The sequence below is a fragment of the Phlebotomus papatasi genome, chromosome 2, assembly GCF_024763615.1.
Source record: "Phlebotomus papatasi isolate M1 chromosome 2, Ppap_2.1, whole genome shotgun sequence".
Classification (NCBI taxonomy): Eukaryota; Metazoa; Arthropoda; class Insecta; order Diptera; family Psychodidae; genus Phlebotomus; species Phlebotomus papatasi.
In genome coordinates this window covers 97716798-97840927 of record NC_077223.1, presented here as the reverse complement: position 1 = coordinate 97840927, position 124130 = coordinate 97716798, and the positions used below count along the sequence as shown (strand labels likewise).

At 34.7% G+C, this 124130-nt stretch overlaps 10 protein-coding genes and 2 long non-coding RNA genes across 17 annotated transcripts in view; 7 read left to right on the top strand and 5 right to left on the bottom strand.

The window, feature by feature from the left end:
• Positions 1–7084: 7084 nt before the first annotated feature.
• Positions 7085–13062, bottom strand: LOC129802621 (uncharacterized). Its single transcript, XR_008751810.1, has 3 exons — positions 13005–13062; positions 12836–12924; positions 7085–7336 (listed from the first exon to the last, which is right to left on the bottom strand). It is a non-coding gene; the product is annotated as an uncharacterized LOC129802621 (long non-coding RNA).
• Positions 13003–38368, top strand: LOC129802615 (palmitoleoyl-protein carboxylesterase NOTUM). The gene is made up of 6 exons (XM_055848582.1): positions 13003–13563; positions 31747–32107; positions 32183–32479; positions 32545–32751; positions 32810–33229; positions 35971–38368. The coding sequence occupies exons 1-6, from the start codon at positions 13537–13539 to the stop codon at positions 36405–36407; spliced, it is 1749 nt and encodes a 582-aa protein (XP_055704557.1). The 5' UTR covers positions 13003–13536; the 3' UTR covers positions 36408–38368.
• On the bottom strand, positions 30374–47875 carry LOC129802620 (uncharacterized). The gene is made up of 4 exons (XR_008751809.1): positions 47761–47875; positions 31672–32744; positions 30911–31137; positions 30374–30843 (listed from the first exon to the last, which is right to left on the bottom strand). It is a non-coding gene; the product is annotated as an uncharacterized LOC129802620 (long non-coding RNA).
• On the top strand, positions 41466–44180 carry LOC129802616 (uncharacterized). Its single transcript, XM_055848583.1, has one exon. The coding sequence runs from the start codon at positions 42078–42080 to the stop codon at positions 43392–43394; it is 1317 nt and encodes a 438-aa protein (XP_055704558.1). The 5' UTR covers positions 41466–42077; the 3' UTR covers positions 43395–44180.
• A 572-nt stretch (positions 47876–48447) lies between the features above and the next one.
• LOC129802617 (death-associated inhibitor of apoptosis 1-like) lies at positions 48448–64816 on the bottom strand. Of its 5 annotated transcripts, none has more exons than XM_055848584.1 (2): positions 64745–64816; positions 48448–49812 (listed from the first exon to the last, which is right to left on the bottom strand). In XM_055848584.1, exons 1-2 carry the CDS (start codon positions 64756–64758, stop codon positions 48549–48551), a joined length of 1278 nt encoding a protein of 425 aa, XP_055704559.1. In that variant the 5' UTR covers positions 64759–64816; the 3' UTR covers positions 48448–48548. The 5 variants fall into 5 exon arrangements, with proteins under 5 accessions (XP_055704559.1, XP_055704564.1, XP_055704560.1 ...); XM_055848589.1 differs by having other exon boundaries at positions 64713–64765; XM_055848585.1 differs by lacking the exon at positions 64745–64816 and adding an exon at positions 54897–60880.
• Positions 64817–65091: 275 nt separating this feature from the next.
• On the bottom strand, positions 65092–65892 carry LOC129802618 (death-associated inhibitor of apoptosis 1-like). Its single transcript, XM_055848590.1, has one exon. The coding sequence runs from the start codon at positions 65890–65892 to the stop codon at positions 65092–65094; it is 801 nt and encodes a 266-aa protein (XP_055704565.1).
• Positions 65893–67054: 1162 nt separating this feature from the next.
• On the bottom strand, positions 67055–67859 carry LOC129802619 (putative inhibitor of apoptosis). Its single transcript, XM_055848591.1, has one exon. The coding sequence runs from the start codon at positions 67723–67725 to the stop codon at positions 67147–67149; it is 579 nt and encodes a 192-aa protein (XP_055704566.1). The 5' UTR covers positions 67726–67859; the 3' UTR covers positions 67055–67146.
• A 4531-nt stretch (positions 67860–72390) lies between these two features.
• Positions 72391–78839, top strand: LOC129802614 (spermatogenesis-associated protein 20). Of its 2 annotated transcripts, none has more exons than XM_055848580.1 (3): positions 72391–72631; positions 72708–74704; positions 78330–78839. In XM_055848580.1, exons 1-3 carry the CDS (start codon positions 72561–72563, stop codon positions 78578–78580), a joined length of 2319 nt encoding a protein of 772 aa, XP_055704555.1. In that variant the 5' UTR covers positions 72391–72560; the 3' UTR covers positions 78581–78839. The 2 variants fall into 2 exon arrangements, with proteins under 2 accessions (XP_055704555.1, XP_055704556.1); XM_055848581.1 differs by having other exon boundaries at positions 72570–72635.
• Positions 78840–88095: 9256 nt separating this feature from the next.
• On the top strand, positions 88096–111237 carry LOC129802613 (segmentation protein even-skipped). The gene is made up of 3 exons (XM_055848579.1): positions 88096–88463; positions 105632–105819; positions 110560–111237. Exons 1-3 carry the CDS (start codon positions 88337–88339, stop codon positions 111154–111156), a joined length of 912 nt encoding a protein of 303 aa, XP_055704554.1. The 5' UTR covers positions 88096–88336; the 3' UTR covers positions 111157–111237.
• An 8362-nt stretch (positions 111238–119599) lies between these two features.
• LOC129802612 (glucose-6-phosphatase catalytic subunit 1) lies at positions 119600–122500 on the top strand. Its single transcript, XM_055848578.1, has 5 exons — positions 119600–119709; positions 119780–120246; positions 120303–120469; positions 120530–120651; positions 122157–122500. Exons 1-5 carry the CDS (start codon positions 119654–119656, stop codon positions 122359–122361), a joined length of 1017 nt encoding a protein of 338 aa, XP_055704553.1. The 5' UTR covers positions 119600–119653; the 3' UTR covers positions 122362–122500.
• The window catches only part of LOC129802611 (integrator complex subunit 14), a 9131-nt gene continuing 7395 nt past the window's right edge, over positions 122395–124130 (top strand). Inside the window, exon 1 of the mRNA XM_055848576.1 lies at positions 122395–122661. Coding sequence (XP_055704551.1) covers positions 122500–122661 — 162 coding nt within the window. The 5' untranslated portion in view covers positions 122395–122499. The remainder of the gene's footprint in view (positions 122662–124130) is intronic.
• LOC129802610 (dnaJ homolog subfamily C member 2) overlaps positions 122814–124130 on the top strand; it is a 2176-nt gene continuing 859 nt past the window's right edge. Inside the window, exon 1 of the mRNA XM_055848575.1 lies at positions 122814–124130. This exon is cut by the window's right edge and continues 859 nt beyond it. Within this exon, the coding sequence (XP_055704550.1) occupies positions 123075–124130 (1056 nt within the window). The 5' untranslated portion in view covers positions 122814–123074.

The window sequence follows — 124130 nt, the reverse complement described above, 5'->3', positions numbered from 1 at the left end:
GCTCATTCGCATGATAATTGTGATCATACAACGTCTTTCTGTTTTCATATTAAATTATTAAATTGGCGCGGCGCAAAAGATGTGATATTAAATTGTTAAATTGCACATAATACACACCAAGTAATGGAAAACTTAATTAAATTGAGTATGAAAATTTCATCAAAAGAAATTTTCCAGAAAGATTGAAGTATAATTTTTTAGGACATGAAAAACCGATTCGAATTCGAAAAGACTCTTATTTGGTAAGTGAAAATCAAATCGTTCACTTGGATAAAATGTACAACATACGTAACATGACCATGCCAAGGACTTTTTTCAATATTTTATTCTGGAGACTATGTCGAAAGCTAAGACGGCGATGGATTTGCTAAAGTGAGGGGTAAAGTGAGAAGAGATGCAATTGCATTCTATTTAACCCTTTCCGACTTCTGTGTCGGTTCTATGGGTTCTATGAATGGTGATCGTCTTGAATGCTATTCGGAGCATCAATTAACTTTTTGACTATATATTATACATGCTTGGTAATGGAACATAATGTCTAGTCCAAGACCGTAGTGCCTTACCGGCCTTACCATTTCGAAAATCTTATTCCCTTATTAAATATTACCTATTTGGTATGTCATGCCAAGAGTTTTTGTATTTATGTATTGAGTATGTTAGATCCGTCAGGGAATCTGTAATGCCGGCTTCAGACTGGAGGTTTAGCCCAGTTCCCGAAGGTCTCAAAAATCTAAATAACAAGCAATTTTATTGATTTTTCAAAATCTAATGGATCTTTTGTTCTTAATTTTTAATCTTAAACAACAATTTCCTAAAAAATCATGCCTGATAAGGAATTAGAGAAGTTAAGCCTTATGGCTAAGCCTTAGGTCTGAAGCCCGTATAAGGGAGGAACCCTTAAAGCAATCGCTTGGATGAGCGCCTTGGCCGCCAGAGGTTTCTCCAGAATGTCGATCCAATGTGAACTAACTGTCTCAATACTAATCCTGGGTCGAAGCGGTAACTCACAGGTTAACACTAGGAACGCTCTTAAGAGAAATCGGCGCCACTCCGAGAAACATCTATGATGCCAAATTCAAATACCAATGGAGGGTTTAACCGTTGGGGAGAAGCTAGTGCTAACAAGTAAGTATCAGTCGAGAGACCCAAATCTCAAAAATTAGAAGATTTGTGGAGATGTGCGCTGAACCGTAATTTGAACAATTAGACAAGGTTGGTATTGGTAGCATTGCCAGTTAGAACGGAAGCCTCCGTAATAAGGAGATAGGGCATTCACATAGGCAATGAAAATTCGCCAGTTCAATTAGGTGGAGGTAAGAATTTATTCTGCCTCTACTGTGGTGACGATCGAGAATTTGGGTGTGTTACTTATCCTGAGTGATAACTGGCTGACGTTATCTTCCTTTAAATATTTTGTACGAGTTTGAAAGTAATTCAAAGACACTGAGGCCATTTACACCTTTACACCGCCGCATTGGATTGAGATTGAATTGTTCCAAAATCGGATTTTGGGACAATTCAGTCTGAATCTAATGCGACAGTCTAAATGGCCTCAATGAAACCGTTTAGGTTTAGATTGCGGCCTTAGGTTGAGACTTAATGATCCGAAGTCCGATTTTGGAACGGTTTAATCGGTTTAATCCGTTTAATCCCAATTTAATGCGGCGGTGTAAATAGGCTCACTGAGTTTTCAAAGTTTTGGTTGTTGTAAACTTTGGACGAGGGAAAAAATATAAACGAAACATGATTATTTGTCTTTTTTTCTTATTGTATGATATGAATTTCGGTATACAAGAATATGTAAAACATCACAAGAATTATATGTGCTTCAGCAGCAGATAAAGATATGAAGATACAGATTGAATAAAGGTTTATGCAGTAAAACTTCCCGTAAATGTTTTTTGGCACTAAACGCGAGATATTCAGTGCTGTAAAAAACAATGTTGTTTATTGCGAAATGAGATACATTGCCATTTTAAGCCTAACGATACCGCTGCACTATTAATTTAGAAATATTTAGTATTGCCTAAGGCAAATAGACTAAGATAACGCCATCTGAGGGGTAGCGATAAGAACTTATCCAGGGTCCTAATAGTAAGTATTCAATGAACTGAAGTAATCTTTACTAATTAGTTTTGTTAGTCATATCTATTTGAAAGTCTTACGGCGTTATCACACTTGCACATTAAAATTTTAATGTGATTCACATAAATTGTCGCTTGTGAGCGTCCAAATATGTTATTTGTGTCTTTGAGTCACTTAATATTTGGGGTTTTTCTATTTATTGATAAAGAAGTGGACTTGACCTGCAAAAATAAGTTTAAATTTACCTAAAGCACAAATTATTTTTCACATTAAAAATTAAAGAGAAAATCGTATTAATTTTTCGCATTAATGCTATAAATCAATTTATATCAAGTTTTGCGGGCCAAGTCTACCTTTTCATCAACAAATAGATCAAATTTTGAATATAAAATGATTCAAACACACAAATTACACATTTGAACTCTCACCAGCGACAATTAATGTGAATAATATTAAAATTTTAATGTGCAAGCGTGATAACGCAGTTATATTTTGTAAATTCAAATAGATATAAAATGTATCTTAGTCTTTGAGCTATTATTTTTAATTGAATAATTCTATGAAATGTTTCCCAAAATTTCAAAGATTTTTCATCCATATATCTCCCCTCAATTAATCACCTTCATTTCTGTGGAAAAGGAGTGCGTTTAGTAAAACATGAAATTACATATCAATGTACAAGACACAGGTAGAATAAATGTGGAGGCAGAAACTGGAGCCATGATCAATTCATGGAAAATTGTCATTGATTTTTCTGATCACACGATTTTTCCTTCTGAACAATTAGTCCCCCAAGAAATAATAATGCAGCAATGGAATGGATAGGCTGAGACTGAAATTGCATGGCTAGATTGTTGGTGAGAGTATAGCCGATCGAGGTGATTTTTTCCCGCCAAAGACTCTACTACAGGGAAGTAATCACATGCCGTCTCATTCCCAATCTCTCTATCTCCCTTTAGCCTGGTCTAATACAGACACATCAACAGAGTCAGTGCTTGTGTACAAGTCGATGGTGTATAGTTAAAAAACGATATCATCACTGGGGCACACGCCATTGGTGAGATCAAAGGTGCCGCTCGATCTGCGGTTGCCGAAGAATTAAGTGCAGAGATCGTGTGAGAAATGAGGAAGTGAGATGGACGATGGCAGAGATTGTAGGTAATAGTTGGGAAGAAGTGAATGAGATAGAGAGATATTTCAGGAAAATGTGCACTCAAGTGATCTTTCGGAGATCACTCGTGATCGTTGCTATTGTAGATCACTCGATCGACCTTCTCAGACGTTGAAGATCACTTAGGGGCGACATATCTTTTTGAAAGGATGAGGGTGAAAGTATGAGGTTTTTGGGTAAGATGATCCTCAAGAACAGAAGAGGATGAAAATTCAACCCCTTGAGCAGCTCTATCCCTCTTTTCGATCACGTCTCCGTAAAATACCAAAAAAAGTGATCAATCTCCAATGGCATCTCCAGGGGGAGTCTGACAAATGGAAAAATGGTGCGGTATACATTTGGAGAGGATATATGTGAGGTTGCTGCGGTGGTTGGATGGGCAAACGCGCGCCAAAATGGGACAGTCGTATCCGACGATCGGTGAGCGCGAATGAGGGAAAGCACTCCATTTGTCGGTGCGCCTTTGCGAGCGGCGCAGTTCAAAAGAGCTGTTGTTTACATAATAGTGGTCTTTTGATACGGAAACAATAGAGTGGCAAGATGAAAGGTGCCGACCGGTAACAGCTGTACGAATCTCTTTCCACATCAATATAATATAATACGTGATCGTAGCACACATTACGGACCCTGACTCTTGTTCTCTCGCTCACTCATTTGGCTGGGTATTATTCCCGGAGTAGAGAAAAAGAACAAAAAAAAAAAGAACAGAAGAGGATCATTTGATACCATACATACAATTTTTTCCCCAACATCTTTCATTGTGGTGAGTACGTATTATATTCCAATTTCAAATCAACCCGAAAGCACCAACCGCGATCATGTGTGAGTGATCTTCGTGGAGATTAAAGTGCGTACGGAGGGATCACGCATCGCATCGTCTCATCTTTGCGCATGTGAATTCATCTATCTTGGTACCGTGAAAATCATCATCAAAATAATAAAGAAGATTTCGAGACACAGACTTGCCGCATTGCCTCATAGAAGAAAAAAAAAAAGATTTGGGTGAAAATCATAATTATCAAAGCTATAAATGTCAATTTTATATTTTACTACACTAAAGAAAGACGATATATGACATAGTATTAAATAGTGGATATAAATCAAAAAGCCGTGTGAGAAATGCCAATATCTCCTCCTCACCCATCATTTGCTCTCAAGAAACTGTCCCTATTGCTTCTATACACCTTTTTATGGCTTTCATCTAAATTGGTTGAAAAAAAAATGCGTGCACGCACAAAGAGATCAACTAAAATGCCTTTAGGGGATATATAAAACCAGGGGTTAATAGTAAAAGAAAAACTATGATGGATCCAAAAAATCAAGCATTTCGAGATTTTTTCACTAAATAAAGAAAATTTAAATAAAGTAAATCAAAATCAAAATAAAGAAAATACTATCCAAATTTTTCTCGGTGATTGCTTAATAAAGAAAGAATTAAAAAAAAAAAGATGAGAACAGAAGAAAAAGTAATACATTAAATGAAAAATGAGCAGAAGTGGAAAATGATGGAAATGAAGGTTAACCATTATTTCAAATATAGTTTATGTTAAGCTGTCTCTCGGCTAATTCTCAGGTCTGTCAAGGTCCTAACAAGGTGCCTAACTGTGGTATCACACTAGAGAATTTCACATTAAAATTTTAATGTGATTCACATTAATTGTTGCTGACATGTGTCCTAATGTGCAATTTTCGTCAAGAGCTTTTAGAAATCGATTCACTTAGTGATAAAAAAGTGGACTCGAGTCACCAAAATTGGTTTAAATAGATTAAAATAGCATAAATACGATTGATAATGGGCAAATTAATGAGAATTGAGCAAATTTATGAGCAAAATTTGCTCATTAAATTTTCATCAGGTACTACTTTATTGCAGTCATTCGGGTAGTTTCTGCGCCACAATTTTCTCACCAATTTATTCTTGATTAAATTGTGATAAAAAGTAGTGCTAATACCTACTATTTATCGCGCACGAGATGGATAAAGGACAAAGGACATTGAAAAAGATCGGTGAAGAGGATAAGTAAGAAAAATGTAGAAATGCTTCAAAAACAAAAACACTCATCTGACAACCCGTATGCCATCGTAACATCGAGCAATTCTAGCAATGTGTCCTGACTAAATCAGCGATTTTGAGTGGTTCTAGAAGTTTTAATGAGCAACTTTTCACTTTAACTTTAATGTGAAATTTTCTAGTGTGATAACTCCGTAAAAGGCATTCCTGTGGATAAACTCTATGCCTTAGCAGGAATTGCTCCACCACGGGTGAGGAGGCAAATCATCTCCAACAGAGAGATGTCTAAGGTTCGCTCTGAACCAAAGCATCTTCTCCATAGTCACAAAAAAATCAAGAGCAAGGTTGAAGTCTCGTAAGAGCTTCTGCCACTCTCTCAAACCACTTGACCAATCTCCAGAGGAGGCCAGACTCAATCTATGGAAGGAAGTCTTTCCATCAGATTTTGTTGAATTAAGGGAGAGCCTTCCTCCTGGGCAGTGACCAAGACTTGGTCACCGCTTGGAAGACATGGAGTCTCTCAATCATTTGAGAAGCAGTGTAGCGCGTTCGAGAGACAACAGACCGCAATGGGGATTCTCCGAATGTGACGTCCTATGGGACTGTGGGGTAATTCAAACTATACCTCAGATTTGTGTGTTTGTCCGTTGACCTCTGCCTCATGCGGAACAGGGGTTTTGTTGTCGGCAAGTCCGCTTGCCATTGACGTGGCGCGTTTTTGGGCAAGACATACTTAATTTTTAGGCTTTGACACGATTAATAATAATTGGTAAGTTACTCTATCTGATAAATTTGCAAGTTACAAACCCCTCGATTTAGAACGAATTATCAGTAAATTGTTAGTGCCTGAGGCTCCACATTGGAAACCAACAGAGATTGTATAGCAAAAGAAATTAATTTCGGCACCTTTTACAATAGAGTCTGTCCAAGATTTAATATCATTCCTTCTCCCCAGGTTCCCCCCCATTTAACGCGCGTGTATTGTGAAGACAATCAATTTGCTTGTACAAGCAGCGATTATCTCCTCACCCAATAAATGGTTTGGAGTACCGAAAGAGAAAATCCTCTGGGATTTATTTAACTGTTTAGGAATTGTGTACATACTAGCACTTGAAGCGTTAATTTCCATTGAGACTGCTTTAGTAAAAATTTTTCTTCTTTTACCTCCTTTTGGAGGAAATTTTATGGTGTGGAGGGGGAGGGAGACTGTGAAGTTTTCTTTTGGCGTCATTGGCGCATTCCCCTTTAGATTGTCTGTCTCATTGCGAGCTTTCCAGAAAAAAACAACAACAAATTTTATGAATGTTTTTTGAACATGTAAAAAAAATTGGATAGGTACCCAAATATATTCACTCAAAATTTTTGTTATGTTAAATGAAGATCAAGAAGAATTTGTCCATGTTTATTTATTATTTTTTTTATCTTCACACTTTCATCATGGATATATCCCAAATGCACCATAGTGTGATCATGTAGAGTAAATGACTTCGATCTCTTTTATTGTGTTGAAAAATTAAGAAAAAAAAAGAAATTGAGAGAATGTTCATGGTCGAAGTGAGGTGAGAGGAAAATTCAAGATACAGTGTTTGGGAAAAACATCCAAGAGGGATTTAATTTGTTTGGGTGACGAAAAATATATGAGGTCTGAAACATCAAACAAATGAAAATATCATTTGAACGTGGCGAAGAGGAAGAGCTAAATTCTTGGGATGAAGATAATGAAGACGCATAGGGAGATGATTATGTTTCCAACGCGCCGTTTTCTTAGGCGCATCCACTTGAGACCCCTTGCTGGGGCAACTTGAGAAAAATTCTCGCACGTGAAAATTCCTGGGATTTTAATCATTTTCTTTCACAGAAACGAAGAATATTGTTTTTCAGTCGAAAAAAAAAAAGAAAACAACCTACACAGTTCAATTGAATAATTAGCCATATTCGACAGGAAATCACTGTTTACAATTCACTCACCTTTTTCCGCTGATAACGGCCAAAAGAAAGCCTTTCAACACTCTCACTCCATTCCCAAGAAAATGCCCCGCAGAATCATCCAGCAGCCAAAGGAATTCCCTCTGAAAATACAAAGACAACACCAGACAATCACGAAAAATTACCAATAAACTTGGTGAGTGTTATATAGACTGGCAAAGATTGTTATTGATCACTCCATAAACATGAGAAGCAATGAAAATTCCATTTAGTAATTTTGTTAAATCTATTGGAAGAGAATAATTTATGATCTCGTTCATAGAAGAAGGAAAAATTTGCCAATATTTCAAGTCCATCGTACGAGAATGTTCTGAAGCCAATCTTGGTCAGTACTCTTTGCCCCTATGGAATGTGTGGAATTTAAAAGACAGAGAATTTGATGTAAACAAAACTGAACTGGAAGTAAAAGTTTACTGATATTGCATCGTATTATGATATTTGATATGAATAAGATATCATGGTTTTATAGCGTCATCAGATTCAAATTGAAATTTAAAAAAAATGCTATTCTCAATATATTTGATCATTGCATAAGTTCGTAGGATTTTTTCAGGAATGTTGTTAAAGGGTATCTCGTAGCTTACTTCCACTATTAGCTTAGCTATAACGTCAGATTGGGCCCAAATTTTGAATTTACACGTTTTGACACTCATAGATCACAAATATCGTATGTGCTAAAAATCGATTATCGTGGACGGCCGTCCGTCCCGTCCGGAGTACAATCACCTCTGGAGAGAGAACGGAAAGAGATATTAACAAGCGGTTTTCAGCAAAGATTAAATGCCGATAAGTGGTTTGAAGTTGGTGATGTTAGTCTCAGCTACCCCCAGTCACCCTTCTGCCATTTTGTAACACGCCCAAATTTTGTTTTTTTCAATAACTCAGCCCCTATGGGCGAGATCGATCTCAAATTTTAGTATGTTATAGCTGAGACTAAGAGCCTTCGATTAAAAAAAGCCCCCCCGACCCCCCTGATTCTAGAGAGCAAATGTTAAAAATTGAATTTTCAAATAGCCAAATCTTTGGTTCAAATTATAAGAATTTGAAAAATTTTGGTGTTTTGCAAAACTCTCATAGAGTACTACAATTCTTATGAGATACCAATTTTATCCGATTTATTCGAACGCCGGATTAATTGAAAAATCGATTTTCGAAATTCAATTTCGAATATTTCGAAAACTAGACAATGCTTTTTCTTTAAACTTTAGTATGTTGTAACTGAGGTCGAGACCTTTCCAACTGTGGGTCGCACTCCTCTCTCAAATTGCTCAAAATGTGTAAGGGTCATTAAAAAGGGTTTCCAGAACAATTTGAATCTCATGAATACGAATGTTCTATCAATTTTAGGATTTTCTGAGAATTAGAAATTTTCTTCAAGCTTCTACACATTATTGTGAGAAGCTTTCGTTAAAATGGAATATTTTTGAAATAAATTACTTCTGTATTTGCACGTAAATGGCTTCAAAATACTCCAATACTCTACTTTGTAACAAAAGTTTCAAAGGACAATGGGAAGAAATGTATGGGAGCTAGTCCAACCCTTCGCCAGAGATGGAACTAGGCCCATTTTGTAGGTATTGGTGTATCACTTAAAAATTACCGAGACCCAAGTTAAAAAGAACTGTCAATCCTTGGGAAATTAACGATATCCTTCTGAAAATTCAAAACTTTGACATTTTATTTATCCAAAACGGTTTAACCGATCTTAATGAAATTCGGGTGAAAGTTAATGTGCGACCTTAAATATATATTTTTAGATTTTATCTTTGACTACTCTATATCTGATGGCTCCCATACAAACTAATCGCATTTTAAAGCCTTCGAACATTACAAGACAATAAAATGAAGAAAGAAAACGTATGACGGGAAACCATTGGTATTTTGGGAGTTCTTGGTGTGTCTTGAACATATCTCCTGAAGAATCTTACATTCCGTCGCGTCAATTTTCTGAGATATCTTAAAATAAAAGTTCTTAAAAAGTAGGTAGAATTATTTTTATAAAACTTGCTTTCTTTCTCGATAACGGTATATCGTAATTTGTCAGTGGAAAGAACTATTTCTAAAAGAGAACTCAAGGAATATTTTCCTAGAAGAAACCATACCCCTATCTCTCCGTTATCCTTGTCGTTATCCAGATTTTCCTCAAATATCCTCAAATGACCTTTAATTCCATTAAAAGCATTGCGTCCTTTTGTCTCCTCAAAAGAAATATTCTCCTAAAAAAAGTGCTAGGGTTGCTGAAGATCATATGGTTGGAAGGGTACCGTTACCAAAGGAATTTTAACAAAAGGCTCAGAGTATAATGGCTAAATTAAAATATTTTTACTCTAAAATTATTATTCAAAGTTTTTGAATAACAGTAACTTTTAGAACCATGTGATCTTCAGAGACTAACTCTTTTTCTTTCAAGGAGAATATTTACTGAGCCGACATTTCCCTATATACAATCCTTTTAATGAATTTGAAGAATATTCAAGGATTTATTAGGAAAATCTGGAAAATTGCAGAGAAAATGAAGACATAAAGACATAGTTTGTTCTAGAAAAATCTTCTTTGAGCACTTCTTTACAAATAGTTCTTTGAAATGACCAACATAAGATAAACTGTTATTGTATAAAAGGAGTTTTGTAAATTAATTATAGTTTTCGTAATTATATGTTTTATGCTCTAGTGATTTTCCTACATACTTTTGGGGTTGGTACCGGAACAAAAGTTGTTACCTTTGCCAATACCTATTCAATCGTATAGGTCTCATTCGTGGCGAAGGGTTGGACCGTTTTGCCCATTGTCTTTTAAGGTTTAAAATTATTAAATGCATATTTTAGGATAATGTAAGATAAGACTCTTCTTAAAAACTTAAAATATAAAAAAAAACAGAAAACTGAAAACAGAAAAAATAATTTTTCTGACTTCTTAGACCAAAACATAGCTTAAGGCCGTAAGATAATTTTTTCGGGACACCGGTACCCCTATCGTTCTTGAAAGGCTAAAGACCATTGAGTCAGTAATGGTCCAGCTTCAATTAAGAAAATGCCTCCACACAGGAGCTAATACGTTTCAATATTGACACTTCGTGTCATCTCTCAAGTTTTCTTGCGGCTTGAGATTATTTTTCGTGAAAATTTATTATTTGGCTGCTGGAAAAGCGTGGAAAGTGTTTGTTGAAGTTCATTGAGACAGTGTTTAGTGAATATTAGTGGAAAATTGTCCAAAAGTGCGAAGGAGAAGTGTTTTCGAGAGATGTTTTTTGTAGTGGGATTCAACCAAGTTTTACTAGAAGTTTTCACTCGTTTTTTTTTTAATTATTGGTAGTAAACCTCTTGTGCATCACTGTAGAGTTATTTAATACCATATTCCAATTTCCAAAATGATCCGACACATATCCGGACGACAATAAAGTTTTTCACTTCGAGACATAAAACATTCAAACTTTGCTCAAAATAAATTTCTGAAAAGTGTACAGCAGCAGGAAAATTCTGTAATTCACAAGAGTGAAAAGCATCAGTGCGATGTGTTTGTCGTTCTAGAGAAGTGGTGCAGCAGTTTGAATTTGAATTGCTTGCTCAGTTTCCTTGATGGAGGTATTGAAGTGCTGAAAACCGAAGATTGTAACAATCTGACAACAGCTGCCGGAGCCGGACGGGTGGATGCTGCGAGTCCAGTGTCGGCTGAGAAGTTAACCCACATCGTCCTGATGATGAAAAAACGCGAAGTTTTTCCCTGATGAGGCAGCTGAGGGACATGTGGCTGCTGTGAGTCCAGCCTCGGCTGAGAAGTTATCCTTGATCACCCTGATGATGCAAAGACTGCGAAGTTGTCCCTGATAACACTGTAAGTGCCAGTGGGATGCAGGATCCAACAGTTGGTGGTTTAAATACATCCGGATGTCTTTAGTTCCACATCCAATAAACATTCTCTTCATTTAGGAGTTTCATATCCGGCTGTTAGATTATAAATATTCACAAGCAGGGACTGTTCTGACTTCTAAGTGCTTCTGCTGCCCAAAGGTTCATGGATTCAGAAGCTCTTCCTGAGATTCACAGAAGGGAGTTGCAGACAGATTATGGATACGACTCTGCTCCAGAAGTACAGAAAAATCTCAGAGAAACAAAAAATTATTGTATGTATAAAATTGTGAAGTAAACAAAAATCTCTTTCTTTTTTCCAATATACTTCAACTGTTCCCAGTCTCTTTGCTTGATAAGATCTCGCGCCTTATCTATTCCTTGATATTTTCCTTGTCTGTCAGCCAGTGTTCAGGTTTATATTGAAGAGATCCACGGGTTGTGTTCCAACTAAAAAACTCACGGGACCTGCTAATGCAATAGAATGTCTCGCTTCCATCCCAATTCAAAATCTGTTCTCCAGCTGGATGCTGGGATTGAGATCTGCTTTGTCTCAGAAGCCTCAATCCATGTCCATATGCTCAATTTACCCCCAATTTATATCTGAACAAAAATACTGGGGTAAATTTAGGAAGTCACATTTGAAACACACTTTTTTTCTTTTTGAACTTGCACCAAAATATAACATTTTTCGAATATTCTGCAACACAAAATATTCGAATTTGCGTGAAAACGAAAATTAATATATTGAAGAAAATATCTAATGAACTTGAATCGACCATTTCTTCCATATTCCACTTCAATAATATTATGGAAGAATAATATTGATGATATTTGTCTCAATGTGTAGGGGTAAACAATATTGAAAGACAATATGGAAGAAAAGTCATCCATATTGAAACGAATATTGAAGAAATTGCCTCCACGCTATTAATTCTGCAAAATTTTATCTCTGTTCTGTTTTGATATTCGATCCTCCTAAAAAAAAAATACCTTTATAATTTGTTTGCAAGAAGAAATCTTTGAATCAGCAGTTGATCTTCCTAATAAAACGTTCCTCACATCTCTGGGAGCATTGGTAGAGCTCTTGCAGTTTGTACTCTTGTTTGGTGCTGGGCATTTCTTTCTGGGTGATAATCTTGTGCACTGTTTACAAAATACCGCGTTGTACTTGTGGTATCTGCGCGGAGGAGAACAAGCTACGAAGCCCAATGAGTTATTTGTGCGCATGATGATCAAGTGGCGCGCGCAATCGGGCCCCAAAGTCGAGGAGTTTTGTACTATTTGCACGGCGTAAACACCACCCAGAATGATGTATTTGTGCAGTGTGTAGCAATTGCTCGGGTATTTGTGGGGAGAGAGAGACTCTTGAGAGACGTGTTGGCGGAGAATGAATGCTATTTTATCATTTTATGAATGAACGAATGGAGCACTCTTGTGTATAATTGTTTCCACACATTCTCTTGTTTATCTAATGCTGTCTCCTCACCACATTTTTACCCATTCCATCCGAAAGACATGGCTTGGAGGAAGCTTTATTGGATTTCTCAAACAGTTTTGAGCGATCTTTCAGTGATCGCGAGTGATCTTATAAAGCAATTTTCAGAATAAGATTAAAAATAGAAGCAATCAAGAAAATGATCTTATTGGAGTGATCTTTCACCTGGAAAGATCACCCATTTTCTTCTATATAGCTTTAATACTTTGTTAAAAGGAATAGGTATTGAAAAAACTCACCAGCACGATGAAGAAATTCTCATCCACTTTGCGCCCACAGAGCGACTCAAGTTGTAATATTTGAACCAATAACCGAAAGGCAAAAGAAGCTGAAAGAAAATAAAAATATAACAAATTTGTAAGGTGAGTTGCCGCGCATTTCCTTCGAGCTCAGCACAACTTCACTCACTTGGACTCAAACTGTTGGCGCGACAAGATGTGCCTTAGCACACTCATTCTTCTCTTCCCTTTCGACACACAAAGTGCTGCCCAAGCGATCTTCAACTTCTTGTGATCGTCTCAAGAGTGTTCTTAAACAGTGATCAAAGAAACTCTTCAAATTGTGTTGAATTTTCTTCTTCTGCGAAAAATGTCGCGTTCTTGAAATTTTTGTGCAAGATCTCCTAAAAAAAAATAAAGGATATTTCTAAGGAGAACCATCTTAAAGAAATAAATGTGATCATAAGTGCCTTAAAAAAACACAGCTAAGAAGAATTAAACAGTTTCAAAGAAGACAAAAAAAACTTCTAGTGAAAAATAACCCCCCAAAAGACTCCTTTGAGAGAGAACAGAAAAAACCCCTTTATAAAATCTCAATCGTGTTCATATATTAACAAACTTAACTGCTAGACATAAATCTTTTTGGACCAAGATTGAATTTCTTGGGTGTGTGATTAGGTGTATGTGCATAAAAGTGCCAATTTGATGCAACCCATGCGAAAATGTGGAGTAATTTATTCATCATTAAGGTAAGACCCCCTCGAACGATTGACGTAGAGAATTGTGCTATATTGGCCAAATAATCTCACGAATTTATTAAATGTTGTAAAAAAAAAAAAAGATTTCATTGGAGAAGTGTGAGAAGATGTTGAAGATTGGGCAGGAGAAAGAGAGAAAGAGATACAGAATGTGTTTGGATTCACGCACGCTTCATACAGAAAAATTCCCGACCTAACGCAATGAGAAGTGGAGAGCACATCAATTATTTCGTCAGATTCCACAAAGTCTTTTGTTTTTGCATTATCTTTGGGGATGAAACAATAGCGACAGAGGAAGATTCTTTGGGTAATTTTGTGCGCCAAGAACATTCACTCAGGATCAGCCATACCAGGTCATCCTGAGATGAACCATAAATTCTTTCGATTAGCTCCACATCAGAGAGGATCAAGGAATTTTAGTGATTAGAACGTTATTCGTAGTGACAAAAAATAAGAGCAACTGAAAAACGAAAACTAAATCTTATTGCTAATATCTAGAAAAAAAGGTAAAATAAAGAGTATCAGCTAATATAGATAAAAATAAAAATGATATATACTCTATAAAAAATTGATCAGTATCAGTGTTACTTATAAGAACAAAATTCGTTTGATTTCTGTCGACAAAAATTATAGAAGCTGAGAAAAAATATATCTGATACTGATCCCCCTGATCCCTAAAACTTCTTCGGATCTGATGCTTAGCCATACGATTTAGGTTCAATAATTTCATAAAAGGGGAAAATCCTGGTGAAATTTAATCTTAGGAAAGTAAAATACGGACGATTGATTCTTCAGACTCTTAAAATTAAGTGACAGGTCTTTTTATTTAGAAATTAAAGTATACCGCATGAAAACTTTATTTTTTAGGTTTTAAACTTTTAGTTTAAAACCTCTTTAATAACCTTATTGTTATTAATTTATTAATGCTTCAATTTTATGACCGTGAAGAACATTTAAATTAAAAAGCACAATTAAATTTTGTGCAATTAGCAAGTTCAAAATTAAAAAAAAAATTATTTCGAATTGCTATTGTTAATTAATTTTTCCTAGATTTTATTGATCAACAAGGATTTGAAAAAATTGGTCTAAGCTTCCAAGGCCTAAATACAGAGCAACTTCCAAAAACACAATAAAAACCACGAAGACATTCTTAAAATCTAAAACTTTTATAGATTAATATCTGAATGTGTTAAAAAATGAAGAATCGTAATTAATATTTCAGGAAGGATTGTAAGATCCAAATGAGAATCTCTTTAACTTCTAATTAGTCGTCAAATTTTAAAATAGGGGAAAACGCCTTACTTTTGGACGACTCAAGCTTCGAACAATTCTTTCTTTTCAATATGTTTTTCAATGAATTTGACCTATTACAATATTTTATTGTAATAGCTAGTCTGATGCTTCCAATGTTCTGACAAGAGCCATGGGTCAAATTCATTAGGAACATAAAGAAAAGATTGGGTTATTCAAAGCTTGAGTCGGCCGAAGGTGGCGCGCTTTCCTTACAGATTTGTTTTAAAAAAAAAATCACAAACACTTAACGGCAAGATTAAACCCGTGTTATGAATAGTTTTAAATTTTCTAGACAAGAGCTTTCATTAGGTTCAATTTATACTATATCACAGCTGAAGTCTTTGAAGCTGAATCATAAGTTTGTTACGGTGCTCATTTTTTCTAAAAAAAAATAAGTTTATGATTCCATTACATACTATGGTTAATACACTTTCTAATAGTAAGTTAAAAAAATTCATTACTAATAAAATTTCACACAGAAAAATGGAAAATTCTTAAACAGAAACACCCAGGAATTCAATTTCAAATCCCATCCAATGAATGTCAATGCCCTAATTCTAAATCCTTGATCATTTAGTTTTAGTTGCAATTTGCAAATCTGTAGACATTTCTCATTTTCTAGCTAATGCTGAACTTAAGTTCCCGACCTCTTAACTTGAAAGAGCTAGAGATTCTAGCCCATTTCTTTCGTTCAGAGCTTCTAAACTTAAACGCCTCGGGGATTCACGTCCAATTTCCCAGGATTTTATATATTCTTAAATTTAGAGTCAAAATTTTTCTGTGTGTTGGAAAAACAATGAAAAACATTTCATCGATCAAAAGTTTGTTGCGGTGTACGAAACAATGAAGACAGCGGCCGAACCACGAAATGTTGGCAAATCCAAATGATTGGACTTTGTGTATTATCTTGTATATTATTATTATGTACATCTTTTCACAAATTTATGAGTATTTTCAAGGAATAAAGTGATATTTTTCGAGAAAATAAAATTTTTCGAAGTCCTTTGACGGATTATAATGTTTATTTCAAACAAATGGAGTCCCAGGATGTATGTTTGCCGTAAATTGAAATTCCTGAACAGGCAGGATATCATAAGGAGATTTTTTAATAACGAATTAATAAGAAAAATTACCGAGTTTCACCGCCTGCAATCAGCAAAGTGATTGAGGGAGGTCTATGTTAATTTTTTTTTACTGACGAAAGGTTTTATGGCCTCTACACACTAGAGCAATTTATGTCCACATTGAAGCAAATTCCCAACATTTGTGTAATGGCATCTACACATTAGAGAAATTTATATCCATATTGAAGCAAATTCCCTACGCTTGTGTAAGAAAAACTGTTCAATATGGACATAAATTTCTCGAGTGTGTAGAGACCATTAGAGGTACCGAAAGTACGTCAAGGGGTTGTCGAAAGGTGAAGACCATTAGTTGAAATCTCTAACTGTTTGATTCCCTGTTATAGAAGAGACAGATAAAAAAAAAACAAATCTGTCAATCTCTGTTGCGTCATTCTTCTCAATTTTTGAAATTTGCAAAAAATTAACGCAATATTTATCTATTCACGAATAAATTTGGATTTTTCTCGACAAAAATTTCATTTATGCGAATTCTAATGTCTAGCTCACTACAAATACTATAGACCTTGACCTTTTTGGGATAATTTTTAGAATTTAGAATAATCTTTTTAAAACGACCAAGTAGACCAATTGCGATCAAATATTGCAGTTCTATGTCATGAAAAAATGAATAAAATGAAATTATGAATAATTAAAATCTGCGATTTCTTGTTTGCAATTTAAGACAAGTTTTAAATAACCTTTAAAAGATTAATTAACTCTCAAATGTAAAATCCAAGAATAGACTTCCAAATCGGAAATGTTAACTGGTGCTATAAATCACCAAATTATAAAATCACCCAAAATCCTTTAAAAATAAGTACATTTCACCTTAAGAAAATCCCAAGACAACAAAGTAGTTGAGTCAGAATTTGTGGTCATCGTCTAAATTTTGCAGTGTCTGGTGGTGCGAAATAGATAAGAGAAAATGTGCAGATTTTGCACCTGTTCTTGGTTCCCATCTTTCTCTCTTCGGGTACCAAATAATAATCAAAGTCTGCCGCCGTTTTTTTTTCATGCGCCCGTCTATTCCTTTTCCCTCCCATTCGATCGCCTCTCTTGGTCTTTTTTTTTGTGAGCCCCCATGGAACGCTTCTTGTCCGCAGCCACTCAAGATCTCTTCCAGTGCTCTCTCCTTCTCTATTATCATTATTATTTCTTATTCAAGAGTCGCTTTTATGATGGTGTATTAGATCACAAGAAACACGAGAAGATGCTGCGCAGAGTATTTCAGATGTGAAAAAAAGTCCATTGATAAAAGGTGTATGCACACAAAAAAGCGCAATTCGTGTGGATGGGGAGAAGAGGCACAAAAAGCATCCCTCCAATTGTTCATCTTTTCTTTTCTGACGATATTCCCGATCGATGGTGATTTGGCGTAAAAGGGGCAGCACTTTTCACATGCGGAGCCTCATGTGGGGCGAACAAGAGATGTTGTGTGGTGTTACGCGAAAAAGGGGGCTCCCTTCAGTGATAAATATCTCTCTTTGCGGTTTCTTGCACCATTTCTTATTCAACATTATTGCTCTCTGATTGTGGCAGTTTTTTTTCTTCACCTCCTTGCCCTTTTTTTATTATTTTGTCTTATGCTCTCTCACTTCCAAAGCCGACCAACTCTCACACTGTGCTATAAATCAGCACCTGTTTGTGGTGATTCTCTCTCCTTGGCCTCTTCCTCCACCCCAATTTATGCGGTGAAGCATAAAATTGCTGTTCGTTTGTCGGCTCCCTTGATTATGTACTCCAGTGGTTATAACTCATGCAAGATTTCCTCAATGCAAAAGAGTCCTTTTCAAGTTCAAACCTAAATCACTGTTTCTTGGGTATCTGTTGCATTCGCTCTCGGCTCCCTATTAAACCTTTTATTTTATGCAAAGCCATTCAAAAGCAATTGTATTCGCGTTTCTCTTAATTTAAGAGACACCAAACACTTTTTAAAAACCCTCAAAGAATTCCCTCTAAAATCCCGCGATCTCACCAATCTCAAGTATTTGTTCAGCAATTGGACACGAAAAAAAGAGTGAGAGTCATTTATTTGAGAATGCAATTTTATGGCGCTCAATTTTTCAATGTTAAAATGTGCTCTTTTCTTTCTTGTAATCGAACAATTCCGACAAACACGGCGAGAGTTATATTATCAGGAGAAAAAAAACAAAACGGGGAGAAAGGGAGGGATAATATATAAAATGAAATGCGAAGCGCCGCGGCACCATTAAAGGTGCACATTTATCGAGGAATCATCACTTTGGTTGCTTCTGCTGCACAGTTTCTCCATTTTCTGTTTTTAAGTATTATTGTATTGCCTTTGAAATGTCTTCGACTAATTAATTATGTTATATAGATTATCGCATGGGTTTAACCGTAAAGTCAGCCGAACACTCATGAAAGCTACCTGCAATCGAAGATAAAAAGTAATTAAAGGGTATTTGTCATTTTCTTCGTTCCTTTGCCGCTCTTTTTCAGTTCCGCGCAGCTTCCAAACACTCTCTGGGCTGATCGTATTTTCTTCGATAGATGATGCCTGAAGTGTGCAAGATAGGAAACCACTTGCTCACTTTGGATCTTACTATAATATTACGCGTAAATCACACTAGTAATTTAAAGATGTAGAAATATATTTTTTACTACTCGAACTCCACAGAGAGAGCAGTTATATCAGGGGCCCATCAAGCCTAATAAAGAGTGAAGCTATTTTCCAGTTTTCCTTGTAAAAATTTTGCAGATATTGCACCAGGACTTAAACAAATTTGCTCGTAGTTCTTGTATTATTTCGGCGAACATTATGAAATATGTATTTTGCGATAGCTTTTTATGCACGACTTCGAAATATATCAAACTGATAAGTAAATTCTCTTTAGGAAAAGACTTGCCAATAGTCTTCAGTGTCTCTATGCAAAAACGTATGGAAAAATGAAATGTCGATAGGCCCCTGGTTATATAATCCCTCTGTCACGCTGTCTGTCCGGCCGGCTGTCGCTAACTCTAAAGGTCAAACGGTAAGAGATAGCGACTTGAGTCCTTCGAGATACCTCTCCATAAGCTGACCCTGGGACCATTAACATGACCCTAATTTTCCCCCCATCTCTGCACTAATCCTCCAAAACCATGCTCTGCTTAGGATTGCGGACATTTCGTCCTTATACGAAAGTACAGTTGAATCGTTCCTATTAACCGTTTTTTCAAGGTCAAAGGTTAAAAAAGGCTTTAGAAAGTGCATTTATTAGGCGAATGGCGTCATGTTTGTGCTCGTTGGAAAGTTCTGGGAATTTCCGATAAAAATGAACCGGTTTCGATCGGTTCTGAACCGGAAATGAGCTGTTTCGTAATTGACAATTAATTTTTATTCGAAATTCAATTATATTACACTTAAGGTGTATTTTTGATCAATGTTTTGAGTTATTTATAAATCGCTTCAAATCGGTTTTGTACCGATAATGAACCCGTTATGAACCAATAAGTAAATAAATCCGAAAAACAATTTTTTCACTCTTAAAAATATTTTGGGGGATCTTTTGAGTGATTTATGAATCGGTTTAGAACCGGCAAACAGAAAATTATGCGAAAGTACTTTTATAGCATCTAAGTCACGAGTTCGGGTATTTCACAAAACCTGGGACGCTTGTAAGTATATATAGATAGAAAGCAGAGAATGAACCTGCTTTCTATCGTTTCGGGTGGGTTCTAGAGCTACACTATAAGGATCATCACTTGGTAAAAAATTATCTATCTCATAAAAATAATTTCATTATCGAGTAAATACTCATAAGCAGCGATACTTTCGAAATTGAATGCGTTGTATCATTTTAACCCTCTAACGGGTAAGACCGCCTCCAGGCGGTCTTCACAAAAATCACATTTATAGCGACAATAAAGGTTTTATTAATTTAAAAGTGCTATAGTGTCCTCGGTAATAGTCTTACTAATATCTTTTGAAAGTTTGAACTCATTTTGACTTCGTTTTGTTACTATTCCAGTTTTGTGTGACAGGTCAGAGAAAAAGCAACAAAAAATATTTGTGCAAAAAAACTCATTTCCAATTTCCATAAAAATACCAATTTAAAGTTATCTGACTAAAATAAATTACTTTTTACTGAAAGATATGTCATTCTACTTTGTATATTTTATTTAAAAAATTTGAAAAAACTAAAAATATGAATTTTAGAAGCAAAAAGAGTTTCAAAAAATTTTTATATTTTCTCTCCTAGCGCCTAAACTAAAAGAGATAATGAAGAATGGATGATTTTTTCGACTTTATTGGATCATAATTATCCTAGAAAACATTGTTTTAGAACTTTTCTTCGCATATTAAAGAAAACACCGTTAGAGGGTTAAATCAAGCATAAGCTGAGCAAAAAAAAACCGCAGCGAACTTACTGTTGCCAGCTGGAATTCCCCGAATTTGCGGAAAAATATGAATAGAGAAAATTTTACTTTTCTATGCTTTAAAACACTCATTTTTAAAAGGTTCAGCCACTTCCACAAAGAATAAATTATTATTATTAAATAACGTACGGTAACTCACGAAGACCTGACAATATTATTACAAAATCATTTACTTTTTGAATAAATTAACAGTTAAGCATATACTTCGGGTGAGAAAACACAAAGAATTAATTAAAATAGAACATTCTTTAGAGTCAATATGTAGTACCTAAGAGAAGTATACCAGCGATAACCGGTGTACATGGGCCGTTTTTAACATTTTAAATAATAAAAAAATGAATAAAAAATTTTTTCTTAAGAAAAAAGTTAAAAATTGTAGATATACAGTAGATAATATGTATAGAGTTAGAATTGTGCAACGCTTTTTTAGTTTTGCCTAGAACTTTCGATCCTGATGGGGATCTTCTTCAGTGGTCAAATTGTGTTTCCAGACTCCTAAGACAGACTCTGGAAACACAATTTAGTTGACCACTGAAGAAGATCCCCATCAGGACGACACCTTTCAGGAAATATAATATTTGCTACACTCGGAGTACCTAAAGATAGTTTTCTTGCACTTTGCAAACGATAAATGTTGCACAAGGAATTTTGCTGTTTTTTCTCTGACCTGTCACACAAAACTGACGACAGCAACCAAACGAAAAGGTCAAAATGAATTCAAACCTTAAAAAAATATTAGTAAGACTAACGACTGAGGGTACTAAACCAATTTTAAATAAATAAAACCTTTATCGCCTCAGTAAAATCGATTTTAGTAATGCTACTCTGGAGTAACTCAAAAACGATAGAGGGTTAATATTATTTTTATATTTTTCCTGTTATGGGTTGTTAAAATTTATGAATTTTGTAACATCCTGCTTAAATGGTATACCTAAACAGCAAAAATAAGTATCATTGTAACTGTTGCAATTTAATATGCAAGGTACATACATGATGCTTCTTCGATTTTATGTCTCAATCCATTCTAAAATTAAAAGTCACGTTTTGACGACCCTGATGACCCCTTCTGAACAGCTCTGGCAACAAAATAAAATGCACTGTAAAGCGTCTGTTGATTTTTCCCATCCAAAGTGCTCAACTACTGCAATTAATCCACCTCAATTGCACCATTTAATTACGGTAATAAAATTCATGGGGTAATTTAACACCAGCACACTCTCAAAGTGTGTCTCCCGCGGAAATACATGCCTTCTTTTAGCCGGTGCCATCGCACCAACAGCAGCCAGAGAGTCCACACACAATTGAATGCTATTAAACGATCAATTAATGGGGCAGAGGGCTGGTTCGGGAAGGATTTCTTTCCTATTAATCCTATTTGGCGCGCAGCGAGTGCGCCTGTGATCTTCATCTTTGGCGCGTTCTCTCTGCATGATCAAAATCTCTGCACTCTCGTGGATTTTTATTGTACCGCGAGCACACAGACACGCTCTCGGCGGGATCGCTGGCTGCTGTTGCTGCTGATGATGATAGCCCCAAGACTCGAAGAACGTAAACAGGTAAACAGTGTTTTGGCGGAGTCTTTGATCAGAATGCGAGCAAGGAGCTGGTCATTACATCAAAGTGAAATGCCGCCGTTTGCACCAGCCACACATTTCCCCCCTTCTCTCACTCACTCTCTTCCCAACTTTGCATCTCTCTTTCCTTCACATTGACCAAACCACACAATATAAACTTGAGGTCGTCTGCTCATTTCTTTCTCTCCCATCACACCACCCCCTTGCCGTCCCAGACTCTGCTCAGCAAAGAGTGTGAAATAAGATCGTTTCGCCTTTTGACAAATGTCGTGGCACATCTTCATTTCCTCAATCTCTCTCTCACCCATCGCTATACCTTCTTTACACACAGAAAATAAACGTTCTAGGGGTGTGATTTTTAAATGATTCTTCTTAACCTTCATTTGATGCCTTTTAAAAAAATCCTTTTAAATATCTGCATTTTATGAGTTATTTTTGACCCACAAAAGTTTTTTTTTATCCATCTCTTTGGTATTTACTGGCTATTTTCGTTCAGATTGTGGGGATTCGAAATAGTAATTTAGTGACTGAATTCTTAGTATTTCTCAAAACATTCCAAGTTGATTCCATCACGGGATATTGGCGCAAAAGTTGCACTTCCTGATTGCCATTATTGTGATTTTATAATGCATTTTTTATACTTCATAGACTTCATATTTTCAGTACGAAAAAGAAATTTAAAAATGCAATTCTGATATTATTATAATATGCGAATATTTGATGTACGGATATCTAGCAATAGATAGCAAAATTTCTTTCGTTAAAGTGACCAGTAGAATCTCAAATAATATCATTTTTAATTGAAATTTAAATAAGTTGTGGTCAGACGGGACGGACGATACTTAGGATAATTGCCGCGAGATGGCTTATAACAGACGAAGACGGACGAACAACGAAGGACAGACAGACTTGAGTTGGACGCCAAAGAGAGTGGATGAAATAAAGGAAAACGTAAAAAAGCTGTTCTGAGTGTTTTAATTCAAATTGAAATGGAGTCTACAACTTCAGGTGTGGGGTTGAGCTTGGCTCCCAGCCTGGAAAAAATGAGTGAAGTGAGTGAAATCCTGAGTGAAATGGGGGAAGAAATTCCACCCACAGCGTCGATGATGCAGATTCAAAAAATTTTCAAGAGAGTCATCGTGGGCTTCCCATTGGCGGGAAATTGCAGAAAAGACGCCAAGGGCTTTTCTGCCGGAGACTCCTCTGAAAACTCACCAAATATCAATCAAAGAGCCGACACTGATTCAGGTGTTGAGAGTGCGTCAAATTATGGGGGAACAATACCAGTGGAGCCCCAGAATTCGGTGGAAAATTACGCTGAGTCAAGCGTCAGTGTTAACCACCTCGAACATGGCGTCCCTTTGAGTGACAACGTTAATGTCATTGCAATTTTGGGTGGATTATTGCGCGCCTTGAGTGTCTCAAAGAGTGAAAATCAGTTAAAATGCTCATTCAAAGACATTGAGAATGCAGTGGAGCATTTTTCTGGAGATGATGGATACAAGATCCAGCAGTGGATTGAGGATTTTGAATTAGTGTGTGACGACTTCGAAGTGCCATCAAAATCCCGTTTGGTTTTTGCCCGGCGTCTTATTGATTCTGGCCCAGCAAAAATTCTCACTCGTACTCAACGCTTCAGAGAGTGGAGAGATTTGAAAAGAGCCCTCATCAAAGAATTTGGACAGCAAGACACTGTCAAAGAAGTGCTCGAAAAACTCAAGCAGAGGATAAAGAAGCAAGATGAGACCTGTCAAGAGTACGTTTTAGCTATTCAAGCCATGGTTTCCGGATACCCTATTCCGGAAGAGGATATCATTTGCGCTATCATCGAGGGACTTCAGGATCAATCATCAAATATCTCGATGATTGCAGGCTGCAGGACTTTGGACGAATTGAAGTTGGCAATGCGTCGCTATGAGAGAAACATTTTGAAGGATCCTTCTTCGAGTGGGGACACATCCAAAGCCTCTTTGGATTCCGATGTTGCTGCTAAGAGTGGAAATAAACCCCGTTGTTATAATTGCTCCGAGCCTGACCACATTTCCTGGAGATGTCCAAAGCCTAGACGTGAACGTGATCCGGAATGCCCACTGTACAGGAAGCCGAAGACTACAGCAGCAGTTGACGATGGGGAAAATGGGAATTTTCAAGAGGGTGACGAGACTAAGCCACTTCTTTCTCATCAGCCGGTAAGTGTGACGTTCAATCCTGGTTCTGGTTTGGGGATCACTATCAGTCTCTCTTCTCTGTTGGATACGGGCAGTCCAATTAGTTTAATTCAAAGGTCAAAAGTGCCAGAGATGCTTCTGCCTCAACGTGAGTGCACAATTTTACCTTATCAGGGACTAAGTGGGGTTAAAATTGAAAGCTTTGGAAAAATTATTTGCTCAGTGCAACTGCTAAAAGTTTGCAAATCCATTGAATTAATTATTGTCCCTGACAAAGTGTCCCCATTTGAGATTTTGTTGGGCAGAGATGCTTTGAAGCTACTGGGGATTCAATTGACATTTATGAATAGGGAGTTTGTACCCAAGAAGCCTGAAAATTTCTCAAAAGAAAAGAATTTAACAATGTGTACTTTGTCCAATTATAAACCGGCGGATAGAGTTGGCTTTGAAACTGCAAAGAATTTGCTTGATGAATTGAAGAGTGAAGTTAAAATTTCAGATCTGAGTAAAGTTGAGGACCAAACTATTTTAAAAGAGGGGAAGAGGGAAAGCAATTTCAGTGGGAGGCAAGAGAAAGATCAGTTATTCGAGAGCGAGAGAGAGAATAAACTGAGTGAAGCAAAGGAAGAAGTTTTTCTTGAAGAGGTTAAGGATTTTGAGCATAATGAAGGGAGTGAAACCGAAGAAATGTGTGACGTAGAAGATGTATTTGGGGATGATGAAACCTTGCTGGCATTTATTATTGAATATTCTGAAGCAAATAGTTTCACAAAGCAAGATGATTTTATTGGAGCTTTGGTTGATGCGAGCATTTGTCCTGATTTGTCTGAAGAATGTCAAGATAAATTGAGAGTACTTGTCAAAGAGCATTATCATGACAAATTTTGTGAAGAGAGAAAATCTGATAATTTTGAAATGAAAATTCGATTGACAAGTGATGTCCCTTTTTATTTTCGCCCACGTAGACTGGCCTATTCTGATAGGGAAAAAGTTCGCGAAATTGTCAACTATCTGTGTGAGCAAGGAATAGTTAGGCCAAGTGATTCTCCTTATGCTTCACCAATCGTTCTTGTAGACAAGAAGAGTGGAGATACACGAATGTGTGTCGATTATCGCTCACTGAATAATCTCACTGTTAGGGATAACTATCCACTTCCGCTAATTGAAGATTGCCTAGAGCATTTGAGAGGCAAGAGTGTTTTCAGTCTGATTGATTTGAAGAGCGGTTTCCATCACGTGAAGATGGCTGAAGATTCCATACAGTATACTGCATTCGTAACACCAGAGGGCCAATATGAATACTTGCGAATGCCATTTGGGCTCAAGAATGCCCCCAGTGTATTTCAGAGATTTATTACAAGAGTTTTGCGGAAGTTCATTGAAGGAGGGCAAATAGTGGTGTATATGGATGACATTCTATTAGCGAGCGCTAATTTCGATGAGCATTTGAAAACGCTAGAGCAAGTACTCTCCTGTTTGGCAGAGAATGGGTTGATTATTCAAATGGGAAAGTGCAAATTGGGGTATTCCTCGATCGAATATTTGGGATACCAGGCATCTTCAGAGGGAATTCGTCCTAGCGAGGACCATCTGAGAGCTATCCAAAACTATCCAACGCCACAGAATGTGAAGGAAGTCCATTCTTTCGTGGGACTTTGTGCTTATTTCCGGAGATTTGTTCCAGGATTTTCAACTATTGCTCGTCCCTTGCTGTCTCTTCTTAAAAAAGATGCGCGATTTGATTTTGATGATTCTTGTGTAGAGGCTTATGAGGGGTTAAAGAGACGTTTGATTTCTTCGCCAGTTTTGGCCATTTACGATCCAAAGAGAGAGACAGAACTACATACTGATGCGAGTTCGTTGGGATTTGGAGCTGTGTTGCTTCAGCGACAAAATGATCAGAAATTACATCCAGTAGCGTACTTCTCAAAAAGTACGTCTAAAGCAGAATCAAAGTACCATTCGTATGAGTTGGAAACTTTGGCAATAATTTATGCCTTGAGTCGTTTTCGAGTTTATTTAAAAGGGATACCTTTTGTGATTGTTACAGATTGTAGCTCACTTGCGATGACGTTGAATCACCGATCAGATAGCCCACGTATTCAACGATGGGCGCTTGAATTGGAAAACTTTAATTATAAAATAGTCCACCGAAGTGGGACAAGGATGCATCATGTTGATGCTTTGAGTAGATGTTATCCAATAGCGGCCGTTGACTGTGATGATATAGATTTTCAACTGAGTGCGACTCAGAGTAGGGATAAGATGATTAGAGATTTGAGAGCCAAGTTGGAGAAGGAAGATAATAAAATGTTTGCTTTGAAAGACGGTTTGGTTTATAGACGCGATCAAAGAGGGAAGTTATTCTTTTACGTACCGGGAGAAATGGAAGTGAATCTGATTCGACAAATTCATGAGAAAATCGGACATTTTGGCTCGCAAAAGACCTATGAGAAATTGCGCACTCACTATTGGTTTCCGGGGATGAAAGAGAAAATTGACAGTTATGTGAAAAATTGTGTGAAGTGCCTCTTTTACTCTACTCCCGCGCGAAGCAATATGCAGTCCTTGTATAATATTCCAAAACACCCAGTGCCTTTTCATACTCTGCATATCGATCATCTCGGGCCGTTGCCTTCGCTAGTATCAAAAAGGAAGCATATTTTGGTAGTGGTTGACGGATTTACGAAATTTACGCGAATTTATGCTGTCTCGTCAACAAGTACGAAGGAAGTGTGCTGCGCGTTGAAAAAATTCTTTGACTATTATAGTCGACCAGTGCGAATCATATCAGACCAAGGGAGTTGTTTCCGCTCAAATGAATTTAAGTCTTTCCTTGCCGAACGGAATATTGCCCATGTAGAAGTGGCAACAGCGTCCCCACAAGCAAACGGGCAGGTAGAGCGTGTTAATCGGGTTATTACTCCGATGTTAGGGAAACTTAGCGAACCTCTTCAACATGCAGACTGGGTGCGCCAGTTGAGCAAAGTCGAATTTTCTATTAACAACTCTTTTCATCGTTCAATTGGAACCACCCCAAGCAAGGTTCTTTTTGGTGTGGAACAGAGGGGAGAAGAGGTAGATCATTTGACTGAGCATTTGGATGCTAAAGAGTTGAACAATGAGCTACGAGATTTGAGTGCTCTGAGAGAATCCGCGTCGAAGAAAATAGAACAAGTCCAGAAGCAAAATCTGAGGCAGTTCGAGAAGATCCACAAGAATCCGTTGGTTTATAAAGAGGGCGATTTTGTTTTGCTACGAAATGTTGATACTACGGCAGGTACAAACAAGAAACTTATTCCTAAATTCAAGGGTCCCTACGTGGTGGACAAAGTTTTGCCTCATGACCGATATGTAGTAAGAGATGTTGAAAACTGTCAAGTTACACAAATTCCTTATAACGGAGTTATTGAATCAAAAAATTTGAGACTATGGAGATCCCCAGACTGTATACAGGGCAGGAGTTGGGCGGATCACGCCACTGATGAGAATGAAGTGTGAATTTTGATAGTTATAGTATTTTTATATTAGATTAGATGTTCACTGGACTTTTTGAAGAAAAGAAAAAAAAAGAAAAAATGTTAGATGTTAAGTAGACGATAGGCGACATGACGAAACAAAATGACGTTGGGATCGGGTCGATCCCTAGTTAGGTCGGCCGAGTTGTGGTCAGACGGGACGGACGATACTTAGGATAATTGCCGCGAGATGGCTTATAACAGACGAAGACGGACGAACAACGAAGGACAGACAGACTTGAGTTGGACGCCAAAGAGAGTGGATGAAATAAAGGAAAACGTAAAAAAGCTGTTCTGAGTGTTTTAATTCAAATTGAAATGGAGTCTACAAAGTGGTATCCTTTTAAATAAAGGGGCGGTAAAGGATCCCATGATTTGCGAAATGCTCAAACACGTAACTTAGATGCTGTATCTCAAAGCATTTTAGCATTATTAACCGTTTACTATTTCACAACCGATTTAAACCGAATAATAGAATTATTATTATTGAGGTTGTATAGGCGCGCGACAACATCGCGCCATATGCGCCCGTTGACCGATTTTTGCGATCTTTAGGAGTGAGGCAGCTTTTTTGTCTTTCAGATTAACTTAATATTTTTTTGATACTGGAGTTTGTCGCTTCGTCTCCTAGATCCTGTTCCATTCTGATACCTCCGACATCTATTCTTTCTTGCGAATACAAAATAGGTGTGATTATGAAAGAATCACACCTAACACAATCCTCCAGGATGTGTCTGATCGTAGGTGCACTTTGACAATGATCACATGTTGGTGGAAGGGTCCTCTCCATGAGATATTTGTGAGTTATACTTGAATGGCTTATCCTTACTCGTGCTAATATCGTTTGTTCCCTTCTACTGAATCCTGTAGGTCTCTGGATCTTTTTGAAATTATGGCAGATTAATCGCATTTTATTCTCCCTGGGAAGTGAACTCCACCCGTTCTCTCTTGTTGATTCCCATTTTTTCGGCAAGTTTTGGGCATTTAATTTTCGGCAAAAATTACTTATCGAGTTATAATCGGTACAAACATTTCAAAAATTCCAAAACCTTTCCAACGCGTCCAAACATGACCCCATTCGGTGACGAAATACGCTGTATAAAGTTTTTTTTAACCTTTGACCTTGAAAAAAACGTTATTAGGAATGATTCGACGGTATTTTCGTATAAGGACGAAATGTCTACTTAGACAACACCTAAAAGATCTAAAAGATATCCAAAAGTTTAAATAACAATCTCACGAGTTTTCGAGCAATCCCAAAAAATATGGTTTTGTAGGGGAAGAAGAGTTTTGGGGGAAAAATGAGAGACATGTTAATGGTCCTATCCCTATGATATGAAGGGTCCCCCGAGGTTCCAAATATCTATCTAATCGTTTGACCTATAGGTGTATTAACATACAGATAGACAAACTAACGGACGGACAAACGGTTAAGTCAAAACACTCGAAACTTCAAACTTCCAAAATTTTAGCAAAATACCACCCCTTAGCACGATGGAGGCGAAACAAAATCGAGGGATTACATATATTGCTCTCTCTGTGAAATATTTGACTAAAAAATGCACTACAATTTTTTCAGTTGTTCAAAAAGAGGTGGCAAAGCGTTCTAGGATGAAATTCTACATGGATCATGCTTTGAAAGGTCCTGAATTTTTGAATTTTCGGTCTTTTAGCTCGGTTAATCTTGTTCAGGAGCGGAGCTTTCTTATCCACTCGCCTTGCTTGCCTACATTCATACAATCTACGTTTGTTAGTTGGAAGGGATGGAGCATGTTTGCCCTCCATTTGCAACTGGGTCATGATCTTTGCAAATGACATCAAGGGGTTATTATCAGAGATTGAGACAATGCGACGATCCAGCCTCTCAGAAGTGCATCTTGGTCTCCTAGACGACTTTTTGGGATGAACTCTGGCCTCCTCACCATAGTGCTTTATCACTTTTACTGACAGCTAGACGTGATTTTTCCCATAAAATCTTGCAATTTCACTCATGGTTTCGCTTCGGATATATCTCTTCACTATGTCCTGTCTTTTTAGGAACGAAAACTTACGATATGCCACCATCCTGGGGTGAAATGATAACTCTGTTTAATTGTCCCATCGCTACTGTCGAGTGTCGATTATGGACAATCGAGATGATAACTTGCATTTTTTGTCGCTAGTGTCGATAATTCTCACCACTAATTTATCGACACCTCTGAAGCTGTCGATTTGTACTTTCGAAGTGAAATTTAGTGAAAATTTTACATTTTTTAGTAAGTAAATAGGGTAAGTGTGCCAAATTTCGGCATAGTTGCATGCAAGCGTCAAAGTCTCGAGTTTGAAATGTAATATTTTAAATACAAATTGATTTTTTTTATTCTTTCTTTTGTAAGAGTGTTGCTTGGAACCTTGTAAAGAGTTTACCGTCTTTATTTACTCTAAAATCATTCTTAATACATTTTAAAATGAATAAAAATATAGACATATCTTTGGTGCCCTATTTCGGCCACCTTCATTCTCATATTTCCTTGCCCTTCGGGAATCCTTCCAATATCTTTTTCACGTCATCTCGTTTGTCGAAGCTACATTTTTTGTTATTCTTTTGCATGGTATAATCTCTAGAGTACGTAAAATCTAAAAGTTCATGGAAATTCGAGGAACAAAAAAGATGGCCGAAATTGCAAGCTGGCCGGAATTTTGCACACTTACCCTACCTTTTTTATTCCCTTAAATCCTCTTTATTAATTTTTTTTAGTAGTAAATAATAGTTCTTGTGAAATTTTATTCATTCTGGGCTCACCATAAAATATAGAATTGTTTGAAATATTCTAGGCCAAATCAAATGCGGAAAGTTATATTATGTTGATAATATTCAATCAATCACAGAATTATCCTTGCACCGACCGGGAAAGGCTCATCAGAGGAAATATTTACCATGCTCGGTATCATGTTTGAAGCACTGCTGTCCAGGAAGTTATAGGAGAAATCTCTTATGTATGGTAATTAAGTTGATTCTGTGCAGCAGGAATTCATGAGTTGTTGGACATGACCACAGATTCGTTAGTTTTCTTCGAAGCTTCTGCCCTTCCTTGACAACTATAAAGCACCACAATCGAACAATAATCCACGCATTGATTGAATAGAGAAGGATATCATTCCTGCGATTCCTAGAGCCATTTCTTCAGTAACAGCAGTTCAGCAAATTTTCGAGGGTTAATTATTTTGTAAAAATCTGAAGCAAATCAAAAAGATACGTGTGATTAAATAGATTTTTATATCAGTGAAAATTTAGTACTTACACATCTTCCGGAAGCTCGTTGGGAAGCTCCAAAGTGTGGTTTTGATTTGAGTGTAAAATTAACATTAAAAAATGTAGATATATTTTTAGACCTAAAAAGTGTTAAAGTTACGAGGAAAAAAGTTAATCGCACCCCTGTTTTTTCTCAGTGTAATCATACTTACCAATTTCCCTCAATATGCGCTTCATTTTGTCGTTGATCCCTGTTTCCCTTCAGCAACCAATTGCCTGAAAAAAAAGGGTTACTATCAGAGATACTTAAAATGCGTTTATTAACCATGTGAGTCGAAAGTCTGGGTTTTCCTGTAGTTTTTTCGGATGTACTTGTGCATCATTACCATAAACCTTGACGGTAATAACGAATATCCAACACCTTTCTATATGGGACTTTTTATAGCGATTTTCTCCTAGATATAGAATTTAGTGCCTTGGTGATTTTATGTATATCCTGACGTGATTTTTTCATATAATTTAGCAATTGACACTGCAAATTCATTCCTTTACAATATCCCTTTCATTCCTGAAAGGATAAATACTTGGAACTTACCATTTTGAATCTAAATTTTAATATTTAATAATAGTTATATGTGTTTCGAAATTTCAGCATATCTTTATGTGAAATTGCACTGATTCTTTATTGTGAACCCAAATACGAAGGAAACGAATTTATAGCGAAAGTCCCCAAAAGAAGTTATTGAAATTGGCTCATTATTTTAAATTAATACTCAAAATTACCATTAAAAAAGATAAAAGAGTACTTACGGAAGCCTGTGGTGTGTTAAAATCCCCCAATTATGTTGCATTTTGTAGTAAATTGTTGCATTAATTTGCTTCCAGATTCTTCTCACATTGACACTCGTCCACATTCCCGCCAATGAGGCCGCAGCTGTTCGTCAGAATTCCATTCTTATCGAGAGCAACTCGGTACAGCGGGTGGTAGGTGAAACACGTCGGGTGACCGAGGCACGTAGTCGAGCAGTGTCGGGACTGAAGAGAGTCAATTTATCCAACCGCACAGTGGCGTGCAACGATGGTTCCCAGGCCGGATTTTACCTCAGGCGCTCCTCAACTTTTTCCCGGCGATGGATTGTCTACCTGGAGGGTGGGATGCATTGCTACGATCAGAAATCCTGTCGGGATCGTTGGCTCAATGTTCGTCATTTCATGACATCAGCTCAGTGGCCAGAGACAAAAGACGGTACGAAATTAGAGATAAATTCCCAGTAAAATGTGTTATAGATAAAAGATCTAATCTTCAATTCTGTTCTTTCAGTTGGAGGCATCTTGTCTCATTATCCAGAAGAAAACCCCTATTGGCATGATGCCAATCATGTTCTTGTACCCTACTGCAGCAGTGATTCCTGGAGCGGGACTAAATCCATCCCAGACTCGCGGGATGGTTGGCGATTTATGGGATCACTGATAGTCAGGCAGGTCATTTCAGACCTGATTCCCCTAGGTCTAGGCAATACTCAAGGATCTGAACTGCTCCTAGCAGGATCGTCAGCCGGAGGAGTTGGTGTAATGCTGAATTTGGACAAAGTCCGCCATTTCCTGGTCCAGGAAAGAGGTACCATCATCTGTGATAATCCCTTTTTGCAGTCCTCTAATTTAAGATTCTCACTCTCTTCCCAGGCCTAAAGGTCACAGTAAGAGGTATAAGTGATTCTGGTTGGTTCCTAGATCAAGATCCCTACGTAGCCGGAGCTATAGCGACTAAAGATATTGTAAAACAAGGATGGGCTCTTTGGAATGGAGCTGTTCCCGAAGCTTGTCGCAAGAAGTACCCCAATGAACCCTGGCGCTGCTATTTTGGACGTCATGTGTATCCAACTCTGAAAGGTAAAACATTTCCTGCATCTCAAATATAGAACTTCTTTTAATATACCCAATCCTCTAGCACCCCTCTTCGTCTTTCAATGGCGTTTCGATGTGGAGCAAATGAAGGCAGACAGTGTCTGGGCGCCAAATTCTCCCCAACAATGGGAATATATTCATAAGATGGGAACAAATGTGACAAAATCTATGGAAAATGTAACGGCAGCCTTTGTACCTGCCTGCATTGGGCATTCAGTCTTAAACACTCGGAACTGGGTTCATACAAAATTGAACAACATCACTCTGTCAGATGCTCTAAGATGTTGGGAACTATCCACAGAAAAAGTTCATCGAAGGCCAAGGACAAAGGAAGAAAGGGAGAGAAGACGACTGAGGAGGCAGAAGCAGGAAGAGCGAAAGTTCAAGAGGCTCCAAAAGAGACTTAAGGAGCAAAAGGCGAAGGGACAGGGAAAGAATCCCAAAAGGCACAGGAAGAACCAAGGTAAATTTACAAAGAATTACAAAACCTTTTAAATTAAGAGATCTGAAAGAATCTTTTACCTGCCTTATGGCGTCTACACATTAGAGAACTTTATGTCCATATTGAAGAAAATTACCTACGCTTCTATAGAAAAAGCTGGCAAATATGGACATAAATTTCTCTAGTGTGTAGAAGACCTTACATACCAATTCAAAAATTCAAAAATATAAAAAAATCTTAGCATATAGAGTTAAAAAAATAATTTGAACGCTTTTACTCAAAATTTAAAGGACTGCACTAAATTATTTACTACTTACTAATCACTAATGCTAAAATCTTTCAATTATAAAATCTCGAAAACTAAGGCACCGTCACAGTATTTTTTTTTAAATTAATCTATTCAAAAATCTACTACAAAATGAATCTAAATCTGAAATGATCGGAAAGGCTTAGTTAGATTTCAAGCTAATTCGAAAAATCGTGTTTTTATATATTTTTCCAAGGGGGAGATATTTTTGGGTGAAAATGTGTACACCACTTCCAGACACTTCCAAGATTTGTATGGAATAGCCCTTCGCACTTCCAAAATTTAGCAACACTCTAAAATTCTGCAATACTTCCAGCACTTCCTGCACTTCATGCACTTTTCATACTTAAAAATAAATAGTTTATTTAATCTGATGAGAAATCTAGTTAAGAAAACTTTAAAAAATATCTCAAGAAATTTATTATTACGCATATTATTAACATTTTGCTTATATTTTGAATTTCTAGCGACAGATATTCTTGTATACTTATTTTGGATTTTCATAAGAGACCAGTGAATCTACTTTTGGAAAAGAGAATTTTTTAAAAAATGTATTGTAAGTTTGTAACAATTGAAACTGCGTTTGAAAGTCTGTAAGAGACCAAAAGTACGAGTACAACAACTAATTCAGCACTTTAAAAGTGTCTTCATTTTTTATTAAACTTGATTCTCTCCTTGGCTCCAAAATCCTTTAAAATTCAAATATTTTGCATTCTTGGGAAAGGTTTTTCGTGATTGCTAATTAACTTTTGCCACAAGCCTGGCTATTTTTTTGCAGGACCTTTACCGTTATTGTTGTATTAGAGAAATTTCTCATCACTTGTCACCAATCAATCTCGATTCAGAAAAGGATCTTTATAGCAACATATCAGGAGAAATATGGCCACACTTATACAGTTCCTCTTATTCCTTTCCGTGAAAAATGGGCCACCCATGTAGCGAGCTTTTAAACACATTTAAGCTTTTCTACAAAGCGAAATACGATTGAATTATTATTTTCCATTATTTTAATAATTTCTTCAATTGTTATCGAAAATTTTTTTCCACTAGGATACTCACAATATTACCATCAATATTAGAGACCGTTTAAAACGTATTTGATTTTTCGAAGAATAAATCCCTATTTCGTAATTTTAAAAGCCACTTTTAATCATTTTTAGAGGGATTTTGATGAGGTTTTATCAACCATGAGAGTTTCAGTTTCAATTCTTGAAATTCATTTTTTTTAAATTGACTTCTAAAAATAGTTTTTTTTGGTTTTTTTCGTAATGGCTTACACAACCTATGAAGGAGGATTTCCACCGTTTGCCTCTGGAGGTTGGTCACCAACGCTAAGACGGCGGTAGACGCAATACAAAGAAAAGCAATCACTGTTTCTGTAAAACATTATGCTTTTTTAAGCATATGTCTATGATAGGGTAAAGTGGTACAAGTTGGACAGGGCTTTTTTCTTGATAAATTTAGTACTTCATTTTTATTTGTATATTTTTAATGCTTTAGTTTTATAATTTGGTTCCTTGTGCTTAAAAATTAGTGCTGTATTTATCAAGAAAAAATCCCTATCCAACTTGTACCGGCGAATTGTCCAACTTGTAACACTAATTACAAATTATATCACTTTACCCTAGTGAAAACAAGTACATGAAAGTTCCATCTAAGCAGTAATGCCTAAATTTTTGTATCATGTGTAATGTTTCTGGGGAAAATAAAAAATTAGTACTGTATTTATCAAGAAAAAATCCCTGTCCAACTTGTACCGGCGAATTGTCCAACTTGTATAACTTTCCCCTATTTGTGATCTATGAGTATCATAACGTCTAAATACAAAGTTTAAGCAAATTTAACCAAGAATTTTTGGGAAGCTTAACAGAATTCTTTTGTCTCATGTTATTTTTTATTCAGGTGCTTCCATTTTTTCAACAGTTCCCACACTTTTGCAACTACGAAAAGTTATATAAAATGTATGATATTCCTTTAATAATATTTAAGGCTTGAGCTTGAGATCTCTTAGAATCATATTTATTGAAAAACGAAAATTTAATGAAAAAAAAAACTGTTTGAAATCTCTTAAACTAAAGGGTTAAAATCGGTTTCATATCGTTTCCACAAATACTCTAAAAAGTAAATATTTGGTCTGAATTATTACAAAAAACATTTGTAATTTGAGATTCAAAATTGAGTCACACGTGGTGTTTGTGACCTTTGACGTTCTAATCAGATGTTTTATTATTGGAATGAATTCATGTAACAATCTTGTGAGAGTAATCTTGTTTTGATGAGAGGAAAATTTCTCCTCGCTTTCTTCATCAAAGTGAATCATTTTCTTTATGATAAAAATATCTTGCATCTCCCTTTCTTTAATGTTGTATTTTTTAAGTTTTATATTTCAATTACGTTCTTTTCTGATATTTAAAAATGTCGCAATTAAATTTAAAATTCACTTAATATTTTCCAGATCGCAAGAAAAACAATGCACGTTCCACGAAAATGCCAAAGCAAAATTTGAGGCGGAATCTCAATGCTCTGCCCAAACCCACAGATCGTGAAGATTTTACGGGATATGTCCATGATGAGGCAAATGCCACAAAGTCCAATAGGCAGAAGAAGAAACGTAAAAACCCCAATCAAAAGCGGAGACATCACAATCAGCACCAGGAACGGAGACATGGTCCAGACAATGAAAAATGCCCTAATCTTCGACTCCTTGAACACTGCAATTGGCCCCAGTGCAATCGTTCCTGTCCTACATACACAAATCCCATCACAGGCAAGAAGATGTCTGATTCGGAACTTCTAAATGCCTTTGGGTTAGAATTGGAAGCTGCAGCTGAGGCACTTGGTGTAGATGTTCAGACTCTCAAGGACATGGATCTCATTAAAGTTCTCACGTAGTCCAGCCTTGAGTATTTGTGGAATGGTAAAGTTTTACAAGGAGTTGGACAGGGAGATGACACACTTGCCGTGCCGCTCAATGAATCTCAATGGTTACAACTTCGGGATGCACTGAAACTCCTGTTCAGGGTGTTCTAGTCAATTTTTTTTTGTTTTTTTTTTATAATGCATCAAACTACTAGGAGATTAGTATTTTGTAAGGGTTTGCATTGACGACACCTCAAGCTTCCAAAGGATGGAAGTAGACGAGGGCAGAGAATCACCCTCCACGAGAACTTAACAGTATTCATAAAGGGAGACAGATGCTCCCATTCTGTTATTTAGCTAAGACGCTAAGAGGTTATTTTAAATGTGAGGTTATGTTAGGTATAACCTAAAAAAATGCTGCATAAAACCGCAAATTGCTTATTGAAGAAACAATATATCACTAAATTAACTAAGAACTAAGACTTCAAATAAGGCAGTTTGGTTTATTTTCAGAGATTTTAAACAAAGTATTTTCTTTTCAAATATTCATAGAATTCTAACCTATAAAAATTTAATCAAAGACTCCAAAATTTCGTTGAAAAGATATATTATTCAAAAATTTGAAAGTTTGCGATTGTAGAATCAATTTTTAGAAGATTATGTCACCTGTGGTTTAACCTAAAGCTCCTTGTATTTTTTGTTTAAGTTTTTATAATGCATTTAAGTTACAAGAAAAAATATATTTAAATTTTTCAAAAAGAAAAGAAAAATAAATAAAAGTTCCGTTTTGTGATAAATCAAACAAAAAATTTGTGTCAAAGTAAAATTTTCATAGGGTTTTCCTTTTTATTTGAGGTTAGGAACACCATAACCTCACATTCCAAAAAAATTAACCTCCGACAAAAAGTGGATATGTGAGAATCTTGGAAGAAGGATCTTCCTAGAAATAATTTGCCTAAACATCGCAATTTTTGTAAATATATTAGATCAATGGCACGAACAAAGTTGCTTCTGCAGAGTTAGTTTGGTTTTATTGACAAACAAAATTGATATAATTCACTTATCAATGCGACTTTAAAATAATTCGCATTCCGTTTTGAATTATCTTAGTTCATTTTTTTTGTGCAAAAAACTGTAAATTTATTCTAACTCTGCATATATTTTTTTATTAAAAGAAAACTCGAATAATAGAGTCACTGTAATTTTAAGTAAGTTAACATTTTAAATTATTTATTTTAATTGTAAAATTAATTTAATTAAAGAACGACGAAATCTTTGAGAAAAAGGTTATTTTTTCTTCGGTTAAATTCTAACAAAGACTGTTATGATTTGTTTTTTAAACACCTTTTTCACAATTGTAGGATTACTATAAGGTTTAGTGGGCTATCAAAGGGGTCAAAGGCCTTTGCCCCTCCCACGCGATAAGAGAAATAATGAGAATAAATGGAGAATGGCAAGAGAAGGTATTTGAGAAATTTATCAAGTTTATCTACCTCAGGAATAAAAGTAAAATTAATTGTAAATTTGTAGGGAGATTCATTGTATTTTTCGCCTAACAAAAAAAAAATTCTTATTGTACTTTGGAGAATGAACGATAAGAAACATAGTACCTGTCTTTAGTCATTTATTGCTTGCAGAATATGATAATTCGCTGTTGTCTCGCGACGATATTGCGAAAGAAAATCAGTTCATTCCCAAGTTTCTTTTGCTCCTTCTATTTTATAAAAGAACATTTCCATGTGACGAAAAGCAAACAAAATGAAAATTCTCACGCAAAAACCCCATTGAAATGATTCTCTAGTTAGTACATAAGACAATAAATTATTAATTTAATTATTACTCTGCCTTAGTTGAGTTAGAAAAGAAAAAAAAAGAAAATTGTATTGATGTAAATATATTGAAAATTAAGTTGACCCTTTTTTTTATAATCAATTGTATAGAAAAGAAAGAAACATAATTTTTTCTCTTGAATAAAAATTAATTTTCGCCTAAAATCGTACTCAATTTATTTCAATTACACATGTGCAATTACTCAATGAGAGAAATCAGCAAATGAGGATGTTCCTGCTTTGTCTTGGAACTTTGGAGTGTACTGAAGGTGCTACCATGAGGCCCATGAGTGCTATAGAGTCAACATTGTGAAATTCCAAACAGAGGCTTTTAGCCATGCGTGGCGATGACGATAGAAAAGCAGTAATTTGTTCCCATCCAACGGAAATAGCACCGAAACATATAATTGGTCCCATTAGAAATTTTTTACGCATCATCACTTTTGGCATCTCACAGATACTGCTTTCATGTCCAAAGATATTAATTCCCAAAATACGAATAAGATCATGCAAAAGTGAGCAGAAATATTTTTGTATTACATTAGGGGAGACTGAGGCAAAATTTATCAAAATGTGTGGATGTAAAAGATGTTCATGTTTTTGGGGTGCAAAGAGCGCAACTTCCGTGACTCCTGCTTCAGTGGCGACTCATTGAAGTCGCGTATGGTGGATGTTTCTTTTTATTTCAGACAAAATTGGCTTTTTAAGAAGCTGTAAATAGAGTAAAAGCCTTATTTCTTTTCATTAAATCCACTAAAGTGCAGATTATATCATTTTGGTATCATTATTGTCTTTGGATCTAAATAGTCCCGTAAAGACTCAGTTTTCTTTACTGTATCCTTTATGGCGCTGCGATCGCGTTGCCTGAGTACTTTTTGGACTCTGCGGTACACTTGCAATATGTATCGATTCTATGCCTTATATTACTAAAAAAAAAATCTAAATTTTGACTGTTACCGTCCTGGAGCTTAAACGGTAAAAGATATCACGTTCCGGTCTTCGGTGACCCTCAATAAAAGAACGATATCTCAATACGCTTTTTATTATTTTCCCCCATCTCTCTCCTCAGCTAAAGTGAGCACGCACATATCCATATGATTTCAGGTATCGTTTTACCTTTACCTCTCCATAAATCCTCATACGGAGCGACATAGAGAGGACCTTTTCCTTCAGTGGACGCCAGCCCACTGACACTTCGTTTGCCGAAGCAACTCACTTTAATTTGCATTCGGAAATATCGTTTAAGGGAAGGGGTAAAACAATGTGCCTGCAGAAAAAGCGATCGCAGCGCCATAAAGGATACAATAAAGAAAACTGAGTCTTTACGGGACTAAGATCCAAAGACAATGGTATCATTTAACAGTATTTTCGGCAAGATTTTACGGATTAGATGTAGACAGATTTATTCCATCTTTAAGCCAAGAATTATACCTCCGAAATCAGGGGTCTAATTATTGGTTTAAACGTTAATCCACTGTTTCAATTTATTCTATTTCTCGTTTAAACATTAGAAAACGGTGGATCATCCTTAGGGGAGACTGGGGCAAAAAGTTACAAAACGGATATTTTATTTTTTTACAAACTACTCTAACGCCCCAGAAATTTCTAATTAGTGCAGTTTTATAGGAAATTTACCGCTCTACAACTTTGTGAAAGTAATTTTCCTCTATTTTGTAAGGAAATATATTTATCATAGTTAAACTTTTTCACATCGGAAAAAATAATCTGGGAATAAAAAACAAATTTTTCGGAAATGGTTTACCTTAGATCAATCTTGTTGCAAGTTTGCTCTTACGAATTGCAAACGCGGTGCGATGTGTTGAGGCTTGAGGAGCGAAGCAGGGATCACCCTGTGGATCGGACAATGTTTGGCGATCGTTTAATAGCCCTCCAAACTGTGGACCGTGATACATTCAGGCCGAATTCGGCCTTAATTGCATTACAACTTTGAGCATTGTTTGATACTAGGCGCAATATGTTTCTTTCAGTGCGTTGAGAAATGAATTTTTTTTCTTTCATGATGGCGTTGTTGATCATATCCGTCAGGATCCTTCAAAAAATGGCGGATTGTACTTTCATCCCGGTTCAATAGCCTCGCAATTTCTCGATTTGAGAGTTTCGCCTCTTTGTAGGCAATTATTTGCCCAATTTCGAAATCGTTCAGTATTTTTGCACGCGGCTTTGTCACTAAACTTTTCACTCACATGTATTACTAAAGAAAAAATGACATTTGACCGGAAGTAGGGCTGCCAGATACGAAAAAACGGGGTGCGGATATAATTTTGAACAGTGCAAAATCGTTGAATTTTTTCATATTTGAAATATATTACTAAGAAATGCGACCAAAAATTCTACTTTTGACTGTAATTGGTTTGTAATAAGTTACTCTAAAGAAAAGTGTAAGACAATTAAATATATATTTGCAATATTGTGTCAGAGCAAGAAATTCTGAGGTGCGGATATAGTTTTGTACAGCACTTTATTTTCATAAGAAATTTATTCCTCTACACCTTTGTAAAACAACGTTTTCTCTATCTGAACGATAAAAACGCTTTTCAAGCTATTTTAGAAAAAAAAAACACACAAAAAACTGCAAATCGCTTGACCAATGCAAACAACAAGCGGCGACACATGGCATTGACGCTTTTTTTGCCGTGAGACATCATAAATTGTTTCGGTTTTTCTTACTTTTTGTTCCAAAACTTTTGTTACTTTTTACCCCAAGTGGTCGTTCTTAATAAAAATATTTCTGGAAAAAAGAACTTTTGTGAAATTCTAAAATAGATAGCGGCTTCGTATTCAAAGAATCCAAGTCATTTAGGAAATAATCATCAGTGCATAAATTTTGAATAATAAGTAGATAATAATTGATATATTCTTCAAGGAAAATATTTCAAAAATAGGGCTAAAAATTTTGATATTTTTTATTTTCAAAATTCCTTGTTCGAATTCTAAGAAGCATACAACATCAAAGAAGGTCTATGGAATCTATCTATGGAAAAAATTTAAAGCCGCTATCTTATTTATCTTGGAAGATATTGAATTTTGAAATTTTCGATTTGTGACTTTTTGCCCCAGTCTCCTTTATACTTCGATTCAGCATTCACCTGTAAAATATTTAATGCTCAATTTTTTAGATAAATTTAACTAGTTTTTTTTATCAAGATTTTATAAAAGTTTCAAAATATGTAGTGGACTTCAGCTTAAGTATATACATGTAAAACACAATTATCAAAGGTAAGATAAAGGTCAATTATTTTTAAAAATTGAAGATTAATCGATTGATTTTCTTCTTTATTAAAAAAAATAAATAAATTCACATTAGAATCTAGCTTTTAAAGTCTTGAAGATGTTACAATTGTTTATACAATCTTCATGTTACGTGTGTACTCATACTGCTTTATTATCGCCTATTACTCTGTTTTAAACCATTTCTCTATTAAAGTCATAAAACGAATTCTTATTAAAAAGTATTATGAAATGAAATTTTTGGTATTTTACGAATTTATACCTTATCTAGAAAGATGGTCTTCATGTGGTTTACGTTTGATGAAAACATTTAATTGATTGCGCTGGGAATGCCAAGTGGTTTGATAAAAAGTTTTTTTTTTGAGAATTTGAATCCGAAACTTATTCTTTTGTGTTAATGCGAAATTATTTTTATTCAATATTGAAGAAAATTCTAAATTTCTTAATGCCTAAAATTAAATTTAAGAAGCTTATTAATTTCTAAAACACGCTTGCCGAACAATTGTCCGGAAATGTTCTTCGTGTGCCCCCTTTGTGGGCGTCAATTTAGCAAATTAGCTGAATTCTCAAGACTCTCCGTCACTTGTACTTTAAGAATCTTCTTCTAGAATCAGTCTGAGATGCGATGGAGCTCAAGAAGTTGGGATTTTTTTTCGCGGTTGTGATTCACTCTTTATGGAGAGTTGAGGCTGCTCCAGCTTGTATGATCTATCTGACTTTGACGCCTCTGGCGCGAAGTACTGAGGAGAGGTATCTCGAGATAAATTGGGGTAGTGAATGTGGTGAAAAAATGTGGATAGGAATATTCCAAAAGGATCCTTCACTTTTCAATGAACAACCTATTTATTATATGGATACTCACAATCGACCATCTGGATATGAAATGACTGGGATTCAGTTGGGTCATGTGGATTTACCAGAAGAATGGCAAGATTCTTCAGGGAACAAGAAAAACTTCCGAACACAGTGTCTTCCGTATTTTGTGGCGGGATTTTCAGGAGATGATTTAGTAGCTTTGGATTGTCTGAAAATTCAACCACAGTGGCAGACTCAAATGAAAGATCTCATTGGAAATACTCCTCTGAAAGAACTCTTCATCCCTGGGACTCATTGTTCAGCTTGTTATGTCAATGAGACTCAGTTCAGGGCACCTCTTCTCAGCCAAATTGTCTTTACCCAAGATTTTAATGTCTGGACCCAATTGGTGTTTGGTGTAAGATACTTGGACGTTAGTGTTGGATACCATCAACGTGATGGATTGAATGAAAGATTTTGGATAGTTGCGGACAATGTATTGGTGTCTCCTATTGAGAAACTCCTCCAGGATGTTCAGAAATTTGTTCAGACGACAGGAGAGGTGGTGATTCTGGACTTTGGTGCCTTTCCTCTAGGATTTGGAATACATAGTGAACGGCATGAAGAATTTAGGGAATTTTTGAAGAGAGAACTAAAGGATGTGGCTTTTCCTCGTCAAAAAGACTCCCGAGAATCTTTTGACTTCACAATTAATGAAATCCAATCCACAGGAAAATCTCTAATTGTAACCTATGCCGAAGACGTTGCAAATAGTGAAATTTTATGGAAATCCTGGGAAAAACATTCCAGTGCTGATCTTATGGATTCAGAAATCAGGGAATATGTGAGAAATCTCTTTGGCAGAAGAAATATGTCTGGTCAGGAATCATCAGACAATGGATGGATTTTCTATGGAGTCCAATCACTTGATGCTTATGTCGGGAGGTATATGAAATTTCTATCTTCAAGGGAGAGGGCAGCATCAATCAATAGAAATCTCACAATCTGGCTCAGTGGACCCTGGAGCCTCAATGCAAATGCCGTGGCAGTAGATTATATTCTCTCATCGTGCCTCCTGGACATTGCTATCAATACAAATCGTCACAAGGCCTACAAGTCATCCCATCTCCTCCACATAGACTATTAAAAATCAATTGAGACACCTCCCGCAATAAATGAAGATCCTGGTGCAAGCGACACTGACCTTCCCAGACATTCTCTCCCACGGAATCCATCATGTCTGCCCCTCTTGAAGTTTCAATATTCTTGTACAGATTGTGCGACTCAGAGTGAGTGGAATTTTGCACGAGACTCTCTTAGAAACAGCCTTGCACTGACGACGACCTCCGGAATGCTGTTATTCTATTTGCATGTCAATCCGGCGGCGGCGACATTCACTCAATTCACACTGGGTCATGCAATTATACTCAGAATTCCAGCTCTTCAGAACACACCAAGCTACTCTCTCAGCAATTTATCATACAATCCACGATAGCTTTTCCAAACTCTCAGCTTTATAATTAAAAGGTCTCACATGAAATTTTGCGTAGATTATTCAGAAATTTCGTGCCATACTAAAATCATAGGGAGAATGGAGAGCAATAGTCATCAAGTTGTTTGAATAAGTACATCAAGTACACAGAGTTGTTGACCAATATAGATTACAAACAGATGTTGTTATTCAAACTATACATAACAAATAGGTAAAATGGACTGCTGATATTGAATAAGAATGAACTTTATGACCAAAACAAAAATAAAGAGACTTTAAACAAATTATTTTCAATTACTTTTAAAAGCAAATGCTTATTTTGATATTATAATATTAAAAATTGTATGCTGCATTACTTTTTTATATTGTTTAAAAGTTCTTAGATAATGTAAACGTATGTTGTATAATTTATCGTTACAAAATAAACGATATAAAAAGAAACCTCTTAAAACTTTGTGAATTTAATAGTATAGTGTCTAAAAGGATCCTTTAACAAATATTTCGCTACACAGCGCAGCGGTCTAGGATCTGTCTGTTGGCTATATATATTTAAATAAATAAAATCAAATACAAAAAGCTAGGTCTCTAAAATATAGTATAATTTTCCCAATAAAAAGATGTAAATAGAAACATATCGAAAATGTCTTGTACAACTATTTTCTTTCTTATTTTGAAAGTTGTAATCTAATGTTTTTCAGAAGTCAAGGGTTAACCCTTTAACGACGATGGGAATCAGGAAAAATGAGTTTTCCTGATCTCCAATTTTTGATCCTTTAGTCGTCCATAAAGAGAGAGAGCAAGACTCTAGATCTAGAGTATCTTCATCAATCTTATTATAAAGAAAGATTGAATTCAAAACATCTTGGAAATCCGGATAAGTATGAACTGCTTTCAAAACGATAACTCATCGATAATTAATTTATGACCAAAAATTAAATTGATCTAATGCACTAATTCTATTATAACTGTAAGGGAAGGATGTAAGTAATAGTTTCCAAAATTATTGATATACCATCATCATAACCAGAACGGACAATAAAACGAGATAGCAAAGCGTCCCAGCTTTCGGATATGCTCGCACTCACTTGATAGAGCTCTACGTGAAATTTTTTTTTGCATGATTTTTTGGTGTTTATCGTGCTTGGTTTACCACCGACTAAATTGATTAGTTATGGCTCGGGCACACCTTTTTGAGCGGTAAAATTTCATGTGATTGAAATTCCCATCCCTTTCTTTCTCAAAATAATTTGCATATAGATGTTTCATTCTTTTGCACTCAAAATTCGATTAAACTAAATTTAATTTAGTGTGAAGTTCAAGAGAAGAAGAAGAGTCCGAAAGACTGGGATAGATATATACAAAATGTTTAAGAAAGAAAGGGATGTGAATTTCGATTACATGAAATTTTCTCGATCTAAAAGGTGTGCCGGAGCCATTATAAAATCATTTTAAAATCGAAAAGTACGTATTCTAGAATGACAAACAAAAAATGTAAATACTACGAGATAGATAGGGTCTGGTCCCCGGCTTTACTGGGGCGCCTCGCAAAAGTAGGCGTGGGCCCCTAGGACGACCTGTACCCTGACAAAAAATTTCCTGAGGAGCCCGAAATGCTCCTCAATGTGGGTCAAGTGTTAGCAAGACCCCTAAATTAACTAATTCAATTTATTTATATTTTCACTAATATTTGGTGTATGATCTAACATTAATAGGTCAATTATTCCATATATAAATACGAGTCAGTGACAATTTTATAGAAATTCACCATTAAAACAGTCAAATATTGTGGTCGAGTCGAAGAACCGGTCGACTCGAGGGCACTTTACCTTGGTTAAGATTCATTAAAGAATATGGAAACTAAAAAAACATGAAGTGTTCAAAGCCAGAGTGTGTGCGATTAATTTTAAATTGATCGCACATACCTAATCAATTTTAAATCGAGAAATTGCTTTACCCGATTGACTTTAAAACATGGAAATGTTTATGAAATTTATTAGCTAAAAATTGCAAGTAAGGTAAAGTATCCCATGTCGACCACTTAAGGATAGATTTTGTGAAAAACTTATGAAAAAAAAACGTTATAATTAGTGTTTTTTGATAGGGTTTTTACCTAAAACTATAGAATAGATCCTTATTTATCTAATTGTGAACTTCATTTAGTCATAATTATAGTTTTAAATTATAAAAAAATTAAAATGATTCAAAAATTCGCAGTGTTCCTCTACTCGACCACTTCAATATCAGTGTACCTCTACTCGACCACCCATTTTTTCTTAAAATTAAACAAATCACGAAACTAAAAGTCACGGATTTAACTTTGGATTATTTAACACATCATGAATAGCACTTAAAATTTATTTAATCATTAAAATAAATAAGGAAACTCACTTTTATGAATTCATTCAGAAGTATAGAACAACATTCAAGTGAAAAAAACTTCACTTGCTATGATTCGTCGACCGGTCGAATTGAGGAACAATTTATTTGAAATGCACTTTCAATTTTAATACATAAAATTAATCTTTAACTTAGTCATGGTACTAAAATTTTTGGGCATACATTGAGCTGGAGCTAGATTGAATACCTTTATTTTATTTTATAAATTTTCTTTAATATTTTTGATAATTTTTTTTATATTATGTTTCTGAATGAAAGAGTGAATAATTCTATGGATTTAGAAGAAGTAAAAAACAATTTCATCAGTCCAAAAACAAGCGTTTAAATAGCACTCTTCGGAAATCGATCCAGTTACCCCACCTTACTATATCAGTCAAGACAATGATTTACATTAGATCAACAATGGTTTTGTATACTAAATTACATTACGTTGAAGCCCAGCTTCCTTTATAAATCATTGGCTGCATCGATCGTTGTCGTATCTGGATTTGTTTTGTATCTGCATTTTACCCAACGCACAATAACTTTTGTTTGTAAACATGTTTTTAAAATTGGCTATGATGCCCAGCGCACAATAACTTTCGTTTTGTAAACATGTTTTTGACATTTCAATGAGAGTAAATGAAATTTCGATCTAGTCATCTCGCTCACTCACATAGGCAACTTTAAAAACATGTTTACAAACAAAAGTTATTGTGCGTTGGGCATGAGAGAGAGCAAGATAACTAGATGTTGGTTTCATTCGCTCTCATTGAAACGTCAATAACATGTTTACAAAATAAGTTATTGTGCGCGGAGAATTTCGTGCATGCTACGATAAAGACGTCGCCTCTTGTGTGAAATGCTAACACAAAAGAAATGAAGATACCACAACGGTTGATACAATCGACAAATATACGAAAAATTGTATTTTCTATATTGCCCCATCTCCCCCTAAAGCGATCTTCAGACTAGAGGCTTAGTCCAGTTCCCGAAGGTATCAAAATCTTAGGTAGCGAGAAATTTTATTGCTTTTTGAGAACTTAATAGGTCATTTATCTTTAATAATTCAATCCTAAGGTACATTTTTCTAAAAAAAATCGTTATTCATAAGAAATTAGAGCAGTTAAACCATATGGCTAAGCCTTATGCCTCTTTCAGACTGGAGGTTTAGTTCAGTTCTCGAATGACTCAAAAATCTAAATAAGAAGCAATTTTATTGATTTTTCAAAATCTAATGAATCATTTGCCCTTAATATCCAATCTTAAACAACAATTTTCTAAAAAATCGTGCCTGATGGTAAGGAATTAGAAGAATTAAGCCAGATGGCTAAGCCTTCGGTCTGAAGTCCGTATAACTTCGCAATAATTGTGTAGAAAGGATTAATCGATTGAAATAAATATGCAAAAATATTATAAAGCTCTATTCTTACTATAATTTTTACAGCTCAGTAATTAGGGAAGATGGGGCAACTTCATACAAACATCATTTAAAAAGTATTAATGATTAATATAAATTTTCGGGATAATCATTTATATCTGAGAATTGTGTCATTAAGATTGAGTTTAAATTTGTTAATTAAAAAAACTTGATCTACTTGAAACTGCCCCATCTTCCTCTACCATGAAATTATTTAAATTTTACCTTTTTGAAGGCTCCTTGAAGTCATTTCCTCGTCGCTATTTGCCCCTAAAATCCAGGAGAATCCCACTAAAATAATCTTGAATCCGCGATTTGGTTTCCTAATGAAAGAAACCAAAATTAGAATTCTCCATTAAACGGAAGACGAAATGAATTAGAGAGAAGAACATAATTATCCTTATGTGGAATAAATCAGAAATTTGCAACTCTGCTGTAGAAATGAGTACAGCGAATGTTTTTTTTTTGAATTTGCATTCTTGCAAGTACAGTTCACCAAATCGTGCCTCGTGGGCAAAATACATCTCCCTGCTGTACAATTCCATCGCTAAAATACGATGCTTGTGGCTATATCACGCGGTTGATAAGTGATATCACTGAATTTCTCGCCAATGTCTCAGCGAAAATTGGCGCCAATTGCCTCCCTTTGCACTTTGCGGCAAAAGATAATGAGAAAGACCATGTTATATTTTTTTCTTATTTATTCACTTATGTTACACTATTCTCAAATTTCAGTATGAACTTAACTAATTTGCATTTTAAATGTGATCAGTTTTTGCAAAGCAAAAAAATAATTAAAAAAAACATAACTTCGATTTCTTTAATTTTTCAGAATTTTTATTTCTAACTTAAAAGCTATTAGCGTGTTATTTGAAAATTTTATCTGTCGCGTTCACACTACTCAAGTAACGGAGCAGAGTGAACGCGACAGGAACAGAGAAATATATTCTGTATGATTTGGACTAGTAGGGATTTTATACAAAAATAATGTTTAATTAAGCTGTGCATTGTATCTATGAAAAATATATCCTGGTCACAGTTGTAAAGGGCTCTCGACACAGAGGGCAGCTTGTGACGGATGATGCACACTTGGCACAAGCCACAACGTGACCACACGGCAGAAAAGCCGTATTGTATTCATTCACGAAGCAAATTTTGCACAATTTATTCTCTAGTGCATCAGCCGGGATTTTCGTCCCAACAACTTCTTCACTCAATGGCTCCTCCTTAGCAGCAGGTAGTGGAACTTGCTGAAGGGCAGTAACGGCTGATGATGCTTCTTGTGCCCCTTCAGTGGCATTGAGTTTTTGTGCATGTTTCGCCTTAATTTCATCAATATACTTCTGTCCCTTAATCAATTTGAGATATTCACAGTTATCGTACCACAGAGCATGTTGCTCCCAGGCACAATCATTGTCCTCCCAATCCTTCAAACCACCCCCACAGCTGAAGCACTGTACACGATCCCCAATACCCGTGTAGAAGAATCCAGCATCGCAGAGTTCATCGGGTTTCATCTTGAGATTCCTCGGCCATTCCCGGAACGTTGCCAATCGATTGGCTTCAATTTCCAACTCGGCATAATCACATCTCCTCGGTGGATTGTGATAGAACACCGCTGCAGGTGTAAATGTATCAGTACTAATGGCCGAATGGGCAGCTTCAGCAAAAACCGCCGGACGTGGTTGTGTCACCCCGCACGGACCACAAGTATCATAAGATACACTGGGTAAAACCCGATTTAGTGCCTCAGGATCGAGAGGAACATTAGCTGTTGGCCTACGCCTCAGCAATGGACAATTTGTACTCCAACGATAGTGTTCCGTAAACACTTCATCACTCGGTTCCCAACGGCCAATTTCCACCCGACAGAATGCACACTTAACAACATCCTGATATCCCAAAAAGTAGAAGCCCAGCATAGCCAATTGGCGTTTATCAATAAATTCAACATTCCAATTGTCAAAAGTTAACAAACGATTCTCCTCCCGATGCAAATCCTCAATATTGGACATTATTGGTGTTGGACGACAAGCTAGAGCCTGAGCACGACTTACACCACCAACATCATCATTCCCTACAACCCCAGATCCACTTGAAGAACTGCTACTACCACCACTTGATGTACTCGGACCAACATCAGTCCCACTCTCACCACTCTCCCTTGTGCGATTGTCACAGCAATCGTAGCCTGGATTTGTGTATCTGTGAATTTTTGGCAGCAATTGACATACTGCCATTTTAGCCCTCAAGAGAAGATCGAGAGTTAGCATTTGTCTGCAAAGAGAATTTTGGGAAAAGAACAACCAATCCTATAAATAAAACTGCCAAATTCTTTATGTACAAAATTATATTCTCACAGAGAGAGCCCACACACAAAACAACACGATCACCACACAGTGAATATCTAAAAAAAAGCGACTAAAGAACGTGCAGTGCAAAGAAAGATTATACCTGAAACGCTGTGCAAATAATGCGATGATACCAATGATAAGTGGATAGCGCATTTATAAGCAAAAGTCCATTGTGATACGCAAATGGTCTAAATGGCGCAATAAAATTATAATTTTGAAATTATAATACAAAAAGTGAAAGGCTAAATAAAATTGGGAAAGCTGAAAGGCAATAAGTTGGTTTGAAAAAAAGCGTAGGTATAATATGCTCTAATAAATTACAGAAAAAAGTTAAAGAGACTATCAAAACCATAAAGAACTAATTGTAATCTAAGATTAGATATAATTAATAAATGAATCTTTCCATAAAGCTCTATCTTGAGATTTACAAATTATCTAGCGATTTGAAGAAGTTCTGCTGAGCGCATAGTCTTGCTAAGAAGCGTCACAAGCGCCTCTAGGAGAGGTTAAAGAAACTCTGCATAAAGGAAACTGGGGCAATAGTAAACATGGGGTAATTAGATATTATACGTTCATAGATACTATAAGCGATCCTTGTCCACTGAAGGATTGATCGACATAAATCCAGACTAGAGGTTTAGCCCAGTTCCAGCAGGTCTCAAAATCTTAAAAACAACCAATTAATTTGGTTCTTTAGAATCCAATAGATTATTTGGGTTTTATAATACAATTCTAAGTCAAAATTTTATGAAAAATATTGATTGATAAGAAGTTAGACCATATGGCTAAGCCCTAGATCTGAAGCCCGTATAAGTGTATGACAATTTAGGCCTATAGGGGGTTCAAACCTAAGGGCCTCAATATACCTGAGGATTAGCCGAGAGACGGCTTAGCGTAATTATATTAGAAAGAATGGTCAAATTGCATTTCTATCATTTTCCACTAAGTTGTCTCTTACCTTAAGTCGTAAGTGTATCTAGGGTATAAGATCGGCTTCAGACCTAAGGTTTAGCCCAGTTCCCGATGGTTTCGAAATTCAAAATACAATGCGTACCATTACCATAAGGTCAGTTTGCAGAACTCACAATTTTTTCCGTATTCGTTTTATTTAAATTTTTTTCTGTAAAATACTTTGAATTGAATTATTTTACACCTGATTATTGTATTTTTTTGACATTGCAACGGCTTTCCCATTTTTCCATTGAAGAAATGCTGATTTTTATGGTTTTCCAGTGTATCATTACCATAAAGTCACTTCTCAATAGTCACATTTTCTTCTATATATATTTTTTTTACTTAATTTTTTTCCACAAAACACTTTGATTTGAACTTATTTATAATAGTTTTTTGACAGTGCAACATCTTTCTTAAATTTTTATTGAAAGAATATCTATTTTACAGTGTTTTTGAGCGTAAAACTACGATAAAGTCAATAAATTCTTTTGTAATATTATTAGACGAGATAATTTTTATGCAAATCTTTAAAATTAGTGACTCTAGCGCGTTTTTCTGAAGTATTTCAAGAATACGATTAGGCATACTATTGATTAAATTTTCGATGAACTTATCTTCAGACTTGCTCCAGGCATCCGAAATTGCAGATTTTAACTCCAAAACGTAAGTGTATTGGCGAATATCGGCGTAAATATGGCAAAAATAGGAATACAGAAAAAAATTTGAGTTCTGCAAAGTGACTTTATGGTAATGGTACGCACTGTAGCAACCAATTTTATTAGTTTTTCAAAATTTAAAAACCCAAAAAAATTTTCAAAATTTATCACCTTCCCATATTGTCCAATCTTAATTGATAAGTTTCTAAAGTCTTAATTGAAAAGACATTAGACAAGTTAAGCCATATGGCTAAGGCTTATGCCGAAAATAGACACGGGCTGATCCTGTAGAATACTCAGCTCGAAAAATTTGGCTGTAAAGTAAAGGATCAGCCCAAAGTATCATACACTGAGGATTTAGGATTAAGGATCAGCTGAATGTATTGACACCAATCCTCATTTTTCGGGCTGATCCCTAAGCCGATCCCTGTGTCTATTTTGGGCTTTAGGTCTGAAGTCCGTTTAAGGATTAGCCATATGGCTTACCTCCTTTAATTTCTTATTGTTCAAGATTCTTATAAAAATTTTGATTTACAAGTTTATATCAAATTCAAATGATCCATTAGATGTTGAAAAATCCATTGAGATTACTTGTTGTTATTTCGGATTTCGAAACATTCGGAAAAATGGCTAAATCTCTAGTCTAAAACCCACATTGCCTTTTACCATTCAATTTCACTCTGAATTAGGCCGAATCATCAGCCGAATCTGATTTGCGTCTTAAGCCAAAATTCCTTCAATCTTGCATGATAGCAAATTACAAAAAGTAAGCCATATGACTAAACCTTAATATGGGCTTCTGACCTAAAGCTTAACTGCTCTAATTTCTTATCAGTCAAGATTTTTTTGGAACTTAGAATTGGATTTTCAAGAGCAAATCAATTACCGAATTCTAAAAAAAAACATTAAAAATGCTTGCTGATTTTGAGACCTTTTGGAACTGGGCTAAAAACTTCTAGTCTAATACGGGCTTTAGTCCTGAGGTTTAGCTATATGGCAGGTAAGATTTTTGAGGAAATTATTGCTTCGGATTGAATATTAATGGCAAATTATCCACTAGATTTTGAAAAGTTAACAGAAATGTTTGTTATGAACATTTTTGAAGCCTTCGGGAACTGCGCTAGGCCTCCAGTCTGAAGACGGTATAATGGTCGCTTAAGTCTGCAAACCGTTTTAGAATATATTTCGATTTTGGGAAAGATATTCATTATGGATTCCCGGATTAACGGATTTAGAATTCATAAAATTTAGGAACAAGTCAGATCATAACTCATAATTCAAGGACTATCGATCCAGTCAAATTCGTAAGATTTTAAGACACTATTGGAGTCATAACATTACTAGCTTCTGATTTAGAAAGGTTTTAATGGAGCAACTTTTGATATTAAAGAAAAACATTCAAATTATGTAATTTTATGTGTTGATACCGTTGTTGAGGAAGCTAAAAGGTTTTAAATCGATTACGACTCAGATTGAGACCCAGATTCAGTTGAAAATGAATGAATGAATGACTTTGCAATTAGTCAATCGATTAGAATTAGTAAGTCGCTAAGTGGAGATGCTTTATGCATATTATGCGCTCTTTTATGATATTGGCCTGATTTTCTTAGAGTTCACTAAGTAGACTAACCGCTTAACTAAAATTTTTAATATTAATGCATTACTATTTTCAATAAGTTTAGTCTTCATCAATGAAAAAAATTAAACACTTTAAAAACTTTAGAATGCAATAATTTCATTCCAATGTTTCCCTAAATGTTTAACAAGTGTTAATTGCATAATGAGTCTCTTGCTTACCAATCATTCATTGAACATGATGGATTTGCAATATATGTTCCGCCCCTCCTCTATTTATTTGTGAAATTAATCATAAAAAAGACATTGCGTATTTCATTCTTGGAATATTTTCTGAAGTGGAATTTGAGATTATCAATGGAAAACGCCCTAAAAATTAATGACTCTTTCAGCTCTAATTTCCAACAAACTTAGATAAAGATTTTTCCACGATAGACAAAAAACAAATTCAAGACCAGGCTGGGAAATCAAAAATCAAGTGCTCTAGGCGCCATTACATTCAGAGATTTCCTGTGTGTCATATTACCGATTAATCTTAATGTTATTTATAGGAAAAATCATGAAACATATTTTAGCGCCTTGATTGATACCTCCATTTTTCGACTTTCGAAATTTCATTGAGTTTATAAAAATCTTCTATTTAGTTTTATATCAAAAATAGGGGAAAGGTTCATAATTTTGGAGTTTCCAAATTTGGACACTTTGTGGGTAAAATTGGACATTAAAAATAAATTGATTAAAATTATGGATTTTCATTCCAATATTAAAAAATGCAGTTGGAAAGAAGTCGATGAAAACAATGACGTTTTCTGGAGTTTCACTATAAAGAAGATTGGACAAATGATGCCAAAGTTTTTTTTTCAAATCTTATAATTTTCTGTTAAGGTGTCTACACATTGAGCACAATTTTCGTCAAAAATTGCTTTTTTGAAGGAAATTGGCTGCAGTGCTTTAGGCAGAAACGTCAAAATTCTGTTAAAAATGCAATTTTTGACAAAAAATGCTCCCAATGTGTAGAGGCCTTTATGAATAAAACCGCTAGATTTTTCTGATTAAAAATAAAAGCCTATCTAAATATTCCCTTTAACCGAATTTCATAAAGGGTTAGATTTACACCTTTCAGGCTAAATTCTACCCCAGGGTGGTAAAATCAAGAATTTCATTGAAATCAACTTTCTCACACAATCACAGTTATACAGTTCATTCTCAACCAAACTTCATACACACTCCAATGGGTTTAGGAAGAGAAATTGCTGGTTTCTTTCAATTTCAATTGCTTCAGACAATTGTGGGATAATCTGCTTTGGAGCCTTCTCTATCGCCTGAGAAAATTCCCACACGAAAATTCCCACCGAAAGTCTCACCATCGTGATTCCAGAATTTTTCTCAATCAACACCCACACTAGTCATTGAGATGTAATCAAAACCACACGGTTTGTAACAATTATCGTTGCAGTTGTACATTTAAGGTAAAGAAAAAAGTATGTAGAAGGATTGAGGTGAAACCTAATGTGCATTACGTACATGCATGTTAATAATTTTCTATTAGTACTCTAGCAACTTTATTTTATTTTTTTTTAATCTAGCTCTATCCTCTCTCACTCTTTACCCGTATACACTTGGTGTGATTCATGAATCCGGCCCACACTTCCTCTCTTTAAAGTACATAAATGAATTGAGCCCGAACACTATTATACTATTTTACACACAAACTATCAAAACCCACATTCCAGCGTTATTTATTTTTATTGAGCTCTCTAAAGGAAGAAAAGCAAAAAAAAAACACTGTGTATATAAATTGTGGAGAAAAAAAGCCACAAACCCAAATGAGTCTCTCGTTACTTCAAGTCTTTCCTCCCTTTGATGTTTCTTTAGTTCTTAACGAATAAATTTTGTACTTGTTCTTTTTTTCAGGAACTCCACAGTATTCTTTTCTTTTTGTCTTAATTTCATTCAACAAATCTCGTAAACTACATTTTCTTTCAGGCAAGAAATCACTCACAATTGAGGAATATTTTTTTCCCGAAAATAAACTTTTCCACTGAAATTTTTTTCTCAATGTCACTCTTTAAGATTTTTCTCTAGCCCCTAGGTAGGCCTTCTGGGTATGCTATCAACAACACTTAACAAACTACTCTGGACGACTGTGAGAGACACAATGGATCGAAGTGCAGTGGAAACGTCTCTCCCATGGACCACCGAGATGCTGCAAGAGTACATTTCCACCACTTTTCTCTCCAAGAGTGCATTTGCACCAATCCCACTGTGTTAGTATTAGTGTCCCATGTCTGATGCTTGCAAACAAGAATGAGCGTAAGGGAGACCCCATCACCTGGACATGTCCCTCTGACTCTTTCACTTACATCGATTTTTCAAGAAAACTTTATACAATCCACAATTCTAATGGGATACCGTGCCGCGCGAAAAGAGACCCCACGTCCATGGGAACTTACATTGGAATGCAGTCGGACTAGTTTAGGGAAAAAGAGAGGAGAAGAAAACTATACACAAAAAATTCTTTCACGAAAAAAACCATCAACATGAATGTACTCCAGGAGATCACATAAGTCTCTCCTCATCCATCCTCTCTCTCTTGCTCTTTCCATACAATTCAGTATAAGATTGTTATGTACAAGCCAGAGCAATTCCAAGAAATTATGCACTCACCAACAACAAATACAGGCATGAGCAGGGTGATCTTGAAAAATTTCCTCTCTATGCCCAATACAAAAATTCCCCAATGACTTTTGAAAATAACAATAAGAAATTACGCAGAAGCCATCTCTACCAACATACCAATTCACACTTAAAATATTCCCCGTCTGATATCATAATAGCCAAACAAACAACCTACACTGAACTCCTCAAAAGTATTATTAGCAAAACACTTTTGCAATCAAACCGTAGGAATGCAACTTCTTGCAATGTGTCCATACACAAGGCACCAATTACACTTTTTATTCCTACTGCACCATCCAAAACATCTCTATACTAGAAAACTCATTATTATTCTATTAAAATTCATCAATGTCTACGACTTATGAAAAAAACAAAAGCAAAATTAAATATTTTAATGTATTGCTCATTGTAATTTCGAAAAAGGGGGTCTCCATGCAAAAAAGGCACTAGAGAGTGCGAGGTCTCTCTGCAGTCAGTTTTCTATATAAAAACCATCAACTCATCGTTTATACCCAACATCGCAGTTCTTTGCGAGAGAACAAAACAAAATTTACAACTGAGCGTCTGCGGAAAATAATATGGTTGAGTGAGTAAAATTTGGCTGCTTTGGCATTTTACACTTCACCATACAGTCACGAATTTTCTTTGTCCGTGCCTCTTTTTGCCTCACATATGACGTAAGAGCACAATGATTTCGCAGTATACTGGTAGATCTCAAATACAAAATTTGCAGATTAGGGGGGCAATTCCCACCAATCCAGTTGCTCTTTTTTTTTGACTTGCCAGCATTTTGAGAAGTAGTTGTGTATCTATTTGTATTGATTTTCGCGGAGACTGCAAAACTCATTTAGAACATTTCAAAGCACTTTAAAATGCAAAATCTATCTCTTGCAATAGTTATTGGTCTTGCTCTAATATTTATTTGTTTCAGTAAGTTGGAGAATTTAAGAAAAAATTATCGAGACATCATAAATTTCTTGTTCTTAGTAAAATCAAAGATGTTTTTTTTAATAATTGACAAAAACCAAAATCACTTTTGTATTTAAAAATTTAACTTTTTGTGAAGTTTTTAAAGCCAGTTTAAAAAGTGAATTATTTTAAAGCAAATTTTCCAGTAAGATAGTAAATAAATAATTCTTGTAAGTTTCAAACAAGGACTAAATAATACAATCACTTTTGTTTTGTAAACACATTTTATGACGGTATTGTGTGAGTGAATGAGACGATTCTGATGCCCAACGCGCAATAACTTTTGTTTTGTAAACATATTTTCAAAATTTCCCATGAGAGTGAGCGAGGTGACTAGATCGGAAGCAACTACCCCTGGCAAGTGGCCTTCAACGTGGAAGCCAATTTCTTACATTCACATACAAATGCGTATGGGAATTTTTCTGCACTCGTGACCGTTACACGCACAATTGAGGTGTGCCTTGTACACAGGACTCTGTGCGTTGTAAAGATGGATAAATATTATATATTTCCATCTAAAAAGTTTTTCGTAACTCGAAGTGTAAGCTGAGTTTCGAAGCAATTTATGAGTTGGCTTCAAAGAATTCCATATAAAAAAAAAAACTTTAGGCAGCGGCTAGAGGAGCAAATAAGGAACATCCACGCGTTCAAGTTCCCGGGGACTTGACTGATACTTCCACCACGAGGCTAAAATTGAGTGTAGGAGATTTGATGATGGCAAGTCCGCTTACCATTGACGTGGCACGTTTTTGGCAAGACAAATTTAATTTTAGGACTCGACACGATTAATCAATAATTAGATCTAGATCTCACTCACTCTCATTGAAATGTCAAAGACATGTTTACTAAACAAAAGTTATTGTACGTTGGGCATTATGCCGAACACACAATAACTTTTCTTTTGTAAACATGTTGTTGAATTCGACTATAATGACCTTTACCATGAGAAATTTATGTCTATATTTCAGTTTTTCCTAAGCAACTGTAGGCAAATTGCTACAATATGGACATAAATTTCTCTATAGTGCGTAGACTGCATAAGAGTGAGCGAGATGACAAGATGTAGATCTCACTTCCACTCATTGAAATACTAAAAAAAAACATGTTTACAAAAGTGATTATGCGTTGGGCATTAGACACAACTTATGCCCGACGCACAATAACTTTTGTTTTATAAACATGTTTTCAAAATTTCCTATAAGAGAGAAGGAGATGAGAAGATCTTCGTTTCCTTCACTCACATTGAAATGTCAAAAACATGTTTACAAAACAAAAGTAATTGTGCGTTGAGCATTATTCCCAACTCACAATAACTTTTGTTTAGTAAACATGTTTTTGACATTTCAATGAGATAGAGTGAGATCTAGATCTAGTCATCTCGCTCACTCTCATTGAAATGTCAAAAACATGTTTACTAAACAAAAGTTACTGTGCGCTGGTCATTAATCAACAGCACATACTATCTTGTTTTGTAAACATACTTTTGACATTTGAGAGTTTGCGACACTTCTAGTTGTCTCGCTGATTCTCACAAATAATTTTAGAAGTATGTTTAAAAACCAAAGGACTCTGAATAACTAAATATGCAAAATATTTTGGTTTTGTTTTACTAAAACGTTACAAAAATTTCTTTTTTTGTAAATATCTGTTTGACATTTGAACAATAGTGAGTAAAATTATTTTTAGTTGTCTCGCTCGCTCTCATTGGGAGTCTTGAAAACAGGCTTCCACGACAAAAGTTATTGTGCGTATGCCATTAATGTAAACATTGTTGTATACAAAAAAAATGTATTCTGCCCAGCGCATAATAACTTTTGTTTTGTAAACATGTTTTTGACATTTCAATGAGAGTGAATGAAATCTCGATCTAGTCATCTCGCTCACTCACATAGGCAATTTCAAAAACATGTTTACAAACACAAGTTATTGTGCTTTGGGCATTCTGCTTTGCTTACAAAAATAATAATAAAACACTTATATGATTATGTTTTTGACATTTCAGAGAGAGTAAGAAGCTTCTTCTCAGCCTATCTCTTTCACACACACACACATTTCTAAAACGCCTATACATAGGAAAGGCAATGAGCAATACAGATAAACATCTTTTGTAAATAATGCTTGAAGAGTGAGTGAAACCACCACTAATCATCCCGCTCACTCTTATACGTTGTTTTTAATTCAAATCAAACACATGCTTAGGAAAAATTATTGTGTGTACGCTAAATTTGGACTTATCCCATTGGGCAGTTTTATTCCTTTTTTATATGTTTCTTTTTTTTACTATGAACTTCCAAATCTTGTTTTTCTAATTATTTTAATTAAAATGTTAATAAAAATATTGGAATAACAAAACTATAACTTTTATTGTAGTTAAAATTTTACTGCTTCCTGTGGTTAGATTAATGAAACATTATGGTTCTTTAATTGAAAAAAAAAAAAAACGTTTTTAAAGACATGTTTGTAACTTTACTCTGAAAATTTTTCCTTAGTAATGTGATATAATTTGGAATTAGTGTTACAAGTTGGACAATTCGCTGGTACAAGTTGGACATGGCTTTTTCTTGATAAATACAGTACAAAATTTGTTTTTAAGCTCAAGGAACCAAATTATAAAACTAAAGCATTAAAAATATACAAATAAAAATGAAGTACTAAATTTATCAAGACAAAAAGCCCTGTCCAAATTGTACCATTGTATAACTTGTACCACTGTCCAACTTGTACCACTTTACGCTATCCTTTTATGGAAGAACCTCTAAAAAACGGTTGAGCCTTGGACGTATATTTGGGAATTACGTAATTTCCTGGATATGCGATTTTGCAAAACAAACTGATGACGGCATTGTTTAGATTCAGAGAATTTTGTCAGAATTTAGCTTGTGGTGTAATCAATTTCAAGGTCCTATCGGCAAACGAAGGGGCCAAAGAGCAAATTTTTAGCAGAAGCCTTGCCAAGAATGTGATTCATTGTGACGATTACTTGGAATTCAGGGTGACTCGAAAGATGGTCGAGGGGATTACAAGAAGCTGGGAGTGTGTTAGTCCGAAATAAACCCCAGAGCAGCTGCTCTGGCACCTTGTTATTGAAATTTGGTATTCTAATTTTCTCAAAAGTGAGATCCCGACATTCCCCTCCTGCCCATCGTCAATTTAAGGGCTTTCAAGCACCTGGCTTGTCTTCCAAGTCTTTTTCTTTTGCCACTCTGCCTCAACAGACCACACTCTGTCGGTGCAGATGTTTCCCTTTGACGTTGCCCATTGTCCCGGAAAGTGCTTTGGCTTCAAGCCTTAGGTTTTTGGGGGGATTTCTGAAGCAAGTTTTGAGCTTGACGGAGTACAAATGGGTTTTCTGCTGCTGCACACAACCCGTTTTCTCCACGGTTTTTTTTTGTACCATTCAATATTGCAAAGCTTTATATCGCGAAAGGAGATTTGCTTTATTCTGCCAACGAGTTGAGTTGAGGCAGAGTTGAATGGAAAGTACATTATTTACTTGGAGAGACTTGTGGAACATAAGGAGAGCACAAGAGAAAAAGGGGACTTGAATAGCAACAAACAGTACTTTTCCACAATATTTTATAGTAGAGGTCGTGTGCAAAAGCTGAGTTATTATCATTTTATATAGAAAAAAGTTGATTTATTAAAAGCAGAATGCAAAGAAACAAGAGAATTAAAGAGAAAACAGCCAACGAGACATTTTTTCATGCACAAAAACGACCCCAAAACCACAGAAAAGTCATTTGCCAACCAACTAAATCGAGAAAATAAGGAATATTTGCTCAATAATTACTTGATAAAAGTCCCAGATGGTTATTCTGTTAGTATTAGAAGATTTGTACAGAGAGAATCTCTAGGATTCAGCCCAGCATCGTCATTAATAGTTCACTTTTGTACAGAGAGCCAGCTTTCACATTTATTTTGTGGGCAATGGAAGGTGCTCTTTTGAGACAATTTCTAAATGCAATTTTAACCACTACACAAACCTGCTTTTACTGTTTCAACTGCAGAAAAGTAAAATGAGGGTCACAAACACTGATTTTTCAGTACTTTTAGGAGGTAGATTGTGGTGCAAAGTTGAGAAAAACTCACTGAAAATTTTGTTGAAGAACGCGGACTACTTGGCACGAGAAGCCATTTTTGTCAAATACGCAGTCAACCGAACAAACATCGAAGTAGAAGGGGGGCTATAAAACTGTTTTTGCCTACTACCACATAGAGGCGCTGCACGGTGCAGACAATTTAAAATTTTAAAAAGAAAGTCGTTGAAAAGATCCTGGATGGTTTTATAAATTCTTATCCTTACCCAAGCACTCATCCCAATTTCTTCCCTTAAATCCTGATCTCTTGCACGAAAAAACGGCTCGTTGAACACCAAAATCTTAACTCAAACATTTTTAAATCATACAATACACAACCACAACACCAATACATGCCCACTCTTGGGTGATAATGAGTACAAGAAATCTCCAGTAATCAAGAAATCGCATAAATCACACACACACTTGGCCAAAGTCATCACAAATGCAAAGAAATTGAGTGACCTTCTCATGAATTTCATTCATCAATGAATGGGGAATTTTTTCTTGCATATCTCATTCATCAGGAACGCAAAAAGTGCCACGAGAAAATATAATTTTCCAGATCACGTGTCTGCAATTCTAGAAGATTTTCATGGAATACCATAAACAATGAGTCACTGTTTTTCCATGGAAAAGATTAATTAGAATATTTCAGAGGCACACATTTATGATTATTTTGCGAGTGCATGAAATAGCGGGTAGAGACAGTGATAAGAATGTGGTATGGTAATATCAAAGTCCCCACAAATGAAAGCTTTGATAATGAAAAGAGCATTTGAATAATAAAACAGAATTATCATAGCTTTAGGTCTTCTTTTCATATGAACTATTCTTTTTTAACTTTGATTTTGAATTGAATTTTAAGAACTTTGTATAATTTGACTTTAGAAAAAGGGTGGCAAAGCGGGCAAGACTTTGCGAAATGCTCGAACTGGTGATTTAGTTGCTATATCTCAAAAGTACTTTTACATTTACTGTTTACCGGTTTTCAACCAATTTGAACCGATTCGTGGTTCACTCAAAAATCCCTAAAATCAATTCAAAATCATCCCGAAGCGTTGTAAGGGAAGAGTACCCCGGATCGGAATGTTAAGAGACATGCTCGATTATTTTAATTGAAAATATAAGCCTCAAAATATTATTTGATATTTTTGTGTCTGCTAATCGGTATATTAGTGATCGATTTAACTATAGGGGAGACTGGGGCAAAAAGTCACAAAACGGATATTTTATTTTTTTTTACAAACTACCCGTGCACCTCCAAAATTTCTAATTAGCACAGTTTTATAGGAAATTTACCGCTCTACAACTCTGTGAAAGTCATTTTCTTCTATATTGTAAGGAAATATATATCGAGCCGTTTTCTAAAAGGTAATTTTGTGATCATTCTCAAAAATGTTGGGGCAAATAGTATCAGGCATGAGATACTATCACATTTTGTTTCGCTTTATTATGGGATTCCGTAAATTTAAGTAAAATACCTAGATGACATATTTTCATAGGAAATTTATTCTTCTACACCTTTGTAAAACACTGTTTTCCCTATCTGAACGAGAAAAGCGCATTTTAAGCTATTTTACAAAAAACACACAAAAGACTGCAAATCGTTTGGCCAATGCAAACAATAAGCGGCGACACATAGCATTGACATTTCTTTTCACCGTGGAGCATCAGCAATTGTTTTGGTTTTTGTTACCTTTTGCTCCATAGCTTTTGTTACTTTTTACCCCAAGTGGTCATTTTTAATAAAATGATTTCTGGAGAAAAGAATCTTTGTAAAATTCTAAAATAGATATCGGATTCGTATTCAAAGAATATCCAGGTAATTTGGGAAATATTTATTTTATTTTATTTGTTTTATTTTATTGTTTTATATAATAACCATGCTTTTGAGCTAGTGCAGAAGAAAAAGAATACATTTATTAAGATATGTATAAAGATAAAGATTTGTCATAAAGCAATGCTAGCGTCCACCGTCGTCTTAGCGTTAAATATTCACCAGTGCATCAAATTTAAAACAAGTAGCTAATAATTGATATCTTGCACGGAAAATATTTCAAAAATAGGGCTAAAAATTTCGATATTTTTTATTTTCTAAATTCCTTGTTCAAATTTTAACAAACTTACGACATTGAAGAAGACATATGGAGGCTGTCTATAGAAAAAATTTTAAGCCGCTATCTTATTTATTTTGGCAGATATTGAATTTTGAAATTTTCGATTTGCGACTTTTTGCCCCAGTTTCCCCTATCTGCACATTTGAATTTTAAATTTTTACAATAAATTGATAAAAAATAAATGTAATCGTCACAAATTTAATCAGGTGTCTCACGGAAAATTGGTTTTAAAAATTAAATCTAAACCTATTGCACTGTATTCTTGTGAAAGCTAAATGGTAAAAGTAGCCAATTTTTAAAAATTTATTTGAATTGGTACGACAATCTGATAATAATCTGACGATCCGAGGAACAATGCTGATCGCTGGTGCTCTTCCCTTATGTGAATATAATTGAATAAATCTAAACCAGGTCAAAAACCTGGTCATTTGACTGGTAATAGAATTGATTTTTAGACAAAAATTACTTATTAGTTCATAACCAGTTCCAAATAACTAAAAACATTGCTTAAAATTAAGATTAGATTAAGTCATTCTTGATGAAATAAATTATCTGTCTATCTATGATAGTAACTATCTATAGTAATCTATGATTAGGACCGGTTCAGTTTTATCGGAAATTCCAAAACCTTTCCAACGAACCCAAACATGACCCCATTCGGTTGATAAATGCGCTCTCTAGACCTATTTTTAAAACGCTGACCTTGCAGTCAAATTTCACGTCCCTTTCTTTTTTAAAAGTTTTGCATAAGTCTATCCTACTCTTACACACTCTTCTTCTTCTTCTTTTGAACATCACACCAATTAAATTTAGTTCAGTCCAATTTTGAGATCGAAAGAGTAGAATAAACTTATGCAAATCCTTTGAGATAGAAAGGAATGCGAATTTTGATTTCATGAAATTATACTGAAATAAAAGGTGTGCCGAAGGCATTAGGAATGATTTATTGGGATTTTTCTATAAGGACGAAATATTCGCCTGGGTAATCTCTAAAGCATTTTCAAAAATAGAAAAAATCGCACGACGCGTTTTGGAGGAATCCCAAAAAATTTGGTTTTGAAGGCGAAGGAGAGAGGTTGGGGTAAAAGAAGCGGCTTTAATGGTCCCAGAGTTGATTTATGGGGGCTCCCCCGAAGGTTCCAAGTCTCTATCTCTCACCGTTTGGGCTCTGGGCGTGGTAACGATCGAATAGACGGACAAACAGCGTGACGTTAAAAAACTCGAAACCTCAGATTTCCAGTAATGGACTTTCTGAATGATCCAGGAGTATTTAGTTAGGGCCTTCTGGATCCCGTTTCAACGCTAAAGTATTATCAGACCACCCTATTAAAATATTATTAAAATACATTGCCATAGATAGGTTCGATTCATTAAAGGAATATAGGAAAATATATAGTGTACGTAGGCAGAGTGTGTGCGAAGCCCGAAAGCTTTTCCCTTCTAAATTCTTTGTTTTTGGCAAAAAAGCTTATCTGATCTTCTTTACGTAAGTTAAAAGGCCATAAAATACAAATTCTTAAGCTAGAATGTTATACAAATTTCAGCCACAGAAAAAAACTCTAACTAACTAGCTGGAGTGTTCCAGAAAATTTTCAGGTGTGCTTGAAAATATTCTGAAGCGCAATATTTTGCAATTTCCGCTAACGCCTTCAAGCTTCAACGATTTTATTACGTGATACAATTTATTCGCATATACTTGGCAAAACATACGACAGCGGCATTTCTATACAAATTGCACAATGACGGTGACACAATTGTTGGATAAATAGTTAATAGGTGTTAATTAGAAATGACCTTAAATTCTGATGAAGCCATCTCAAACTTACTGAGCTCTCAACATCCAATAATTTAATTTCTTCGCCACAAACGTGCGTTCGTTCTGTTCGAATTCACAATTTGAACTGATTGTGGGTTGTTATCAACTGATAAAGTCATTGCCTCACTATCAACTTGACTAGTAAAAATGGAACACTAAGTAAATTGAGTAAATATTTTTTCTTTGATTAAAAGCTATTTTAGAGATTAAAATTGAGAACAATCATTTTTAGTACAGGTAACAAAAATTTTGTTAAAAGTTCAAACTCATGACAGTTAAGTACCTCCATTTTTTTGTTGACATTTTGGAAAGTTGGGAAGATATTATTGAAGCAGAAAATAATGTTTACTCATTGATTCATAGAATGATTGCATTAATTTTCTTTGAAAGTAGTTTCCCACAAACTGGACATTTGTTCAGAGAATCACTGCATCGCTCACACATCACAAAGTGTCCACAAGGCACGCAAACCATTGTCCTCCTCCGTTGATAACAAACTGAACACAGATCATCAGGTAGGATATCATCTGAATTCTGTGTCTCCAGTTCATAGAGTTTTATCATTTCATCCTTTAGAACACTTTTAATAAATTCTTCACCTTTAATAGCCTTCAGAAAGGTGCAGTTCCGACTGAATTTAGCGTGTTTCACAAAAGGATCATCGAAGATCTTCCACTGATTTATCTTCAAACCACAAACAAAGCAGAAAACAATGTCGCCACGGCCTGAATAGTAAAATCCTGCTTCAGCGAGATCTTCTGGTCTCGTGTGCATCCCAACGGGCCAATCTGAGAAACTTTCCAGACGTGTCTCCAGAGTCATAAAGCGCTCATTAGGACCTGAATCGCAGTTAGGTATATCTTCAGCCTCGTAATTCACTCGAGTTATATCATCCACTTCGAGGGGTTCATTCCGGAGAGCCTGATGAATCACAATAGGACACAATGGGGAATACACCCGATGGAATAAAATAGGATTGTAGTATTGTCCTTGCCACTCGGTAAAAGAAAGATCGCAGAATTTGCACTTTACTTTACCCTCGGGTTGGTTGTAGTAAAATCCGTGTTTAGCTAACAGATCTCTATCAATATTCCCAAAGGGACACTCTTCAAAGGTCCTCAGGCGATCACATTCTCTAAAGAGATTCCCTTTATTCATTTTTTTTAATTTAAAAAGAAAAATGATCGATTTTGCGTTACTAGAGTTAGCAAGTTAGCTTCACACTGAGACTGAGGAAAAATTGTGACTGATATCAGACACAATAATGTTTGATAAGATTACAGGTGTAGACAAAAAGTTCTCGTTAAGTAAGATGTGAAAAAGAAATTATTAAAACCCTTGATAGGTAAGCTCTCAACGCTATCGAGATTGTTTAAAAAAATCTTGAACATTATAAATAATTGATTAACTTAACAATTATTTCTAATCTTTCACAATTCATAATCTCAGCAGTTTCTTTGTACATATGTTTGCATTTATCAGCGGAAATGACTTTGAAAATTTCTAAGAATGGGTTCAAGTCTTCTTTGGAAAATGTTCATCACAAGGGGTAACTCATCTTGAGAAACCCTCGTCAATTGTCCGAGAAACGCTTCGCGAAATCCGAGAAACCCAAAAATTGCATCGCGAAACCCGAGAAACCCAAAAATTGCATCAAGAAACCCGAGAAACCCAAAAATTGCATCGTGAAACCCGAGAAACCCAAAAATTGCATCGCGAAACCCGAGAAACCCAAAAATTGCATCGCGAAACCCGAGAAACCCAAAAATTGCATCGCGAAACCCGAGAAACTAGAAACCCTTGTCAGAAAAAATGGGAATGAGTTACCCCTTGGTTCATCAGGAGTTTATTCATTTTTCCTGTTAAAATTGCTCAGGGATAACTCATTGCACTGAACTTGAATCAATCTAGCCGGGGATTCCATGGCGAACTCGAAGAATCCGACGATCACAAGGAAACGCAGAGAACTAGACAAATTCTAGGAATAGACGACCATATGGGGAACGTTCGGGAACTCTGGAAATTCATAGATTTTTTAAGAATATTAAGAACTTGATCCACGTGCCTTTATAAAAAATGATATCTGTATCATAATGGATATGAAAAAATATATAAAGTGTACGAAGGCAAAGTGTGTGCGAAGCTTGATCTATTAATTTCACCTGGATCTATTAATTTCATGTCTTGGGAATTTTCAATTTTTATCTCCTTGACACTCTAACCTCTTATCACATGATGAAAAGCCGCAGTGCTTACGCAAATGTATCAATTAAAATTTCCATAAAATGACTCATTCTTATGTTTTAAGTGAGTTAACGAATTTTTAAAAATCTTAAAGCTTTCAATGTATTTATTTTCAGACTTTGAAGGAGGGAATATTTTAATTGAATAGTTAATACAGTCTTGCATAACTTATAAGTAAACTTTCTGGTGTTTGTCAATCCTGTGAGAGCAGTAGAAGCACTTCTTGATTTTGTGCGCGCAGTTAGAGCATGTGACGACGTGACCACAAGGAACGAACATAACATTGGACACGTCCTGGCAGCAGACCTTGCAGACGCCAACTGGAGCATTTAGATTAACTTCTGGCTGGCATTCTTCAGGTTCAACAGATGCATTAATAAGTTTCTGGTTCAGTTCTTTTATGAAATTTTCTCCCTTGCAGTGTAATACGTATTCGCAGGATGAATTGGTCTTGGCGTGCTCTTCCCATGGGTCATCTTCTGGTTGCCATTCGGATAATTTAGCTTTGCAACTTATACACTTAACGCTATCACTTATATTTTTGTAGATAAAACCAGCTTCGGCCAATTCTTCTGGCGATTGATTGAGTTGTTGGGGCCAATTCTTGAAGGTTTCCACTCTTGAGGATTGTCTTAGAAATCTACGATTTTTTATTTTGTATGGATCCCTAGGACGATTGAATCCACAAACATCTATAGAATGTGACCATATAGCACCATCCAAGTCACTCATTGCCGTTGCACTCATTTCAAAAAAGTCTTATAAGACACTACGGAACAAAGGATAATTTAATTTCCGTTCTTCTTTGATAACACATTAACTATACCCTTTTCCTCTTGATTTTTTAACTAAATATCTATTGCTTCAGCCATGGTTGTAACTTAACTAACAATTCAACTCAAATAAACCTTTTTATAACCTAAGTTTATCAAAACAAAACGCCATCTCGTCGCCATAGGTTGTTAAACATGATAACGATAAGATATAGGCAAAAAAAGAATTAACAATTTTATTTCAGTGCATACTCCACCTATTTTCCACGTGTGTAATTCAGAACTATTGATTTATGATAATGTTGGGCGATAAGATCTTGGAGAAATTCTTGTGGATATCAAACAATTAATTTATCAGATACAAAAGTTCTACTTCGAGCATTCAGCGAAGTTTTATCTATTAACTGAACTACGTTTTTAAGTAGGGTTAGGGCAGGGAGAGAAGATTTAGGACAATTGAAACAGCTGCGTTTCATTTTTCAACCATTTATCAAGTTTTCTTTCTATTTGTTATTGGTCTTTATTGCACACTTCTTTATTATTCTAAAATTTTAGATTTTTGAAATTCATTTAAGTCTGATTGTCCCACCCTCCCCTACAATACTCCTAAAAAATCCTACAAAACTTTACAATTTTTAAAGCGTTTATAAGCAGATTTCCATTCTTTTAGGGTGAAGTGAAAATAAAGACTAAATGGTTATAAATGTGTAATATGACTGAAGAAAAATAATTAGGGAGAAGTGGGGTACCTTTGAATTGGGGTGTTTTTGAAATAAGGCATTTTCTTATATTTTTAAATGGAACTAGGGCTAACATAATACTATAATTTTGTTTCATATTGGTTTTTGATGCTAAAATCAAATTTAGTTCTATTCAAAATTGAAAAAAAAAACTTTTTTAAAGGTGCCCCAATTCAAAAGGTATTCCGTTTCCTCCTATACTGATGTTATTTTGGATAAATAATCGAAAAAGTCACTGGTATAAAACGATCACCGATCCTCGGGGATTCATCGAAATATATCGAATTTTTGACGTTTTTAAAGAAAAATAAAACATTGAAAAGTTATCTTTGGTGCTCGCTCAGTTGAATTAAATATGTTACTAAAATTCGAATATGAGACACACTTTATTTTTATAAATATGCAATCAAAGTTTCAAATTTGATCCATCGTTAGAAAAGGAATCTAATATGATTCTTTTGTGAATCAATATGATCCTCTCTTTTTCACTGATCAGTGGTTCCAATGGAAGAAAAAAATTGCGTTAAGTGGAGTGCAATACATTTTTGTTTTGTAATGTATTAATTTTATAATTTTTTGATACAAATAATTTATATTTTGCTCAATTTTATATATTAGTAGTTGAATTTATGAAATGTCAAATTTACAAATGTTTGATAAGATCATGAATTTATTGTGTTTTAATATCAAAGAGATAAATTTGTTATGATTATTTTTAAAATCAAGCAAAGTTATAGCTGAAATCGCAGAGATTTTCAATAATGACTCATATCATCCACATTTTAAAAACTAGGGGACAGTGTCTTGTTTTTAAAGTATATTGCGGAGTCGCATTTATTCAGAAACATATGAAAAATTTAGTCATTATAAAGCTTGGAACCGTGCAAAGCATGGGCACTTTCCCCTAGAGGGGTGGGGTAGTATCACACGAATCGCATATATATTACTTTAAAACTAACATATTTTTGAGACAATAAATGACTATCTTAGTTCTAGTAAATCGTTCTGCGTATTTTAGATAGCAAATCGTCGGCTCCAAATAAGACTATTGCAAGTCTACTTACAGTAGTATAGAAAAATGGTATCATTGGATGCAGAAACCTTAGATCTACATTCCCACAAAATTTTATGTTGATTAATTTCTTCCTGCAAAAGTTATTAAAGAAAAAACTAAAAATAGCTCGGAGCATTTATCGAACCTATTCCAAACAATATTATTGTAAAAAGAGTAACAATAGTATTCACCGGAAAATATTTAATCTTCAATTATGGTAAAATAGTTCACAATACTCTGATCTGTAAAAAAAATCAATTGAGAAGGTATTGTAACTCGTTTTACAATAGCAAAAATCAGGAAAATTTGCGACTTACAATAATTCTGCGCGGAAATTTTGATGAGTTTCGTATTGCAAAATGATTTACAATATTATAACTTGGAGTTTATAGAGTAAAATCGGAGCGTTTGCATGGCAATACTATTGTAAGTCATAATTTCATGTAAACAGAGGCTATAAATTTAGCGCGAAGTCAATTGTCGCCATTATCAAAATAGTCAGGAGTTAACAAAAAAATAAAGTGAATTTGTATGTAAAAATTCAATAAATTTGACCATGTAATAATTATAATTTACCAAAAATAGTACATAATAATTTTACCTGTGAATTCAGAAATTTGGAAAAGAGCGCAAATAAAAATGTAAAGATGTCATCTTATGTGATAGACAAATCAAATTTATATATGAAGTTTATAAATGCAATTTGTATCTTGAATTCTGTTATTTGTAATAAATAGTATTTAATTTTTTTCTCCAGCAACATTTGTAAAAAAGTGAAAATTATTAAGGTTTCTGGATATTTGACTATTTTGCAGATTTTTTACTTTTCTCTGGATTTTACTTTTTTCTCAGAGAAATTTTAATATGGGTTTTAAACAATACTTAACAAGAAATTTATCAACCAATCGTATTGCTTGCTACATATAAAAAAAGTCGATTGTGAAAACTGCTCTCTCTTGGAGTTCGAGCAGTTAAAATATTCGCACGATTTAAACTAAATTGCTCTAACTACGCTCTATTTATATTTAAAAAAATCTTTATATCAAATTCAATATAAATAATTAATATTGTTTTTTTTTTGTTTCCCCCCTTACCTACCCCCCTTACCAAGGTCTTAGGCCTTGAGGCCTATTTTGACCAAAATCAAATGTTCAGAGAACCGAAATACATTCATCCATGTATTCAAAAATACCAAATCGTCGATCAATAAAAAAAATTTTCCCATATCAACTAGTAAAAATAAGTAATTAAATAAATAAATAACAGATATGAATTAGGACCTTACACATCACAAGCCGTGTTAAATTTCTATTGTAAGTCATTTTAAATTACCGAGTTCTGATTTTTTTCCAAATTATAGTATTGTATGTCGACTTATCACATGCATCTTGTTAAAAATTCCGAGCTAGATTATGATAAGTCGAGATAGGGTAAGTGATATAATTTGGAATTAGTGTTACAAGTTGGACATTCGCCGGTACAAGTTGGACAGGGATTTTTTCTTGATAAATACAGTACAAAATTTGTTTTTAAGCACAAGGAACCAAATTATAAAACTAAAGCATTAAAAATATACAAATAAAAGTGAAGTACTAAATTTATTAAGACAAAAAGCCCTGTCCAAATTGTACCATTGTCCAACTTGTACCACTGTCCAACTTGTAACACTTTACCCTACATTACAGATTTTTCTGACTTTGTTAAATTTTCCAAAAAATACTAATAAATGGACACTTTTTTACATTTTCCACTAAAACTACCATCGTGCAACATGTTTCATGGGGAAGAACTTACATTTTTCTACGAAATATTGCAAAAAGTAGAGGTAAACTAATTGCAGTAAAATTTTTATAGCTTAATATTGTATCTCAAACTTTAAACCTCTCTCCTGAAAGTTGCATTTTAGACTTACAGTGCTGTCTCCTACAGTAGAGTCTTCTAAATTCGAACGCTCGGGGGGTATTTTTGACATTTCTCACCTCCCAAATTCGAATGATTTTTTCAAAACTAACGAAATTTGTGTGAGATTAAATTGTACTTTGAATCAAATTCTCGTACTTTCTCGCAAGTTTTTGTGGTAACATACTTCCTTTTCATTTTACACGACTATAATGTATGTAAACATTCAGGAAGAAGTACATAAATATGATTTTCATTCAACTAGATATGGACATTCTAACATAACCTCACAATTGACATTTTGAATCCAAACGGCGTTCGAATTTGAGAGATTCAGATTTAAGAGACTCTACTGTATATGCACAGTTTGGGTACTTCTCTCTCTGAATATGCACAACTTTTTTTGAAATTCCCAACGGTTTTTTTCTTTCTTTTAATGAATTATCATTTTTTTATTGTTCTAGAATTCTCCGTGTTATTTTAAATATAATATGAGACAGAAAAAATAAAATTAAGAAAATTAAAAACAAGAAAAATTAGTTACCAAGAAAATAATTTTCTTTATTACTTTGTCAAAATGTAAACAAATTGATTTTGAATGCAACCGACACAAAAGCTGTGCATATAGAGAGCGTGCATATAGAGAGACAGCACTACAATAATCTTCTTTAGAACCGACGAAATGTATTCAAGAGAAATCAACGAGACATAGTTAAGTCTACAATATTATTCGTTTGGAAAATGAACTTTGAAAAAAAGTTTAAGCTGGCATGAACTGCCTCACTCGCCCTTATTTTATTTACGCGTGAAAACATTATTGAAATTCTCTTATTTTAAGAGCATGTTTTGCGCGTAAGCGTATCTCTTCAAGTTTAAAATACATTTCCCCTTATTTTCAAAAGTACTTCTATTAGTCGATAGGAGCGCTTCGATCGCTGTTCGACAATTTGAGGGGAATTATAGAGATTGGAGGGGATTTTTTTTATATGAAAAAAATATTTTCCATCGCAAAACGAAAACACGGAGATTAATCTGAAGAGTTTTGAGTGATTTGGCATTAAGAAGGAGATTCGCCGGGAGTGCCAGTAAGACATTAATGACTGAGTTTGCCGTGTTATGGCAAGATTACTGAGCAACAGCAGCAGAGTAGTCAGAAAAATCACGCAACAACTTAGTGACTTCCAGAGGCAGGTAGAATTTCCCGGTGTTCCCGGTTATTTTCCTTTGGATTCTGATTGTAATCTTGTTTTTCTGGTCTTGTAGGGGTGTTTTGAGTAACTGTAGTCGAGAAGTTAGGATGGCAAGTAGTGTAGGACACACAAATCGGCTGATCAATGAGAAGTCACCGTATTTGCTGCAACATGCTCACAATCCGGTTGATTGGTATCCATTTGGCCAGGAAGCCATTGAGCGGGCTAAGAGGGAGAACAAATTGATTTTCCTGTCGGTTGGGTACTCCACTTGTCACTGGTGTCATGTGATGGAGAAGGAGTCATTTGCAGATGAGGAGATTGCAAGGGTTATGAATGAGAACTTTATCAATGTGAAGGTTGATCGAGAAGAAAGGCCGGACGTGGACAGGATTTACATGAGTTTCGTGCAGCTGACGAGTGGAGGAGGTGGTTGGCCGATGTCTGTATGGATTACTCCGGATTTGCGCCCAATTATGGCTGGTACCTACTTCCCGCCGGTTGATCGTTGGGGTCAGCCGGGATTTCGGACAATTCTTCTGCGCATGGCGAATAAATGGAAAAAGGACTTTGCTGAGCTGGAGGGATTCAGTTCCTCCGTCTTAGTTGCCATGGAGCAGAGCCTGGCAATGGAGGGAATTGAATCTGATGACCTAGGGATTGAAGATAAGTTCAGGGAATGCGTGAAGATCTACAAGAGTCGTTTTGATGGAGTCTGGGGAGGTTTTGGTCACTCTCCCAAATTTCCCGAAGTCTCCCGGTTGAATTTCCTCCTCCACGCTTTCCTGCACTCAGGTATCTTTCTCAATAAACCCGATGAGGAGCTCTTCCGGACAGTGTCGTACACTCTCGAGAAGATCTGTCATGGAGGCATCCATGATCATGTCTTTGGAGGCTTTTCCCGGTACTCAGTTGACCAGAAATGGCATGTGCCGCACTTTGAGAAGATGCTCTATGATCAGGCTCAGCTCATGACAATTCTCTGCAATTGCTACAGGGTTAGACCGAAGAAGCTCTTCCTGGACGTTGCTGACAGAGTTTTTGACTATCTCTGCAGCGATCTCCGGGAATCACGGGCATTCTTCAGTGGAGAGGATGCCGATTCCTTTCCCACTCATGTCTCCCCTGAAAAAATCGAAGGAGCCTTCTACGGATGGCGTCAGGCTGAAATCGAAGACGCCTTTGTGGACAATGCCGAAAAATTCGCTGGCTTTTCCTTCAACGCCCTGGAAGTCTTTCTGCATCACTACAATGTCAAGGAGAATGGCAATGTGGATCGCAAGAGTGATCCTCATGGTCACCTTGAATCCCAGAATATCCTCATGATCACAGGATCTCTGCAAAAAACAGCTGATCACTTCAAAATCCCAGTCGAGGAACTCCAGAAGATGCTCAATATTGCAAATAATTTTCTCCATGAGATTCGCAGTAAGAGACCCAGACCTCATCTGGACGTCAAGATGGTGTGTTCCTGGAATGGTTTAGTTCTCACTGGATTGTCCAAGCTTGCCTCTCTACACGAATCCTCTGTCCAGGAAGCCGCAGCTAAATCTGCCGGGGAACTCTACAACTTCATCCGGGAGGAATTCTTTGATTGTCAATCTGGAAAACTCAAGAGAGTCTGCTACAAAAAGTCCGAAGAAGCCTCCTCAAATACTCCCATTTATGGTTTTCTCGATGATTATGCATTTGTCATCAGAGGCCTCCTGGATTTCTACGAATTCTCCCTGCAGCAAAATGTCCTGGAATTTGCCCATGAACTGCAAAGCATCCAAGATAAGTTATTCTGGGACAGCGACAAAGGAGGATACTTCTACACCGAAGCCAATTCGGATCACTTGATTGTGAGGATGAAGGAGGATTACGATGGAGCTGAACCGTCGGGAAATAGCATGTCTGTGAAGAATCTCATTCTCCTCTCTAGCTACTACGATTGTGGAGATTTTCGCGAAAAGGCCAGGAGGACTCTCAAGCACTTCAGCGGAATGAGCGTCTTTGGGTATGCCCTCCCGGAAATGATGTCTTCAGCTCTTATCTTTGATACAGGAGTCAATGAAATTGTCATCGTGGGTGAGTAATAAATTATTTCTATTCTTTGTGAAGTTCGCAAATATTTCCTTTCATGAATGGTTATTGCAAAAATAATGTCGTTTTTTTTCTAAAAATTCAGCATTTAAGATTTTATGCACGAACTTTTATTTGTTTTTAATTTAAGATGTTTTAAATATTAAAAGAATTAAAAGATTATTATATAGGGGAGACTGGGGCAAAAAGTCACATATCGAAAATTTCAAAATTCAATATCTTCCAAGATAAATAAGATAGCAGCTTAAAATTTTTACCACAAATAGGGTAAATGTCCTAATTCAAAACTATTTCCAGACGCTTTAACTTTGACAGAAGATTCAACACATTAAGTTCATATTTTTTCTGAAGAGAATTACATAAATTTACTCCTTGACTCTTCTAGAATGTTACTATTTAGTGAAATTTTGTTTAAAAAAATGCTTCCATTGGAAACATATTAATCCAAATGGAGACAATGAAAAGTTTCTAATTGGAGACAAACAGTGTAAGTGAAATCGCGACGAAAGGCTTCCAAAACCTTGTTGAGTTGCTCCTGAGTGCAGGATTTGTTCTTATTCCTGGTCTTTTCTCCTTTCCCATCTAAAACAATAAAAAAATCTCTCCAAAAAAAATCATATTTCCGGGGTTTCCTATTGAAACATTTGCAGACACTTCAGAAAAACCCTTTTTGTTCACGAAATAGGTAATTATTTCATTTGAAAACTTCACGTACCGTTAACAATAAAGATTAGCACTTAATTTAACTAAAATTAGCCAGAAATATGACATAAATGTTAAACGAAACGAATAAACAACAGTCACCTCATTGTGTTTTTCATTGGAAAACAAGGTCGATCGATGAAAAATTCGATGGTGAAAAGGTACACTTTTAATTTTTCTGAGAAATTAACAACTTAAAATTTGTGAATATGAATGGATTTTCGCTTTATTTGGAGCAAAATTGACTAAATAATGAAACTGTGGTATAGAATATATATAAATATAATAATTTAGTACTGTATTTATTATGACAACAATGACGTTTCCATTTGGAGAAGTGAAAAATTTCCATTTGGAGCAGGTTTTGAGTTAGCCTAATTTACCTTAAATTGATGATCTAAACGCGTTACAATCTCAGGACAAACCATTGGTCGATCGAGACTCAATTATATTTGCCATTACAAAAAAAAATGTTTTTGCGATTTAAGTTTCAAAATATAATTCTTATTAATTAAGAGGATTTAAGAGAGTCGAGTAAGTAAATAGTAAATAAAAGCTCCATCTAGATTTTTGCAACAGCGCCCTATGCGGCGGAATAATAAACCTACGATGTTTCTAAAAGTTGTTAATGATTCAAAAACCTTTCTAAAGATGTCCAAGTTTGTCAAAATCGGTTCATAAATAGAAGAACTATTAAGGAATTTCTTTTGAAAAATTACAACTTGACTTCCACTGCAAGATTTATAAGCAATAAAAAATTTTGACTGATTAGGTACTTAGTCAATTATGAATATTTTCGCTTGTTTGCTTAGAAGAAGGAAAAGTGTCTGGGATTAAGTAGAAATGGTGTATTGTACAGGATAATTAGTATTCTTCATTCTTAATTTTCTTATACTAGGGGAAAGTATCTATGCTTGATACTGTAAAATGATGTTTAAGGTTTGTTATTTTTTTCTGATTAACACACGAACCGAGGCGATTCTTCCATTGTGACAATAACATGTATCACTTATTAGGTTCATAATCCCACCTCAAATAGTTCCTGGAAATCCTTAGATTTTCCTCAAGAAGAAAATGAAAATTCGTGGCGATTTTTATACAAGTTGAGTTCGGGGCCTTCTTGTTAACCAAATGCCCTTGAATCTTTCACAATAACTGTTTTCAAGGTCAAAGAAACCAGATCAAAGCTTAAAATACTCCAGAGAACGTATTTTTAATCCATTGGAGCAAGTTTGTCTTCGTCGGAAAGGTCTTGGAATCCCTTACAAGACAAAACTAGTTCCAATCCGTTGTAAGCTGGTGATTTTTATAGAAAACCTCTGTATTGTGTCCTCATAGAGTCAGTAAAAAAACCTATTGTACCAGACTTTGAAAATTGCAATTTTCCGCAAAGCAAAAACATTTTCTTTTTTTTGTTGGTCTGCTTTAAAACAAGAAATTTTCATGAGGAATACGAAAAAACACAATGTTTGAGGATTAGTACGTTCGAAAAGAGTTCTCTTGTTTCATTTTTTTATAAAGAAAAAAGAGATGGCAAAATGACCCAGCTTTCTTTTGTATTATATTTTCGCATGGTTTTAGGGTACATCCCGGATTACTACTGTTTCATGAATTATAAAAGCATTTAGAATCGATAATTGGTTAGGAAATACGCATTTTAGATTGTTTTAGACTGGGTAAGAAGAAAACGAATAAGTAAAAATTCAAATTCGTGAAAGGTAAATCAATTACAGGTACTTTACCGATTCATTGCTGGTTGAAACCGATGCAGCCGGATTGTAAATTTCAAGACTTTTGCAAAAAACTTAAACATAAACAATTCCGTTGAAAATTGGTTCTTCTGGAGTGATTAACCTTTCGACCTTCAAAAATTCAAAATGGCGAATTTTCCGATCATAGGTGTCTATGGACGAAATGTTCACTTGGCCTATAGGGGAATTTTGTCATTTTTGTAGTATGGTCACCCGTGAGTTCAGAACTTGACAATGCCAATTGAGCTTTTTTGTTTTAATAAATAATTTGAAAATGAAATTCATAATGGCTCTAGCGGCTCCAGCACACCCTTTCGCTCAGGAAAATGTCATGAAGTGAAAATTCGAATCCCTATTCTTTCACACTCTTCTTCTTCTTTTAAACATTCCAAAAAATTCAATTTTGTTCAATCGAATTTTGGAGTGTCAATGAATAAGATAGGCATATATAAAACGAGTGAGAATGAAAGGGATGTGAATTTTGATTTCGTGAAAGTTTCCTTATCTGGTGCGCCGGGGCCATTAATTTTTTAAAGAAATCTCTTAGTAATATTTTAAAAATTTGCCTCTCAAATGACATAAACTCAAAATATAACAAGTTTGTTGCATTTTTTTTAACCATTTTTAAATTACTTTTTCAAAATACTTTTGATGCATTAATGTCAACTTTTGGAAAACAATTATTTTTTATATGAAAAAATAATTATTTAATTGAAAAAGTAATTTAGAAAACTTTGAAAAAGTAATTTTTTCTATCATTTTTTTTCACTTGGTTTCTCAAACATACATTAGGCAACAAACTATTGACACACACTACAGTAGACTCTCTCTCAAATGGGCGTTTGGGGCGAAATGTCATCCGGTTTATCGATAGATTTGGGGGTCAAAGCCTTTGTAAATTCCACAAAAAGCGCTCAATTATAAAGAATCACGATAAAATAGGAAGAACTACAGCGAATTGGAGCAAATTAGCTTCATAATTAAACGTGAAAATTGTCAACAAAATTTTTCACCCGATTGAAAAAGAGCTGATTGGACGAGAGTCTACTGTACGTTGATAAGACCTCTTATATTTAAAAGGTAGCCTCTTATTATAGAAGCTGATCAATCATTTTTGTAGGATACTCCAAAAGGTTTTTTTTTGTTATTATTAACAGGTCCAGAAAATCAATCAACTGATGAATTTGTAAAGATGATAAGAGAGTTTTACATCCCCGGTTTAACGGTTTTCCGTGTAAATACGGATGCACCGAAGGATTTTGCAAAAATTAAGAAAGACACCTATAAAATGGTCAACGATTTGCCAACAGTTCACATTTGCTTCAATCAGATGTGTCTGCCGCCTGAGACGTCTGTGGAGAATGTAAGAAAAATCCTGGCTGAGAAATATTCCTCTCGTCCCAATTGAGCAATTTACAAGAGGCAAATCCTTTTTCTCCGGGCCTTCGGGGGTATGGAGTTAACTTTTGCTAAATTGTTTTATGTTTTGCCTCCAAAAATGCATGTGAACAAAAGAATTTTAACTGGATTTCTCGGTTGGGCTTGAAAGTCGGAATTTTGAAAAAAATTGGCAAAAGGGAGAAAGACATTTCTCAAAAATATTTATGTGTAAATAATGCATTTCCCAATTATATTGGACTTCATAAATAAATGAATCCTTCAAAACATGTCTCTGCCTCAAAGTTCCTTTTTTTTTCCTGAACCCCAATAAAAGAAATAATTACAAAGCGACCATGACCATTGCGGAAAGAGGGAGTAAAAGAGCCAAAAGTTTCACAAAACAGCAGCGAACAACTCAATTTGAAAAGGTGCTGCAGTGTTGTTGGTGTCAGCTATATGCAACTTTTAACGCTGTTGAAATTTGGTAAGTGAGAGAAAACCCCAATACGAATAATATAAATTAATTTTGGTTTAATAAAGTTATTTTTTTAAAGTTTGGTGCAAGACATTTTGAATTTTCGAGAATGAGATTATTTAAAAAATTTGTGATCTTCGAAGGTTACTACGGAAAGGGTAAGTAGAGAATTTCTAAAAAGAACAAATAGTTTTGTCATTTTTAACAAAAAAGTTTGTTAATTAAGAAATAATAAAGTAATATAAGGTTTTATAAAGAAAACGACGGCTAACTGGATTTTATTAAAAGTTTGTCAAAAGAGTGTGTTTCCGTGAGAAAAAGTTTAACAAGATCCAATTGGCCGCTTTTCAAACCTTTTCAGAGTAATACGGGCTTCAGACCTAAGACTTAGCCATATAGCTTAACTTCTCTAATATCTTATCAGTCAAGATTTTTTGGAAAATTTTGACTTAGAATTGGATTATTAAGGGCAAATAACCTATTACATTTTGAAAAATCAATACAATCGGTTGCTGTTTAAAGTTTTGAGACCCTCGGGAACTGGGTTAAACCTCTAGTCTGAAGACGGTCTAATGGTCCTAACACACTCGTGAAATTTATGTCCATATTGAAACAAATTGTTTACATTTCCACAGAAAAACCCTCAAATATGGACATACATTTTTTTGTAGTGTGTAGGGGCCATAAAAAGCTAATGAAGCGACTTCAAAAATAAACAAAAAATCAAGTTTTTAGAATTAAGAAACTTTCTGTCCAAGAAGTGAAACAGATAGCGAACAGTGAAGAAGTTCAACACTTACAGTGCCGGACAAAATTGTACCAATATTTCGAAATTCTCTATAAAGGATTTAATATCTCAAGATCTAATTTATATTTTAACTGAAACTTTTTTTCTTAGATAGTTTTATTATAAAGTTACAAATTGTGCCTTATTAGAATTTTTTAGGAGAAGGACTAATATTTTTGTAGAGCCTTTTAAAAAAAGGATGCATTGGTACAATTTTTTCACTTGTACCTAAACGCTACTTTTTGTTCTAAGATTTTATTTTATGAACTATTTACGTAAAAAGTAATTTAATATAATGACTTCCGGCTGTTTTTAATGCATTTTGCATGAACACTTCCGGAATTTTTTCACTTACAACTTACAACCTAAGTAATGGTATATTTGAGTAAAATACGCTCTTAATGAAAAAGTGTATCAATAAAGGATTTTTGTCCAACAAAATGGCTGCAAAACGTGACGTAGACCATATCACAGAGATCAGACTACGTATTTAGGCGTGATCCAGTGGTAGGACTATCAAATCCGGACTCCAATCACAGTTTATTACCATTTATTATAGTATGGGCGAAAAGATCGCGTTCGACGAGGTCTAAACTGTTAGCTAGCCTTTCAAGCTAATCAAAATCGATATCCTAAGCAACATCAGCTTTGTTTTTGGGATACCGATGTCTCACTCGTCCTTAACCCTTTAAGGACGACTAGGTCACCCGTGACCCATAGAGAAAATAATTTTTCCTGACTACCTGAAGTTATTTCTTTCTAATGTTTTTACCAAATCACGAAGTAGAAAGGTGTAGGAATCTAGGATATTTTTTGCAAATCTCCAGCTATTTGCTATATAAAAAATATTTGAACTCAAAAATAACGAATTTTCAAATTTTCACGTTGGTGCTTGAATTTTACTATTTTTAATATTTCTAATTTTTTTTTAAGCAAAAACCTCTTGGGACTAGAAACTATAATAACTATAAATAATATTTCTCAACAAAGTAAAAATTATAGTTTATTGGTATTTTCAAGAAAGCTTCATAATTTTCATGGATCATATATAACCCAATCGTCCCTAAAGGTAAAAAAACACCGAATCTGTCACTAGTGGATTTTCCAAGATTTGAGGTTAGATTAATTCATGTTTTTGTTTATGTGTGCGCAAAATAGTTAATTATTCGTGTAATATTGTGTGATATATCAATTAGCTGAGATTTCCCAGTGCAATACTGACTGAAGAAGGTAATATTTTGATAATTTATAAGATACTTCTTCATGATCAATGAACCCGAAATCATCCACATATTACGCCCGGAAGATAGCGATGATGCCATGCCAACAATCGTGTCCTGAACGAAAGCGACATAATATATTTGGAACAAGACGTGGATGAAGTGGACTTTGAAGTCTTCATAGAGAACCCATCAACTCAGGAAGAACTCTCGGATCCGCAGTAATGTGCAACTGTACGTCTGAAATTCCCAGAGACAAGCAACTTTGCACCTACCCATTACCATCAAACATGTTTCGAAGAAAACTGAGGTGCACATGGTGCTATCAGAAAAGAGGATTTTTTTAAGACCAATTGTATTTGTGAGGCATGCGACATTTATCTCTGTGTTACCTTACCAGTATGCGAAATTTGTTTCGATGAATATCATAAAAATTAAAATGAAGTAAACAATAATACATGTTTTCATAAAAATTATTGTTTTTGTGTACCAGTCTTCAAGAGTCTTTGAGACCAAAAATTGAATGAGATTTTTTTAAATTAAGTTTTGATCGTTTTAATTTTTACTCGTACTTTAAATATTTTTTTTATTATTACAAATATATTCAAGTTATTTATCTTTCAAAAATAACAGAGCAAACGAGTAAACTAGTCGTCTGGAAAATTTTGTGCTTTTTTACCTTTAAGGACGATTGGGTCATATATAACCCATAGTTTTCCAGGACTCCTAGGGATGGGAAAATTTTTTTTTAACCGTAAATCTCTTATTTAGGCTAAAATATCGAGGGAAACTTGATTTCGTTGAATTTCGCTCAGCGGAAAGCTTCTCGTCCTTAAAGGGTTAAAGGGCTAAGTAACGAGTTCGGGCATTTCGGAAAGCATATGATGCTTTGCCATCCCATTTCTTCCAAATTTCTAATTTGGGTAAAGTGAAATTGAAAAAAAATGTTATACTGCAGTAAAATTTAAAATTAAAAAGTCAATTTTTTAAAATGTGATATTTGTGTCACGTCCTGCTTAATTATCATGATGAATAAATTGTTTTTCGTAATATCTCAGCACTTTTTGGAGATGCGCATTAATCAGTAATCATCAAATATCCATTAATGTTGTAATTTTAAGGGAACATGGTCCTAAAAGGTGCTACTACCCTAAAAGGGTTTCTTTTGTTAATTTTCGTATAGATATTTCAAAAGTTTTTTGTCAAATAATATGAAAAAAAGATGACCAGAAGAAAAATCTTCTAAAAAAAACCTTGTCTTAACTTCCTACTCCCAAGTACTAGCAAGACAAATTTAAAGGAGCGTTACCAAAGAAACGATGTGGATGAGGAGAAGAAGACAACATTTTTAATAATCGATAGCGACCTTCTAGTAAATATTTTACAATCCCACTGAAATTGCTTGTTCCAGGTTTTTTTTCTTCTTGTCCTGGGCTAAATTTCCTCAGAGTTATTGCCTTCTCCCCGCATGGTATATTGCTACCGATAGGTCAGAAAACTATCCCATAAAATCAATGCAGACATTCGTCATTGTTCCAAAATGTCATGGTCTGTTCTGTCCACCTCTAGAACTTCTAAAATGTGTGACCAAAGAAGGGAAGAAGTGGAGAAATTCTGTTTTATATTTTTATAATTTAAGCGTAAAATGTTGTGAATTCTTCGTGGAACTAACTACCGAAAATAGAGGACAACACTCACCACGGGGGTGGTAAACTATCGATGGGGTGTTGAGGATGCGGGACCCCAAGCATTTTCACTGTACACTCAACCGCACAGTTTAATTTTTATGGTTTTCGGAACACCAGACACTTCCATTATTCCAAACCATCTTCATTTTTACCAAAATGTTCACTCTTTTGAATTTTCTTTTCTTACCCCCAAGAAGAAAAAGAAGCACTCCCGACGGCGATGGAAACTTTCACTTTGTCTTGTGGAAAATTTTCAGCTTCTTTTTGTGCTTCAGAAGACTTCCATCAGTGCGGAATTAGCTCTTGATTATTCAGCGGGGTTTTGAGCAATTATGAACTTCATTTGCTTCTCCATCTCTCTCATGTTTTAGTAAATAAAGTCTTTTTTGGGTAAATTTCTTCACGCTTTCCAAAGAAATTTATCACCAATTTCAAAAGTAATGGTTCCAGAGCTCTTTGAAATAAGACGTTTCAAATTTTATTCTCAGCAATATTTCAAATTAACCAATTTACTTAAAAGATTTCTATTACTTTTGTAATAATTTTTCTAGAGAGTGAACAATTTTATAATTATTAAACTTAATGGAATTACTTTTAGTGGTAAATTTTTGTGAGAATATGAATAATTGCACTGCCAAATAAACAAAATTGTTTAAAGAAAAAGCAGATCGCTACTTGGAAATTACAAGGGACCAACTAATTTTCGGCCATTTTTCAGGAGACAGCATGAAAGATTCAACTTTGTGTAAATAAGTATCTCAATTTAATGACTGAACAAAAACAATTTATTTCTTTTCTTTTGTATGAGCACTAATATATAAACATCGAAACTTTTATATTTTTACCTTTCAAAATATGTTTTTTTTAATTAGTTAGCTCCTTGTCGTTTTAGATGATGTGCAAATTTTGCTGAAATTAGAATGACAAGGGATCAACTTGCTTGAGTTAGTCCACTGTTTCATAAAAAATTGAACAATGAATATATTTTGTGCCCCTTTACTTCAAACAAAATTATGCAATTAATCAAAAAGATTAAAATCTTTAAAAACTTTTCTAATAACGAAATTTAATGACATCTGAAAATTTATTAAATTGTCTTTCTAAGTGCATTAGAATCTCAAAATCGCGAAAAAGTGAGTTGACCCCTTGTAATTTCCAAGGAGCGAGATGATATTTCAGATTTTTAATATTTTTACACTGAGAGAAATCCGAAAAAGTTAAAATAACATTCCGGAAATGTTTATTTTATCCTGTAATATTGATCTGAAATCGGTGTAAATATTATGCTTCGTAGGTGTATTTGGGATTAAAGTTACCCTTTTTCATGTTAATTTTACCCTTAAAAAGGTGTAAAATTAACATTAAAACATGTTGATATATTTTTACACCTAAAAAGTGTTAAAATTATGAGGAAGAAAAGTTAATCGCACTCCCATTTTTTTCTCAGTGTAGGCAGCAGGATTTTCCTTCGATTAATTCTAACAAGAGAGATAGATTTACGTGCATTATTACATTTTTAGCCCATTCTTCGCTTCTGGGAATAAATTAATAAAGCTCACTAGACGTGATTTAATTGCCAGAATATTTCTGGTGGTCTAAAGAAAATTCGAACCCAAATATTTACATCAAATGTTCAAGGAAATATTTATTAAATATTTTGTTATTTTCAAAAAAGAATACTAGTATGAAATAATAGGACATTTTCAAAACTTTTTAGAAATACAGTGCCCGCTTCGTAATCCGGATGATTGGGAGACAATATGACAGATGTCCGCTTCGTAATCCGGATGATTTTTTGAATTTGTTCAACGTCTCAAAAATATAATACAAGGTTTTTTTCTAGAATTAGGATAAAAGTTTTAAAGAAGTTTAAAAAGACATAATTAGAGAATTCTATGCTATTATTCTTCATTTATTAAACAAAAACATTACAGGATAATTCATTTTCATTGCTGAATACTCGTATATACATAACCTCAAAATGATTTTAAATGTAACCATCGATAATTTATCCGGATTACAGCGATCCGGATTAGAGAGCGGGCAAAAGGGATTTAAATTTTGATTTTATGAAATTTTCATAATTTAAAAACTGTTCCAGAGGCATAAAGTTCTTAATCGAACACTGATATCAAAATTGAATTTTTGCTGACGAAATTTCGATTTTTTACTTTTTATTTGCACAGTGTCTTTTAAAAATAATTTTACAAATTTAGTCCCAAATGTAAGCAAAATTGTATTGTTAATTTAAATGATAATTTTCACAAATTTGTCTATTTGAGAGACACATATAATAACGATTTAAAATTATAAAAAAAATAATAGAAGATTTTTACCTTTTGATGCTTTTTCCCAAGAGATAGTGAATTTTTTGAATTAACAATTAAATCGGATGGCGTAATTAGAAAATGATATCTAATGGGAATGGTAACAATTTATATTAAAAGTATAGAAAATTGCAAAAATACCATTTAAAAAAAGGATAGCAAAGCGTCCCAGGCTTTGCGAATTACTCGAACTCGTGATTTATATGCTAAAAACTTTTATTAGATTCATATCACTCAAGAGATCGCCCAAAATAACATTGTTTCATTACCTTTTCAGAACCGATTGGAATTGTTTTGGCCTTATCATAAATTCCAAGACCTTTTCAGCGAGGTTGAGAAATACTCTCTAGAGTATTTTAAATTTTTGACATTGAAAACCGTTATTAGGAATGTTTCAATGCTGTATTTTCGTATATGCAATGTCTTTCTGCAGACCTTCTAAAAGATAACCAAAAATGAAAAACACCGCACGTTGCGTTTGCGAGAAATCACAAAAAACATGGTTTTGTAGGAGAGGGAGAAGGATGAGGGGAAAATGATGGACATGTTTATGGTTCCAGGATCGACTTATGGGGGGGTCCTGCGAAGGTCCCTAGTTACTATCTCTAACCGTTTGAGCTTTAGACGTGGTAACGGCCAGACACACAGACGCCAGACGTACAAACAGCGTGCTGTAATTTCTCAGATATCGTCTGAAACGCGAAAATATGTTAAGAAAGGTCTCCGGGGGGTGGAAGATGGAAATTTTGGAAGGTGAAAAAATTGAGGAATAATACTGCTCTCTCTCTGGTATTTCAAATTGTACACAATAGGAGTGTCTTAATCTTAATCTTAAAGCACCAATAGGTGTTGTTTCGGCCCTAGTTACATCCAAATAACAAATATTCACTTTAAAGTATTTCATCGAAAATAAAATTAATTTGTGGCAATTTTGAACGCAATCAACCAAGGAGGTTTATTATTTGAGAAACTGAGACTCGGTCAAAAAGAAACAATTAATAAAATACTGTGTATAAAAAAGAAAAAATGTCAATTTCGATGGATAAACGTGATAGGGGGAAACCAGGGTAGAATTATGTCCTAGACACACTTATGACTTAATATGAGAAACGGCTTCTGACTAATCCGTCTCTCGGCTTAAGAAGTAAATGTGTCTAGGACATTAGCCAACAAATGATTTTTTCTTTGTCTAATTTGTGAAAAACATTTTTAAATCACAGTTATAAATATTTCATTGGATAGAGAGGGATTTAATTATCCTGAATAAATGGTAGTTTGCTCAATATTCTTTCTAAGAAACACCATACAACATCACTGTCTAATTCAACACCTGACTAATTCTGCCCCGATCTCCCCTACATTTAACTTATGGCCTCTACACATTGGGAGAAATTTTTGTCAAAAATTGCTTTTTGAAGGAAATTCCCTGCAGCATTGTAGGGGGAAACGTCAATTTTCTGTCAAAAACGCAATTTTTGACGAAAATTGCTCCCAATGTGTAGACGCCTTTAAACTTGTAAAAGACGAAAAGTTATTAACTAAGAAACGTACCGACATAATAATTGTTTTCTGTATCTGTTGATCTTCGTAGATATATTATTTTATTCTATTTAATTAATTAATTTTGTGCTTTCTGTGTTCTCTTCTAAAGTATCAAGAGTTTTTTTTTAAACCACTTATCTGTAAATCCCAGTAAACTCTTTTAGTTTCTGTGATGATTTCCAAAAGAATTTTTCATTAAGTTTTTACGAGTTTTAATAACCATAAGAAAGTGCCTTGATTATCTCTGCAAACGAAGCAGTGTTCAATTAGTGTAGGTTAGAAAGGACGAAAGAACGAAGAGAAGATATTGCATGAAAATGATCCAATTAGCGATTTTCATTAGAAGTGAAAATAGAGAAGAAAACACAATTTTCCCTAAAGAGCCATTTTGTCTCTTTTCGCCCAAAAATATTGCGTCCGGAGCGAGAGTGAGAAGATCTGGGAGGAAAATCACCTCATCAAGGTGTACAAATGTGTTGGCATTTAATAAAAAAAAAACGCCAGAGAGAGAGTGAATGGAGCTTTTGGCATGAAGAAATATTTTTTGGATAAATTGCACTGAATTTCACAACAGTGGGTGTGCTTATCTTCTTGGCTTTTGATACGTATCAGATAATAAACAGTTTGAAAATTGTACATAAGCAGCATAATTGTCGATTATAAAGCTCATAAATGTCCTAATCAAATATCCTCCTGTTTCTCTCTCATTTTTCCAACCATCTTACCATGGCAAAACTTTGCCAACAATAATAAATTGTCAGAAAATTGCTTGAGAGCCCCAGAGAGAGGGTGGATGAAGGGAAAAGGTATGGGGGGATAAACTCTGGGTGAATATATATAACAATTATATATGAAGCAATTACGTTGCATGTATATAATTCTATGTGGAATTTTCCGACAAGGGAGCTTCGAAAAGCTTTTCCGAGGGTTGCGGGCTGTGTGGTAGGGGAGAGAATAAAAGCTCATAAAATGTTCTTAATGCATCCTTTCCTTCCAAACACAATATCATCCTACCACCTCCCCGGACAGCCCTTACCGCTTGGTGTCCGGATCTGTGAGGGTGGATGGTAGCTCCGCTTATAAAATCCTCAATGATTAATAACTGAGTGGTGGGATGCGGGAGGGGGGAAAAGCGCTGAATATTTCCGCCATGCTCCAGGCGAGCCCCATCATTCCACCCTCTCTCTCTCTTCTGGAAACGAATAAAGCGCCCCGTATAATATGGTACATTTCGCCTCATTTAAAACATTATTTCAGATTATATGCTAACTCCCCACTATGTTGCTGAATATAAAATGGATAAAATATTTATCGAATCCACCAGAGTCGCTTATCAATTCATCTCGAGCGCACTTCTGTACCATTCATTTCGTTCCCATTGGCTGGAATCCCATTTTCTGACTCCGCCCCGACTTAATACCCTGCCTTTCAATCCCAACTCCGCACTCAGTCGTCATCCACACACCAGTCAGACATTCAACATCAGTGGCCAGTTGTTGTCGGTCCAAAACGGGAGAGGATCCGTGTGTTAAACTCTTTTCCCTAACTACGTTTCGTGTTTCTGTACAAAAGTTCTACAAACAAAAAGGAAATTCTTTTTAAAACTAGGAGTGAAGCTGTCTCTGAAACCTTTTTAGAACCTTAAACTCTATTTCTAGAAAACTGTGAAGAATTAAAGTGATATTGCCAATACTAAACTAGACTAACTTTGCTAGTGAAACCGGAAAGGTGCCGGACAGATTATAATGCAAGGATTTCATGCATATTCCATTAACACACCAAAGAGAGACCAGCAACAGCAGATTATTATTGATTTGATGCCTTCGCAGTACACAAAGTCTTCCACACCACCACCTACGCCGCCTCTCAACGGTAAGATAATTACTTGATTTTATTACATTTTTTTACGTCATTACCTACAAAACCGGTAGAAAAAAACTGACCGGCAAAATCCGCTCTTGATTTCGTCGTTTCGATGACTCACTGTCGTATCTACATTAATGCACATGGAGTAGTAAAAACATTAAATTCGATAAGGAACAAATCAAATTTGAGCATTACTCAATTTAGAATTTATTATACAGTGCCCGCTTTGTAATCCGGATGATTGGGAGACAAAATGACAGATGTCCGCTTTGTAATCCGGATGGATTTTTTGAATTTGTTCAACGTCTCGAGAATAAGTTTTTTTTGCAGAAATGGAATAAAACTTTTAAAGAAGCTTAAAAGACATAATTAGAGAATTCTATGCTATTATACTTCATTTATTATACAAAAATTTCACAACATAATTCTTTTTTATTGTTGAACACACATGCAAACATGAACTCAAAATGATTTTAAATGTAACCGTCGATAACTCGTCCGGATTACGGCGATCCGGATTAGAGAGCGGATACTGTATAATGAAATTATTACGGAAGTTTTGATAATGAAAAAAAGGATTTTTATCATTCTACAGTGCCCGCTCTCTAATCCGGATCGCTGTAATCCGGATAAGTTATCGACGGTTACATTTAAAATCATTTTGAGGTTATGTATACACGAATATTCAGCAATGAAAATGAATTAGCCTGTAATGTTTTTGTTTAATAAATTAAGTATAATAGCATAGAATTCTCTAATTATGTCTTTTTAATCTTTTTTAAAACTTTTATTCTAATTCTACAAAAAAAACTTGTATTATATTTTCGAGACGTTGAACAAATTCAAAAAAAATCATCCGGATTACGAAGCGGGCACTGTATCTGCAAGCAACATTTTATATAAATTAAACGCCATTTTTTTTTTAATTAGAAGATCCAACTGTTAAAAAATTTTATTTTTTTACTGATAAATTTTTTTTTACTGCTCACTTGTTTCTTTTTTGACGAAAATAATTTAGCCATTAGGGAAAGGTGAGGCAGTTTTACACAGTTGAATTTTTTTTCAGAGGTCAAACGAATATAAATCAAAATCAAACTGACGATGTTCTGTTGTTTTCTTTTGAGTATTGACTATCTGAAAATATACGGAACAATTCCTACATAATATACTTTTCGGCCTAAAAAACTTTATTTTCTAAGGTAATGCATGAGTGAAACTACCCCACCCTCCCGTACCATTTATTATCCGCAAAGGAAAAATCACGAATTTACAATAAATAGTTCTAATCAGTTTTTGACAAAAACTGATATGGTCAAATGGTCGAAGCATGGGTTTTATGATGCTCAGTCGCGTCTATGTCTATAGCATTATAATAAAATTCAAAATCTCACCAAATTCATTAAAATTTCAAATGTTTCTGCGGATAAATAGAAATATCAAATGATGAGCTAGAACTATTTAAGTAAAGGCTGTTTAGAAGTAGTATTTTGGAAAGTTCGGTGCATGGTAATTCTTCAGATATTATTTATTTATTTACTTTGGAATACGGGCTTTTAATGCCATTTTGTACATTGTTTAGTTTACATTTTCTTCATTCGGCGTACAATGTATATGAGAAATATATCCCTTCAGACGCTTCAATCATTTGCACTGGGCAGGAATCGAACTCACAACTGCGTGACAGTCGAGTTGGGGGTCATACCGCTCAAGAGTTAAATGTGCTAGACACACTTACAATTCAAGCAGAAAAACGAGTTAATGTAATTATAAACAAAATAGTGTTTATACTACATTCCCATCAGTCCCGGTATATCGGCTTAATCAAGATCACAACGCTCTTACCAATTGCACCACTAACCGCCTAATTCTTCCAATAATAAATAATAATTTAAATTAACGTTGAACGAAAAAATATGTACGATTAAAAATATTTCTTTTTGTATTCTAAGGACTATAATACGCAATTGCTTTAAGAAGTAAGAAAATTTTATTTGCGATCACATTTTTGTATAAAACGAAAAAGTATGCTACTCGAATCACGAGACATGAGTTCGATTCTCGGCAAGGTTAAACATTTTTTTCTCCACTCTGTAATTTGTAATTTACACTTATAGGGAGACGTGGAACTACATCACGAAAATGCTATATTTTCCCATATTTTTAAACAAAGTTGTGCTTTAACGTAATATAATTTAGATTTAGAGTGACAAAATAATTGTGGATATAAATTAAATTATGGATATGTCCGGCTTCCTCTAGAAATATGCGAAAAAATAGCATTTTCCATATATTCCCAGCTCAAAGTAGCTCCACTTTCCCCTATTCCAAACTCAGAAATGGAGTACAAAGCTCTCTCCGATATTCGGCTGACGTGGGGACAAAATGAAATTTGAGTTTTTTGAATCTGGTCAACGGTTTTTCTATTTTGCGCTGTGTGAATTTATTTTCTGTCGAAAAACAACAGAATTTTCTTTGTGGCGCGCTTATGTTCTATTTTGTACCACAATTAAGTATCAAAGGCTTTGATAAAGTGAAAATAACATTTTAACTCATGCTGAACAAGCTGCATTCTTAGGAAAAAATTTGAATTCATCAACCGTCAGTGTTTGGCAGCTGTTAGCCGGATATCGAAGTGTCGGATATCGGGAGAGAGCTGTGTAGAACCAGCGTTATGGCGTCTACATACTAGAAGCAATTTTCGTAAAAAATTGCCTTTAAATTTTTTTTTACATTTCTACCAACAATATGATAGGGTAAATTTTCTTTAAAAAAACATTAAAAAATTCTTTGGTGTGTAGTAGAAGCCTTTAGAAAAACAGAAGAGTAAAATTATTAGTTGTACTGACCATATTTAGTAAAAATAGATAAAATGAGTGAAATAATGCAATTAAAAGAATAAGAATGGCCCAATGATCTATGTACCACAAATAAAAAGTAACAACAAAATCACTTGTCTAACCTCAAATATATTTTCAACACATTTTCCATGTGATGAGGGTAGAAATATTTTATTACATGTGCTTTAAACCAAATAAACTACTTAAACCGGATAAAAATTATGAACATTAAGTCTGAAGATGTTTCACAGGTAAAGGAATTAGCACGTTTTTATTTGATGAATCCATTAGGCATTTAATTTAATCCACTGCCATTAAAGTTTAAAATCCTTTGTGAAGATTTTCCTTTTCTGAAAATTCTTTTTACCATGGGATATTAATAGTCTTTATGTATTTTATGGTTGGATCAGTAATTCTGCTTCTGCTAACTGCATTTGCTTTGTGTCTGCATGAAGTTAGCACAGTTGCTGATCCAACCGACGAATTACTGACTTAAGAAAAATACTTACAAGACAAAAAATGAGTAAATTTAAAAAGAAAATCTGTAGATCTTGGAAAAATTAGCAGTCTATAAATCAAAGAATATTTAAATATTTTTCTCAGAATTGTTGTGTATATGTAAAAAATATTTTTACATATTACACATTACTGATGTAAAGAAATATTACAATTTTCTGAGAAAAGCGAACAATATTTCGTCTTTCTTTAAGTGCTATGCATAATTGATTACATTTTGTATTAAGTGTAGTCGATCAACTACTTTCATCACTTATATGATTCACAATCAATGCACGTTGATTAATGGTTCAATTAAGATAGATTAAGAGAGGCATAAAAATCGTCGTAAAGCTATGCAAAACAGAAATAGACTTAATATATATGATAAATTGTGTTTGCGAAGCCAGATGAAACCTCAAAGGCCTCTGAAGCATTTTTGCAGACCTTCCTGCCAAAAATAATTTTTTTCACTGATATTTTGAGCTTGAAAGAAAAATTATAATACAAATCATCACATTTCAACTTCCTCTCTGTAGTAAAATTTTTATCTTGTCCCCATAGATGAATTCTTCAAGAAAATTCCAAATATTAATTGTTTCTTTTCGGCATGACAGCACACAAATATTAGTTAATAAGAGTTCGCTAATATGACTAAATAAATTTTTAAAGTCTTTCAAGCTGTCGTATAAATGAGAATTATTAGTTTATAAATGGTCTCAATTTACACAAAATACCAGAAAGAGCAAATACTAATTTTACGCGATTAATGTATTTCAAATGCTGCGAAGTTTGTAACACGCGCAGCCTCTTTTAACACATTTTTTCACATATCACCTCAGAAGGTAAATAACCAATGATAATTTGTGATAATTGATTAAGGGATTCTCTCTATCTTAGCGGAAATCACGAAAGCAACAGTCTATCAAATTTAATTTAAAATTTTAGCGATAAAACAGTAGAAAATAATTTTAGACTTCGTCGCCTCCATCAGCAAATACCGTGTAAATTGTGCATTTTTTTAAATTTCCATATACGACACGTCGTGATGGAAGCGGCAATCCGTGTTTGGTATTCGGAATCAAAAGGAAAAATGTTGAATGAAATAAGAATGCAAATGATTTTAAATTCATTCACACATGTGTATATCGAGACTCAAAAGTTGTGCGTTGAAATAAGAGCTTTAAATTACGCGTAAAATAAAGAAGCATGCTTCACATTTGATTCAATGAAAATGGGAAAAATGTAAAGAAATGTTTAAAAAGCAAAACCCAGACTATTACTACTAATCTCAACATTTTTTCTTAAATTTATTAGGATTTAGTACAGATATCTCACATACGTTTAACTTATAAATGACGTTCTCTAATTCTATGATTTATTGTTGATTTCATTTCAATATTTTGCATGAAAGTTTCAATTTTATGTTGCTAATTTTATTTTATAATAAGCTGTTTCATTTTAGTACAAGTACTAAAAGTTCAGTTCTGCCGATAACTTTTATGCTTTTGTAATATTATTATAACTTTTCAATGATTGGTTTTTCATGAAACATTATAAAAACCATTCTTTGTGTGTTTATTAAAGTTTATCAAATAAAGTGTTTCCATATAAATTTTAAACATATCCTCCATTGAAAAGTGTTGCGTTTTGAATCATTTGATGTATATATGGAAGAACATATTTGAGGTAGCTCCATTTAATAATTATGTACAAATTTTTGTTTAATATTCGCCTATTATAATTCTCATAAAATTGAAATTGAAAAGGTATTTTTTATCCCTTTAAAATTTTATTTAGTTATAATATGTATAATGTAGAAATAAAAAAATCTTACAATGCAATAATGCTATCCTAAAATAAAATGACTGCTTCTCGTTTTTATTGGTTTCCGTTCGTTTAGTTTTCGGATATTAGAAGTGTCAATGTTCTTCAAAATCATAAATCAATATTTTTAATTTAACAAATTTTATTGAGCGGGGCTTTTGTAAAGCAACGGCTTTATGTTTTAGAGGAGCTGGGTTCGATTCTAACATCAAACTTGCGTTCAGTTATAAATATAACTTTATATAATCGTTATAACAATTGATCCTAAAGGTGTTTTAAAGTTGAAAGTATTAATCCATAGAACATGAAAGGACCTCATTAAAACATGTTCTTGGGTATTTCAAATAGATTTGGATAATTTTTCAAATATGAAATTAATTTGAAACGAACGGAAGACGGAATCCGTCTATACTCTCTAAATGATTAATAAATAAAAGACTGGGTTCCAATTCCCTTTGTGTCTTTAGTATTTTTCAGCTATTAACCCATTCAATCAATGTATCAGAAATACTTGAGAGAGAATGTTTGAGAAATAGTTCCTTATGGCTCCGGCACAACTTTTAGATCAGGAAAATTTCATAAAATCAAAATTGATATCTCTTTCTTTCTTAAAAGTTTTGCATGTCTATCCTGTTCTTTCGCACTCTTCTTCTTCTTTTGGACATCACAACAAATTAAATTTAGTTCAGCAGTCTAATTTGGAGCTCGCAAAAGTGGGAGACAAATCCTATAAGAAAGAAAGGGACGCAAGTTTAGATTTCATGATATTTTACAGATCTGAATAGTTTGCCAGAGGCTTTGCTTACATACAGAATATTAGATGATGTTTTTGGAAAGAAAACTTGTTTTTTATCTAATATCGGGCGCGGGGAGCCGCTGTCAAATACTCGCCTAAACGATCACTGAACTAAAGTCTTTACATTTCCGTCCATCATTTTAAGCAAAAACTTTTCTCAAGTAATTGAAGGATGAAAGTAACTAAAAATCCATTCCCGACAACAATTGGTATATTAATTGTCCAGAAAAAAATCGTTTAGTTTGTGATTAATATAGTAATATGATAGATACGTTAATTTTTTTTGGTTGTTATGGTAAAATATATTATTATTTTGCAATATATTAATCATGGAAAACAATTGGGATTACAAGAAGACTGTCCAGAATAGGTAAAATCAGGGGCATGACGTTTCCTATATTTCCCATATGTTTTTAGCGTGCCGAAAAAACTTTGGAGTTTAATCGGTGTTTTCTATCATTGTGGAATGAGTTAGCAAAATATACAAATACAAAATAAAAGCCAATTTAATATAGAATGGCCAACCGAACACCCCAAATTGGCAACCTACGTACTTTCGGAGATATCTCGTGAAATGTGTATGAAAACAGGAAAAAAATTACACTAAAACTGGTCGTATTTTTCAGAGCTAATGTCACCTCCCTGGGTAAAATAGTCGATTTCTGCGAATTAAGCGAAATTTATAAAGAAGTAGACTGCAACAGTGATGATGAATCCCCTAATTCGTCCTTTAATACCCCAGATCGTGAAATAAAACCAGAAGATGACCAATGTATTTCGAAATACCTTCAAATTATACAAGAAGGTCACGTTTTCATAGCTGACCTGTGACCTATTCGGTAAAAATCAGTCTTATTGCCATACCTTGAGCTTTATTAACGTCTAATTCTAAAAATTCTAAACGTTTTTCCTAAAATTTATCATTTTTAGATAATCATAGAACATTCATCCATAAAAAACGTTTAAAATTCATTTATTTTACCATTTGTTCACTATTTTTCAATAAAAATATTTCAGTCTTTTGATGCCTTAAACAAAAATGACCGCCTCCAGGCGGTCGTTACCTTTTCTCACCTGGTGCCCAAACGAAAAGAGATAATGAAGAACGGATGGTTTTTTTTTAGCTTATTGGACCATTAATTACCTTTATACAAAATTATTTAATTACTTTTTTTGCATATTAAAGAAAATAATGTTAGAGGGTTAAAAACATATATAATTCTACAATTACCAATATTTTCTACGCTATTTTTCTACCGTAATTAAATCCCTATAAACACGTACTAAGTGCATTTAGCCGCACATTTAGCGCACAACAAAGAAATTCACTCTGAGAGATCATAAGGCAAATCAAGAGGAATTTTTGCAGATGAGACCACTTCAAATTGACTAGACACGGAGTCTCTAAATCTTTTTTTGCTTCCTTCCTCCTCAAGTGCCTCACGGAAATTAGTCGCCAACACTTTCAATTGCTCTTCCTTTTTCTCACTGCATCTCTTTTGTCGACTGGGCGGAATCCGGAAGTGATTTAATTGACTTCTCTTAAAGTTTTTAGCAAAATTTCTCCAAATAGGACAACAAAAAGTTGTATTATAAGCAAAAATCTATGAGTATATGGTCAAAAATACCAAATTAGTAATACATAATTGTCAATATAGTGATAAAAGATAAAAAAAAATCTCTCGGTGTACCTAATGATGGTGTAATAAAATAATTTACAAGTCATAAATGGTCGGTAAAAATCAAAGTTGGGTTGAAATGCCTTGAAAATGTTATCTCCTTCGGCAACATTGGCCTGTTTTTGGGGTTTCTGGGTATATGTACATATATATATATAGCGATGGACAGTGAGGGCTGAGGAATTTTTGCAAAAGAGGTTGCAAAGGCCAAAGGAGGGAATTTCTCTGTGAAGGTTTTCCAGAATAATAAAGATTCCTTTTTTTCTTATTTTCGGAGTCCCGTTAAATGCAATAAATACATTTAAAGTTTTTCTTACCCTCAATAATATTACAAGTAAAAATATGACGGTGTAACAACACAATCAGCATAAACTTAATCCTTTTAGCTCATTTCTAAATCTTTTTTACTTTAATTATTGCTTGAGCACCTTTTAAGTAGATTAGGACGAAAAGTCCATTAGGACATTAGGATACATTATAGCACTATGTGTGTTGTTTTTTCCTTGCCTCAACATCAAACTCACGCTGAGTCCTACCTGACGTTTTTCATCTTTTTTTCCCTCCCCTATTAGGTGAGATTCTTAACAAAATCTCACCTACTATAATCCTAACAAAATTTCATGTCGTCCGATCGACCTCAAATTTGGCCAAAATGTGTTTCGCCACTTCCTGATTCCGAATATATATGTGGCTAAGTTACGTTCCCGGCCGGCCGGCCGGCCGGCCGGCCGGCCGCTCTTTGGAGCTTAATAGCTCCTAAACTAAAAAAGATATCGACTTGCGGTTTTCGGCAAAGGTTATATATCGGGTGAAAATTGCAACTTGGTGCATAGACCCCCCACCCCCCACCCCTCCTTCCGCCATTTTGAAGACCCCCCTTTTTTTGTTTTCTCAATAGCTCCGCCCCTATGGCATCGACCGGGCTCAAATTTTAGTATGTTATAGCTGGGCCTTAGAGCTTTCCATCAATACCAAACTTAAGGTCCCCCGACCCCCCTGACCCGAGCTATAAGGGTCCAAAAAAAATTTCTTAAAATGGCCATAACTCCGGTTCTAATTGTCAGAATTTAAAAAGTGAGGGCTTTTTGGAAAGCTCTCGTGAAATGCCACTTCTCCTTCTAACATCGCAAGTTCATAAAACCACCGCTAGGGGCGCTTTTTTTAAAAAGAAAATTTTTAAATCTTAAAAGTTAAATAACTCAAAAATTCCATTGTGCATCGGGCTGAAAATTTAGTATGTTGTAGCCGTTGATTATACCTATCAAACAAAAAAAACCTTAAGTCGATCCATAACCCCTGACCCGAGCTATAAGGGGTCAAAGTTCGAACATTGACCGGCCTCTATCTCCGGTTCTAATTAACATAGCGACCTAAATTTTACCTTTTTGGTTTCGTATCGATGAGCACTTTCAGATGGAAGTTCAAAAAGTCACCACAGGTGGCGCTGTGATAGCGTCAAAATTCATCGAAATTCAAAGTCACTTTTCTCAAAAACGGCATTGTGCAAGTTAATGAAATTTTAGTATGTTGTAGTCCAGTCTAGGACGTTTCCAAAATGGTGCGTATGCGCGCTGTGGTTTCAATAGAACCGGAGATATGAGGGGTCAAAGTTCACGAAATTCAAAAAATCATATCTCCGGTTCTATGTGACCGATTTTGATGAATGAGGGCTTAAACGAAAGATCTCACCAAATGCTACAACTTTCTAGAACATTTGAACTTCGTGGGATCAACACCAGGGGCGCCACAGTCGAAAAACCAATTTCAATATCACATAACCTCAATTATCTCGACTATCGCTAAACCGATTTTGATGATTACTTCAACACAATTGTAGAACACATTTGTCTCTACATTTCGTCCATACATCATTTTCCGCTCAGACTACGCTATCACTCCGATTTTGCCGTTTAAGTGTGAATAAATTGATTTTTCCCATAATAACGCTTTGAAATCACTCAGATGCCAATTTGACTGCCTCTACTCCACCAAGACACTTAAAATAGGGTTTTAAATGGAAAGTCCCACAAAATACAACAATTCTTTGATCTAGTTGAAGTTCAACAAATGACTACTTGGGGAACTCTGGATGAAAAAACGAGTTAAGAAACAAAAAACCTCGATTATCTTGGCTTCTGAGTAATCGATGAGATCATGTTCTATGGGAAAATTATAGAGAACATTCTGGTCTACATTTCACCCATATATCACTTTTCTGCCAGTTCATCCAAATCCTTGATATTTTGGTTTAAATACAAAATTTGCATAATTTCACGAATTTGATTCAAGATAACTGAATGGCGTCTCCCAACTTCAGCTCCAAATCGAATTTGCATGCACTTCGAGCTAGCTCACGTTAAGTTTTCCCATCCGTTCTTCAAAGTTGATGTTTTTTAATTCTTTTTTTTTTTTGCTGGAATTGAAATTGTTTAAGGACACCAAAGTGTTTCCCGCCATGCGCAAATAGTCGAAATTTCTTACCAAAAAATGGCCCTTTTTAGGGCCATAACAATTATTCCATAAAGAGTTATTCGATAATCCTAAGAAATTTACAATAATTAAACGCAATTACTAAACCACGCCCATTTTCAACACATTTTGATTTTCTACTATTTTCCGTGTTAAATAAATAAATTCAATATGCAAATACACTAAATTGTTCAGAAATAATATTTGTGAAAGGAATATTTTATTATTAAAACAATAAATCTGTCAAATGGATCAAATGCTATAATAGCCCCGCCCCCATACTTCCATATATAAGGCTTAAAAATGCACCAAATGAGCTATTCTCTTTCAAGCGCTCACGGCGTAAGCATCTTGGTTGCCCGTGCGAGGCAAAAGGCAAACCCCATGAACCGATGGAAGAATGCTTCAGCAGCTACTGACCGGGTCAAGAAGCCCCGTTGCTATTGCCCCGGACAGTGGCTATCCATGAGATCCGTTCTTTCCAGAAGAGCATTGAATGAATGGCTCATCCACAAGCTGCCTTTCCGGCATTTTGTGCATGAGATTTTTAAAAGATTTCAGTAGGACCCACTTAAGATTCTAGAGTTCTGTCGTAATGACTTTCCAGCAGGTCAGTGAGGTTTCCCTCCAGTTTTTTTTTTCATCTATTCTTCTAACTTGAGGTCTTTCTTAATTTTTTGCTGGAATTAAAGCATTCGAATATCTATGACCCGAAATGTTTCGGGTTTTGCAGTTTCTATGTGAAGTTTTTTTCTTAGGTTTTTTCCAAGAATTGAAACATTCGCATCTCTATGACCCGAAATGTTCCGGGTTTTGCAGTTTGGAAAATGAGATTATGAGAAAAATATTTACAATTATTCTTTCAATATTTTTCCACAAAATTATTCAGTTTTTGGGGAAATTGGTTAAATTACTAAGATATAAAAATATTTTTCCATCCGATTCTTCAAAGTTGATGTTTTTTTAATTCATTTTTTTTGCTGGAATTGAAATTGTTTGAAGACACCAAAGTGTTTCCCGCCATGCGCAAATAGTCGAAATTTCTTACCAAAAAATGGCCCTTTTTAGGGCCATAACAATTATTCCATAAAGAGTTATTCGATAATCCTAAGAAATTTACAATAATTAAACGCAATTACTAAACCACGCCCATTTTCAACACATTTTGATTTTCTACTATTTTCCGTGTTAAATAAATAAATTCAATATGCAAATACACTAAATTGTTCAGAAATAATATTTGTGAAAGGAATATTTTATTATTAAAACAATAAATCTGTCAAATGGATCAAATGCTATAATAGCCCCGCCCCCATACTTCCATATATAAGGCTTAAAAATGCACCAAATGAGCTATTCTCTTTCAAGCGCTCACGGCGTAAGCATCTTGGTTGCCCGTGCGAGGCAAAAGGCAAACCCCATGAACCGATGGAAGAATGCTTCAGCAGCTACTGACCGGGTCAAGAAGCCCCGTTGCTATTGCCCTGGACAGTGGCTATCCATGAGATCCGTTCTTTCCAGAAGAGCATTGAATGAATGGCTCATCCACAAGCTGCCTTTCCGGCGTTTTGTGCATGAGATTTTTAAAAGATTTCAGTAGGACCCACTTAAGATTCTAGAGTTCTGTCGTAATGACTTTCCAGCAGGTCAGTGAGGTTTCCCTCCAGTTTTTTTTCATCTATTCTTCTAACTTGAGGTCTTTCTTAATTTTTTGCTGGAATTAAAGCATTCGAATGTCTATGACCCGAAATGTTCCGGGTTTTGCAGTTTGGAAAATGAGATTATGAGAAAAATATTTACAATTATTCTTTCAATATTTTTCCACAAAATTATTCAGTTTTTGGGGAAATTGGTTAAATTACTAAGATATAAAAATATTTTTCCATCCGATTCTTCAAAGTTGATGTTTTTTTAATTCATTTTTTTGCTGGAATTGAAATTGTTTGAAGACACCAAAGTGTTTCCCGCAATGCGCAAATAGTCGAAATTTCTTATCAAAAAATGGCCCTTTTTAGGGCCATAACAATTATTCCATAAAGAGTTATTCGATAATCCTAAGAAATTTACAATAATTAAACGCAATTACTAAACCACGCCCATTTTCAACACATTTTGATTTTCTACTATACTAAAACTGAATAATTTTGTGGAAAAATACTGAAAGAATAATTGTAAATATTTTTCTCATAATCTCATTTTCCAAACTGCAAAACCCGGAACATTTCGGGCCATAGAGATGCGAGTGCTTCAATTCCTGGAAGAAACCTAAGAAAAAAAAACTTCACATAGAAATTGCAAAACCCGAGACATTTCGGGTCATAGACATTCGAATGCTTTAATACCAGCAAATTAAATTATGTGATTCTATTAGGTGAGATTCTTAACAATCTCACCTACTATAATCCTAACAAAATTTCATGTCGTCCGATCGAGCTCAAACTTGGCCAAAACGTGTTTCAGCACTTCCTGATCACGAATATATATGTGGCTATTTTACGTTCCCGGCCGGCCGGCCGGCCGGCCGCTCTTTGGAGCTTAATAGCTCCTAAACTAAAAAAGATATTGACTTGCGGTTTTCGGCAAAGGTTATATATCGGATGAAAATTGCAACTTGGTGCATAGACCCCCCACCCCCCACCCCTCCTTCCGCCATTTTGAAGACCCCCCTTTTTTTGTTTTCTCAATAGCTCCGCCCCTATGGCATTCAGCGGACTCAAATTTTAGTATGTTATAGCTGGGCCTTAGAGCTTTCCATCAATACCAAACTTAAGGTCCCCCGACCCCCCTGACCCGAGCTATAAGGGTCCAAAAAAAATTTCTTAAAATGGCCATAACTCCGGTTCTAATTGTCAGAATTTAAAAAGTGAGGGCTTTTTGGAAAGCTCTCGTGAAATGCCACTTCCTCTTCTAACATCACAAGTTCATAAAACCACCGCTAGGGGCGCTATTTTTAAAAAGAAAATTTTTAAATCTTATAAGTTAAATAACTCAAAAATTCCATTGTGCATCGGGCTGAAATTTTAGTATGTTGTAGCCGTTTATTATACCTATCAAACAAAAAAACCTTAAGTCGATCTAAAACCCCTGACCCGAGCTATAAGGGGTCAAAGTTCGAACATTGACCGGCCTCTATCTCCGGTTCTAATTAACATAGCGACCTAAATTTTACCTTTTTGGTTTCGTCTCAATGAGCACTTTCAGATGGAAGTTCAAAAAGTCACCACAGGTGGCGCTGTGATAGCGTCAAAATTCATCGAAATTCAAAGTCACTTTTCTCAAAAACGGCATTGTGCAAGTTAATGAAATTTTAGTATGTTGTAGTCCAGTCTAGGACGTTTCCAAAATGGTGCGTATGTGCGCTGTGGTTTCAATAGAACCGGAGATATGAGGGGTCAAAGTTCACGAAATTCAAAAAATCATATCTCCGGTTCTATGTGACCGATTTTGATGAGTGAGGGCTTAAACGAAAGATCTCACCAAATGCTACAACTTTCTAGAACATTTGAACTTCGTGGGACCAACACCAGGGGCGCCACAGTCGAAAAACCAATTTCAATATCACATAACCTCAATTATCTCGACTATCGCTAAACCGATTTTGATGATTACTTCAACATATATATAGAGCACATTTGTCTCTACATTTCGTCCATACATCATTTTCCACTCAGACTACGCTATCACTCCGATTTTGCCGTTTAAGTGTGAAAAAATTGATTTTTCCCATAATAACGCTTTGAAATCACTCAGATGCCAATTTGACTGCCTTTACTCCACCAAGACACTTAAAATAGGGGTTTAAATGGAAAGTCCCGCAAAATACAACAATTCTTTGATATAGTTGAAGTTCAACAAATGAACACTTGGGGCACTCTGGATGAAAAAACGAGTTAAGAAACAAAAAACCTCGCTTATCTTGGCTTCTGAGTAATCGATGAGATCATGTTCTATGGGAAAATTATAGAGAACATTCTGGTCTACATTTCACCCATATAACACTTTTCTGTCAGTTCATCCTAATCCTTGATATTTTGGTTTAAATACAAAATTTGTATAATTTCACGAATTTGATTCAAGATAACTGAATGGCGTCTCCCAACTTCAGCTCCAAATCGAATTTGCATGCACTCCGAGTTAGCTCACGTTAAGAATCTCACCTACATAAGCCGGTTAGGATTATCTGTCCCTTTTATTTTCTCCTACAAGATAATCCCTTCAGTTTCAAAACCTGCTTCATATGCAAATCTCAAGGGAAAGATACATTTTGCGCCCCCTTGAATTTTATGCGGGTGGAAAATATCTCCCTCTTTTGAATGCTATTTTCCTCTATTATCGCTTCCATTGCTACTTTTCTAACTTTCCCCCCTCAATATTCTCCTGGAAAAATACTTCAGTGTAATATCTGGGTTTTTCTTTCACCATTTTTCGGGGAGGCGTACCATAACAGTTCCATAGAAGATTTTCACGTTTGAGACAAATCCCATTTTCACCACTCTCTGGCGCCGCCCTCAATGGCTCCTTTCCCGCTTCGCGCAACCTCCTGAAATGGGAAAAATGTCTAGTGGCAGGAGGAAGCTGCTTCCTTTTTCCTCCTCTGTCACAGCAACTTCTAGGCGACACAATTTGTCCCTCTGCTCAATCCAGCAGTCTCCCTTTCTCTCTTCTAATCAAATATTTATACTGGTCAATTCTAAGTTCAAATTGCTGAAGAGACTCACAAACTTCATGAGTTTGATCTCGAAGAAAACTATCCCTTCTGTTCTCTTTAGAATCCCAGAAACATGAACAGATGCAATAAAGTATCGACAATGTCTTGCAACTGTGAGCTTTAGGAAGGTCATATATTAGGGAGAATGTATGATGATCAGCGATGAAAGGATTCATGTTTGTTACTTATCAGAAGAACGTGAAAAGTTAAGAAGTGTGATGTAGGACCTTGGTACTACACTATGATTCTCTCTCTAATAAATTTTGGATTGTGCTTTAATGTAAGGATTTCAAAATCGACAAAATTTGAGCGTGATCCAACAAGGATGGGTTTCGCTTTAGAATTTGTAAAAAAAAAGCTATAAACTTTGCATTTTGCGGGTAACTTTTGAATTATTTGTGTAACTTACAAAGATATCACATCAAAAAGAATTTAGTACAGGTATGTACTAAAATAAAATTGAATTTGAACCGATCCATACAATGTGGTCAAGGTGGTCAATATCCAAACATAATCAAACAAATTAATTGCAAATTATTTCAAAATGTATACACATTTTATTTATTTGAAGATACTTTTATATTAAATTTATATTTTTATTTATCTTTATTTTGTATTTTAAATAATTTACATTTAAATGTGGAGAACTTTATAAAAATTTAATATTCAATAATATTAAATATTTATACTTGCAGTAAGGATTATTTGAAAATTAAATAAAAGATAATACAGACGAGTTCCTCTAATTGGAACTTCTCAAATTTGAACGACGGTTGAATTCAAAATGAAAGTTAAGAAAGTTTTGCGTGGAGTCTGAATTAGAACTATTTTTCTCCGATATTTTCTCAATATTATCGCATTATATGAACTTCCGCAACAAATTCCATTTATTTCACAATAAATTACATTGATATATGGAAAGAGCACCAGCGATCGGCAGTGTTCCTCGGATCGTCAAGTTATTGTCATATTATTGCACTAATTAAAATGAAATTTTAAAAATTATTAGCTACTTTTTACCATTTAATTCTCACAAGAATACAGTGCATTAGTGTAGATTTAATTTATAAAACCAATTTTCCGTGAGACACCTGATTAAATTCGTGACGATCCGAGATACAGAGTACACACAGTATCAATTACATCTATTTTTTATTAATTTATTGTAAAATTTTAAAGTTTAAACTCACACATATAGCTAAATGGATCATTAATATACCAATTAGCATACACAAAAATACCAAATAGTATTTTGAGGCTTGTATTTTCAACTAAATATCGAGCATGTCTCTTAACATTCCGATCCGGGGTACTTTTCCCTTATTGTCTAAAGTTATTTTTCTTAATTTAGGGAAAGTGTATTTCACATCAATTCCGTTACGTTTTTGTAAATATTGTTCAAATCTGAGGAGGGAGAAATGTCATCTATACCACCCAAATGTTCAAATTTGAGAAACTCTACTGTAGTTTGAAATATTTAGTACATGACTGTACTAAAGTATAAAGGTATAGATATTTTAAAATTTTACTTAAAATGGACAAAAATAGAGAATAATCTGAAACATTAAAGAGTACTTGACGTGCCTGATTAATATTGCACTTGCAAGTGACTGAAACTAATTAAAAGAAAATAATTGAAAAAGTTTGTGCCAATTTTGAGAAAACCAAAAGAACAAGGTTTTGGTGGGGATAGAGGAGAGGGAGGGGAGAGAAAAATACGTCTAGAGATCTTATTTTTTTATTGGGGGTCATCGAAGACTGGAAGTCGATATCTCTTACCGTTTAAGTTCCAGAACGGTGAGAAATTGAAAAAAAAATTATGAACTGTTCTCTCTTTGAGTTCGAGCAGTAAAAATGCAGAAGAATTACATTTTGAAAGTCCTTTTTTTACAATGTAATTTATTTAATATTTCTGTGTAACTTACATTTAATTCTTATTCTAACAGTTTCCAGCCTAAGCTGTTCTCTAACTTATTTATATTTTAATTCTCAATTGCTTTATAAGTTTGTATTGTGTATATTTAGGAATTAGATTTATAATTTTTTTTTGTCATATCCATTTTATGACAAACTAACCCCGCCAATGTATGTTTTTTATTAACCGAAAGTTCTAATCCCTTATGAATCACAAGAAATTTTCAGGCATTAAAAGTATTCGAAAACAATTCTGTTTGAGTAATTGCTTTTAATTTTATTTAATTAAAATATGGATTTGTTTGAGAATTATTTTCCTTAATTAAAACTTCCTCACGAAAAGGCCTAGTTCCTCTATGGAATATTTGTATCTTACTAATATTATTATTAACATTTATTAATTTAATATATCAATTATTATAAATGTTTCCTGTGCCTTGTTGTTGCAGATGGATCTAATTCCAGCACGGACAATCAAAATGCTCCTGCAGACCCATCCGTGCGAAGATATAGGACGGCATTCACGAGGGATCAACTCTCGAGATTAGAGAAAGAATTTTTTAAAGAAAACTATGTCTCACGACCAAGAAGATGTGAATTGGCGGCACAACTCAATTTACCCGAATCCACAATAAAGGTTTGTAAATTTACTCGTCCTTTTTTTTCAATTCACCCCTTAAGAGATATTTGCAAGATGTTACATTTGCCAAAAACACTAAAACATTACAATTTATGCATCTTGGAAGGAGAAAAATCTTTCTGTAATCTTGACTAAATTGATTTCTATCGTAACTGAGAATCAAAATTATTACAAACTTTCTGGCATTTTACGAAGGAAAACTACCATAAAATGCAATGACTATCTGTTGGACAATTTTCCTGAAAAATATTTGGGTTAGAAGTATTAAAAGTTGAAGGATATCTAGTGAAGTTTGAAAACTTTGCGTGGACTTCTTTTAAAGTCCAATTAAAGAGAAAATTAATGACGATTGTTAGAGAAAATTATCTGACATGTGCTTAATGGTCCATTGAGATATGATAAAGTTATGAGAATTTTGAAGTGTTTTTAGAGCTTCTCTGGCGTCAATTAATACTCCATTAAAAGAAGTAAACACTTCCGGCACTTTCAAACCCTTCCCACCAATATTTCTTCAACCAATAAACTGCTCCAAAAAATCATCCTTTCAACCATATAATTCTCACGATATTTTGAAATGAAAAGAATTGCCATTGGTTTTAGAACGGATAGATGGTTGAAGAAACACAGAAATAGAATTCATTAGAAGTTAAGAAAAATGTCGGAGGGAAAAGATGATCAATTCGACAGTTGAATAAATAAAAAAAGCCACAGTGACATTTTTCGAGGCAGAGTTTGAGGTGTGAAATGTGGTAAAAAATCCATAAAACTAATTTTTCCATGCTGTTTCAAACACACTGGATAATTGTTTCTCAGCATATTGAGTGCCACTTTAATACAACATGATTTAACTGCTAAGAAATATAAACAGTCATTCATTTTAACATAAGTGAGAGGCAATTTTTACAACAAATTTCCTTTTTTAGGCGGTCTCTAAAATCCCCTTTGACTATCTCATGTGGGAGTTAGATCACACATATTTAAAGCGAATAGGGGGGAGTTTATCTCTGGTTTATCCTACTTCTGAAAATGTGGTTACACATTTGCATTGAGGCATCAAATAAGCCTAAATGTGTTGTAATTAAAGAAACTTTAAAACAGATAAAAGTTTTAAGAGTGAATATCTCGATTTTAAATAACTAAAGAAGTTGTGATAATGAAAACTGACTAATATTTTCCATTAATATCATTTTCATTTCAACATGTCTAATTTAGAATAATATAAAATTATATTCCATGTGGATTATATTAAAATATACTTTAAGACTTATACCAAAAAAATCTAGTGAATATGGGTGTACTAAAAAGATTCATGTGACAAATTTGTATTAAATTTGTATACATGTTCATATTCCGCTGTTTCATTTTAATAGAAATCAAATAATGATCTTAGATTTAAAAGATTTTGTATATTAAAAAATTCAGAGATTTTGAAAAAAAAAACAATATGATGTACGTACAATAACCATTTAGTACAATTGTGTACTAAAATAAAATGTTCGGCAAAAATTTGCGATTTGTTCGTGAAATTATAGATAATTAACAAAAGGCTCAATAAATATAGACTGAAACATAGTTTTAGTCTCTTTTTTTTAAAAAATTATCAATGATGAATCAGAAACTAGGTTTCAAATTAATACTAAACTGAAATTTAAAAAATAACCAAATTCTCAAATCAGTTCTTATTTTTTTTTCTATTTTTAAACCTTGGTTAATACTTTGTGTATAGGGAGAGCCGGGGCAATTTAGTTGGGGGTAGAATAGGTTAGAATTACTTTGAATTTCAATTAAAAATTTCATTTATCGTATAATCTGCGTTTTCCTTATAAAATTTGTTTATTTTTATATTAAAGGTTCATGTTACTAGTAATTTTTCTACACTTAGAACCGTAAGTAAAACCTCTCCAGTAATATAGGGAAAATTTTTATCAGGCTAATATTCTTTGTCAGTTTTGTTCTTTTGCTTTCTTTAATTCAAAGTACTTTATATTTTCCTCGCGAATTGGTTTAGTACAGTGATGTACTAAATGTTTGGTTTCAATGGTAGCTTCGTGTTAGCTCTATACTTTCCTTTCCAACTGTTCGAGCCGATCCCCTGTTCCTTGTCTGTCCAAGCTGCGCCAATTCTTCCTAAGAGCATTCTTAGTATTACACTAGTCTCTTCGTTATCCGGCTGACGTGGGGACAAAATGACATTTAGGTTTGAATCTGGTTAACGGTTTTTATATATTGTGCTGTGTGAATTTATTATCTGTCGAAGAACAACAGCATTTTCTTCGTCATATGTTTATATCTAATTTTTTATCACAATTATGTATTAAAAACTTCGATACAATGATGTTTTGTAAAAAATAATTTTGAATACATCAACCGCCAGTGTTTGGCAGCTGTCACCCGGATATCGAAGTGACGGATAACGAGGAACTAAGTGTATTCGAGGAACTAAGTATAAAACTTGGCAGTTAAGGTTTAGATAGAGGGAAATTTTAAGAAGGCCCTCTGAAATCGATTCTAAGGGCCTTGACAGACATGAGGATTAGCCTAGAGACGGCTTAGCGTAATTATATTAGAAATAATGGTCAAACTACATTTCCATCATTTTCCACTAAGTCGTCTCACGGCTTAAGTCGTAAGTGTGTCTAGGGCATAAGCCTTCAGTATATGACAGTTTGAGATAAATCTTTACTAGCAAATTTTACAGGCTAAATATTCTTGAGGATCAGCCTGAGTCTATTTGGGCCCTTATGCCCTAGACACACTAGCGACTTAAGCCGAGAGACGACTTAGTGGAAAATGATGGAAATGTAGTTTAATCATTATTTCTAGTATAATAACGCTAAGTTGTCTCTCGGCTAATCCTCAGGTCTGTCAAGACTCTTACACCGTCTTCAGACTAAAGGTTAAGCCCAGTTTCCGAGGGTCTCAAAACCTTAAAAAGCAACCGATTTTATTGATTTTTCAAAATCTAATAGGTAATTTGTCCTTAATAATCCAATTCTAAGTCAAATTTTTTCAAAAAATCTTGACTGATAAGATATTAGAGAAGTTAAGCCATATGGCTAAGCCTTAGGTCTGAAGCCCGTATTAGACAAATACCTATACAGGCTTCAAACCTATAGGGTTAAATTCTTTAATTTTTCATCAGTCAAGAATTTTTGAAAAACTGACTTGGAATTGGATTATTAATGATAAAATGATCTACATTTTGAAAAACCAATAAAATAAGTAGCTATTTAGAATTTTGAAACCTTCGAGAACTGGGCTAAACATCTAATCTGAAAATCGCTTTACACTCTCAGAGAGGTATCGTAGACAGAGATACTGCATATTAGGAAATTCATGTTGTATAGCCGCAGGACGTAGAAGTTTTAGGAGAAACATTTGGGCTCTGTTCTCGGGGATGGCATCCAAAGCGCTTATTCTTCGAGTTTGCCGGTCTGCTTTTACATCGTTCTATACCGAATTTAACACTACTGGTTAAATAGCAGATTTCTATCAAGTAATTCGAGGCTGTAATTCTCCATACGGAATCCTTATAAGTTAAGATACGAAAAGTTTTCAAAAAGCTGGCTGTAAAGTGTTGCAAGTTCAAATCCTTTTAGGTTACCGGAATTTTCGGGTATAAGGCTGTTCGCATTGTATCCAGTTAGTCAGTTCAGTTATTTTTACAGGACTTGATTTTGACAATTTTTGTTAGGCTGTAATCATTAGTCCTTATATGCCTATATAAATTTTTTTCATCAGAGTAAAAACGTATCTGAAGATCCGATGCACCGAATCCTTTAACACGTGTTAAATAAGTGGAAATAATTTCACGGTTTCCCTTTTTTCCGCTTCGTGACGAATAAACTTTCCTAATTGAAACAATAGTAAGATTATTATAGTTCACACAATGGTTGTGCCTTTGATGTTGTACCGCATCCCGTGCATCTTCTGTGCGATGGTACGATACTGGAAGATGGTGATGCAGACCACTTCGGAACGTTTATTGGTCACTATATATCTTCCCAAAGACACAATACAGAAATTCAATGTATGTGATAATGAGTTTAAACTTTTCGGTTCCAATATATTATATTTTTCAAGAGGTATAACTTAAAATTCTAAATAAGCTGTTAGCAGTTAATAAAATATGTATAATTGGCAAGTGATGGCTAAAGCGCGGCTACCGAAAATAAAGACATTTTATAATAACACTTTGCCACATGGGTGCTAAGTGACCAAACCTCGATATTCCTCTGTATTCTTCATCAATCTTCATCCAGGAAAAAAGTGCCTTTGTTTTCTCTATAGACGATTCATTTTTTTCCTTCCCAGCATCTCTTTTTTATCTTGGACCACTAATATAGCTTTTGTGGAATATGGATGAAAAGACACGACTGTAATTTTAAAGTCATCATTTTAGTGTCATGCTTTGGTGAAAACTGGAGAGAATGTGCAATTTTTCAGAAGTATCAAATTAATAATTATGGTAGACAAATGAAGAAAGACATGGCTCAAGACATTTTTCAAGGCTTCACTTTCAAATGGGGAATGCTAAAATTTCTCAATCGCGAAGTTGCTAAATCTTTTGGACATCCATGGTCACGACTAATTGAGATAAAACCATTTTTCGTCTACTGAATTTTTCGGCATCTTGAAATACAACCTCTTGCAATATCCTTCCCAGAAGTCATAACTGATTTTTCCCACTGCACAAGGACAAGGGCTAAATTACACCCTCTATATACGTCATTTCAGGTATGGTTCCAGAACCGACGGATGAAGGACAAACGCCAAAGAATCGCCGTCGCCTGGCCATATGCTGCAGTGTATTCGGATCCTGCTTTTGCCGCTTCCATTCTACAGGCTGCAGCCAATTCCGTTGGCTTGCCCTACGGATATACACCGGGTCACCATCTCCTGCCCCAGCTGCCAGTCATATCGCCCCAACTCTCATCGAATCATTTTTCTTATGGCTATCGCTACGCTCCGTATCCCATTCCACAGAGATCCGCTGCTTCAGCGGCTCCCCTGCACATGCCAGCCTACCCCGGCTCAATGCTCCCCGGCAGCAATGGCCTACATCCGGACTATACTCCCCCCATGACCTTACCACCACACACTCCTCCGCCACACGATCTCCAGAGCCCAGCATCTCCGCACTCCGACGGTGTTTCCCTCAGCCCAGACATGAGCAAATTGGAGTCAAGCGGGGCACCCCTAAAATGCCTCCCTGACCCAGCCCAGAGTCTCCTGCCATCGCCTCAATCGACGGACCTTAGTGGATGTCAGACCACCCTGCCCAAGCTACCTGACAAGCCAAAATTATTTAAACCCTACAAGTCAGAAATGTAAAATCCCAAGTGTTTTAGATGATAAATTAAAGTATAAATTAGTGTACTCTATGTATTATAAATGTAAGATAGGTGATCTATATTATAATTAAGAGAATAACTGAAAAGGACATTTTACCATTTTAGTGTAAAATAACTGAATAAACAAACAAGTCGCATTGTTCGAACAAGTTAACTTATTTACTCAACGTGGTTAAAGATTCTTTTGTGTATCCTTTTCATCTTGTCTGTGTTGACAGGGCATTTTGCTACGGATCGCCCCTTGAAGCTACTTCTTATCCCTGACTGAGGAGGTCTTTCAACTTCAAGCGTCATGCTGCTCTTAATTATTTTTCGATTTCTATACAATTTCTTTTAAAGAAGCTGATTTTTAATGTACAAAACAATATGGTCTCCAACTGTGAATACATTTAAAAGTCATCTGCAACAAGGTAAAACTTTTTCCCTACGACCTACCTCTTAGATTAGTAAAATTTTACAAAATCGAAATTCATATCAATTTTTTTCTTAAACGTTTCGCATGCCTATTCCACTCTTTTGCATTCAAATTGAATAGAACTAAAATTGAAATTTTTGTAATGTACAAAAGAAGAAGAAGAGTGCAAAAGAGTGGGATAGACATATGTAAAACATTTGAGAAAGAATGGGATGACGTGAAATTTGGTTTCATGAAATTTTCCTGGTATAAAGGATGGTGATTGAGTCATTACAATTCTAAATTTATAATCTGTCAAATTCGCGTTTCAACTAAATCACATTCGCACTAATTAGAATTTGGAAACGATTATTTCTTGGAATTATTTAAACCAATTCTGCGGTAATGCTCTAATAATAGTATTAATTGTTTATATTTAAATATAAATATTACATTAAAGGTATGAAATTATTTATAATAAATTTATTACGTCGTAAATCTAGTGCATGGATTTAATAAAATCTTACATAATTTATTTTATAGAATAGTGAATAGTCGGAAATTTCACGTGCAAAGCAATTACAATCCGCTTTTTTTTAAATTTCGTAGTGGCCTGGAGCTCAAGCGGTAAGAGATATCGATTTTCGGTTTTCGAAGACTCCCTTATAAATCAAGTGTTTCTTTTTTGCTTTACTCTCAACCTACCTAAAGTAAAGTGTCCTCAAGTCGACCGGTTTCTCAATTCGACCGGTAGAGTTATTTATTCAATTTATTTATATTTGTACTAATATTTGGCGTATTATCTGACATTAATTGGTCAATTATTCCATAAATAAATACGAATCAGTGATACTTTTATAAAAATTCACCATTAAAACATTCAAATATTGACCACCGGTCGAATCGAGGAACCGGTCGACTCGAGGGCACTTTACCTTACTTCCCCTCCAAAATCTCCAAAATCATGTATTTCTGAGTTTTCTCTATAAATTGGCCTATACGATTTAAATAAATTTCGGATATGTTTTGGAGGTAAGTCAGCCTAAACTTTTATCCATACATTTATAATCGGAAAATTCGCTATTTTTATTTCCTCAAATTCAAAGTTTAAGCACTCATAGGGCTCATTTTTCAATCGACGTGCTTAAATAAGGATTTTTTAAAAGGGTCTTGTAATCTCCAATCCGACTGTATCTATCTCAATCGGTAAGGGATCGGTTAAGACCCTTTAATTGACTTACAGTAGAGCCTCGCTATAGTCCATATTTGGTTCTAGATTTGACACTTGGGTCGCACTATAGTCCTTGTCATTTTTTAAAATTATCAACGACTTTTAGTATTGAAATTTCTCGACGGCTTCCACTTTCTTTGCGATTGTGGTACTTATCCTCGCTCTCTTCATTCTGGAACACAATTATTACAACTACTAATTATGACAACATTGCATGTCGCGTACTATAAAAACATAACCTATACCTAGCGGGGCTCTACTGTATGTTTCTCGAATATTTACCCCTGCAAAGGCATGAGTACTAAATAGTAAAGGATTGGGTAGTTTCAAACATGTATGACTTTCAAAATTGTAAAATTTTTGATATGATATGATTAATGGTGCTATTCCAATTAAAAATAAAAAGAGGAAAAACATTTTTAGTACATGTTTGATGTCTTGTGATTCTGCTTACTGCATAATTGATTTTTCTCTGTGTTTGTTCCTGTCACGACTGTTTGTTGGCTTTGGAACACGACGAAAACTGGGGAAAACAGTTGTGACAAAAACCAACATAATGAACAGTCAATTATGCAGAAGCTCATGAGACTAGTCATGTACTAAAAAATGTTTTGTTTAGAATTGTGAAAAATGTTAATTTATGTTTCGTTTTTTTTTAACTCTATAGGATGTTTAAAATAGGAAATTTACTCAACTTTCGGATATCCGGATGATTAGGGGCGAGAATGATAAAAAATATTTTTTTTATGATTTTTTATGATGAGTTGACAGTCGATGTATACTATACAGTGCCCGCTTTGTAATCCGGATGATTGCGAGACAATATGACAGATGTCCGCTTCGAAATCCGGATGGATTTTTTGAATTTGTTCAACGTCTTGAAAATATAATTCAAGGTTTTTTTGTAGTATTAGAATACAAGTTTTAAAGAAGCTTAAAAAGACATAATTAGAGAATTCTATGCTATTATACTTCATTTATTAAACAAAAACATCACAGGATAATTCATTTTCATTGCTGAATAAACATGCATAGATAACCTCAAAATGATTTTAAATATAACCGTCGATAACTCGTCCGGATTTCGCCGATCCAGATTAGAGAGCGGGCACTTTACATATGATTTTAGTCCTGTACTAAACATGTAAATGGATGCTTTTCTGGCAAAATCAAAAATGAACTTACCATTTCGTTGCTTGTGTTTATTCCAACTGCGATAATTTACCTATGATGCTCTTTCAAATTGTTCCAATTTTGGTAGAAATTAATTTTGGATAAAATTTTTGGGTTTAATTAATTGATTGATTTGAAATTTCTATTTCTTTTTCACTAGTCATTGGCACGTGGTAAAATTTAGGCGGGTCCTCTATGTATTTACACAAAAACACGAAATTTTAGCAATTTACAAAGAAAAAAATAAATTAAAGTGTTGTTTTATCACATGAAAATAAAAATGGAGTAAAAAAAAATGGTTATGCTTAGCAACGATCATTCAGCATATTATGTTTGTACGATGAGTTATAAATTGACCAACATAAATAATTTTCAGACGGCTCTCCAGAAGTGTCTGATTTTAAGTGCAGTAAGAAGCAAAAAAAAATGGTAATAGGAAAATCCTCAAGGAGGGCTTCCTGTAATGCAAATCAACGAGACGCTGCCACATCTGGACGAATGTAGCAGCATCCCATCAATATCCAGCGAATGTGTCTTCGTCAGATAAATGGCCACACAATGAATAATCGGAATCTCTTTTTATCGCCCATCCAGCATCCGAAAATGAGATAAACAAGGACATAGAGCTGGAGCATGAGGGAAAATAAATGTCTATTATGTGTAACTAGATAAACGGCGTAGCAATTAAATGGCATGTGCAACCAAATAACGTGTCTAATTGCTAAATTGCCTGCCTATCGCCCAAGTATTTATTGGATGTGCGAGGGTGGAAAATTGTCACATTGATTGTTGTTCGTGCGTTGGAGGGAACGGGAAATTAAATCACATGGTATTATCCTGATCGCACAATTAAATGCTTTCACTGCCAATGTCAATTTGTGGTCAAAATAATTAAAATCGGACCAATTGTTCAGGATACATCATTTGTGCCAATAATATTGCTTCCCAGGTGGTCAGCATATCTCCATTGAGATTGTCACACACTGTGCAAATTGTTGTCATAAAATAGTGTTAAAGATGTGAGATCAATTTATTTGTTGTAGTTAATTTGAAAAATTTTATTGTTGTACTAAATCTTGTACTAAATCTATAGCACGCTTAGGAAATATCAGGATTCGCTTTATCACTGATTAACGAAATTAAACTTATTTTTTTTACATTTTGACTTTAAAAGTTGTTTTATCTGTCTTTATGCTTTTTTCGTAATTTCCACATAGGCAATCTGATCTTAGCTAATTCGTTTCAATGAAAATGTATAGTTTTTGCAGGTTATAGAAAACATATCTAAAAATTTTAGCAAATCCTTGATTAAATAGAATAATTTGTTTTTTTTACATATTTCTTCACTTCAAAAATCTCCTTGGAGTTTTTAGAAGACAGCCAAAAAACATATTTTTCCCTTTGGATATAGAAACTACTTTATTCTTATTGACTTTTAGCATAAAGAGTTTGTTAAGTCTATTAAGAAGTTATAACCTAGTAGAAATATCTTAGTTAGAGTAATCCATTAAATAACAAAGTCAAAATTTTTTTACCAATGTCTTTTATAGTTTTGCTTCTTTAAACCCCCTGTTTGTTTTTTTTTAGGAAAGTCACTTGTGATTAAATATTGATGTAATAATGAAATTCATAAAAATGTCCTAAAATTGAAAGAAAAAAAATCAAGTTGTTATTTTGTTTCTCTCAAGAACTGCTTATTAATTCGTCTAGTTATCAAAAAAGCGATCATTCGAAGATTTAGTACATGTCTGATCAACATGTACTAAAAATTTAATCACTGTTGCCAAATATCTATATTTATAACTTTTTGCAATATATTGTCAATTCATATCAATTAAAATGCAATTGCAAGATATTATAAGCAATGCAATAAATCGATTTGATGGACAGCAATATAAGAAATGATATATTTTCATCTGAAGGGTGGAAAAGACAAAAAAAAAGTCCCAAGAAAGATGCATGAGTGGAAAAACTGATTTATCTCGAATTAATAAAGAGAGAAGAAATGGTTCATTCAACCCTCCGTCAATTTAGTATTGTGTTAACAACAGATTTTGCCCAGAGTTAACTTTCATCCCCGAGAAAATCCACCCCTAACCCTCATCTGGTAGTCGCCCAAGAGACATGCGAAGATAATATCAAATTATCCAATTGTAATTCTCTCTCCGTGTCATCTATCGGTGTATCAAAATAATAAAAACAGTATCAAGTTGATAAATATTTAATGGGGGTTGTATTTTTCTGCCATCCCCTTTCACATAACACAATTATAATTGACCCAATCTCTCCCCCTTTTCACTCTTGCCCTCCTCTACCCTACAAATTGCGAAGGAATTATGGAAATAGCTCATAGGGATCTCAAAAACACATATAACAAACTCTCATCTCTTTTTTTTGCTATGGCTCTTTCGCACTGTATCATTCACATATTTTCATAAAGATCCAACATCATTTCACATCAATTTCATACTCATTTTTATATTCATGCGCGACGAAGAGAAAAAAACATTTTGCTCTTTTGCGATATATATCTGTTTATAGGTCTTCTAAACGCCAGCAATTTCTGCCGAGGGTTACAAAATGGAAAACATATTTTCCACTTGTGATTATTCAACAATAAAAAGGGGTTCGTGTTTTTTATGCCATATCCTACACAATTATTGTTCACTTGATAATTTGTTTATTTTGACAAAAGAGCGGTGCACACATGGAGGAAAGTCATAATTTCCACACCCTTATCCCATCCCAATTGCCCTCGGGATTTCAATGAAGGGCTTTATTTAATTTTCATGGTATTAACATTTAAATCCCAAATAATAGCACCAGCAGGTTCCTCCTGAGCACTCTGGCAGCAATATTTTACATGCTAGCTTTCCTGGATTTTTAACGCTAATGCATAAAATATGCGTAATAAAAGAATATTAAAATAGAAAAAAATAGAAAAATAGTAATATTCTAATATCTAATGCGATAAATGATTAATTTTATCAATTTTCCTTTTCCAATATAAAATTAAAAGCAATAATAATAGTTTTATCGTTAAACCTCACGAAAACAGAAATCTTTTTGATTTATTTGAACTTGAACTTCATCCATAGGATGATAGACTAACGGATGGAGAATTTTAATTCATAAATGATATATTTTTCTTAAATTCTTTATAATTTTTAAGCCTTAGATCCTACAAAAATAAATATAACATGAAATGGTTGGCAGATTCACAGAGAATATATTTTGATTGAATTTAAAATTTTACTGGTGTTATAAATAGAAAAATTGTCAGAAAAATTTAAAAAAAAATGCGAATTTTACGTCTTTTTCATATGGGTTTTAGGAACTGTTATCCTCGTGCTATCATTATAAATTTTGTGCCAATAACATAACATTAGATACTCTTTCATTTGGTAAAAGTATTAAAATGATTGCATTTGGTTTTATACCAAAACTAAAAAATCACTTAAGAAAAAATATACCATACTTCTGTACGGAAAATGTGTGAGAATGCTCTGCCCTGATCCATAGCTTTCATTTTAAGAAAAAGTTATCCTTGTACAAAAAAACCGCGAAAATTCTAATACCCTATATCTAGATACACTTACGACTTAAGTCAAGAGACGGCTTGACGTAATAAAAATCAAAATAATGATTAGATATTATTTCCATCAATTTCTAACTAATCCGTCTCTCGACTTAAGCCGCGAAACGGTTCAGTTAGTGGGAAACTGGTGGGAATTTAGTCAAATCATTATTTTGATTATACCCGTAGATGCGAGTGACTTTGTTGTTCGTAGGTGACTTTGCCCCTCCCCTTCCTTTTCGTAAACTTTTTTTTAACTCTAGCACTTAAGCTTAAGTATGGTCTTTACCGATCCGATCTACAATGTCTAACAGGTTAGAACCATTCTTAAACATTAGGATTAAAGGAAAGTTTACGAACAGTAGGTGGGCAAAGTCACGCACAAAGGACAAAGTTACCCGCATCTACGGTAATTATGCGTTAAACAGTCTCTCGGCTTAAGTCGTAAGTGTGTCTAGGACATAAGGGAAATTGACTAACGAAAACAGAATAATTTTTGCGACTAGGAATATTTTAAATATCATGAATATATGTTCAAATTTAAAAATTAGGCCCATTATCTGGGCTTCAGACCTAGGGCCTTAGCCATAAGGCCTAATTTCCCTTAACAAAAAGACTTTCGAAAAAAGAATCAACTTCAGATATTAAGAGCAAATGATCCGTTAAATCTTAAAAGCCTATTAACATTGCTCGTTATTAAGGATTTCAAGAGATTCGGGAACTGAGATTATACCTCCAGTCTGAAACCTGTATTTAGGGTATTTGGAAAGGCGGACACTTAAGAAAGAGCTAAACTATGGTAGGCTGTTCATTTTTCAAACTTATGCTTTTAAAAGCAGATTAATTTTAAAGTATTTTCTTTTAAAATATAATCTATTTTTAAAATTATTTATAGCATAATCTTAAAATTAAAAAAAACTGTAATTAAACAAGTGACACAGAAACTCATTCTTATCAGGCGAACAGATCGGTGAATAGAATAGATTGTGATAGGTTGATAATATTTTATTTGTAAAATGCTTTAAATTTTAATTGAAATCCAACTTTCATGAGTAATTTATGCATTAAATTTTTCAAAGATTACGTTTAACATAACCTCACATTGCTAGTTAAAATCGCAGATGAATTAAACAAATAAAAAGCGTAAGATAAATAAAGGTAAATCTAGGAATTCACTTGACTTGTCATTTTAATTTTTAGTATTAAAATGATTTGGAACATCAATAAACTGAAAATGAAGCTTGGCCTTGTGGATAGCATGACTGGGGCCATACAGGTTTAAAAAGGTAAAAAATGAAGCTAAATTAAGATGAAAATGGATTTTGATTTGGAAATAAATGTGTAGTTATGTATGAATAATCTTTAAAACATTATTCCCCTATTTTATAAAGTTGATTAAGAGATTGTTTGAAAATTTGTGGTTATGTATCATCAAAAAGATGACCATAACAAGAAATTTCCCATTTCAATGTCATATCCTATTTTCCCCACTAGTTCAAAAATCTAAAACTCTTGTGTAATTAAACAAATATACTTAAGACTTTAAATTGACAGGATTGGTTATGTTTCTGAGGTTAGAATTTGATACTTTTGAATTTAATTAATTTTAAACAAGTTTTTTCGTCGTGGTCTTGGTCGGGGTTAAATTATTAAATAAAAAATCTATTTATATTGAATTTTGAGAGATTATGCCCCGTGACATATGTTTTTAATTTTTAAGGTTAGGTTTAACATAGCCTAAAAACTCATAATTAACTTATTAACCAAATAAAAAAATTTAATCTATTAAAAATATTTATAAGAAAATATTCTTTCAAATGTGTTTTAAACAATGCCTTTATTAAGTCTTTTAATGTTGTAAGTTTTTTTTGATAATTCAAGCCTGATGTAATATAATACACGTAATATAAAGACATTTGAATCTTCCACGAGGGAAAATCGGCATCATCTGCAAAATGATTAATAATCTCGAGAATTTCAGCAGTTTATTTGAGAATTATTCCAATCGAATTATTCATTGAATTATTTTGTCATGATCTATTGTCTCAAATTGTTTCACTGAAGTATTATTACAAAAACTTTCGTGTCTTCCTTGCCCAACGATGGATTGCAAAATTTATAAATACGAAATCCCTCAAATAGTATTTCTTCAAAATATGTGAGTCCTCCTGTGAAGGAAAATTTACTTAAAAGCACTAAAATTAATTCTATAATTTCCTTCCAACTAGGTTGCATTCCTATCCGAGAGTATTTCTATTTATAAATTATCTGCTAAATTCTGAAACATTGTTCAATATTTTGATACCAATACTATCTGGATTGGACAAGGATATCTTCTTAAGGACAATTATAGGCGGGCTCTTGGCGGATTTTTTAAATTCGCATTTGAAATGGCTTTTAGCTGAACCTCGGCCCCATTGGTGGGTCCTTGGAGAGAGTCGTCGTCCGAGGCTTGTACAATATGAAGGGACTTGTGAATGCACTCCTGGATCGCCTTCCGGCGAAGCAATGGTCACTGCTGCAGTCTTTTTCATACTAATTAGCAGGTTGTTGGGGAAATTTGAGTATCATGTGACAAAGTGTTGGAAGAAGGTCATCTGGATGGCTTATGCTGCCATACTGATCCTTCTAACGGTTTCTCAGATTTTCTTAGGAGTTCACTTTCCCCATCAATGCATTTTTGGAGTTATAGCTGGTAATTTAATCATTATTTTATAATTGTCTGAATTCTATGCAAAACTATTTTTTCAGGGCTCATTATCGGGGGTATCCTATCTATACCCAGAGTCATGGACAAAATTTATTCACTCTCTAAAATTAAATGCTTCACCATCATCTGTATGATGTTCCTCTGTGATTGTGCAACGTACATGATGCAAATTTATCTTGGGGTGGACCCCAATTGGTCCACGAGATTGGTAATCATTTTTTTTTAAAGATTTTATTAGAAATCCTAATAATATTGCTTTCTCTTCCAGGCTTTCAAGTATTGTGAAAATGCTAAAGCCATCCTCCCAGAATCCCTGATAATGTATTCTTTGATTAGAAACTTGGGAATTTTCGTGGGAATATTGTCCTTCGCACCGTTAAATGTGTGCAGGTAAGATTTTTTTATTAACTCTTTCGTCTCCTTTGGGACACTGGGTACCCATGGAAAAAAGATTTTTTTTTGGACTACTTAGAATCGATAAAAATCCGATTCTTATGGATGATTACAAACTATAAGGATGTCCAAATCTAGGATATTTTTTGCAGGATCCCAATTAACTCCTGAGCTAAGATATTTCTGGTTAAAAATTGTGAATTTTCGATTTTCTACTTCCTTGGAGATATTGTGACTTTTTTGATATTTCTAGACCAGAATAAGGAAAATCCTCTCGGGGTCAATAAGTATGATAACTAACAATTCCAGATTACATAAATCCGAAAAACAATTTTTTCTTAAATTTACAAAAAAAAAACTTGTTTAAGCTTTATGGCAGAGGTGTGCAAGAAACCGTTGAAACCGAATTAACGTCAAAATAAGTTTATTATAGTAGCGTTTTGACCATTGACGTACATGTTTCATTTGACGTTAATTCGGTTTCAACGGTTCTTGCACACCTCTGCTTTATGGGAACTCTCATCCGCATAAATCTAGAGGTCAAATGTAAGGTTATCCCGCCAATGCCCGCCATTTGCTTTTTGACACCAACCTTGTAAGAAAATTCCAAGCGGAAGCGACATTTTGCCAATATGGCCGATAATTTTGACATTTGGCAACGAGGGAGATTGCTTTCAGGGAAGTTTTTCCTATTCTTCCTGATTTTGTGAATTCTAATTGTCCAGGAAGTGTCTTTTATACTTTTGAGAAAGCTTAATGTGTCTACAATAACATCGTGTTGAAAGAAATGTGTTTTGAAGTGTTATTGTGTGAAATATTTTGAGGAATCCGTTGGCAAGCAGGAATTTGGTGTCTTTTTTAGCACTTCCTGGACATCCCACAAGATACTGGTCAATAATTCACCTTGTTTTAGTTATCAACATCGTACAGGACTCCTTTGACACGCACAAATAGTTTACAAAATAGATAATATTGGCTTTGGGAAAATTGAAGTTTGTTTCCTTTTCGTTCTTTTGGGGACGAGAGTACCCAAAATTTTCCAATTTCCCAAAGGAGGAAACAATTCTTTCTCTGTGAAAGTATCATATTTGACCACTAAGAGTTACAATAAAGTGAGTTTTACTGAAATTCGTTCGCTGGATATGTTGTGGTCCGGAAAGAGTTAAAATTTTTAAAGTGTTTTTTTGGCCTCTATCTACACACTAGAGACATTTATGTCCATATTGAAGAAAATTCCCTACGTTTGTGTAGGAAAAATTCTTCAATATGGACATAAATTTCTCTAGTGTGTAGGGGCCTTTTCTTGAGGAGGAAAAAACCGCGAGTCATATTTGAGGTTATGAACCGGACTTACTATTGAAATTTAGTTATTTTCAAGGTTTTCTAGCTATTTCTTTGATCAAATATTGACCAAATATCTATTGACTTATATTTTTTAAGTTCATAATGGAATTTAAGTGTAAAAAGAAGTAGTAAACTAGAAAAACTTATCTTTTCTGCAGACCCTGCGTCAGTGACTCCTGCAAGTTGTTTCTTCGGTCTATCCTGAAAATTATTTTGGGAATGCTCGGTCATCACTACATACCTCGTCACTATGGAGTCTATATCTTCTACGGGAGCACGGTATCTTTCTACGCTGTTTACTACTTTATTTTATATTGGATTTTCACACTAAAATGGCCACGCAAACTGGAGAAGTTCGACTAAAAAGGCGCAAAAACTGCACTAGCACCACACTGCGGAAAAAATTGGAAACTCAGTATACAGTGACATTTGCAAAACAAAACACGCATTTTTTAACTTTTTGAGAAAATTGCTAAATTAATAAATGATTAAGACACAAAAATGCCTACAATAATTGCATTAGATGTATCTCTGTCAATGTCGAGATGTGTTTCTGCTCAGGGAAGTGAAAATATCACGTATCATCAATTAGCAATATCGGCAATCAATCAATTTCTGGATCATCTTTTGGCTAATAATGCCAAGCTGGAATTTGTTTCTCTGGTAAGATTTTGCTTCTTTGTGTTTTCGTATGTTGATTTGGTTGAATAGTCTGGGGGGAAATGTTGAAAATGCAGAATTTATGGAAATATTGGCAAGGGTAAACAATTTTAACCTCACTTTTTGTGTTATACAAAATGCATTGGCCATTTTCGTGCAGTTTATACCACTTTGTGTGCATCGACCGAATTGTGTGAAAATTTAGAAGCGGGAGAAAATCTCGCTTTTCCATCCCAATTTCTCAGTGTATCTTGTGAAAAAGTAACTTTGTGTGATAGTGAGAGTGATATTGTGAAGGGAGATTGTGATTTAGGTGAAAATTGGGAGTGCTTCGTGGGAAATCAGAGTTCTCCACGTGTTTGAGGTTAGAGACAGCTGTCAAAGGTTTCCTGGGCGAATTTGGGTCTTCCCGGACAATGGAGCCCACTGTAAACGTTACGACTGTGGCATTGATATCGCCATACACTAGAATCCGTTTGGTGTGCACAGAATCCCCATTTCTCAAGTACTATGACGACGAATCGCGAATCCGGGAGCAACGTGAGACAAAACAGTCTGAACTTTCCCACTCAAATTCCGATTCGGACATCTCGGAGAATGAAGACAAGTTCTGTGTGGATGTGGACTTTCTGCGGAGTTTGGATCCGAAGGAGTGGAAGGATCAGGACCATTATGCTGTGCTGGGACTGAAGAATTTGAGATTCAATGCCACTGATGATGACATTAAGCGAGCCTATAGGAAAATAGTATTAAATCATCATCCGGACAAGAGAAAAGCCAAAGGAGAGGATGTCAGGCAAGATGATGACTATTTCACGTGCATTACGCGTGCCTATGAGATTCTGGGAACACCAAATAAACGCAGATCTTATGATTCAGTCGATCCAGAATTTGACGATAGCCTCCCAAGTCAGTCGGAGGTGGAGAAGAACTTTTTCCGTGTGATGGACAAAGCCTTTACGCTCAATGCAAGATGGAGTGAACGCCGGAATGTGCCCAAATTGGGAGATGTCAATGCTGATCGTGATCATGTTGATTGTTTCTACAATTTCTGGTACAATTTCGAATCATGGAGGGAGTATAGCTATTTGGATGAGGAGGATAAGGAACGTGGACAGGATCGGGATGAGCGTAGGTGGATTGAGAAGCAGAATAAGGCCATTAGGGCTAAGAGGAAGAAGGAAGAGATGTCCAGGATACGTGCTCTGGTGGATTTAGCGTACAACAATGATCCCCGGATACAGAGATTCAAGCAGGAGGAGAAGGAACGGAGAATGGCAGCAAAGAGAGCAAAGCAGGATGCTATTCAGGCACAAAAAGCTGAAGAGGAGAGATTGGTGCGTGAGGCAGCAATGGCCAAAGTCAAAGCTGAAGAGGAGGAACAACGGAGAATTGAGGCAATTCGATTGGAGAGGGAGCAGCAGAAGAAGGCACTGAAGAAGGAACGGAAGACACTGAGGGAACTGGCAAAG

Excerpts from the sequence above, each read along its gene's own strand:
- LOC129802615 (XM_055848582.1), top strand. The coding sequence starts at position 13,537 with ATGTGGAGTAATTTATTCATCATTAAG. Across the intron at positions 32,108-32,182 it reads GTGGCCAGAGACAAAAGACG|TTGGAGGCATCTTGTCTCAT; the intron begins GTACGAAATTAG and ends CTGTTCTTTCAG. Across the intron at positions 32,480-32,544 it reads TTTCCTGGTCCAGGAAAGAG|GCCTAAAGGTCACAGTAAGA; the intron begins GTACCATCATCT and ends CTCTCTTCCCAG.
- LOC129802616 (XM_055848583.1), top strand. The coding sequence starts at position 42,078 with ATGGAGCTCAAGAAGTTGGGATTTTTTTTCGCGGTTGTGATTCACTCT.
- LOC129802618 (XM_055848590.1), bottom strand. The coding sequence starts at position 65,892 with ATGAATAAAGGGAATCTCTTTAGAGAATGTGATCGCCTGAGGACCTTT.
- LOC129802619 (XM_055848591.1), bottom strand. The coding sequence starts at position 67,725 with ATGAGTGCAACGGCAATGAGTGACTTGGATGGTGCTATATGGTCACAT.
- LOC129802614 (XM_055848580.1), top strand. The coding sequence starts at position 72,561 with ATGGCAAGATTACTGAGCAACAGCAGCAGAGTAGTCAGAAAAATCACG. Across the intron at positions 72,632-72,707 it reads CAACTTAGTGACTTCCAGAG|GGGTGTTTTGAGTAACTGTA; the intron begins GCAGGTAGAATT and ends CTGGTCTTGTAG. Across the intron at positions 74,705-78,329 it reads CAATGAAATTGTCATCGTGG|GTCCAGAAAATCAATCAACT; the intron begins GTGAGTAATAAA and ends TATTATTAACAG.
- LOC129802613 (XM_055848579.1), top strand. The coding sequence starts at position 88,337 with ATGCAAGGATTTCATGCATATTCCATTAACACACCAAAGAGAGACCAG. Across the intron at positions 88,464-105,631 it reads ACCTACGCCGCCTCTCAACG|ATGGATCTAATTCCAGCACG; the intron begins GTAAGATAATTA and ends TTGTTGTTGCAG. Across the intron at positions 105,820-110,559 it reads TACCCGAATCCACAATAAAG|GTATGGTTCCAGAACCGACG; the intron begins GTTTGTAAATTT and ends ACGTCATTTCAG.
- LOC129802612 (XM_055848578.1), top strand. The coding sequence starts at position 119,654 with ATGGATTGCAAAATTTATAAATACGAAATCCCTCAAATAGTATTTCTT. Across the intron at positions 120,247-120,302 it reads CATTTTTGGAGTTATAGCTG|GGCTCATTATCGGGGGTATC; the intron begins GTAATTTAATCA and ends CTATTTTTTCAG. Across the intron at positions 120,652-122,156 it reads GCACCGTTAAATGTGTGCAG|ACCCTGCGTCAGTGACTCCT; the intron begins GTAAGATTTTTT and ends TCTTTTCTGCAG.